Below are 139,894 nucleotides of genomic sequence, written 5' to 3'. Positions count from 1 at the left end.
CAGTGGGCCCCACCCATGGCCTGCCCCACCCCACAGTGGACCCCATCCATGGCCTTCCCCACCCCATAGCGGGCCCCATCCATGGCAGTAGTAACCAGGCTGGAAAGTCCTGCTCTTCTGCCTGCCTGCCAGAGCACAGATTTTTTGTTGTTGTTGTTTATTCCTTTTGTTGTTCCCGTTGTTGTTTAGACTGTTTCTCTATATAGATCAGACCGGCCTCGAACTCACAGAGATCCACCTGCCTCTATCTCCCAAGTTCTGGGATTAACAGCATGTGCTACCATATCCAGCCTGAACTCTATGTGTGTGGGTGTTTTGCCTGCATGGACATCTGACCTGGACCAGCAGGTCCTTCTTCCGTGACAGGTTTCTAAGGGAATGATGGCCAAAGGATGAGAAGATTCAAAGATAGGGAAGTTGGGGTCTGGAAGTATTGCACAAGCTAATGACTCATGTGATCAAGTTTATTAAAAAACACAACACTCAGGCTGGAAACATGGCTCAGTGGCTAAGAGCACTGGCTGTTCTTCCAGAGGATCCAGGTTCAATTCCCAGCACCTCATATGGTAGCTCACAACTGCCTGTGACTTCATTTCCAGGGAGTCTGGCACCCTCACGCAGACATATGCATACAGGCCAAATATGAATACATATAAAAATAAATGTCTTTTTAAAAAAAAAGAAAGGAATACATCATTGTTGGGTGTCGTGGCACATGGCTTTATTCCCAGCACTGGGGAGACAGAGGCAGGTGGATCTCTGAGTTTGAGGCTGGCCTGGTCCCTACATAGTAAGTTCCAGAACCACCAGACTATATAGTGAGGTCCTGTCTTGAAAAAAGTCAAATAGTCATATAATTATATAAATAAAAGAAGGAAAGAAATACAGCATCTTACATTTGTGGGGGAGTAACAGGACAGAGTCAGTGGAAAGCTTTTATACGACAGGGTGAAGTCGGCAGGAAGCTGAAGAAGCATTGCTGCATGAAGGGAATGTAGGGCATCATCTCAAGAGCTCCACAGAGGCTTTGGGACTGACACCCACAGCCCTATATGGTGGGAATATATAGTTCGTAGGACCTGACCTCCTGTCCCAAGGCCCTGGCCCCAGGTCATTACTGGCTCTACCAAGCATGTTCCTGATTTTAGAGAAGGAGCTGTGTCCCTTTGTTATCAGAGCCTCAGGGAAAGCCTTGGATCAGCCTATCCCTCAATGGATGTCTGTGAGTCATGCTCGGTGCCCTGCAGAGAGAGAGGGTCAGATGCCATGGAACTGGAGTCACTGATGGTTGTCAATAGTCACCTGGTGCTGTGGGTGCTGGGGATTGAACATGAGTCCTATGGAAGAGCAGCCAGTGCTTTTAGCCACTGAGCCATCTCTCCAGGCATGAACCCAGCTTGCTTTGTGTGTGTGTGTGTGTGTGTGTGTGTGTGTGAATTCAGCCTTAAGAGTAGGCTGTCAAGGACTCCATGAGAACACAGCCCACAAAATCAACTAACCAGGGCTCATAGGGATGCACAGAGACTGAAGTGACAGTCAGAAAGCCTATGTGAGTCTGACCTAGCTCCTCTGCATACATGTTATGGTTGTGTAGCTTGGTGTTCGTGTGGGTCTCCAAACAGTAGGAGTGGGAGCTATTTCTGACTCTTTCGCCTGCTTTTGGAACCCTTTACCTCTTACTAGGTTGCCTCATGCAGCCTAACGATGAGGTATGTACCCAGTCTTATTGAAACTTACGTCATGTTTGGTTGCTATCCTAGGAGGCCCGCTCTTTTCTGAAGGGACATGGAGGAGATATGGACCTGGGGGAGAGGAGAGGTGGTGGGGAGGAACTGGGAGGAGAGGATGGAGGGGAAACTTGGATTGGGATGTAATAGATGAGAGAGGAAAAAGAATCAATAAAAAAAAATCTATCTGCAGAGGGAATTGATATTTGTTGAGTGTTTGTTGTTCAACTCTTGCCTCTTTATAATTTCACAAGCAGCAGGGGGGATCTTTCTAAACTACCAATCTAAGCATGTCACTTCCTTGCTTAACACTCTTCAAGAATTTCTTTAACACTCGAATAACTGTTAACCCCCTGTGGTGGTCTGAATGAGAATGGGCCCCACAGGCTCATGTGTTTGAAGGCTTGTTCCCCAGTTGGCGGGAAGATTGACTAGTGAGGGCCCAGTGTTTCTCTCTCTGCCTGCCTGTGGATCAGGATGTAAAGCTCTCAGCTCTTTCTCCAGCTCCATCGCAGCCTGCACGCCACCACACTCCCTGTCATGGTGGCTATAAACTGCCTTCTGAACCTGTCAGCAAGCCCCCGACTGAATACTTTCCTCTGTAAGTTACCTTGGCTGTGGTGTCTCTGCAGCAATAAAATGGTGACTAAAACACAACTTGGCCTTGGCATCAAAGGCCCAACGTGGAGTCATCTTGCTTTCCATTCCAGTCTTCCCTGTTCTCAGCCTTCCAGTCCTATCTCTGTGTCACCACCAACTCCACTCTTACCAGTCATTATCACACCACAGTTCATGCTATCACTGTTTGTACTGACTTATGCCCTTGCTGATTTATGTGTGTCTTCTGGCTGGAGTCTAAATTCCAAGGGAGCAGAGGACACGAATGTTTATTGTCCCACCCTCAGTATCTGGCTTAGGAGACTGAGCTCATCTCAGTCAATAAGTAAATGTGTTGAATAACGCAATGGACTTTAGCATATGAAATCTTTCTGCCTTGTGCTCTCATAAACAAGCACCTTCTGAGGGTGCCTGCGTTTATGGAGTGAAGTGACTGCTGGGAAAGCAGATGCCAAGAGATGAATCATGAGTCAAATTCTGCTTCGTTTCATTTTCAGACTCACTGGGAGTCACAGTTCACACCCCACGAGTGGGTCGAAGTCTGTTCTTACAACCCAGAGGGCAGGGGCCTGGTGTATTAGCTAGTTTTCTGTTGCTGAGTTAAAACAGTATGACCAAGGCTACATATAGAAAAGAGTTTATTTGGGTTTATGGTTCCAGAGGGATAAGAGTCCATCACCATGACGGTAGGGAAGAGTGGCAGCGAGCAGGCTTCGTGACCAGAACTGATGTGACTGGATATGAGCTCACATCTCGAACCACAAACAGGAAACGGAGACAGTGAAAGTCTTTAAGCTCCCAACAATACCTGCCTCCAGGAACATATGTACTCTAGCAAGGCATACATCCTAAGCCTCCCCAAATGGATCACTGAGGACCAAGCATCCAAATGACACAGATTATGGGGGATATTTATCATTCAAACCACTATACCTGTCTTCCTTAAACATATTCTTCTAAAGATTTTGCTATAATACTAAATTTTGTATTTGTAATTTTGAGCATAATCACCCACATAGAGCCTCCAAAATTGTGTGTTTCAAACACCACTAAGCTGCTGTCTCTAGCAATGTCAGCTGCACTGTTCTGGACTCTTGGGTTGTTTCCAGTCTAAGACTCATAAGCAGGTGATACACATTCATACACGTCTCTTGATGTCCACAGAGACACACTTGCTGAGGGTGCAGACCCAGGTTACAGTGTTACAAGGCCAGAGTGCCGCCCTATGCCAATGCCAGCTACATTTCCACTAAGACTGTGACACTTTACTAATAGTATGAGCAGTTTAATTTGTTTTGGTTGTTATATTTGTTACTTGTTTCATTGGTGTGTGAAAGTATCTGACACAAGCCACTCAAGGAAGGGTTTATTTTGGCTCCCAGCTCCAGGGGATAGAGTCCACCTTGACAGGGAAGGTCCAGGGGTAGAGGCCGAGCATAGCTGGTGACATTGCACCCACAATGAGAAAGACATTGCAATGGGTGGCCATGCTCAGCTTGCTTTGTCCTTTTATTGGGTCCAGGCCCAATAGCTCATAGAAAAGTACCAACTCGGGAGGCAGAGGCAGGTGGATCTCTGAGTTCGAGGCCAGCCTGGTCTACAAGAGCTAGTTCCAGGACAGGCTCTAGAAACTACAGGGAAACCCTGTCTCGAAAAAAACCAAAAAAAAAAAAGAAGAAGAAGAAAAGTACCAACTACATTTAGGGGTGGGCCTTTCCACCTCAGTTAACTTAGTCTAGAGCAGCAGTTCTCAACCTGTGAGTCACGAACCCTTTGGGGTGCATATCAGATTCAAAAGAGTAGCAAAATTACAGTCTTGAAGAAGTAACGAAATAACTTTATGGGTGGGGGGGTCACCATAACAGAAGGAACTGTATTAAAGGATCACAGCTTTAGAAAGGTTGAAAGCCATTGCTCTAGATAATTCCTCATGAACACTCCCAGAAATTTGTCTGCATAGTGATTCAAAATCCAATTAAGTGTTGGTCAAGGCTGACAACCATAGCTATTATGGTGGATGTATACTGGCTTCTTTTTGTGTTTTTTTTTCACTTTTTGAGGGTTTTTTTTTTGTTTTGTTTTTTAATTTTGGTTTATAGAGACAGGGTTTCTCTGTGTAACCATCCTGACTGTCCTGGAACTCTCTATGTAGACCAGGCTGGCCTCGAACTCTCAAAGATCCACCTGCCTCTACCTCCCAAGTGCTGGTATTAAAGGCATGCGCCACCACTGCCCGGCTTTTTCATTGTTTAATTTGTATTTTATTTGTATTAGCATGTATCTATATTTTATTTTGCACAAAATTATATAAACTTGGCATTTTAAGGTCAGTCAGTTTCACAGTTGGTCTAGTATTTCTTTGATGACAAACAAGCATATTTTCACTTATGCTTGTGTTTGTTTTTTGAGACAAGGTTTCATATGGGCCAGGCTGGCCTCAGACTTCATATCTTCCTGACTCCACCTCTAGAGTACTGAGATTTACAGGCTAACACGCCCATCCTTAATTCTCTTAATTACATCTTCTTGTCCCCAGTATTGGGGGTTGGACCCAGGGCCTTACACATGCTAGCACCCCCAAACTACAGTCTCAGACCCTGTGCCTTTTTTTTGTTTTGTTTTGTTTTCCAAGACAGGGTTTCTCTGTGTAGCAATCCTAGCTGTCCTGGAACTAGCTCTTGTAGACCAGGCTGGCCTTGAACTCACAGAGATTCACCTGCCTCTGCCTTCCGAGTGCTGGTATTAAAGGTGTGTGCCACCACTGCCCGGCCCTGTGCTTTAATTTTAATAGGATCAAATTTGCCAATCTTATCTTCTGTACTTAGTGTTGTATCTTGTTTAACCAAAGTCATAAAGATATTTCCTCTAGTATTTTCTAGGTACTTTATTGTTCTTCCATTTATAGTTACATCAAAAACACACTTGTAATTAGTTTTGTCCATTATTTTCCAATTTTACTTTTCTATATAGACAGTGTTCATGTTTCAGCTTTGAAAAGACCAGCTGAATTGCCACTTAAGGTATAAATCAAGGACCAGCTGTTCATGCGTCTTTTCTGTTCTATTGGCCAGTTCGTTCTTAATTAGTAATAAATATACTGTCTTAATTACTTGTTGTAAAATAATCTTTTAAGACGTATCTTTGACAAGGTGCCTTCTGATTGATTTAATAAAACGCTAAATGGCCAAAGCTAGGCAGGAAGATGTTAGGTGGACTTCCAGGCACAGAGAGAACTCTGGGAAGAAGGGAGGCAAAGGAGCCAGTCAGATGCAGAATGAGTCAGATACACAGAATGGCATAAAGATAAAAAGCCATGTGATAGAACGCAAATGAATAAAAATATAGGTTAATTTAAGTTATAAGAGCTAGTTAGGAACAAGTCTAAGCTATAGGCTGAACTTCCATAATTAATAATAAGTCTCTGTGTCATTATTTGGGCTGGCAAGTCAGAGAAAGACTTGTTACAATTACTGAGGCTTTATAATGAGCTTCTATACTAGTAGGGCCATTATCTTCATTAAAACTACCTTGACTAGAGCCAATGCATAGAGGCACATATATATCATATATATATATTAGGTTCTTTTAGACAGGATCTCTCTATGTATATATGACTAGTAAGAAGGCTCAGTAGGTAAAGAACTTGTCACCATGCCTGACCATGTAAGTTCAGGCCCTAGGACCCAAAGAGAGGAGAGAAGTGAGTCCCTCAAGTTATCCTCTGACCTCCATATGTGTACTGTGGCATATACATGACTCCCAAATAAATAAATATAATTAAAGTGTCTTGACTATTTCCGTGTGTGCATGCATGTGTGTGTGTGTGTGTGTGTGTGTGTGTGTGTGTGCATGCTTCAGCTTGTAAACTTGCACAAAAGGAGAAAATTAAGAACAGGAAGGAACCTGCTGGCATTTTTTTTTAAAATTTATTTATTTATTTATTATGTATACAGTATTCTGTCTGTGTGTATGCCTGCACACCAGAAGAGGGCACCAGACCCCATTACAGATGGTTGTGAGCCACCATGTGGTTGCTGGGAATTGAACTCAGGACCTTTGGAAGAGCAGGCAATGCTCTTAACCTCTGAGCCATCTCTCCAGCCCCCCTGCTGGCATTTTTATAGGATCATACTGAGCCTATATATCAATTTGAAGGATAAACGATATATTTTTTACAATGAGTTTTGCATCTACAAGCAAAAAAATAAACCCTGCCAATTTATTTGAACCAAATTTTCTCTGTAGGGATCTAGGAAATCTTTTATATTTAATCACAGGTATTTCATTCATATACTTGGTAGAAGCAAGCCTCTTTAAAATTTCATTTTTTAACTAGTCATTGCTAGAAGATAGAAATGGAAATTGATTTTGGTACACTGATTTTTTTCAGCCAGTTTTTGTGATAAATGTTCTTATTAATTTGAATCTTTGGGACTTTCTATGTAACCAAGGGTATCAAAAAAAAAAAAAAAAGCTTTGTTCCTCCCTTTCCAATCCAAGTGTATTTTTCTGTTTCTTCCCCCTCTTCTGTAGAACGGAAGGTTAAGAGCAGACATTCCTGTCCATCTCTCATTGTCGAAGGCATCTGACTCAGGTGGACTTCCTCAGAGGCAGACCCTGAGACAGAGATTTGAAGGCAGAGCCCAGCGGCTCACACTGTTGAGCCCAGCACTGGAGCGGCAGACAACACAAAGGCAGGTACGAGGCTGGATTCTAATGTTCTTGAGGAGTGTGAGCCCCCAGCTCCGAGCTGTCTCACCCAAGACAGGAGGAAGCTAGAGGATTCACACACACAAGCCTTGTTACTCTAGGATGGAGCTGCCCTGCAGTAAGGAGCACAATTCCCTAGCACTTCCACCGATGTGAGTACAACGCTCTTTTCAGGGCTGGAGAGATGGCTCAGCGTTTAAGAGCACTTGTTGCTCTTGCAGAGGACCCAGCTTCATTTTCCATCACCCGTATGACGGCTCACAGACAAGCCTACCTCCAGTTACAGGGGACCTACACTCTCTTTCAACCTCTTTGGGCATCAGGCACTCACATGGTACATTTGCATACATGCAGGCAAAACACCCACAAACATTTAAAAAAGAAGAAAATTCTTGTCAAGCAGTAAAAAGAAGAGCTCAGGCAAAGAAATATAGACACTGACAGCGGCAGTAGGACCACATACACAGAGTGGTAGAGGACGGCTGCTGGCAGGATCTCAATAAGGACCTTTTGCGTTCTACTACTACAACTAACACAGGCAGCTGCCAGAGTCCGAACCTGTTTGTGCATCCTACAAAAGCCGTTTAGGCTGAAATAAGCAGAAAGAAAAACAAATACTCTATGTTGAAGCACAGTTAAGACACAGAAAGTACTACAGACTCTGATGGCAAGGGGCTGCCATCCAGGCTCCATGATGCTGAAGTCCCATTATCACCATCAACACTAGGAGCTGAGTCCACCAGCAGCATCCCCACCCTTAATCCTGGCCTGCAAAGGGCAGCCACTGCTCAGGGAGAATCCAGTAATGGACATGACCCACACCAGCGTTTATCACTGCCACACTTAGCACTGACAAACTAAAATGTTGGTACTTGAAGAAAAAAAATGTATTAAAGTTCTAGCTAAGAAAATAGAGGAATTAACAAATCTTAGACAAAGAAGGGAAAGAAGAAAAAGTAGAAAAAAAGAACCAGGAAGAAAAGGAAGGAGGGGGAAATAATGAGGGGGAAGGTAAGGAAGGCAAGGGGAAGGTAAGAAGGGGGAATAAGGGGAAGGTAAGGAGGGGTGATGAGGGGAAGGTAAGGAGGGGGAAAATAACAAGGGGGAATTTAACAGAAGCAAACTTTATAAAGATTTTATAAAGAATTATACAAACAAATATGAATGCCTACATGAGCAATTACATGAAATTTGTGAAACCGATTCCTTTAGAGGCAGAAGCTTAAGCACACGGGTTTCTTCACAATAAAGTTATGAAAGAATTTCCCAGAACAGCATTAAATCCATATGCTTTGTCAGAGAGATTCTACAGCCTTCCATAATACCAATGTTATTAAAATTTTTCAGAACATTAAAAAAGAAAGTCTCTAAAGTAATCATAACATTGATAACTGAACCTGATAGCACAAAAACTGTAAATTAATTTTATGAATGTAGATGCAAAAATCCTAAATACAATACCATCAAACAGAAGCAATGACTCAGAAAATAAGCTGGCCCTTGTAGTGCAGGTCAGGAGTCCCAGCTGCTAGAGGCTGAGGCAGAATTCCAAGTTCAAGGCTGGCCTATGTAACTTAGTCTTTGTTTCTAAACAAAGTGGTCTGGAGAGAGGTGCAGAGGGTGGGAGTGCTTGCTGTGCAAGTATGAGGACCTGAGTTCAAATCCCTAGAACCCGTGTGAAAAGCTGGTTGTGGTATGTGTGTGCTTCTAAGTCCAGCACTCAGGGGCAGCAAGACATCCTTGATCCTCGAGACAGGAGGATTGCAAGGTCTTGTCTTCAAGTTCAACGAGAGACCCTGTCTCAAGGAAAGAAGGCCAGTAATAGAACAGGGAACCAATCTAACATCTTTGAATGTACTCCACGAAAACCAAACCAAACAAAAAGTCAGATCATACATGGTGATGCAGTCAACCTTTGTTTAGTGTGTCTCACAGCTGTAATGTCAAAGCTCCGGAGCCTTTCGTCTGAGTAACTATTCACATAAAACCACTCAGAGAAGTCACTAAGAAAATACGGTTGTGTTTCATTATTTGCCTTTTGGTCTTTCATCTAAGTACTTCTTATACATTAAGTTAGACATTTATTTTGGTCACAAATGCAGCCCAAATGTGAGTAACAAATAGTATCCTTTATCTTCCCTCCATAGTTCCATAGGTAGAAAAAAATGTCTCTTTGTCATGCATTTGGTCATGGCTGTCTCACACACTGTAACCTGGTCTTCTGAAACCATTATTGAACTATAGCTTACCCAATTAGAGCAATCCTAGGTGTCCTTGATCCCATGGGTACCTAAAGGTGAGGGTGGTAACTGGCAGGCATAGAGACCACTGAAAGGCGTCTTCAGCAAACCGAGGACCATTGGGGAACTGTGTAGACAAATCTTGGTGACGTGACAGCAGGACAGCAGCTCCTTCAACTAAAGCTAGAACGTCACCCACAGTGGTTTGAATGAGCAATGGTTCCAAAGGCTAAGGTACCAAACCACTGGTCCCCAATTGGTGGTGCTATTTGGAAAGGTTATGAAGCCTTTAGGACAAAGTATGTCACTGTGTGTGTGGGCTTTAAGCCTCATCTGTTTGCCCTTTCTGCTTCTTATGTCTGTTGAGATGTGATCTCCCACCATGATGAACTATACTTCTGGAACCATAGCCCCCAAACGCTTCCTTTCATAAATTTCTTCACCATGATAGCATCATAGCATAGAAAGGAACTAATACGCTACCCATGACAGCATAGCTCTAACCATAAGACAGTGGTCTGTTTCTTGTTGCCTGGGTGGCTCTCTGGTAAGGAACCACTATTGATAAAGTCACAGGGATCTTTTTCCGAGTTGTCACACTGCAGACCACCATAGAAACCAGACCTCTCCAACTGTCAAGCTACCTTTCAACTGTGAAGTCCTTCAACAACTGTCAACTATAAAAAAAATCTATGGTTCACACCCATTTCAGAATTTCAAAAACCTTTGTTTGAAAAATCACCACCTATGGTACAACAGTCATCTAGTTTGCCAAGGATAGGGCTTTCATGTATTCTTCCATCTTAACCCCAGCCATGTGGGTCATGCAGCCACGAATTTAAAAATATTTAGTCTGACAAGCTTTTGAGCTATTTAGTCCACTTATTCTTTTTTTGGTTTTGCAATTGTGTGTACTGTATATGCACTCCTGTGCATGTGGTGTGTGTACCTGTGGAGGGGGGGGTCAGGGGACATCACTATCTCCCTACCTTATTTCTTCGAGACAGGGTCTCTCTCAGAGCCATAACTGGGTTGGGCCAGCATGCCCTAGTGGTTCTCCTGTTGACCTCCTACGGCACTGGGGTCACAGCATGTCTGACTTTTCACAGGGGAGCTGAGATTGGAACTCAGGGCCTCATGCTCTCAGCAAGTGCTACCCACTGAGCCACAGCTCTAGTCCTCGGTTCTGTAATTTCTTTTTACATAGCAGATTGTGAAATAGTCTGCTTATCCTGTTTTTGTTTTGTTTCTTGAGACAGGTCCTAGCCTCAAACTGGAATTTCTGGTCTGAACCTCCCAGTGAGTACTGGGGATGGAGGCATGCACCACCATGCTCTTGGCTTAAGCCTACATCTTAAATTCTTCATCCTACTGTGAATCTTCCCCCTCATCACTTCTGGTTTTGAATTTTTTAATTTACCATCACCTTTTTATTATAAAACGCCTTACATGCACACAAAATTTGAAACAGTGTAATCAATACCCACATTCTCTCCAAAGTCAATACTTTTCAAACCAATCAATAAATAAGTCTGTTTATATAACACACACATAGCACACACATCATCTTTTTAAAAAGATTTTTATGTGTATGAGTATTTTGTACATATGTATTTCTGACATGAGTGTACATGCAGTGTCCATGTAGGCCAGAAGAAGGGTACTGGATCCCCTGGAACTGGAGTTAGATGGCTGGGAACTAACTTGGGTCTTGTTATTTGTTTGTTTTTGAGAGAGGGTTTCTCTTAGTATCCCTGGATGTTCTGGAACTTGCTCTGTATACCAGGCTGGCCATCTGCCTCTGCCTCCCCAGTGCTGGGATTAAAGGTGGGTGACACCTGCTGATATGCAGTCAGTGTTCTTAACCACTGAGCTATCTCTCCAGTACCATATTCTAACCTCTTAAAATCTAGATCAAAATCACAATGAATGAAAATGCTTTGGGAAGTGGGAAGCTGGGGCTGGAGGGATGGCTCAGTGTTTACTTATGTGTTACTCTTGCAGAGGGCCTGGGTTCAGTTCTCAGCATTCACATGGCGATTCATAACTGGTTACAGAAGAACCAGGGCTTCTTCTGGTCTCGTGCGCGCGCGCACACACACACACACACACACACACACACACACACACACACACACACAAAACACTCATACACATAAAATAAATCTAAAACCATAAAAAAGGAGTGGTGTGAAGTCCCTATAAATATGAGCTTCTGATACAGGTGAGATGCAAGGAGGGACAACCGAACAGTACTTACCTGAATTTTAAGTACACGTACATTCAATTTCTTAATTTTATTTCTAGGAATTTATTCTTTACTGCACTCCAACCTTCACCTCTGCTCTGATTCCAGAGGCTCAGGTCAGGCTCAATTCCCCACCATGCAGCTTCTGAAGAAGCACAACAGAGCTGGGTGAAAATCCACTTTAATAATCTAGCTTCAGCTAAACTGAGACCTCCCCTTCGGTCCCAGGGCTGAGAGAAGACAGGCCTCGCCAAGAGGGCTCAGTCCACTAAGAGGTTGCGGCTGACAGAGGGGAACAGCTCAAAGAAACCCTGAAACGAGAAGCAATGGAACTAGGAGTTAGCGATGACCAGATGACAGTGCCCGACCACTCGCCTCCCGTCACCTTCAGTTCTAGGCTCTATTACTATAGCGTTGAGGGTCTACGCTTAATGTCTTCTCGCCCCTCAGCCCGTTCCTAGACAACCTTTCTGAGGTCATGAAAATGGGGACTGGTGTGGCTTGTGTAAGTGTCCTTGAAGGTCCATGTGTTAAAGGCTTGCTCACTAGCCTGTGGCATTATTGGGAGGTAGTGCAACCGTTAAGATGTGGGGCCTGAAGGGAAGAAGTTAGGTCACTCAGGATAAAGCAAACTCTTAAGGGGACACTGGATCCTCCCCCCGCACAACCCTCACTGACAATCTCAGGGGAGCAGATTCCTCTACCACATGTTCTTGCCATGACACTCTGCTTTATCACAGGGCTTAAGGATTAACAAGCCAACTGACCGTGAAATAAAGTCTCTAAAACTGTGAGCCAAAACCCTGACTTCTTATAGACTGTTCATATCACTTATTTTGTCGAGTGATGGGACGCTGATCCAAGGAGCATCATAGCCAACAGCCCCAGCAACAGGGCTAGCCATTTAATGATGGAGGGGAGGGTCAGGTGGGAGTTACCTTGAAAAGGGTGAGGCTCTGGAGAACTCCAGTGGTACAGGCTGTCTCCCGAATAGAGTGCATGGCCAGCTGGGGGCTACCTAAGTCCAGCACCCGAAGCCCCAGTCGAGAAGCCAAGATAGGTCCAATGGTGGTACCACAGGGGGAGTCGTTCCGGACCATGAGGTCCTGAAGAGAAGAGGAGAGGCCATAAGCTAAACACCAGGTATGCCCATTAAGATCAAGGAAGAAGCTACCCCAGGGACACAGGCGGGAAGATGATCTAGTTCTATGTCTTCAAGCATTTAAAAACATTGTTTTGTTACTGTCACACCCAGCCTGAACCCTCAATAAACAAAGAAAAACACTCAGCAGCTTTCAGGTTTTATAAAACACTGCTGGGCTGGGGTGTGGTTCATTTGGTTGAGTGCTTGCCTAGCACGAGTGAAGCCCTGGATTTGATCCCCTGCAGTGCACACTTAGGCATGGAGGTGCATACTTGTAATTCCAAGACTTGGGATGTGGAGAAGGGATCAGGAGTTTAAGGGTATATTCTACTACACAATGAGTTTGAAGCTGGCACGAGCTACATAAGACCCTACCTTAAAAAACAAGGAAATCATAATATGATGCTAGATTCTAAGATTCCTTTTTTAAAGTATAAAACAGAACTATAAAATATAAGCCATTTTTTGTCCAATGGAAATTACAATATTAACTCATGATTTAAAAAAAAAAAAAGGTTTTTTCTAGTTGCCAAATCTAAGAACAAAAGTGAAAATATGAGGTTGAAATTTCTTACTGTGCCCAAAAGCAAGGTAACTTTTCAGAGTCCTGTCGCAGGGCATAGGAAAGAACTCACTGGCCAAAGGCATGACAATGACAACTTGAGCATCTCATAATAATTCTGTGAACGGCACTCAATCAATGAACATTCATAATTTGATAGTAATAAGTGAAAAGCAAAGAAACTAATTTATAATGACATTTAGGATAAAACTCAACCTTGAAAAAGGTTATTGAAGAGAAAGTAAACAATTATCTTGTTGTCTTGTTAGGAATGATCTTTCAAAATTTTAAGTGTGTGGCATGCACATGCTGTGGCACACATGTCAGAGGACAACTTACAGGCATGAGCTCTCGTCTTCCACAATGTGGGTCTTACATAGCAAACTCAGGTTGCCAGGCTTTGTGGCAGGAGATTTTACCCACTAGGCTATTTTGCTGGCCCAAGAATCAACTTACGGTAACTAATCAGCCTGGATGATGGGGGGCAGGTTCTACCTCACAGAATGGGAAGGTTGAAAGAATGGGTGGGAGAAGGTGTATCAGTAAATTCTAATGCAATTGCTGACTAAGCAAGGATTATCAATTAGTGTTAAAAAGGGGGCTCACTGCTTGTACAGCATCTGTCTAGTCAGTGTATGAAAAGAGGTAACAAATATATCCAGTGATTTAATTTTACAAAATTTAAAATAAATGCACAGGAAGAATCGGGAAGAATATGTAAAACTCTGGTGATACTCTTTTTTGGAGACATGGTCTCAACTATGTATCCCTGGCTGGTCTGGAACTCACTTTGTAGATCAGGATCAGACTCACAGAGATCCACCTGCCTCTGCCTGAGGAGTGGAGTGCTGGGATTAAAGGTGTGCGTAAGCCCTTTTTTAAAGAGAGTCTCATGTAGCTCAGGCTGGCTTTGAACTTGCTATGTGGCTGAGGATGATCCTCCTGTCTCCATTTTCTATGTGCCAGGGTTACAAATGTGTGCTACCATACCTGGTTCAAATTTTATTTTTTCATTTCTATTTGTCTTTTCTAAAGTATATATGCCATGGTTCTGCTGTAAGCTATTAGGGAAAAGCCTACAATGTCCTCATACCTTAGAATATAAATGTTCTTCTAGGGCCTCAGAAGCAAACTGGCCTGGGTGAGCATCCTCTCTTATCCTGCCTGCTCTCAGCTCTGCCTTCTCTCTCACTACCAGGCTAACTCATTCTCATTCCCCCTGTGGATCTTCCTATCTGTTCCCTCTGGCTGAGATGTTCTTCCTCTGGACCTTCCCAGAGTCCTTCTTTCTCAGTGCTAGCTCTCACTTCCTCCCATAGTCCTCTCTGTGAGTAGAATGATCTGGCATTACATGGGGCAAGATGGAGACAACGAAGCAAAAACAGCCCTTGTCTAGTCCTGCCTCCACTAGAACTTGTGTGCTGTCTGTTACTGGAGCACTGTGGGCCAAATTCCTGATGTAGGAATATATGTCCACACAGTGTGACAGGACAGTGATGGGTGATTTCATAATCAGAGGAAAAGTGAGCAGTTGTGGTTCTAGGCTCTCCAGTCCTCAATATTCCTTCTGGGTTGGGGTATAAGATGCAGGGAAAGTAAATGTTAAGAGGAAAACAGAAAGGATTAACCTAGGTGGCAAGAGTAAGCCTTACAAAAATCAGTAGTGCAGGGTTCATTATCACTTATTATTATTATTATTATTATATTATTATTATTATCATTATTCACTTTACAGATGGGAACACTAACACTTAGACAGCTTAGCAAACTAGGCTAAAGTCAGCACAACAAAAGCAGCAATGTAGCTAGCTCTGCACCCAAAGCCCTGATCTCACTTACTGGGACTCCCTCCACTGAAGCCCACCTACTGTGCTCCCCACTCATGGAGCACAGCAGTTTATGTCTTCATCCTGCTCCCTCCACCAAGCCTTCCCAGAAAAGATATATACTCACCTGCAGGGGCACCCCAACTTGGCTGGCCACCTCTCGAATCAGAGCCTCTGACACTGCGTTAGAGGCATAGCGCTGCTTGCTGTTCACCTTGATCACAGGACCCTGGGAAACGTCAAGCAGGAGTAGAGATGACATGTGACCCAGGGGGAACCACATCGGCCAGGCTCAGCCAGGCCACCACATCCTTAAAAGCTTCTTTACCTTATGGAATAAGGGCCGGTGGTTTTCTTCATGCTTGTCCCTGTAGGAGGTAGGAAAGGTCAGCACAGCACACTGTAGTGGAGGCCTGTCAACATCCACTCCCCTCCAAGGCAGATAGCACTAATGGGTTATAGCTTTCTTTCCCACCCAACCCTGCAGGTCCTCATGGCATTCAAAACAAACATTTAGGCAGATTCTAGCCACAAAAGGAAACAAGGTATCTAACACACATACCAGGCTTAGGCAACACGTGACTTTCACTAAGTCTGGCCTAGAACAATCAAAAGGAAGACGCCCAAACCTCCCAGGAGATGAAGAAAGAGACAGGGCCAGGAATCAGCCTGTAAGTGGGCTATGCTTGGGTCTCTAGCAGTGAGTACTGTCTGGTAGGAAGACTCACGCATAGTTTGGGTGCACAGCATGGGCCATGTCTGCACTGATCATGAAGGACTTAGGTATGGCTTCCTCGAAGGCGGTCAGACGCTGAGGTGTGGCTGAGATGCGCCGCAGTACCAGCTCCGTCAGCAGAGACTGTGCTCCTTGGGCACTTTCTGACCCCACCTGGGGATGGCACAGGTTTTACTCTGGGAATCAGGACATGGGTCTGGACATAGAGGTCAGTAAGAGGAGCCCAGTGTTGAGAATGACCCAGGATCCTCCTGAATCACATGGTGGAATTGGTATCCTTAGAAACTTTCCTATGCCCACCCAGTCATTACTATCATCTGATGACAGCGGACTGGGTCCAGACCAATTCCCAGTCATTTACAGTCTAGAAATAGAACTTACTGATGGAATTTCCACACTGGTCCCCAACACTTACATCTAGGGCTCAGCAGGTACCACAGCACCCTGGGTAATTTCCCTTGATGTATGTGACCGAGACTGTTAACTATCCATGATATCTTCATAACAGAAGACCCAAGCCATAGCTACACAACTACCCAGCTAGAGCCATCATTCCAAGTCTTCTCTGCAGCTAAATGTGGTCACACTAAGTTCTGTGAATGTAAGTAATAATGAATTTCATTTCTGGACCACACTCTTGAAGACACAGGCATCTAGTCTCTTTGCCCGCTCCCTTATTGCTGACTAGATGTAGACAAGATAACCAGAGATGGAATAGCCAAACACCCAGAACAACAGACCAAAGACCTATCCCAACTGCTAACTGCTCCTAGGGAGTAATATGAGAGAGAACTATCTGTCAAGCTCCACGACAGCAGCTCGGGTTGCAGCCAAACACACAGCTGAGGACCCACTATGTGCCAAGCTACAGACCCGAAAGGATGGTCTGTGTAGTGCTCCTGTCCTTGGGGTAGGGATGTAGCAAGGAGCACAGAGAAAAAGGGGTATGGAGTTAGAGCCAGAAGGGAACAACATGTGCCACAGAAGCACCAGCAGCTCTCCTGTCCCCATGTGTAGGGCCTCTAGAATGGCCCTGACTCACTCTGAGTGTCTCTGAGGTAGTTACTGAAGACTCCAGAGAGGGACCTCTGCCCAGAGCCCTCCACGTACCTCTTCATTGTCGTAGAGTGTGATCATGCGCACATGTGGCTCCCTGGCCAGGGAGGAAGGGGATGCACAGGAATCAATCAAAGCCTGGATGGGAAGAAGACAAGGTCATCATCCCTGCCCTTTGTTTCTTACAACTTAGTCTGCTAGTACCTGGGAGTGGCATGCTGTCCTGCCAGTGAAGAGGGCTGGGTGCTATGTGACAATGGTCTTGTACTCTGTCATTTATATTGTATTGCTTTAATAAAATGCTGATTGGCCAGTAGCCAGGCAGAAGTATAGGCAGGGCAACCAGAACAGGAGATTTCTGGGAAGAGGAAAGAGTCTGTAGTCGACACAGAAGAAGCAAGATGAGAATGACTCGCTGATAAAAGGTACCAAACCACATGGCTGACACAGACAACAATTATGGGTTAATGCAGGATGTAAGAGTTAATAAGAAGCCTGAGGTAACAGGCCTACCAGCTTATGATTAATGTAGACCTCTGTGTGTTTCTTTGGGACTGAACGGCTGCACACCTCTGTCAACAGCTGGGCTTTCAGTAACCTTTCTCTTAGGCACTGCCTGGCAGTGGAGGACTTTTCTAATGGGATAGGTGATCCATTCACTGGGCACTTGGCTCCCATACCTTCCCTTGCAGAAGGCAGGACAATGCTGAAGACAGAAAAAAGATGCAAATCCTGGGAAGACGATTATGAAGACCATGCAAACTGATGGGCTTCATTAACAACAGCTCTAGAGATGGCCATGAACCTAGCAGACAGGGGCCCCAGGTCTACAGTAACTACCCAAAGCCCATCTTCAACCATAAGCTAGGCAGGGAAAGGCAAGGTAAAAGGCAGAGGAAGGGTAAAAGGTAGAAGGCTGAGGAATGGCCTGATTAGGGTAGAGAGGAAGTGGAGAATAAGAAGGTGAGCAGGAGGTACAGACTGTCCTGTGAGGTCCCAAGGAACACAAAGAAAGCTGAGAGGAGACTTAAGTCAGAGGCAGACTGAGGGACGCAGAAGGAAGTGAGAGATGCTGGTGTTCATGGTGGCAAGGACTTTCTTTTCAGGCGGAGGTTGTTAATCTAGGGAAAATAGCAGACTGGGATATGAGAAGACATCATGGCACACCTGTTAGCTTTCCTATACCTCAGCTCCTGGTCCCAGACCAGCACAGAAATAGTGATGCCAAGGCCGCAGCATTTGGGCCCTTCCCAGCACCAGCCGGGTGAAGGCCTGGTTAAGTAGCCATCTCTCCCCATCTCAACTCCAAACTCCCCACCCCTCATGGGCGGGTGCTGCCTGGAGTGCTCGGGCTCCTCACCTGCAGGGCGCAGAAGCAGCTGTGCAGATTGTCCAGTCGAGGAGCAAAGATGAACTCTTCATAGGCTCCACCCAGGACCTAGAAAGACAGGACCAACACCCTGACCCAAGCGCCCAGGCCCCGCACCCATTTCACCGTTCCCAAGGGCCAGAGCAACTACTCCTGACTGTGGGCTTAGGAAACTTCTTGCTGTTCAGCTGAGAATGAAGGCCAGGAAAGGGTGACCTACAGCATCTACCAGTGGGGGCACACACCTCTAACACCAGCACTCTGGAGGCAGAGGCAGGCAGATCTCTGAGTTCAAGGTCAGCCTGGTCTACGGAGCAAGTTCCTGGATAGCCTGGGCTACACAGAGAAACCCTGTCTCAAAAACCAAAACAAAACAATACGCTAAGTAAAAGAAAGAAACCAGCTAACACAAACTTAGGATTAAGATTTAGCAGTTCTCTACATTAACAGCTAAGAGGCATTAGGCCTCTTGCTCTCAGAGGCTCAGAGCTAGTGTAGGTCAAAGCAGACAGGACCCACTTCACATCTCACACCTTCTGAGGATCCAGCCCCCCTAACAATGAGAGCTCCAAGGCTCAGATTTCTGCTTCTGCCCCCTTCCCTAGAGAACGATCTGGATTCCTGGCTTTGTTCTCAAAGGTTCAGTCCTAGGGCACCAGCACTTCTACCTGTCCATTGAGTTGCAGGATCCGAAAGGTCCCCACACCCTAATCAAGTTCCCATAGGTAGGTCTTGGGGGGAAATGTCTGCTTATCTGGGAACTACTGAAAGCAAAATCTCCAAGGAAGAATAAGAAGGAGACTAACAGAGGGGCTAAGCACTTCAGGGGCTATGCTGTAGTTGGCTGGGACCCTGGAGGACCCCACCCACAGCACCCTAGAGCCACTCCTTACTGCAGGCTGAGTGTCTGCCAGGCACAGCTCCATCTCCACGATGTTCTCAGGACTCAGTCCCAGGTGGGTACAGAGCAAGGACATGAGGACTGAGTGGTGCCGTTCATCCTGTAAGGCAGAAGATGCTAGGCTAGAAGGAGGGCCTGCTCATCCCTTTGCCCTTCCTAGGGGACCTGTCTGTTTCCACTCTGCCCCCTCCCAGGAGCAAGGGAGCTTCTTACAGCAGCGCTGAGAGGTCCAGGCTCAGGAGTCCCTTTCTCCAGCTCTTCCTGAACTGCTGTGGCGAGAATAGGCACTCTGTGGGGAAATAGGTTGAGAGAAGGGAGTGAGGTAGCTGTGAACTTAGGCCTCTCCTTGTCCTTCAATTTCCAGTCCACTCCCCACGTGTACAGAAACTAGGTTCCAAAAGTGGAACTTGACCATAGCCATTAAGGGTGGTCTTCTGGGTCCCAATGGGACCTCTGTCACCTCATGCCATATCCCACCCCTCAGCCCTTGGTATAGACTCACAGGTGCGTCTCTGTGTTGGGCCCAAAGTTCTCATTGATATTTCTCTGCAAGTGGATGGCCAGATGCGGGATGCGCAGAATGGGTCGCTCCACATGTACAAGCCTCTGCTCCAGGCGACCTGAGGTAGGGCACTGTGGCGAACAGGCCAGGTCAGAACTGGGCACCTCCCGAATCCAACTGATAACCAAGTCCCCCCCTTCCCATGGGGCCACTTCACTGGTACCCTGAAGGAATGTGACATTCAATCTTCCAGCTGCTGAAGTGAGAACCTCCCCAGTTCCTAGGCCCTCTATACCACCTTGATAATGACTCGTCCAGCCAAGGTCAGGTCCCGGTCAAACCACGTGCTCCAGATCCCACCACCGTACGTCTCCACACCAACCTGGTGGAAGCCCACCTGGCTTCGTTTAGATTTGCGTTTCACCTGAGCATAGAGATGAGAAGAGAACGTCTGGATGACAATATCTGGGGGTGAGACTCAGACGACTGTCAAGTTATACAGAGCAAACATCGCTTGGCTGACTGTGAAAAGTGTCTGTGAGGAGAGCATGGGGCAGTCTTGCATCCTTCCTGCACCTGGGGATAGGGCGTTCCAAACCGCACCTTCTCAATTTCTTCATTCCACACTGTCCCCGCACCTCCCTTCAGGCCAGCAGAGCCCTAACTCCTTACCCGGAGGCAGGGACTGTCCGTGTGAGCCCCAATGAGGCTGAAGCCATTGCCAGGAACATACTGGCCCCCCACAGCAAAAGCAATGATGGAGGAGGAGTTTCTGGTTAAGAAGTACTGGAGAAGAGAGAGGAAAGACAGGGGTGTGAGTTGCTTAATCACGTGGAACACAGGAATTTGAAACAGCCTCTGCCTCCAAACGGTCCAGTACCTTGTTTTCTGGTAAGATATCCCAGCCCTCTGTTTCCTTGAGTTCACGGAAGCCAGCCTGAAGGAGACGGCTGCGGCACTCAGCCACGACTGTAGAGAAAGGGTTCTCTCATAGAGATGGAAGTTGGTCAGGTCACTCCCACTCCTAGCCTCCCTAACCCAGGACACCTACCGTGGAAAGGAGAGGGACTCCGGTTCACGAACTTGAGAAGCTCCCTGGCTGTGGCCTGGATGGCCTCTTTCCGGGCCCTGCCGTTCATGGCCACCTACGGGAGGAAGGGGCGCTCAAGCCTGGGATCACGCTTTTCACCCGAGTTCTGAGTGTGCAAAGCCCCCAGAAATGAGAGCTCCGAGGCTCGGATCTCTGCTTCCGCCGCCTCTTTCCTAGAGACAAACCCGGATTCCTGGCTCGACCGCTCGCTCGGCGCTCAAAGGTTCAGCCCCAGGGCATCAGGACTGTCACCCAGTTCCGCCCCTCGGGCTACAGGATCCAAAGGGCCCGCCCTCTAAACGCTACCCCATGCCCCGCCCCGCCCCGCCCCGCCCCGCCCCGCCCCGCCCCGCCCCGCCCCGCCGGGAAATCCCGATTCGAACTGAAACTCCAGCTCCGGAGCGGCCTTCAAATCTGAAAACGCCACTAGCCGGCGCGCCACCATCTCCCGAACCAAAGCACTGCTTCACCTGTCCTCCCACCAAGTCAGTCATCGGACACCCTTTCCGGCCCCGGGAAGGTCAGGTCACCGCGGAGGGGTTTCAATTTGACTTTGAAACCGGAGTACGCCCGGCTCAGCGCTGCGTTAAGCTAAGCTCCGCCAGGGCACGCGGCCCGTGGTCGAGCTGGCGGCGGCCACCCACCTGCATGGCCCCACCACCTTCTTCTCGAGGGGTCGGACTTCGGCCCGCCCCTGCCTCTCCGCTCCTCCCTCCCCGATCAGGCCTCGCCCTCGCCGAGCTGCGTGCTCCGCCTCTCGCCAGGCCGCACCGGGTCTCCGCCTCTACCAGGCCTCGCCCCGCCCCCGCGGCGCCGCGAGCTCCGCCCCTGTCAGGCCGCGGTCGGGGTCCGCCCAGTTCCCGTCAGGCCTCGTTCTAACCACGCGGACCGCTCCGCTCCAGTCAGGCCGCGCCCCGCCCGCGCTACTCCGCGAGCTCCGCCCCTGTCAGGACGCGTTCCGGTTCCGCTCCCGCCTCTCGTGCCGCCTTCCCCAATCAGGACGCCTTCTAACCACGTGGACTACTCATCCCCAGTCAGGCCGCGCCCCGCCCCCAATGCCCCACTAGCTCCGCCCCGTCAGGCCTACCCCCTCCAGGCCCCGCCCCCGCTGCGCCTCTAGCTCCGCCCCGTCAGCTCTGCCTTGGCAGGCCCCGCCCCTACCAGGCATCTAGTCCCGCCCCCCATAGGGCGGAGTCCTATTGGCGCTGGCCGCTCCGCCCTTCCTTTGTCAGCTGCATTGAAGCTCCTGGAGCATCCTAGACAGCGCCGCCCACTGCGGCAGCAGCGCCCTCTAGCGCCCCGGCGGTGTTAGCACAGCCGTTGACCTGTTGGTCCCAGAGGTATGATAAAGAGGGCTCCCTACAACCACCTCTATAACAAGAGCAACGTGGTTATTAATGTTCATAGGGCATCGTGAACTTATGTTATGATAAACGTGTTACGGCGTCAGATTCTCACAGTTTTCTTATCCGTATGATTTTACTGTCAGCATTTTATAGATGAACTAACAAAATGAGATTACCTGTCCCTAGTTACAAATAGCACAGCTGGGCTTTGGACTCCATGAATTCGTTTGCAGAAGCCTGAAACAACTGCTACCGGCTTCATAGGTTTTTCTATCGTTCTTGGTTAAATGTTATGCTGTTCTGTAGGTCTCTGAGGGACACAGAAGTCAGTGACCTAGTCACTATCACACGGCTGTTTAGGTGGCCCGGGGATTTGACTTTGATATCCATGCTTTTTTTCTTTCTTTTAGGCAGGGTCTCATTCTAGTTCAGGCTTTTCTGGAACTGACTATGTACTCCAGGCTGGCCTCAAATCCATGGCCATCCTGCCTCAACCTCCCAGTTGTTGGGGTTACAGGCATGAGCCACCACCATCAGCTGTTTCTACATCTTAAAATGATAGGAAAGAAAAAAAGCAGATTCCATATATTCATGGAGGCAATTCCAATATTTTATTTCCAAATCAACGGTGTTGTGTAGCATTCTTAAAACTCAAATATCTGCTTAGCTGCAGCGATTAAGCAGGACTTCTAGTGGCTCCTAGGTGAAAAGCACAGCCCAACTACTAAGGGTTTAAGAATCTTTCCAGGTACCAGTGTGGCGATTTCTCAGAAAATTAGGAAACAACCTTCTTTAAAACCCAGCAATACCACTTTTGGGTATATATCCAAAGGATGCTCAACCGTGCCACAAGGACATGTGCTCAACTATGTTCATAGCAGCTTTGTTTGTCATAGCCAGAACCTGGAAACAACCTAAATGCCCCTCGAATGAAGAATGGATAAGGAAAATGTGGTAATTTACACATGGAGTACTACACAGTAGAAAAAATAACGACATCTTGCAAGCAAATGGATGGAGCTAGAAAACATCATATTGAGTGAGGTAACCCAGACCCAGAAAGACAATTGTCATATGTGCTCACTCATAAGTGGTTTTTAAACATAAAGGAAAACCAGCCCACAAATCACAATCCCAGAGAACCTAGACAACAATGAGAACACAAAGAGAGACATACAAGAATCTAATTTACATGGGAAGTAGAAAAAGACAAGATCTCTTGAGTAAATTGGGAGCATGGGGACCATGGGCGAGGGTGAGAAGGGGAGAGGCAAGGAGGGGAGCAGAGAAAAATGTAGAACTCAATAAAATCAATTAAAAAAAGAATCTTTCCAGGGCCTCTGGGGACATCTGCCACTTATTCACTTGGGATGGGAAATCGGGGATTGGGAAAGATTCCAGAACCCTCCTTTCACCTTTGCTGCAGACTGGGTAGTGTCAAGATCCATTCAGTTGGTGACAGGCTACATCTGTGTAATTCCTTCACTATTCTTTGGATATCATTGGGCCCCTACTGATTTGTACAATTAGTATCTGTTGATAGTTATAGAAGTAGTATTATGTATGAAGACCATTGCTGAGTGAGAAAGAAGCTCTCGTCTCTTCTCTAAGAGTCTGGTCCCTTGGGGGAGGGAATACATTCTAAACTGCTGAGATCTGAAACAGCATATAGTCAGTTCTCCATGTGAATTCTGCATTCTTGAATCCCCAAATCCAAGTATTTGGGGATGAGTTCTGTATATTAGTCAAGCAGAAACTGTAAACATATTTTTAAAATATATATAAGAACAAGAAATACTATTAAGCTGCTAGGCATGAACACATGAAAGACCATATCTCACATCACCCAAGGAAATGCAAGCTTAAAATAATGTGCCATTTTCAATTGGTAAGATTAGCAAAAATGGAAATGGTTGGCAATGGTAAGAATTGAAAAAGGCTTGGGGCAATACTTGTCTTTATAGTCAATGTTCTGCAATGTAAATATTCCATATGGCTGCTTTCAAGCTATGAACATGATGTCACTGAACACAGACTTAGGAAGAAGTGTGCAGAAACAAGCCACTGTGTGTGTTCCTGCCAGACAGATGCATTGGACATAAATAACCTCTACAGCAGAAATTTTAAAAATGCAGTAAAAATAGTTGAAATCTGATGGTTTTAAATTTTTATTATATAATTATACATCTATATACAATAATGTTTTTAATGATTGCCGCATTTAACAACAGGATCACCAAATTCTTGGGAATTTGACAATCATTTCTCATGAACTGGTCTAGCTCACTGTTCCACCCACACTTAACATCTTTGCTATAAAAAGTACTATCATAAGCCACCAGATTGGGCCACAAGGGTTTGTTTATAGACTAGGAGCCCCTTATGGGTAGACCAAGCTAAAATTGCTGGGGCTTGAGAGATTCTCATACCAGGAACAAAATAAGGCAGGAGGGATTCGTTTCCAAGGAAAATCTTTGTCCCATCAAGTGCTCTCAGTGAGTCCCCAGAGTCTTCCTAGATGTCAACAAGAGCTTGACACTCGCATGCTCTTGAAATCTTGAAAACAAAACCCTGGAATCTTCCAGTTTCGCTGGCTCCGAGTTAACCTACAAGTCGCTAATTTGGGAGCTCACGCAGCTGAGCTGTACTGCCTTTCCCACGTCTTTGCTGTGACACCCCTGACTTAGGGTTGTGACAACAGTTGCTCAGGTTACTTTGCAAAACCTCAAACCTTTTGCTGGAAGCATGGACTCTTCACGTGAGCCTCAGAGCTCTGCTTCATGACTTAAATGGGACAGAAGTGTTGGCAGGTCTTTCATGTTGTGTCCGTCCTGTTGTGTTTGAAACCTTAGGTCAGATTTGATGACCTGAGTTCCATCCTGGAGCCTCTAAGGTGGAAGGAGAGAACGGATTCCTGGAAGTTGTCATCTGTCCTCATGTTTGCCATGACATGAGCAAGTCTACACTCACACACTTACACAAGTCCCTCCCTCTTCCTCTCCCTCCCTCTCTCTCCCTTCCTCCCTCCCTTCCCCCATCTCTCTCACACACACAGACACAAATACACAAACTTTAAAGTTGTCTAAGACTGAAATACAGGATTAGCTCAGCCTGCTGCCATTAGAGCATCCTGACCTTGTCCTCTCTGCACTGCTCAAGCACCTGTACTTCCTCAGTCTTATCAGAAGGTTCAGACCAAATCCTGGGGTCAGGACATTTATGTGACAATGAGTAAGTCAGTGGTTCCTGGGTTGTCACCACAGATTAGCCTGCAAGCCACAAGGCCAGAAAGTGTGTGCACAAGGAGGAAAAGATCTTTTGAAACCTTTCCCATGACCAATGGGCAATTACTAAACCTTAATCCATCCCAGAAAATCAATGAAAGTTTGCTGCTTGCTTCTGTTCAGCGAACAGCAGCCTGATGTCCCTTTCAATCACTGCTCAGCATGCTCCTTTGGCTCACACTGAAGTTGGCTGACTCAGTCTGAAATTATAATAAAGACACCTTGCTTGCCTGTCTTGTCCATAATGTGTAATTTGGTATCCCTCTAGCCCTCATTTTTGAGACAGGGTATCACCAACTAACCAAGGCTGCTCTTGGATTCATATGTAAACCATGATAGCTTCCAACTCACAGTGATCCTCCTGCCTCAGCCTCCCAGCCCTGGGATTATAAGACTTGGTCCTATTTCTACTGTTTCTGTACCATAGGATCTCCACCATCTGGTATCAGGTTAACCCACATGATTAGTATATGATCAGTATATGGGAAGTTTCTAGAAATGGAGAAAATCAGAGCTTACTACCAGACCCACGACGTTACTATTTTATTTTATTTCACTCTATTTTTAGAGCCGGGACTAAGCCTGGGTTGTCACGAATACTAGATGAGCACACTCCACCACTGAGCTCACTCCCCGCCGTATTTTACTGTTGCTGTTGAGACAGTGTCTGACTATGGGACTCACGCTGGCCTGGTAGCCACTGTGTAAACCAGGCTGGACTTGAACTCTCCGTTCTTCTGTCTCAGCTTCCTGGGTACTGGGGCTGTGAGTGTGCACATCCATGATGAGCTTAGACTGTCTGAATGAACATTCCAGTTTAAGGTGCAGGGTTTCAGAGTTCTGTGCCGCAGAAACCAAAACAACTCCTTAGGCCAATCCTTATGTATTATCACCTGGAAAGTGGCTTCAAATTACACTGCTGAATAAAAAGAAGAATTTCTACAGTGTTTACTAGGCAAATAAATACATTTAGGTACAATGATACACCATGAACTCAATTTCTAGGAAAGTGTATGTCTGTACACGCAAACAGGTCTGGAAGGAGAGCAGTCACCTATGGATAAGGGATTCTAAATATGGGTGTGAGGTTGGCATGAACACAAGACAGGATGACTGCAAGACCCAGAAGTTTCTGCCCTCCGTCTTCTGCGCAAACCCTCCTCGCCAGCACTAGCTGGTGTTTCTAACGTTACCATTATTCATTCTTGATTTTGATTTAACAACTATTAAAGTGCAGATACCTAGGGGTTGGCCTAGCAATCAGTTCTACAGCTCATTGGGAGTTGGTAGGATATGATGGTTCTTTCTAGCCCATCAACTCTTAGAGGAGCCGCCTTAGCCATAACAAGTCCCATGATGTCGAGGGTGATTTGCAACTTGGGACAGCGAGCGATACCGTAAGGAAGAGGGTGTTCGTGTCTGTCTGTGAATCCTGCCTATCTGCTAAAATGAGTATAGTGACGGGCTCAATGAGATGATTTGATTCATATTGATGCCAACACAGGGGAATCTCACTGGTGGCAAACACATTGTTCCAGTGAAGAAATCATTTGCTTCAGGATAATATGATAGGAACTTGCATAGCCAGGTACAAATTGTCTTCCCACAGGGTTGCTGGGTGGCGGACAGTTTAGTTTCATACACAGGACTTCTGCTCAAGGCTCTTCTTCCATTCAGTACTCAGTTGAGAACTACAGATCCTGGATATCCTGAGGAGAGTAATTAACTCAGGGATGATAATTTTGAATCAATTATGTTCTGGGGGGAGACATAAACATTACTTTTATTTTTAGTAATATAAATCCCCCCACCCCAGTTTTTATGTGTATGGGTATTTGGCCTGTGGTGCCAGAGGAGGTCAGAAGAGGGCATCGGATCCACTGGAACTGGATATGGGACCTGTCATGTGGCTACTGAGCACTGAACCCTGGTCCTCTGGAAGAGCGGTAAGTGCTCTCAACCATTGAACCATCTCTCCACACCCAGAATGTTTCTTTTGATATGAATATTTGAAGTGAAAAAAGAAAACCTGGCCAGATGCTGGTGGCGGCGCACACCTTTAATCTCAGCACTCAGGAAGCAGAGACAGGTGGATCTCTGAGCTCAAGGCCAGCCTGGTCTACAGAATGAGTTCCAGGACAGCCAGGGCTACCCAGATAAACCCTGTCTCAAAAAGGGGAGGGGGGAAAGAAGGAAGAAAGAAAAGAAAAAGAAAAGATGGAGATGAAGTAGGGAATCATTCAGAAAAATGGGACAAGACTCCAGTCATCTTTCATCTGCACTAGGACCAAGGAGCACACATCCTGCCTGGTCCGCTCTTCTGATGTCTTCCTGATCTTCCCTTGTGTGGGCATCCACACACACACACACACACACACACACACACACACACACACACGCAAGGACCTAGACCTCTGGGATCTGTTTACTTTCTAAACAAAGCTCTCTCTCTCTCTCTCTCTCTCTCTCTCTCTCTCTCACACACACACACACACACACACACACACACACACACACACAAAACTATGATGGCACCCGGAGGCCCACCTGCTCACTGGAGGTGTCTGTCTGCACCACAGCACCCACACAGCTGGAGAAACCCACAGCCATGCTGATGGCTCTCACTTAAAATCCATTAGCCTTCAAGGGGTTCTTTGTCCTGCTCAGAGTTCCTGCCTACCAGACTTCCCAGGAGTTCCTTCTCCCCTTTCCCTAGAGGATGGTTCCATCCAATGTCCCGCCCTTTGCTGCTGATTTTACTATGGAAACAGAAGACTTGTTCTTGTTTTGGGGCTGGGGCATCTGTGCTTCTCCGTAAGTCACCCACCTGCATACAAGGTTCCCCTTCCTTCCTTCCTTCCTTCCTTCCTTCCTTCCTTCCTTCCTTCCTTCCTTCCTCCCTCCCTCCCTTCCTTCCTTCCTTCCTATCTTTCCTACTTTTATATGTGCTTTTTTTTTTTTTACTTTTTTGTGTCTGTCTGTATGTATGTATGGTACGTGTGTGTGGGTGTACGTGTGTACAAATGAGTGCGGGTGACACATGTACAGATGCACGTACACACATATGCAGAGACGGGAGGGTGATATCGGTTATCTTCCTCCATCATTGAAGTGTGATCGCTCACTGAGCCTGGAGCTCACCAATTAGGCTAATCTAGCTGGCCAGCTTGCCCCAGGGATGCCCTGTCTCTGCTTCCAGAGCTCTGGGATTGCAGGAAATCTACTATGATAGCGGGACCGTTTTATATTTGTGCTGGGGATCTGAACTCCAGCCCTCAGACTTGCACGGCGAGTGCCTTAGCCTCTGAGCCACCCCTCCATCCTGCTTCCTACTTTCTTCAGAGTAAGGCCTTACTTCCTCTTCCTGTCAGTGGCCTGAGGTGACCTGTGAAACTGGTTCGCTATTCTCTTGACCCCGAAACCCTACAAAATCATGTAAATCAAGGTTCAAATCTTCATGTTCACTTGAAGAACCCCTTGAGACTGCCCAGGCCATCAAGGGTATGTGTATCCAAAAAGCCACCAAGTATCTGAAGATGTTACTTAAAGAGACAGTGTGTTGTTCTCTGAGCGGGTGTGGTGGCACACACCTTCAGCATTCAGAAGGCAAAGGCAAGCAGAGCTCTTTGAGCTGAAGATCTACATGGTCCACACAGTGAGTTCCAGAAAGGCCAGGATGACATAGAGAGTCTCTGCCTAAAAAAACCAAAATCAACAAACAAAAACAAACAAAAAAACAAAATCAACAAACAAAAGTTGTCCTCTGACCTCTGCAAGTGAGAGAGCAAGTGCACAATAAATAAATACATTTTATAAAAATTAAAACAAAATTAGGGGCTGGAGAGATGGCTCAGAGGTTAAGAGCATTACTTGCTCTTCCAAAGGTCCTGAGTTCAATTCCCAGCAACCACATGGTGGCTCACAACCATCTGTAGTGGGGTCTGGTGCCCTCTTCTGGCCTGCAGGCATACACACAGACAGAATATTGTATACATAATAAATAAATAAATAAATAAAATATTTTTAAAAAAATTAAAACAAAATTAATCATTTCGGCTGCTACATACCTGTAATTCCAGCTACTCAGGAGGCTGAAGCAGGAGGATCACAAGCCGAGTGCCAACCTGGACAATTTAGTCTGACCCTGTCTCTAAATAAATAAATAAGATGAGGACTATAGCTCTGTGTACCACAGGCAAATAAACTACAATAAGGGCTGAAGCGAAGACACAGTGGATGAAGACACTTGCTGCCCAGCTTCCATCCTGTTCTGTCTCTGGGGCTCAGAGAGGAGGGAGAGAGCCGATTCTGCAAGCTGTCCTCTGACCCCCACACTAGCGCCGTGGCAAGAGCACACTCACACACATAGACGTGCATGAGTAAAATAAAAATGGCGCTGGAGGGATGGCTCAGTGGTTCAGAGCACTGATTACTCTTGCAGAGGGCCCCAGTTCAACATGGTGGCTCACAACCATCTATAACTCCAGTTCCAGAAGATCTGAGGCCCTATTGTAGCCTCCTAGGGTACTGCATGCCCGTAGTACATAGACATGCCCACAGGCAAAACACCCATATATATAAAATAAAAATACATCTTTTTAATAAACACAAACAATTCACCACCCGCTTCTCGCTTTCCTTCAATGCTGGCTGTACTCTTTTGTTTTGTTTTTTTTTTTTTTTTTTTTTGGTTTTTCGAGACAGGGTTTCTCTGTGGCTTTGGAGCCTGTCCTGGAACTAGCTCTTGTAGACCAGGCTGGTCTCGAACTCACAGAGATCCGCCTGCCTCTGCCTCCCGAGTGCTGGGATTAAAGGCGTGCGCCACCACCGCCCGGCTGGCTGTACTCTTTTGTTCGCTTCTGAGTCAATCTATTTTGAAAAGAGTTATTGAGACTCCTGTTTCAACTATCCCTCATTCAGTTGCAAGCTCTCTGGAGTAACATCTCACCTTAATTAGTCCATCAATACGTCTCTTGTCAAGGTAAAAAGCAACCAGCACGAAGCAGAATCCAGTGGTCAATTTTCAGTCCTCACCCTACTTGACCCACAGGCCACATCTGCCAGTTACCTTCTGCCCCTCTTGGTCCTCACCCTACTTGACCCACAGGTCACATCTGCCAGTTACCTTCTGCCCCTCTTGGAAACTCTCAGCCCTTGGCTCCCAGGTGACTTACTTACCCTGCTGACTGACCATTCCTTCCCCCCCTCCCAACTCTTTCCAGTCTTCTCAACTTCAAGGGGAAGCCTGCGGTGGTGTGGATGAAAATGGGCCCCAGACTCATATATTTCTATCCTTGTTCCCCAGTTGATGAACTGTTTGGAAAGGATTAGGGGGCGTGGCTTTGTTGGAGGAGGTGTGTCAGGAGGTCACGAGGAGTGAGTTTTGTGGTTTCCAAAGCCCAGGGCCAGCCCCAATGTCTCATTCTCTCTGCCTGATGCCTATGGATCGGGATGTAAAGCTTTCAGCTATTTCTCCAACACCATAGATGCCGACTGCTGTGCTCTCTGCAATGATGACAGCCGACCAACCCTCTGCAGCTGTAAGCCATCCTTCCTTTTATAAGAATCGCTTCGGTCATGGTGTCTCTCCACAGCAATAGAACGTTGACTAAGACAAAACCTTAGGCCCAGCTCTTAAAACCCACACCCTCTCACCCCTTGCCTCATCTGTTCCAATCTCGTGACTTTAATTAGTGTCTACACCTTGACAGTCCCCAGACTTAACCCTCTCTATCCCAGATGCTTCATCTTCCAACCTGCATCTCTAGTGGGAATCTCCAGTCTCACATGTCTGAATCCAAGTTCTGAGTTCCCCTAAAATGACTCCGCCTGTTCTTTCTGCCTGTTCTTTCTTTCACTGTAGCATGGCTATTTCTCCTGGGCTTCACCAGCCCTGGAGCAGAACACCGTGGTAACCTACAGGAGGCTGAAGCCTGCAGTCATGCTGATGACAGACAGAACTGTACAACAGATAGCTGAGTGCATGCTGATGGGGCCGACCATTCTCTCCTAGGGGGAGGAGCAGGCTCTCCCTGAGATTCCAGCCGCCACTCTCTCTAACCCCTAGCTGCAGTTAACCTTAGATATGCTAGAGGGGCCTGGGGAGATGGGTCAGCGCTCAGTTCAGAGCCCTCTGTTGCTCTTGCAAATGACCCAGGTCCAGTTCCCAGAGTTTACACGGTGGCTCACAACCACTCATGATTCCAGTTCCAGGGGATGCAGTGCCCTATTGACCTCTGAGGGGACCAGGCAAGCTTGTGGTACACATACATTTGCAGGCAAAACACTCATGCCCATGAAATAAATAAAATTTTAAAAAATGATATAATGCATGATAGGTGGTGTGTTGGGATGCAGCTTAATTGATACAGTGCTTGCCTAGCGTGTAAAAAAACATGCAGAGCCTAGCATGGTGGCATGGGGCTGTCTGTAATCACAGCACTCGTCAGGTGGAGGCAAGAAAATAGGAGCTCAAGATCCTCCTTGGCTACATGAGACCTCGCTCTGAAAAAAAAAGGAAAACTGGCAGATAGGGGTGGGGCTTTTCTGTGGTGTGACTATCTGTGAATCACCCAAGCTCCTGAATGGAACAGCAATAAATTCATTACTTTGCCAACAAGGACTCCAGAATCTTTGCGGGAGGTATCTGTTGGTTTGCTCTCTGCCTAGGGCGAGTAGACCATGCCTCCCTAGAAGAATATACAACACTCACTAGAGGACGATTGTGCCCTGAGAGCTTCTGACCAAATCCCACACTGTCATCCTCAGCAACTCTTTTCTCACAATCCATGTCCAAACTATCCGCATGCCCTGCTTTCTCTGCCTCCTGCAGCATCTTCACCATGCAGCCAGCTGGTCCCAGGTCCTCTCTTCCTGGAACCCATGTCACCTCCTGTCTTAGGGTCTACAGAAACCTCCGTATCTGTCAACTGAGGATAGCCTGCAGGCCAGGGACAGCTAACAGGTCTCACTTTGCTGGTGTAATCTAGAGAGATGCATGAGTGGTTAGGAGCACTTAGAGCTCTTGCAGAGGATCAGGTTCAGTTCCCAGTGCCTACAGGGTGGCTGTCATTACAGCCATCTGTCATCCCACATCCAGGGTATCTGAACTTGCAGGCACCAAGCATGTATGTAGTACACACACATACACACAACCAAAACATTATACATCATAAATATAATATAATATTTATTATACATACATTTACACTCTGAATTGGCATCTTAAAAAATGATTGTTCTTATCTGGGCGTGATGGCTCATGCCTCCAATCTCAGCACTTGGGCAGCCAAGAGAGGAACGCTGTCATGTATTTGAGGCCAGCTGAGCTACAGAGTAAGAACCTGTCACAAAACTAAGAGTTCTTTGCAATAAAGGGCCTTCCTGGAACACTTCTGAGCAGCTAAAAGCAAAGAACCGTGTTAGATTCAACAACTCGAGTGGATCTCATGGGCATTAAGTTGAAATAAAAGCAAGTTAAAGGGAAAAAGAACAGACAAATGGTTGCCAGACACAGGGAGGACCGAGGAAGGATGGCACAAGGAACATCTTTCTCTTGTCGTTCGTTTGTTTATAGCCTGTCTGCTACTTGCTTTGTTGTTCTTGAATTCCAGGCAGCTCTCCTGCCTCAGCCTCCCATGTGCTGAGAATTACGGCTATGCAGTGGTACATCTGGCTTTGTAAGGAACACTTTTGTGATAAATAATTCTGTGTAGGTAGAATTTTCCATCGGGACCACCCACTCTCGAATAACCACACAGAGACGTAGTATGAATTGTAAATGATCCACTGATAACAGGTTTGTTACTAGCTAGCTCTTATATCTTAAATTAACCCATGCTTTTTAATCTATGCTTTACCACATGGGGGACCATTTTTCTTCACAGCATGTTACCTCTGCTTCTGCCTCTGCCTGGAGACTGCACATGGCTCTGCCCTTCTGCCCAGCATCCTCTCAGTTTAGCTCTCCGTCCTAACCTCTTCCTGCCTCGCTACTGGCCAGTCAGCCTTCTAGGTGCATGCCTTGTCAAAGATACATCTTCATAGTGTACAAGAAGATGCTGTATTATAATGACAGTGGTGGCTATGAGTCTGCCCATGATAAAATAGGGGTTGCCAATTGCCAAGGATTGGGTGTGCAGCTCAGTGGTAAAGCGTGTATGTAACGTGCACAAGATCCTGGGCTCAGTCCTAGCAACAAGGGGTCAAGAAGGAATCTGCCAGATAAAATATAGGATTTGCAGTTCAATTTGAGTTTAAATAAAACAAGAAATCATTTCAGAAAATATGTTCCAAACATTACATAGTGCCTACTTATGCTAAAAATGAATTTAAGTTAGTGTTTGTCATCGTTCCCTTATGTTGATGTGATAAAAATACTATGATCAGCTAGAGGTGGCGGCACACGCTTTTAATCCCAGCACTCAGGAGGCAGAGGTAGGCAGGCGGATTTCTGGGTTCAAGGCCAACCTGGTCTGCAGGGTTTGTTCCAGGACAGTCAGAAATACACAAAGAAACCCTCTCTTGAGAAACCAAACCAAACAAAGCAAAAACATATAAACAAACAAAAAAATCCACTATGACTAAAGCAACTTATGGAAGAAAAACACTTATTTGGCTCACGCTTCCAGTTCACGGTCCCCTGAGGCAAGTCAGGGCAGGAACCTGAAGGCAGGGACCATGGAGGAACACTGCTCACTAGCTCGCCTGTAGATTCCTACTCTGCTGGTTTTCTGACATAGCCCAAGACCAACTACCTAGGGATGATGCTGCCCACAGTGGGCTGGGCACTTCTGCATCCGCTAATAATCAAGACAACCCCTCACAGACATGCCCACAGCCCAGCCTGATCTAGGCAATCCCTCAGTCAAGGTTTTTATCTCAGATGTGTCTAGGCTGTGTCACGCTGACAGCTAAAGATGACTAGAACAGTGTCCGTATTTTAATTTAATGGTGACAATCCTAGGTAGAGAGAAAGCGGCCTAGTATGCACACACTCACAAGGCCAGTTTTCTGGCTGTGGTTGGTGCTTTGTAATCACTGGGGGAAACTGAAGGAAAGAAACACAGAGCTCTCTTTTGCAATGCCCTGTGAGTATATAATTATTTTAAATGAAAAGGGTTTTTTTTGTTTGTTTGTTTGTTTGTTTTTTTTCAGCCCTGAAAAGAAAGCCAGCCACTCCTGCTGGGTGATGCAGAGAGGTGAGCCCTGCCTAGGAAGCCTTGTGAGGTAACACTAAAAGTGATGCTTCACAAAGGCCCCAGGCAGTGTTGCCCTCACGCCCCAACAATGCTGTGCAGTTGTTGACCATAGAACAAAGTGGTTGTGAATGTGTGCTTGGCTCCTCATATCTCTCTGCTCTTCCACCTCTTAGCCGCAGGTCGCGTTTGCCCTGGTATGCTGGAGCCAGCAGACACTCAACCCATTGCTGCTCTCGGTTCAGTTCAGCGGCTAAAACACGCCTGGGAACACACGGCCCAGATGGGCAGATGCTACAAATTGGTACTGATTTTTTTTTCCCCTTTGCGTCTCTGAAGGAGGATGAGAGCAATTATCTCAAAATGCAATCAGGGTTAAATGAGATAACACACCTAGGTGCCTATGGCTAAATTTGTCAGTGAGCAAGAAATGATAATTGACAGCACCTCACCTACTCTACTATCGTGTTTTTAAACTTTGAGAAACTCGAGGTGAGGTTATGCCTTGATCTTTGTGTGTATATGGTGTGTGTGTGTGTGTGTGTGTGTGTGTGTGTGCGCGCGCGCATGCCTGATCTGATTCATCCTGGCATCTTTAGAACTGCAGTATCTGATTTACATATTAGATGCTAAGTAAATGCTTGTGGACTTGCTGAATAAATGGCAACTATTAGTAACTTATTGCCATACGCCTCTAGAAAATTCTCATATGGCCTTAGGCCTATAGAGACACACTTAATCTTTAATCTTGGGGATTTTCAGGCCCTGGAGCCCTCTGTCACGGCTTTCTGGAACACTCCCCAGACACACAAGACTCCTGCGTTCTCTTAGCCCTCTCCCTCCAAGGGCATACACCCCAGAGTCCTCCCTCCAGGTAGCAAGAAAAGGTCCTTGGCCTCACCCTCCTATGGGAGCTGGCGTGGGGCATCTTTGGCTCCTAGCCTGTCTGACTAGAGGTCATTTAATCCTCCCTGGATTTGCCGTGTTTATTTTAGTGAACAGGGCTGTTTACTTTTGGTTCTTAGTTCTGGGGGTGCTTGCTCATTTTGCTTCCCTCTTATTTACTCTTTGTAAGCACTTGGGTTTGAGTAAACATGTCTATAAAGTTCTAGGAACCGGGTTAGCCTGTGTCTGGTATTTTAATGGCCTTTAAACAGTGTCTGCTCAGGTAAGCATTTTATAGATAGATCGAAAAGATGGGAGGATTCTGTTCTGAGTGGCCTCTGACTCCTTCCAGGCTGACAGCGGGTCACCAATAGCCTATGAATCAAGGCTTTTCGTCAATAATAAAAATGCCAAAGCCAACACTCAACTGAAAAGAGAAACTGGCCCACACTGGCAGCCTGAGAAATGTGACTCTCTAAACCTTAGGAAGTGTAAGGATCCACACCCTGGGGCGCGTGCGGGGAGGGGGTGTTACTTTTTAAAATGCACGTTCCTGAACCCCATGCCTGAAAATTCTGATTTGGAAGATCTGGCCTGTGGCCTGGAGATTTGCATTTTTAGCAGGAACAGCGAGTGATTTTGCTATCTTTGGGCCACTCGGAGAAGCAGTGGTCCAGAATCTCAAAACCGCTTGTGCCGATGGGTGGGCTGTGCTCCAGTTTTTTTTTTTGCTGTGTTGCTGGATGCCACGGTGAGCTAGGGACAAACTTGTTCGCTGGGAGCGATGGCATTGTAGCTGGAGTAAGGCAGGGTGACGGGGAGCAACCTTCTGCTGAGCCATGTGCTCCAGGACTGAGGGCAGAGACCATGTGTCCCCAGAATTCCTAAACCCGTGCGCCTCAAGGAAAGTTGTCCCTGGGGAGTGGTGGCCTTGACGGCCTGGACCAGGACACTCTTACTGAAAGCAGGAGAGACAGGCCTGGTTACCCTGTGGTAGCCGGGAAGCCAGATGTGGCAAAGAGAATGGGCACCATGGTGGCCTGACCTCTCCTCCTGGGGCTGGGATCCAGATTTTTCCAAGGCAGAGTGGACACCGGCATACCTCTGGTATAACCTGAAGGGTGTCCGTGGAATCGCCTCAGCCTGCTGTGGTGTCATGAGGACAAGCTGAAACCCAGGTATTTCCCAGCGCCCCACGCTAACTTGTAGCAGCTTACATGAGACGGGGAATCCTGTGTTCTGGGAGGTTGTAGGCAAAGACTTCGTCTCCTTGAAGAACTCCTGGTTCCTCCCATCAGCCAATGTGCTGGCCTTCTATCTGCATGCATTTGCATGCCTGTGGCTTGTCTCTCCCATCCGAAGGCAGGCTCAAGGGCACCCCTGCCTTGTTCCCTGCAGGACCCAGAGCCCGACAGTCAGCTCTCCATACAGATTTCTGGCACACAAATACTTGAATGAAAGACATCCCCGCCACCCACAATCCCTTCATTTACTCATCCTACAGCACGCTCTGAACATCTGCTGTGGGCCAGGCTCTTGTCAGCCTGAATAACTTCTTTGCCACCCTGAGCAGCTTCCAGGCCCGGTGGTGGGAAGCTGGAGACACATCCTTTGTGTAATGCACCCTGACAAGGCCTAGATCTGAGGTCTGATGGAGCCGGGCCTGCACGGAGGAGCGAGCTGCAGCAATGACAGGTTCTTAAGTTAGAGAAATGGCGTCTTGTCTAGGAGGATTTCCCCCTCCTGATTCAGGGAGCCCCATCTGCCCTGAGGCCTCTCTGCCTCTGCTGACAACCACGGCTGCTTGTTTCTGCTAAGATTGCAGCAGGGTGCTTCTATAGCAGCAATCTATAAAACACCATTTACAGCCATAACCAAACCACAAAAATCAATCCCCAGCGCTTACTCCCATCAACAAACATGCTTAGGGCGCCTTCTGAGTGTGGAGCACAGTTTTTAGGTGTCATGGGAGATAAACGGATGAATAAAATAGGAGTCTGTCCCGAGGGGGCTTCTAATCTCCCTAAGGAGACAAGATACCTGAAGATGAGATGATGAACTACGTGAGTAAAACTGCGTGCCAAGCAGCAAAGGAAGGTTCTAGAACCTCACTGCCCAATGCAGCAGCCACATGTGGCTACTGAGCTCTTGAGAAGGAGCTACACACCCAAGCACTTCTTGCAATGGGAGTTGCTGCGGTCGAAAACAATGTACAAGTCAGCTCAGAAACAAAATGCATAAAATAGCCCCAGTCAACATGCTGATCACATGGCAAAGTCCTATTTTGGATAGATTAAGTACATTGCTATTAAGATTAATTCCAGCCGGGCTGTGGTGGCACACGCCTTTAATCCCAGCACTTGGAAGGCAGAGGGTGGTGGATCTTTGTGAGTTCGAGGCCAGTCTGGTCTACAGAGCAAGTTCCACGACAGGCTCCAAAGCTACACAAAGAAACTCTGTCTCAAAACAGCACAAAACAAAACAAAACAAAACAAAAGAGTAATTCCACCTGTTTATTGAATATTTCTTTAAAATGTGGCTTCGAGGGGGTTTAAACTTGTCTGCGTGGCAGCACATTTGAGATGTTCCCAAGGGGAGCCATGGACTGTGCTATCAAAGTTGCCAAGGGTTCTGAGGAAATGCGCCAGCTAGTTAGGGGCCAGCAAAGGAGTAGGGAGGGCATTGACGAAGTTTCCGGAAGGAAAGAGCAGTTTCAGGAGGCTGAATTCCCCGGTGACACACTCTTACCAGCGCTGCCTTCCTCCAGCTATCATCCAGAAGGACAGACCGGGAAGCACCTGCGGCTTCCCTCTCAAGGTAGAAGTCCCTAGCCAGGCCATCCAGGCCAGGGTAGGTTTTAAAAAGGTGGCGCCCCAAGCTGAGCTTGACAGTCCATCTGGAATCCTAGGGCAGCTGAAGCAGTTCATCAGGCCAGCTTGAGCCGTGCAGCACGATCCTTCCTCAAAAATGTAAACAAACAAAAAACCTTGCTCCTTTCTGGCTGCCAGCTCTGAGCTTGGGTAAGGGCCATGGCACAAAAGGTGCCCTTAGAAATGGGAGTCGATTTGAGGTGAGGGAGGGATCCTCAGGGAACAGGGTGGCCCTGGAGGAGGAGGACAGGCTCTGCCCTAGCCAGACTAGGGCCTGTTCTGTCCAGGATAACCTGGCGGGTGAATCCAATGTGATGCTCACTTTTCTGCTTCTGGCGCTGCTTCCTACCTCCCCCAAGTCAGCACAGACACTGTAAACACTTGAATACAAGGATTAGCTCACCATGTGGTGTCTGACTGGGACATTGTGAACAACTCTTGGTCACTGTGTTTGTATCCGTGTTAAATTGATCTTTCTAACCCCCAGCACTTAGAACATGAGGCTTGGTACATATCCAGCGTTCAATCCCTATCGATGCATGGATAAACGAAGGAAGGAAAGAGCCCCAGTGGACAGAGGATAGCTACATTAAACCACAGATGCCGAGTCGCCCTGTCCTGGGCTAGGTGTTATCATTTGGAGACGGCAGCATGAAGGATTGTTTATAGGTCAGATCCCACAGTGTCTGGGTCACTCACTGTCTGGTACTCTTCTCCTACCATTCCACCAACTGAAGAACCAGTCTGCCTTCATCTTAGGCTTAAAAGCCATTTTATAATAAAGGCAAACTAAGTTCCTTCCTATTTATGATTAAACCTCTGTTCTTCAAGAATTGGGCTATGCCTTCCCCGTATCCTTGACTACAAATGGTTCTGTACTGCCTGTTCCAGGAATGGCAATCATGTCTTTGCTTCAAAAATTAATAACCGTCTTGCAACCCTGCCTTTGTTTCAAGAGGGTTGCTATGGCTACCCTGTTATGACCACCTGTTGTTGGGACCACCTTGCAATCCCACCTTTGTTTCAGGAGGTCATTATAACTAACCTGATACGCTTATGTTCTGTTCTTGTAATTCCACCTATTCTGCCCACCAAATTCCCCATTGGGGATCTCCCCCCCAACCCCTGAACTATAAAAAAACCTTATCTTCCTCACATCCAATGCTCAAACCCCGCCTTAGGGAGAGGCAGCCCATGTACAGGAATTAAAAAGCTTGCTTTAATTAATTTCCTTCTATAATTAATTAGACTACGAGTAGGGTCAGTGGTCTTTCCCCTCCCATCTTTGGGATTAACACAGTGTATCTTTTCTTGGGACTCCTTGGGACTTTGAGACAATGTGCCTAGGTTAGCCTTACAGTGCTAAACCTTGCCTCGTAGTCTTTGATATTATTAAGTGCTCTTTTAGAAACCCCTAAGGTCTCCTTAAAAGGAAGGGTGATGTGAAGAATTCCAGGAGGATTGGATGAGCCAGGCGTGGGTGTGGGTGGTTTAATGGATTTCTGAACCAGTTAGGGAAAAGGGTGTCCCAAAGCCAACAGGAAAACTGCAGTTCCCCATTATGACCACTGGAGGGCATCTGGACCATGGACTACCAGAGTTCCACCTCCCACCTCTTTGGAAAACTGATTGAATTCAACAAACGTTTCAAAATCGTTACAATAATAATAGCTCCCGTGTGTTGAATATCCAATTCAGTGCTGTATAAATATATACATATACTTTGTTTAATATTCACTACAGTTGTGAATTGCTTAAGGAAAAACCGAGGCATAAGGAAATCAATGCTCTTACCTAAGGCCACTCAGCTAAAATTAAACAAAAAACAAAAAAACAACATTTGGGAGAAAGGACTTGAATCCCAGCCTGTAAGCACCAACAGTAAATAACAAATGAGTGCAGGGAAAATGGGAGAGGGGTTCTCTGGAAAAGCAGAGGTGCCACACAGACATTTCATTCCAGCACAATCCACACATTCTGAAACCAGAAGATGGGTGACTGATGGTTTGTACATTTCATACGGTAATAATGTTTTTGTTTCCTCCCGAAATGATGTTATTAAATAAATGAAGTGTCTCGCCATCTATGGTATCCTAACATGGAAGAAAGAAAGACTGGGTGATACAAGGCAGAAAATGGTCTTTTCATTGAACACTTGCTACAGTTGCTCAGATGCCAGACTATAGAAAACATGCTGTTGCTTGGCAGTGCTGGGAAGGATGCCCCAGGCCCTGTGGATGCTAGTCCAGCCCTCTCCCACTGAGCCTTATACCCAGCCTTATACCCAGCCGGTGCCTAGATAGCACGTGTCATGTACCCAGAGCCTTGCATGAAATTTCTCCACTATTCTTCATGGCTCTAAGCTAAGGGTCACAATGGATGATTCTATTTACTGACGATCCAGAGAGGGTAGCAACACACCCAAGGTCACACAGGAAGAGGAGCTGAGGTGAGAGTCTCCAGTGGTTCTAGGTTTGGGCTCCCAGAAGAGAAGAACTGAATGGTCAGGCTGTGGCTAGCCTTGAAGGGGGAGAGGAGAAGAGTTCCACGGTAGAAGAGAAACGGTGTCCCAGGGAGAGGGACAGCAAGAGCAAGGCTTTGGAGGCAGGCCATTCAAACAACCTACCCTTGGCTCCGTGAGGCCAGTGGTGGCTCGCAGAATCTTACATAGACAAAATTTATCAGGGCCTACTCAAAGTCAATTCCACATACACGGTCCTGCATCGGTAATAATTTAGTTCGGTGTATATTGGAAACGTTGCTAATTCGGGGTGCGGAGAAGAGGGGTTCAACTGAAGGGTCAGGATTGGAAGTAGGGTTGCTTCTGTCCAGCTAAGAGCTGAGGCCTCCGTGGCCGGGACCCTCTCCAGCGACAGGCCATTTGGGAAGTGCAGTGTGTGCTCAGGAAATGGCCGGATTGGATTTCAGGGAAGATTAAAGGAGCTAAATCTGGCCGGGGTTGGGGGAGGTGCCAGGAGAAAGAATTGCAAAGGGCCGGCAGCTGCGAGGCCCAGAGGAGTCGGCCTGGGACCTAGGGGTGGGGGTGGGGATCCCAAGCTTGGCCGGAAGCCCTTTTGACCCCAATAAGGTTGGAATGCTGGGTCGCCCTGTAGAGACATTCTACTTAGTTGGAGTTAGGGGTGGGATGGGGCAGACACCCAGTTGATAAGAGATGCTGAGCCAAGCTAAAAGAGAAATTAGGGTGCTGACCCTGTACTGAGTTTGTGTGCCTGGAGCCCCAAGGCCCTGACTCCGGAGATTGCCCTGTGATGGTGCGGAGCTCCGAAGAAGAAAAGAAGTCGGGGAGCAATTCGAATCCCCTCCCCCACTGGGTCCTTCTCTCCTTGCAGCCCTTCCCCTGTCCTGAGTGGCAGCAGCGGCTGTGGCCGCTCCTAGTCCCAGGAGTAGAAGCTCAGAGCTTCTATTCCGGTACCCAGGATGGGAGGGCAGAGGAGGGTTTGATTATCTGAGGCCTGATGAGGAGGGGCGTCCGAAGGACTCTGGGATCACTGTGGGTACAAGTTTCTGGCAGGAGAAACACTTCTACCAGCGAAGTTGGGATGTTCGTGGGAAAAGAGCCTATGGGGACCATCTCTTGTCTCTGGCCCCGGGGAGCTAGGAAGCTGGGGCTGTGGGAATCCCCGACAGCTGGCAATGGGCCTCTGAGGCTCTTTCCAACTCCCAGGCCTCAAGATCAAGCCTGGCCTCCAGTGCCTATTCTCCAGGCAGCCTAACTAGAAGAGCCGTGTGCTAAAGGCCGGTGGGGGGCAGTCTGTGGCCAGGATGCAGCCAAGGGGAGCGTGGCATCGGCATTTCTGTGTGGGAAGGGGATGGGGGTGTCCATCTTTTGCCCAACAGCTAGGAAACCTTCACCATCCCCACCTCACACACATCCATCCAGAGGCCTCAGCTCCCTCCAGGAGGGCAGTGGGGCTGGAGAGAGAAGCAGGACCGGATGTTAGGAGGCAAATGAATTTAGGACCTTTCGCCCATGGAAATCCCCTTAAAGAGTTGTGTTGAAGAGAAAGATTGAGGCTGAGGCTGCCAAGTTGGTCTGCTGTTTGGCCCACAGAGACAAAAGAGCAGCCCTTATAGGGCCACCAAGAAGGACCAAATCTGGGCAGTTTTGTTGTTGTTGTTGGTGGTGGTGGTGGTTCATGGTGTGGTGGTGGGGTGGTGGTGGTGGGGGGGGTGGTGGTGGTGGTGGTGTGGTGGTGGTTCATGGTGTGGTGGTGGTGGAGGTGGTGGTGGAGGTAGTGGTGGAGGTGGTGGTGGTGTGGTGGTGGTGGTGGGGTGGTGGTGGTGGTTTTGGTTTTGGTGGTGGTGGTGGTGGTGGTGGTGGTGGAGGTGGTGGTGGTGGTGGGGGTGGTGGGGGTGGTGGGGGGGGTGGTGGTGGTGGTGGTGGTGGTGGTGGTGGGGGTGGTGGTGGTGTGGTGGTGGTTAATGGTTTGTTGTGGGGGGGTGGTGGTGCGTGTGGTGAGGTCTGTGTGGTGGTGGTGTTGGTTTGGTGGTGGTGGTGGTTGGTGGTGGTGGTGGTGGTGAGGTGGGTGGTGTGGTGGTGGAGGGGTGGAGGTGGTCGGTGGTGGTGGAGTGGTGGTGGCAGAGGTGGTGAGTGGTGGTGGTCGATGGTGGGGGTGGAGGTGGTGGTGAGGTGGTGTGTGGGGTTTGGTGTGGGTGGTGGTGGGGTGGGTGGTGTTGGTGGTGGTGGTGGTGGTAGTGTGGGGTGATGGTGGTAGGTGGTGGCTGGTGGTGGTAGGTCCTAGGTGGGTGTGGTGGTGGTGGTGGTGGGGTGGTGGTGGTGGTGGTGGTGGTGGTGGTGGTGGTGTGGCTTTGGATTGGTTTAGCTGTGCAGCTTTAGGGAATGTACCGCTCACCTGCTCTGTAAGAGGAAGACAGAAACACAGAAACAACTGCTTTCCAAGGTTGTAAGGATTAGACATGGTGTCATTAGGCAGCTATCCGCAGTACCTACCCTGCGGGATACACAGTTGGTACTCAGGAGGTACAGTGAGGTCTTAGGAGAGGCTGTGTAGTCTGCGGGAGATCAGGAACCACGAGGCCACCTCTACCCCGTGCCTCTGACCAGCAGTAACTGTCGTGGAGAAGGGTATGATGTGGTAATGGCTGACCCTCAATGCAAGATGCGCTTATCTTTCACACATGGGGAAACTGAGGCCCAGCAGCGCTGGGGTTGAACCTGGGATCCTGTGTGTGCTCGTGCTCTACCAGCAAGCTACAGCCCTAGGGCTGTGTTTCAGGCTGGCTTCCAGTTCACTGTGTGTACCACGTTGGCCTGGGCCTCCTGTTCTCCAGCCTACACCTTTGAGTCTGGGATTACAAGTACACACCACATCTAGCTCTCATCAGTTCGTCCTTCCTTCCTTCCTTCCTTTCTTTCTTTCTTTCTTTCTTTCTTTCTTTCTTTCTTTCTTTCTTTCTTTGTTTTTTGTTTTTGTTTTTGTTTTTGAGACACGGTTTCTCCAAGTAGTCCTGGCTGTCCTGGAACTTACTCTGTAAACCAGGCTGGCCTCAAATTTAGAAATCCTCCTGCCTCTGCCTCCTGAGTGCTGGGACTAAAGGCTTAGGCCACCACAGCCTGGCTTATATTCTTTTTTAAAATTACATTTTTAGCCGGGTGGTGGTGCCGCACGCCTTTAATCCCAGCACTGGGGAGGCAGAGGCAGGCGGATCTCTGTGAGTTCGAGACCAACCTGGTCTACAAGAGCTAGCTCCAGGACAGGCTCTAAAGCTGCAGAGAAACCCTGTCTCGAAAAACCAAAAAAAAATAAATAAAAATAAAATTACATTTTTAAAACATTTATTTTGTTTGCATGTATGTGGATATGCGTATGTACCATGACTTAGGTGTGGAGGTCAGAGGACAACATGGGAGAATTTTCACCTTCCATGATGAGGATCCCAGGGATTGAACTCAGGCCACCAGTTATGGTAAGAGTCACCTTTACCCGCTGAGCCATCTGGCTGGCTCAACTGAGGCTCAGAGAGGTGAATAAACTCACTCAAGAGGGATCCGCTTAGGATTTTAATCCAGGCAGGACCTACCTGCTCTTCCCCAATTCTTTCTCTTGCTCAGAGCTCCATGGAGCCAAGTGGAACTTGAGCCATAGTGTTCATTACTCAGTGGGCTTAAGAAGATGGGAGGGTAAAGGCTAGGGAGCTATAAGAACATATAACAAGCCAGGTGTGGTGTGCCTGTAAGCCCAGCACTTGAGAGGCTACATAGCAAGACCCTGCCTGGGTGTTCTCTGGAATTTTAGACCCGGTTTCAGCATGAACCCAGATAGTTCAGAAAATAGACACTCACCCACTAACAAGCACAGCTTGGGGTATGTGATCTGCAGTGGCAGAGAAGACCCTAGGGTCTGAGCAGACGCCCACAATGATCGTGATTCGGTTGACTGTAGGAAGATCAGGGTGATCCTATACAGCTAAAAATAGCAGCTGTGCCGTGTGCATAGTGGCCCTGTGAGGTCATTGCCAGCCACTCAGGTCCTGTTTTCAAGCACCCAGAGTCTCCCAGGGCTGGAGGAAACCTGGAAAGGGCCCAGAACAGCAGGAATATGACCAAACTGGAGGGGCAGGGACCAAAAAGGCCTATGAGGAAAGATGAAAGGAATGGGATGAATCAGAGAGAGAGTGATGGATGACCCAGCATCCCGGCCTAAGGCCCGGAGCCGCTGGTCGGTCTGTACATGAAGGGAAAGACAAGCAGGGCCTACTTTGCTACTGACAGTCACAGGAATTGACTCTGGTGGTGACTGAAGGGCCCTGTGCTGTCTGAGCCCGTCGGCTCTCCTTTCTGCAGCCCTCAAAACCTGATGCTGTATCTGGTGTGGTGGCGCACGCCTTTAATCCCAGCACTCGGGACGCAGAGGCAGACGGATCTCCGAGTTCAAAGCCAGCCTGGTCTACATAAATAGAGCCAGCCAGGGCTACACGGTGAGACCCTGACTACAATAAAAACAACAACAACAAAAACCAAACAAACAAACCACAAACAAGCAAACAACAAAACAAAAGCCTATTCCAAGGCTGACCAAAGAGTAGGACCTCGTTTTCTCCTTGACAGCTCTGCCTCACCTGTCTCTTGGGCAAGCTCAGGGCTGGGCAAGACTAAGATGGTGAACAGAGAAGTTCAGGAGTATCCTCTGCGGTCTGCTGGGACTGGGGGCTAGAAGGAGTATAGTGGGGAAACTGAGGCCCAGAGAACACAGAAGGAGGAGGATCTGCATTTGCCAGTGACTTGAAGGCTGAGACAACAAGGAACCTGGAGCCAGGGTGGAGAGACCATAGTCCCAGAGGTTGGCAGAGTAGGCATGCCAACTTGTGGTGAGGTAAGGTCCCATCTAAGGGCTACACCTGTGATCTGGTTCCTCTTAATGGGGCATCTGGGGTACACAAAGACTCCAGGCCAGACTGATCAAAGTGGCTCTGAAAAGTCAGCTAGAGATTACCTTCTGAGTCAACTATATGGCTCAGTGGGTAAAGGCACTTGATGTTAAACCCAGTGACCTGAGTTCAAACCCCAGAGCCCACAATGGCAGAAAGAGAACAGCCTGGACAAGGTGTCCCCATTTCCATATATATGCTGGAGAGTACACTCTCCTAAACAAACAAACAAGTAAATGCTTTAAAAATTAAAATTAAGCCAGGCTTGGTGGTGAAGGTCTTTGACCTCACACTTGGCAGGCAGAGGCAGGTAGATCTCTGTGAGTTCGAGGCTAGCCTGGCTTACAGGGAGAGAGAGAGTTCCTGAATAGTCAAGGCACACAGAGAACCCCTGTCTTGGACAAAGAATTCTGGATCCTCCTGTCTCAGCCTCCCAGGCACTAGAATTACAAGTCCCCTACTCCAGTCCTTGCCACCGAAGCATCTCTCCTCGCTTTGACTTTGACTCATGCCATCTGCCTCCATGACCACCTGAATCCTGTGGCACTGATAGTCCTTAAAGGCATCACCCTGAGACCAGGCCTCAACCTCCTCCACCCCACCCCCACCTTCATTCTTTCCCTCCTCCTACCCTCGTGGATGCAGAAGTCCTATTTGGTAAAAGCTGGGGTGGGAGGAGGTGAGGTTAGGCCCAGACGTCTCCTACTTTGGCAGAAAACCCAGGGTACTTCATGTCTGTAAAAGGAGTGTGTGTTGGGGGGCTCTGGAGCATGGCTGGGGGGGGTGAGGATTGGGGATGAGGAATCAGTGGAAGAAGGGGTTTATTGCAGCGGAGGGGGGTGGGCAGGAGGCGGAGATGTTTGAGAACAAGAGAATGTATTTGAGAGGTCTTAAGCCAATCAGAGGAGAGAAGGGGTAGAGGGTGGGTTTTTCTGACAGAGTCACCCCCTCCTCAATGCAGCAACGGAGAGAGGAATTTCAGGGAGAATCCTGACACCATCCTGGCTGTGTCCCCCCCCCCCCCCCCCCCAGCTCCAGCCCTGCTCCCAGGGTTTCAGGAAGAAACAATCGCCTCTGGACATTCCTTGCCTTTTACAGTCACCCAGGAGCCTGCCCTGGTGCAAGCTTAGGAGCTGTCAGTCAGGGGTAGGTGAATGGGGGCAGCCTGGGAAGGGCCTCTCTGCAGGAGGTGTGCTCGGAGATCAACCCTCAGAAAGGAGCACTGTTCCCACCCAAACAAGACCTGGCTTGGTCCAGTTATCACAAAGGTCATGCCAAGGACAAAGAGGAACCGGGCTCATGTAGTGGCACAGATGACTACAGGTTGAACCCTCAGGATGAGCCACCCATCTTGACCTCCAGTGGAAACTCTCTTTACCTTGGACCCCGTGTTTGTGCCTCTAGCCATTCTCCCCAACAAGTGCTAAAGTGACAGACAAGAACACAAGCCCCTGGAGATCACCACGCTGCCCTGTTACCATGGACCTCTCAAAGGATGGCTGACTGGAAACAGACAGAGGGGCTTGGGCCCTGGAGAAAGGAACAAATGTGAGCTTGCAGACAATGGTACGGGTTGGGTAGGGTTTGCCCTGGAAGTTTGGGCTCCTGTATTGAGTTTAAGTGGCAGCTGACAACATAGGAGGGCTATCCATGGTCTTAGGTTGGGCAGTCTTTCAGGGGCATAAATTGGGCATGGGAGCTCATGTTTGTAATCCCAGCACTTGGCAAGCGGCAGCAGAAAGATCAGAGCTGAAGGATATCCTCTGCTACACAGCAAGTTTGAGGCCAGCCTAGGCTACATGAGACCCCGTCTTAACTAAAACTAGGTTGGCAAGATCAGTTAAGGTACCTGCCACCAAGAGGGATGACCTAAGCTTATTGAGTCCCCAGGCCCCACAAGGTGACAGAACTGACTCCTGCAAATTGTCCGCTTCGCTCTACATGTGCACCATCTTCACCTCCCATGATCCTGAATGGAGTCACACGCACACACACATGCGCACACTCATGCACACATGTGTGCGCACACACATGCACACAAACGCATGCACACATGCACACACACCTACATACATGCACATACACGCACACACACAGATAGATACACATGCACACACACAGACACATGCACATGAGAGACGTGAGGCATAGTTGGAGGTGGGTAGGTCAGGGGTGCGTGGCTGCTCTTGGAAAGTATTCATGTAGGGACTGGAGAGATGGCTCTGTGGTCAAGAGCACTTGCATGCTCTTGCAGAGGGCCTGGGTTAAATTCCCAGCATCCACATGGAGACTCACAACCATCTGTAACTCCAATCCCAGGGGATCTGTCACCTCCTTCTAGCCTCCATAGACATACATACAGATAAAACCGTGTGTGTGTGTGTGTGTGTGTGTGTGTGTGTGTGTGTGTGTGTGTAGTATTAAACTAGTTCTCCAGAACTTCCAATCAGCTCTCTGCCAGAGTAAGTTATAAAAAATGGCATGACTCCCGAATCACTCCCAGGCTTCCCGCCTTGCTTCGCAATCTGTTCGGCCTGTGTTCCCACACTGTGATGTCAGCTGCCTTCATCGAAGCTCTTCATGAAGCACCCAGACTCAGGCATTTTGTGATGGCAATAACAACTGAAATATGACCGTCAGGGTGCCAGTCAGTAGTGGGAGGACACACTATGGGAGGGATCAGCACTGGAAGGTCTCTGGGATCCTGGGGTGGGGGTGTCTTTTCCTTGTGCAAACAGCACAAAAGTCTGGATCTCTCTCTTCCTATCCTCCAGTTTCAGCTCCCCCAAGAGTCTTGTGCTGGCTAGACCGGGGTCTCTATTCCAGCTATTTACCCATGCCAGTCACCCATCACCCATCTGTGCCCTCCATGGAATCCTGAGGGATCTTGGGGTTATCCAGGACCCTTGCATTCCAGGGAGCCCTCTGTGAGGTCCCAGAGTTGCAGGGAATTGCATGTACTGCAAACCTGGAGGCCGGGGAGAGCTTGGCAGAGTCCCGATACAGAAGAGGCTTGAGTAAGGGGCATAGGAAGGAGCAAGGCAGCTGAAGTTGGCAGAGTAGGCAGGGCCACCCCTGGGGCAATGTTTGCTACCAGCAAAGGTGCTCTCTGCTCTGTAGCAGAGAGCAGTTAGGTGTAGATGGCTAGGTCGGCTTTGGGCAGACAATGAGTTCCTAAGCTGTGGAGGGGCTCAACCAACCAGATGTCTGCAGGAACCACAGTGGAGGTGATTAAAGCCTCAGAGGGATGAACGTGGGCTGCTCCATCTGAGGCCTTGTGAGGTCCAGCCTTAAATACCAGAGTACTTCAGGAGATTTCAGACGGCAAGACTGTCTTTCTGCCTTAATTTGGCCAACAAAATTTAATACTAGTGTCCACTGTGAAAGGCCCAAATCTTACATCCTACACTAGGCACATACACAGATTTTGTGTGTGTGTTTGTGTGTGTGTGTGTGTGTGTGTGTGTGTGTGGAGAGAGAGTTCATATGTGTGCAGATGTGCAGATGCATGTTGGTGTGCATGTACTTGTGTGTTTGTGCATATGAAGGTCGGATGACAAACTCTGTTGTCATTCTTCATTGCCATCATTTTAGTTTTTGGGATTTTTTGGTGTTGTTCATTTCTTTGTTTGGGACAGAGTCTCTCACTGGCCTGGAACTCCCTGAGTAGGCTAGAGTGAGTGGCTGGCAAGCCTCAGGGACTTTCGTTTCTGCCTCCTCAGTGCTGGAGTTACAAACACAGGCCATTTGCCTAACTGTCCCCACAACATGGTTTCTGGAGATTGAACTGTCACCACGCTTGCAAGGCAAGTATTAGCCCACTACAACCTCCACAAATTCATAAAGTATGTTTTTTTCCAACCAATAAGCCGGCCTTGATGGACCCTCACATTTCCAATATCAGTGAGCTCCAGGAAGAGTCATGACCATGGAATAACATGAGTTTACATTAAAAAAAAAAAAAGATGCTCACAAACAGGGGACCTGCTGAATACACTCTGCAGATCCGCAGTGTGAAGCCAAAACCTTAAGCCTTGCAGCAGAGGAAAATGCAGGACTGACAGCTTCACCGGTGAACCCCACTAAACATTTAAAGGAAACCTGTTGTCAGGTTTCCAAAGTTAGAGGGGGAGGAGGTAGCACTGCCTACATCATTCCGTGGGACCAGTATTACCCTGATGCCAGCGCAAAAGCAAAAATAAAAACAGGTCACAAGAAACTGCAGGCTGATAAAAATTCTCAACAAAATATGGAAAAGGAAATTTAACAGCCAATAAAAAAAGATCACCAACACACTTAATTTATTTCTGCAATGTGAGAAAGTTCCACACAAAGTAATATTCTACATTAGCAGAGCGAAGGGAAAGCCCACTGATTTACCAGTCCATAATAAATTATGACGTCATTGGATAGAATTAAACTATGACAATGTCATTGAATAGAGCACTTAAGCAAGCAAAATGAAGATATGCAAACCGCAAACTATTAAGTGGTGCTTAAATAAATACCTGAATAAATGCCACTACAGTAAGGAGCTTCTCTGACCACAGTTGAGGGTAGCACTAATTATAGGTTATTTAGATGGCAATTTGACATCATAACCATGTATCAAAACAACAACGACAGGGCCTATGGCCTCCCCAGCCATGGGTTCTTGACCATGAGGCCTGTGGAGCAGGTCTCAAATCCAAGTAGAAAGCAGCTGGTTACGCCCAGAGTGATCAAGGCACGATTGCACCATTGGTCAACATATAGCATGCAATAATAAGCATCCAGCATTATTCACAATAACTGAAGGTGGAAACAACCCAAATACCATCACCAGATGAAGGGACAAACAGAGTAACATTACAAATGAGGGAGTGTCATTCAACTTTTAAAAAGAAGAGAACTCTGACACCTACTATAACATGGAGGAACCTTGAAGACACTGTGCTAAGTCACAGGGAGATAAATCTTGTATGATTCCATGTGCACAGTTACCCACTGCAATCAAATTCACAGAGACAGAAATAAGATATCGTGTTCAAATGGGCTTGAAGAATCCTTGAGTAGATAAAGCCAGATAGGGCTCATGGGTAACCTAATACTTGTTTGCTCTGCAAATAGAAGTGAAACTTAATTGGAGCTATTTCTTGTACAAGACCGTGCTAAAAAGGAAACAGTCATGCATGGACTAAGGCAGAAGACTCGAAAATTCAAAGGCAAGCTGAGGTGCAGAATAAGCTCAGGGTAGGTCTGGGCTACACAGCAAACCCCCATCTCAGAACAAAACAAAGGGGAAAATAGGAAAGAGAGAAAGAAGGAAAGGGAAAAAGAAAAAAAAAACAGAGAACTTAGCTCAAATCATCAGAAATAACTAACAGGCACCAGCCAGGATTTCCAACTGGAGAGACAAAGGAAGGCAGATGCAGTAACCGAAGCATTGTCTTTGCTTTCCTTTTGTGTCTGACCAGCAAATGCTTCCCCTTTCATCCCATGAGAATCACACTTTCTGCTCCCTGTATGGACCCCTTGAGCTGCTTCCCTTTGCAGCTGCCTAAGCCGGAAACCATTGTTACCTCTAATAAACTCCAGCATTTGTGTTTGAAACCAAATCTGTAGCCCAGGCTACCTTTTTGCTATGTAGCCAAGAATGAACTTTTAATCCTTCTGCCTCTACCTCCCAAGTCCTAGGATTATAGGCAAGGGCTAAACATGCCCTGTTTATGCAGTGTTAGGGATCAAATCCAAGGCTGTGTGTGTGATGGGCACCTGAACTAGGTACCCAGCCCCTGCTCAAACAACCCTACAAGAAGATTCGTTGGGGCTGGAGAGATGGCTCAGCGGTCAAGAGCACTGGGTGCTCTTCCAGAGGACCTGGGTTAGAATCCCAACATCCACATTGCAGCTCACAACCATATGTAACTCCAGTCCAGGGGATCCTATGCCTTCTTCTGACCTTGGACACCCCATCCTCATGGTGCACAGACATACATACCGGCAAAACACCCAGCTACATTAAAAATAATTTTTTTCCAAGATTCGTGCCTCAGTTTACTTTTTGACAGTTTTGTTGTTATTGTTTGGTTGGTTTAGTTTTTTGAGACAAGGTTTCTTTATGTCATTTGGCTGTCCCGGAACTCACTGTGTAGACCAAGTTGACTTTGAACTCACAGAGATCCACCTGCCTCTGCCTCCCGAGTGTTGGGATTAAAGGCGTGGGCCACCATGATTGACTTTGACAGGTTTTATCGAGGGTAGGAAGGAGAGATAGGCGGGGCATTATTGTTAAATGGGTGTGGAGTTTCAGTTTGGGGAAATGAAAACAGTTTTAAGGTTGGTCACGGTGACGGCTACACAAAAGTGAGCACGGACTTGCCGCTGCTGACTCTCCTGGAAATGGTCACAATGGCCGGGCACAGTGGCACAGCCCTCTAATCCCAATACGGGGTGGCAGACTCTAAGACCCCTGTGTTTAAACTGGTGCTTACCACAGTTAACTCAGCTGAAAGCAGCTTGACTCAGAACAGCATGTGAAATATTTTAAAAGGGGAAAAAGCCAGGTGTGGTGCAGCAAATTCTAGTTGGTCTTAATAACAAAAACCCAGAGTCAGATATAGGGGTTAATGCTGAAGATAGAGAAGCAGAGAGGCCAGCCTCAGACCAAAGGGGCCATCTTGTCCTCAGACTGCATCTCCAGACTCCACCTGTCTCCCCAAAACCTCAGACTGCACTGAGCTCCTGTCTCCTCCCGCCTTATATTCCTCTCTCTGCCTCCTGTCTCCACCTCCCTAGTGCTGGAATTAAAGGCTTTGTGATCCCAAGTGCTGGGATCATCTTTGTGTTTGCTCCAGTTCTCTTTTAGACAGGGTCAATCTCTTGTAGCGCAGGGTGCTCTTGAACTAACAGAGATCCCTCTGCCTCTGTCTCTCACATCCTGGGATTAAAGGTGTGTGCCACCACTCCCTGGCCTCTAGTGGCTTAGCTCTGCACTCTGATCGTCGGGCAAGCTTTATTTGTTAAAACACAAACAAAATATCTACAGTGTGGTGGTACACACCTTTAACCCCAGTTCTCTGGAGGTTAAAGCAGAAAAATCTTGATTTGGAGACCAGTCTGGGCTGCAAAAAGAAAAAAAAAAGAATTAAAAGGTCAGTTCCATATATATATATATATGCTCAAAGCATCTCTAGGACAACAGCCACCATCTAAAATTTGGTTGTGTGGCTCATGGGTGGGGGCGGGCTGGCATGATTAACTGTTGAAAAATGAGAGGCAGTAACTTTCCACTAAGCTCTTTTATACCCTGAGTTTTGACCATGTACATTGCCCAGCCAGGAAGATAATGATTATTTTTAGTGTGTCCACTTCCCAGTGGCCCCCTCAAGAGGCCAAGGCCTTGCTCCAGTGGCGCTGCGTGATTCCGAGCAGTTCTCTTTCGCTGCCTTCCAGGCCCCGGGGCATTGTTTCACTGCCATCCACAGCAGCAGACCCTCAGGAGCAGACCTGCAATTTGGAAGAAGTCCCAACTGGTTTGAAGCCAAGTCTGGTAGTTGTTGATTTTGACGAGGGATGATGCAATGTATTTGCTAGTTTTCTGCCTCATTTCACTGAGAAGCGAAGGGCCTGGAGCTGGTTGGAGAGCCAGCTCCCTTATGTGTTCTAGGGATGGTTCACAAAGCCCCAGAAATGGCCTTTCAGTAGCGTCGCAGAAATGAGTGCATGGTGCCCTACATACCCGTTTCTTTGGGCTGTGGATGACTGAAGCCAACACCACGGGCCTTCAGTGGAAAAAGGAGTTCATTGATCCAAACTGAGGGCAAAGCATGAGCGTGCTCAGTACGGACGGCTGCACCTAGGTCAGCAGCTTCTCCTCCCCAACTTGCTAAGACTAGCCTGTAGACAGCTCCCCACCCTAGCACAGGGCGGGAAACAAGGCCACTACAGGAAGCCAGTTTAGGAAACCCCATTCCATTCATGAATCGCAAAGGAGGTCTTTGATTGGCCCTGTTCTAGCTCCATACCCCTCGAGCCAATTCTCCCTCTTAGGAGATGCAATGACAGGACTGGCTGGGATCAGAGTCACATTGCTGTGCGTTGGGCTGGAGAGAAGAGGTGCGGGGTCCTCGACGCGAAGGAAAGGACAGCAAAGCTTGCAGACTATGTTAAGTGACAATGGCAGCTGAAGGTACTGCCTGGGATGTGTTAAGGATCCACACAGCCTCCGAAATCCTCTCGAAGCACACAATCTAGCTCGGGAGCTGGGACCCCAAAATAACTAGAACATAACAGCTTGCACTGACTTGAAGGTTGGATAAGAATATCTGGAACTCCTCATCCACCTTGTAAGCTCGTCTCGGGGATAAAAATTAGATGCTCAGATGCCCCGTGTGAAAGGCTTTGAAAAGACAGCAGCAGCGAGTCCTTCACAGTTCACCTGCTGTAGTCACATCCAGTCTGGGACGAAAGCCTAGACAGACCCTCACTGTGCGGAGCTACAAAACTGGGGTTGACACCAGCTCCTGCTTCCTGAGCTTGTTGGAGACCTGGGGATTCCAGGCACGGTGTTCCCAGCAGGGACAAGTACATATAAGGCATTGTTTGTTGTTGTTGTTGTTGTTGTGAGCTTTATCGTCTCCTGGGCCTGTTCAAATGACCATCACGCAATCCTGCGAGGCTTCTTGTCCCCACCCTATGACTAAGGACACTGGGATTAGGGAGGTAAAGGACGTGCTGTCTAGCAACTCTTTCTTACCAGCCCTGGGCAGGACTATGGTTCCTAATCCAGTGCTCTGTTTCTAGACTCAAAGCTTTGGGCTACTAATCTAGGGCCCTATTTCTAGGGTTTGCATTCCGGAAGGCTCAGTCCTAAGAGAGACCTATAGAGGGCAGGGAAGGTGAAGAGCCACAGAAATGTGCCTGGAGAAATGTAAATGCCCTTAGGGGCCCGTGACTGCCCTGTGCTGAGTGGAGGGGGAAGCGTGAACCCACTTGAGGGCTTCATCTCTGTTGGGGTTCTGGAGTGTCTTCCTTGACACCTATATCTCCTCAGGTGCCTGGACCCCACCCCCAGAACCCCTCTCCTGGTACCTTGCTCCCCAGCCCATGCATTCGTCCCTCTCTGTCAATACCAGCTCTGGAATTTCTCCTTGGCAGCTGTTGCTGCCAGGGAGACGGCTGGGTTGACGTGCGGCTCCTGACAAAACACAAGTCCCTGGTGCGAGTGGGTGTGGGTGGGTAAGGGGATGAGTCAGAGAAGGGGGTGAGGGAGACAGGGGCTGCAGGAGTCAGGCGAAGGCAATGCAGGGGAGTGGCGTGACTACATACAATTGGACACAGCCATCAGACTCTTTCTGGAAATTATCTTGCTGGTTATAAACTTGAGGGAAACAGGAGACCTACACTCCTCCAGAGGGAAACTGAGATTCCTATCTAGAGCCCAGGCGTCAGTAGTATGAATAAGCAGGCAGAGACACTGGCCAGGGTAACTCTTTTGTGCCGCCCCCCACCCCCACCCCAGGACTGCCTAGAGACCCCTTGATGGGCTAGTTAGACTCCTGTCTGGCCTTTACTCCCAGTGGTTGGAAACCTCAGCGTCTTCTAGCAACTTTTGCGAATAAAATACTTCGGAATTCCTTTTTGTCTATTTCAACTACCTAAAAATCTCTACTTGGAGAAAATAGGAGGCTTCAAACAAATGAAAATCTCTAGCCTGCTTTCCCCCAATAAGGTAGGTCTCCAAATGTAAAAAGAGTCCAGCCTGGGATCTCCTGTCAGCTAGCTACCCTGTGAAACCCAGCAGGCCTGCCTGTCTTCGGTCCTCATGGGGCGGCTCAGGGGCGCAGGCCTCTTGCAGGGGAGCTTGCCTCCCCGCCCCCTCGCTTGAGGCCGCCCTTTCCTGGCAGGACAGAGGGATCCTGCAGCTGTCAGGGGAGGGGAAGCGGGAGGGGGGGGTGATGTCAGGAGGGCTACAAATAGTGCGGACGGCTAAGGGGCCCTGTCTCCCATCTTCATATTCACTCTCCAGCCGGCTGCCTGCCCGCTGCCTCCTCCGTGCGTCTGCCTAGCCTTGTCCACGCCGCCACCATGAGCCAGGCCTATTCGTCCAGCCAGCGAGTGTCCTCCTACCGCCGCACCTTCGGTGGAGCCCCGAGCTTCTCGCTCGGCTCCCCGCTGAGCTCTCCCGTTTTTCCTCGAGCAGGCTTCGGCACCAAGGGCTCCTCGAGCTCAGTGACATCCCGCGTGTACCAGGTGTCGCGCACGTCGGGCGGGGCCGGGGGCCTGGGGTCTCTGCGGGCCAGCCGGCTGGGGACCACCCGCGCGCCATCCTACGGCGCGGGCGAGCTGCTGGACTTCTCGCTGGCCGACGCGGTGAACCAGGAGTTCCTGGCCACACGCACCAACGAGAAGGTGGAGCTGCAAGAGCTCAATGACCGCTTCGCCAACTACATCGAGAAAGTGCGCTTCTTGGAGCAGCAGAATGCCGCGCTCGCCGCCGAGGTCAACCGGCTCAAGGGCCGCGAGCCGACTCGCGTCGCAGAGCTCTACGAGGAGGAGATGCGTGAGCTGCGGCGCCAGGTGGAGGTGCTCACCAACCAGCGCGCCCGAGTTGACGTGGAGCGTGACAACCTGATCGACGACCTGCAGAGGCTCAAGGCCAAGTGAGGGCCCAGCGTCTTCCAGATCTTTCCCTTTCGCCCCATCCCCCTTCAGGGAACTAGGCACCCCCTCCAGGAGCCTGGGACCCTTCTTATCCCGTGTTTGGAGAAGGTCATTCCCGGGTGTTCCCTAAAAAGAGCTGGGACCCCGGATCTTTCTATAGCTCCTTCTATGTTACACTGGGGAGGGAGACAGAAGAAACGGTGGACCTTGAGAGGCCTATTGCACGGTAGGCAGCTGTCTTCGAAAGGATGCTCAGTTGCTGGTGGTGCTGCGATGACCACTAACAGAGGCAAGGTAGAGGGCCAGCCAGCGCATGGGCAGAGGGAGAAGAGACTGGTGGGAGCCTGGAAAGCTGGGTGACCTGGGAAGGGCAGGTGGAGGGACCTCAGTCTGTAACTTTGAGCTCAGTTGTGATGAGGCCCTGGGAAGGGGTAAGGTGGGGAGCCTGGCCCCTGGGCCTAGCTGAGGCTGTGCTATCGCTCTAGGTAAAGGAAGAGGCTTGAGTAAAGGGGACAGTGGGTAAGGCCTGTTGCCCTTTTAAAACTCAAGAAGACCAGCCCATTTCCACCATGATCCAATAAGAAAAGGCTGAGCGGTTTTGATATGGGGGCACACCCCCGTAATTCCAGCGCTTGGGAGGATGGTTCTGGAGGATTGCTGTGGGTTCTAGGCAAACCTGGGAGACAGAGCAAGTACCAAGCCAACTGAGCTTATGTAGCAAGGCTTGTTTTAGACAATTTTTTAAAAAATCGAAAAGCAAAAAGGGCTTTGTATATTTATGGTCCTGCTTCTGTTTACCCAACTGAGCAAAGTCAACTTCTTGCCCTCAAAGTCACAAGCATTTATTTAGCAGCTACATGGGTCAGGCTAGGCCTGAGAACACAGAGTTGGATAAAATAAAACACAGTTCCTAACCCCAGGGAGGTCAATCTATTTGGGACATAGACTTCAAGGGTGTGGCTGCAGGGCTGAGACTGAGCTACTTCCTGCCCCCCCCCGTGGGCGGGGCCTCTACTTTTTTTTCTTCCTGGGCCTCTTGTTTCTACCCAGCAACCAGTGCTTGTCCCTGTGTCCTGAGCTGGCTCCCTGATAGGTCCCTAGTCAGTGGTTTCTATTGATGGCTCTGTCCCTCACTATTTGCCTGTGTGTGTGTCCTCCCTAGGCTACAGGAGGAAATCCAACTGAGAGAAGAAGCGGAGAACAATTTGGCTGCCTTCCGAGCGGTGAGCCTTCTCCGGCCCTCAGCAGCCATCTCTCTTTTCTCCGCCCTGGCCTGGCTCCACTTGAGCTGTTCCCGGCCCTAACATCGTTGTCTCCCTTACCCAGGATGTAGACGCAGCCACTCTAGCGCGCATCGACCTAGAGCGCAGAATTGAATCCCTCAATGAGGAAATCGCATTCCTTAAGAAAGTGCACGAAGAGGTGCGCACCACGGCCCTTGGGTGATGGCAAAAGCAGCTAGACAATGGGGCGGACTCGGACATGGGGGTGGGAGGGTCTGACGTCAAGCTGCGTCCTGCAGGAGATCCGTGAGCTTCAGGCCCAGCTTCAGGAGCAGCAGGTGCAGGTGGAGATGGACATGTCTAAGCCAGACCTCACAGCGGCCCTCAGGGACATCCGGGCTCAGTACGAGACCATTGCGGCTAAGAACATCTCTGAAGCTGAGGAGTGGTACAAGTCCAAGGTAGGTGATCTGGCCTGGGGACTCTGGCACATCCTCTCTCTCCGCGTGAGATGCTTCCTGCCCCTGCACCATGGAGTAGGCGAGCCTGGAATTTCCATACTCCCTGGCCCACACTGCGTCCCAGCTCCTCTCCGACTCACAGCCCCTTTGTCTGCCCTCAGGTTTCAGACTTGACCCAGGCAGCCAATAAGAACAATGACGCCCTGCGCCAGGCCAAGCAGGAGATGATGGAGTACCGACACCAGATCCAGTCCTACACCTGCGAGATCGACGCCCTCAAGGGCACCGTGAGTCCCTCTCCATTCCCACAGGCTCCGGCCTCTTTCTGCCCATAGCTTAGCTCCACACCCTCGCTGGGGACTCCATCTCCTCTAGTGTACAGAGAGGTAAAGGCAGATGGGTGGATTCCTATCACCCATCTTCTAAGGAATCAGAGGACTCCTCGGGGTGTCTCCCTGTGTAGGGTTGGAGGACTCCTATAGGTGCTCCTTATTAGATGGCCACATAAGACTTCATTAGAGCTCAGGGTTCCATGGCTAAGAAAGAAGCCATTGATGATTCTTCTACCTGGCCATGATCGTGTGGAGTTGCTTCCGACCTCCCACACTGGGTCTCTTTCCACCCCCATTCTCTAGCGCCCTTCTTCCTAGATGTGCTGGGGACCTATCCCTGACTTGGGCCTCCTCACCTCCTGCAGAACGACTCTCTGATGAGGCAGATGAGGGAGCTGGAGGATCGCTTTGCCAGCGAGGCCAGTGGCTATCAGGATAACATCACACGCCTGGAGGAGGAGATCCGGCACCTGAAGGATGAGATGGCCCGCCACCTGCGGGAGTACCAAGACCTGCTCAACGTGAAGATGGCCTTGGATGTGGAGATTGCCACCTACCGGAAGCTGCTGGAGGGCGAGGAGAGCCGGTGAGGACTTAGGTGTAGGGTAGGGTGCTGGGAGCCCAGTTCATCACAGGTGATCTCAGCAAGACCTAGAAACAGTTCTATACGAGAGGCCGCTATTCTGCCCACCACAGAAAATTAACTGGGGCCACCTGGGTAAAGCGAGATGTAATTAACAGCGTTTTATAAAAAGAGAAATGTAAGTATTCCCTTATCTACCTTCAGGATTAAGAACCCGCAGCATAAAATCATATTCAGCAATCAGTAATAAAATATTACTGCCAGTCTAGGGAGAGATGAAAGAGAGTGGGAAATGGTGAGGAAGGAAAGGGAGGGGTCTGTGAGAGACAAACAGAAACGAGGCAGGAAGCCTTGTCAGTGAAAGGCCTTCCCGGAAAGGACACAGATGCTGTGCTCGGAGCATCCCTCCTGAGCTCCAGACATGAGCAACAGGAAGGTGAGAGAGTCTTCTGGGAGACAGAAAGACTGTGGATTTGGATTTGACTGGCAGTTACGTGGAGATAGACACTTCTTAAAACTCTCTAGATATACCCCAAAAGTTTGCCCATTTCATTGTATGTAAGTTAACATCAATTTCAGACAGATCCATTATGCCAAGAAATGGTATCATCAATACTCCTAAAAGTGTGGCAGCCATGTTTATGTATGGACTTACTAGGAGAAATTCTTTTTTTGGTTTTTCGAGACAGGGTTTCTCTGTGGCTTTGGAGCCTGTCCTGGAACTAGCTCTTGTAGACCAGGCTGGCCCCAAACTCTAAGAGATCCGCCTGCCTCTGCCTCCCGAGTGCTGGGATTAAAGGCGTGTGCCACCACTGCCCGGCTAAGAATTTTTTTTTAACTAGGAGAATTTAAGGTTTTTTATTTGTTTCTTTTTTTTGAGAAGGACTTAAGGTAGCTCAGGCTGGCCTCAAACTTGCTATGTAGGATGACTTTGAACTACCTTCCTCTTGTCTCCTTTTCCGTAATGCGGGGACTTGAACAGGCTGTGCCAGCATGCCTGGTCTATATGGTGTGGGGACTGAACCACAGGTTAGTGCATGCTAAGCAAGCCCTTTAACAGCCCAGTTACATAAGCAGTCCCTGCCTGAGTTTTGTAGAATGACATCTACATCTAACACAACGTGCATGACCTTTTAAGGTAGCTGGGGCCAGATGCCCTTTTCTAGACTAGGCATAGATGGCCCACTCCTGGATCTGGGCTGCCTAGAGGGTGGACATAATGAGAGTGTCACAGCACCGTTCATGCCTCCTCTAGTGCCAGGAGCAAGGAGGACCCGGGGACCTGGAAGGTGCAGTGGAGTTAGGCACCTTGGTGTCTGGCCCAAGGTCAGGATTAGAATGCGTGATCTTTCTAGAAAGGGCAATTTGTGGGACAGCTAGAGTTAGTTCTCGATGTGTGCATTGTGGGTAGTGAGAGTATTGGGCTGGTGGTTTGGACAGCTAGAAATGGTGATTTCAGGGAGAGATTTGAGTGTCCTTAACCCTTTGGGGACATGCTCTCTCCCTTTTCAGGATCAACCTTCCTATCCAGACTTTCTCTGCTCTCAACTTCCGAGGTGAGTGTGTGCTGGTTGGTAGGGGTGGGACTGCAGGGGCCAGGGAGTCAGCTTGGGTAGCCCAAGCCTTTTAGAAGAGAAGAATGGAACCCTGGAAGAGACCAGGCATGGAAGAGAAAGAGGGCTGTGGATGAGGCACTGAGGTGGGGGTGGGGAAGTGGGGGTAGGGAGGTGGGGGTGGGAAGGTGGGGGTGTTGATTTGTGTGTCCTACTGTGCTGACTGCATTCCCTCTACCTTCTGGATTATTGGGTCTTAAGAATCAGGATGTGTTCTGAGTAGCAAACTCTGGAAGCTGCAGGGGTGTTCCCCTGGCAATAGGAGCATCTCCCTCGCTTTCTGGGCAGGAAGGTACCCCTTGCTCATGATCGGTATGGCATGCTGCCAGAGAGCACTTGGCACACCATTCTCTGGCTGTTTGTTGAGTGCCTTGTTTGCGGGGAGCAAGATGTTGGATGCACGGTTGAAAAGAGGAAGCCAAATTTTAGCCAAGCCAAACAATGAAGGGAACGAGCTTTGAGGGCATTCTGCCATTCTGACATTAGTAATATGCAGATCGAGTGGCTTCCCAACCCCGGAGAGCAGAAAAGCGCTCACTAATGATACATTAGGAAAGGGAGTCGGAGATCTTGGCAGCCTCTGCTTTCCTAGATCAAACCTTTTACATCTTCGATGTTCATTTCCATCAGGAAAAATACATGCTGTGCTCCATCGAGTCAAACGTTCATTACAGGCTACTTGCTTGCTAAGGGATTCATGAGCGCCAAACTCCTGACACCAGGGAACTAAATGTGACCCCCACTATGAAACTCAGACTTCTCTTTTCACTTAGTTGTTTATTCAGTTACCAAGTATGCATTTTGCATATAAAATCACTGTTGCTGCAAATCAGTAGCCCTGAGCTCCTAAGGGAGGCATCATGGCTGCTGTTTCCCAGAGAGGAAACTGAGGCACAGTAGGGCCAGTGGATCAACACAGTCAATCAGTGATCAGCTTTTGCATTAAGACATCAAACAGAGAAAAAGAACTGGAGCCTCTAAGTTCCTCCAACAGGTCCACAGGCCTCGGCTTTGGGCTCTCTGTCTTAGAGGAGAGTTCAAGGATATATACCTATGCAGGACTCTTCTGGAAATCCAGAGATAGAGAGGGAATGAAGAAGGCTGGGGAACATGAGTGCTGGGTCTGGACCTTGGGTCCCCTGCCATCCTGCACCAGCGTTCTCAATATCATCTGTTGGCTTTTGAAGTCATGTCTTCAGCAGCACCGGCCCCTGGCTCTACAGAACTATCTGTTGGGTGCTGGGTTCAAGGATCAGGTCTTAAAGAAGCCAGGTTGCCATGAGGAAGGTGGAAATTAGCTAGAACAATGCAGCCCGGGGTGAAGTCCCATCCATGGTGCAGCCTAGATATGAACTTAGCCAGGCTGAGCATGTGGTGGGTTTATTACAGAAACCAGCCCTGAGCAAAGGGGTTCTGAAGTCCACACTAAAAAGACAGTGATGATCAAGACCATTGAGACCCGAGATGGAGAGGTGAGTGATCCGTTGGACCCCTTGTCCTTGGTGGGAGTAATGGGGGTATCTGCCAGCCAGGTGTCTTTCACCAGCTGGGTGATTCCCTACCCTGAATGGGGTAAGAAGGTCCTGCTGCCTCAGTTTGCAGTAAATGGGGCTGAGGCTTCTCCTAGGCAGCAATGGATGGACTGGACTTCTCCACCCACTTAGGTCGTCAGCGAGGCCACACAGCAACAACACGAGGTGCTCTAAGCCGGACACTGTCCTGGCCCCATCTTCACTGCCTCCTGAAACCAGCCTCTTCCACTCCCGGATGTCACGTCACACCCAGCCACTTCCCTTCCCTCACAGCCTCTGACCCCCTCCTCACTGATCACACCCTTGTGGTCTTCATACTGCCCAGGAAACACCCCAGGCACCTCTGCAGACCTTACCAGGAGTCCTGGCTGTTGGCAGTTGTCAGTCCTGGCTCTTCAGATAGAACCCAACTCGAGTCATGGCCTTTTCCCTCCCACCCTTGTAACCTCAGGCTCTGGCCTTTGGCTTTGGAGAGGGTACCAGAGGGGGGTTGGGATCTGCAGGATCAGGACAGAGCTTTATGGACATCCCCACATTCGACCCCCAGCCTGGGTCAGAGACAGAGTGAAGCCTTCTCAGCTGAGATGGAGAGAGGGGGGCTGAAAAATGTCCAAATGGCCCCTCTCTTTCCCATCCCAGCCAAGGATGGGCCTGGAAGAGCTGGGGCTGAAAGAGGGAACCCGAAGGTGCTGGATGTGGGAGCAGGAGATACAGAAGGAGAGCAGGTGGGTGAGGAGCTAGAGGGGAAAGAAGAGAGAGGCAGAGAGTGGGCTCAGGCTGGTGGGAGGGTCCCACCTCCCGCACCAGCCACTCCCACTGCAGGGGCCCTGGACAGAAACAATAAAGAGCCAAGCACAAACCTACGCGACGACCCTGCTGTCTTGACTGATGAGTCTCTTGGGGGCCCTGGACCCTGCCATTCCCCCATTACCCTGAGATGGACTGTGTCACCCTCTCGCCCACCTAGACTGCCCTATGGGCCTTCTGGCGCTGCAGTCTATGGCCATATAGGGGATGTTGGATAAGGGGCTTCTGTTGAAAAGTCACAGTGCCTACTCTTGAAGCCTCCTGCCCTACCTTCAGATCAGCTGGACATCTGGGTGAAGGTAGGGATGGGGACAGTTCTCTTCCACAGACTGGTTGTGAAGGATGCTCCCAAGGCTCCCAAGTCCTTTCCCCCAAAGAAACTGCCAGCCCCTTACGCTTGCTTTTTTTTTTTTTTTTTTTTTGAGACAATTTCTCATACAGCCCAGACTGACCTCAAATTCCCTCCGTACCCAAGGTTTGACTTTAAACTCTTGATCCTTTTGCTTCAGTCTTCCAAGTACTATTTAACCCTTTCTAAGGCTCTTTAACGCACAGAGCCCAGTCCAGGCAAAATAACAATGTTCAAAAAAGAGCAGACAGAATTTTTACTTGGATAAGAAGGCTCAACGCTCTGAGAAAATGTCAGCCCATCCTTCATCCATATGCAATTCCAATGGAATGCAGTCTAAATTAAAATACCAAAGGGAGGGGGGAGGTGTGCTGCCAGTACCCCTGGAGGAGGTACTCAAGAGGCGGAGGCCTGAAGACCTCAGGTTCAGGGCCAACCTGGGCTACCTAGTGAGGCCCTTGTGTAAAAAAACAAAAACAAATCCAAACAACAACACCCAAGAACAAACAAGAGGAAGATTTGAGAGAGTTGGGGAAAGTGTGAGGGGTGTGTAGGAGTTATTAAGAAAGGAAGTAAGGAAAGAAAGAAAAGGAAAAAAGCAAAAGTAAAATAAAACACATATAAGTATTATGAGGCCATGATAACTCAGACTTCCAAGCGCCGAGACCTCTAATACAGCTCCTCGTATTGTGGTGACTCCTAGCCATAATATTGTTGCTACTTCGTAACTGCTGTGAATCGTAATGAAAACATGGGATATGCAGGATATCTGATATGTAACTCTCAAAGGGGTCATGACCCACAGGTTGAGAACCGCTGATTTAGAAAGTTTTATTAATGAAAAGGAACTGTGGGGGCTGGAGAGATGGCTCAGAGGTTCAGAGCACTGACTGCTCTTCCGGAGGTCCTGAGTTCAATTCCCAGCAACCACATGGTGGCTCACAACCATCTACAGTGAGATCTGATGCCCTCTTCTGGCCTGCCAGCATATATGAAGGCAGAATACTGTTTACATAATAATAAATACACCTTAAAAAAAGAACTATAGAAGATGTTAATGTTATAAAACAAGCTTCACATACGTATGTATGTGTACGTTTAGGGAGGCATTTCAATCTCTGGGGGAAGACAATAATTTAGAGACAGTTGAGTAGTCCAAAGGTCTGGGGGCGGGGAATGAAGGTGGCCTTTCTTCCACTTCTCCCTAAAACATATTTCAGGTCAGTGAGATATTTAAGGAACATGATAAGCCCTGGGACCTGACCCTCCGTGTTGCTCCTTCCATACCTAAGCGACTGCCCTTTAAAGGAGAGGAAGAGTACAGAAAGCAAAAGGATGAACTCATAGGTTGCAGGTGAACAAACCAGTGAGGCTTTAGCCTTCAAGTCCCTACCAGTCATTCTGAAGGAGCTTTCCAAAAACTCCCCAAATCCTTTCGGGTAGTGTTGTCTTTCCTCTCCTTTTGGATGTACCCCTGTTTTTACCGGTTCCCCACTTTCCTGAAGCAGGCTCATTTGGGGGATCTGCCCAAGTGCTCTAATGGAATCAGCCTCCCATAGAACATGGACTAGGATGACATTCAGTGTCTTTACGCGGGGCAAGAGCAGCGAGCATGAGCAAGGAAGGAGCTGTCTGTCTTTGAAGGCAAAGATGTGCTGACCTCCCTGGAGAATGTCTGGGCTGAGGGCCTGGCCTTGGTGGATGAGGCTGCAATGGCCCTCTGGAAGAAATTTCTAGAGCCTTATGGCTTCTCCTTCACCTGAGGGAATGCTCCACACAGGGCAAAAGGATGCTTAGGCCGGGGGGGGGGGGGTTACCCTCGATATCCTAAAATAACAGCTCTGGTCCTTAGGGGAGGCACTGGGGTCCCTGTCTTAATCAGACCTCAGTCTTCCCTCATGCAGTAATCCCCTTCTCGACCTCATCCTACCCCATCATTTATGGCAGTTGACTCTCTAGAGACCCCTCCATGGAGGATGCTCTGAGGGGAAGCCTTTCCTTCACACACCTGCCTCCTGTAACCACACTTGTTTGTCCTCAGACAGGAGGCCAATGCTGCCACCCACACCCAAAGGGTTCGTACATCCTGAGGAGAGCTTTTCTGAGCCTGTTCCCATGAGCTAGCAGTGACCGAGGAAACGAGGCAAACAAACCCTAGAAGGTCCACATCGCTCATGGTCATGTACCTGGAGCCGGCTCTTCAGTGCACCTTGTCCCAGTTGCTTCCATGGCAAAACCTCCCCTGTTCCTGGAGACGCTGTGGAGCGTCTACAAGGTTGTGCACCAAGAAGGGAACAGACAGACTTTCAGAGGCTTCCTGTAGCCTGAAGGCCAGGCTCAGGCTAGCTCCAATTCTCTCCGAAGAGGAGAGCAGGAAGGACTGTAGAGACAGCTAGATCCCAGTGGGCCTTCTCCTATCCCATCTGTCCACTCTGGCTGGACTCCAGCCCTGCCCTCTGAGGTCACTCCTTTCCCCCCTCCGCCCCTCTACACAGCTCACCAGGGCAATATGCAAATGAATCAGTGACCTTTGATACAACACCTAAAAATGTCAGCAGCCCAGGGACAGCATTTGTCTGTTTTATTCACTACTATGTCCCTTGCACCCCAAAGAGTACTTGGTACACAGTAGATACTCATTAAATATTTAAATGCCTCTTGAATGAATACCCACTGGGCACGTTTGTTTACTTTTCTCTATATTAAATATTCACTAGGAAGGGCTGGTGACACTCACTTTTTCACTGATTCAATAGACATTTACTGAGATTTCTCCTCACCCCATGAGCACATAGTAAGTCATTAAGACTTGGAGGATGGGGCTGGAGACATGTCTCGGCAGTTGAGAACACTGGTTGCTCTTCTAGAGGACGAGGGTTCGATTCCCAGCACACATAGGGCAGCTTACAAACTGTAGTCTCAGGGGATCTGATTCGTTCTTCCAGCCTCTGTAGGTACTGCGTACACATGGTACACAGACATTCACACTCATACACATAAACAAAAATTATTATATATAAAATAATATAAAAACCCCTCAAATCAACAAAACAAAACAACATTTTAAAAAGCACTCAGAGCCAGGCACAATGAATGGTTCCTAGCACAGGAGAGGTTGAGGAACACCATTTTAAGACCTGACTGTTCTACATAACAAGTTCCAGGTTGACCTCTCCAAACAAACAAACAACAAGCAGAAACAACTTAGATGAAAGATTCCTTGGCACAGAGAGGTGGCATTATCCGCCAAGGTCACACAGCCATCTGTAGCGGAGGGAGACAGGGCCTCTGGAGCCCAGATATCTTTCCATGACACCACAGACTTGTGATGAGAAGGCAAGGCAATCTGGCAGCGTGCACACCCAGCCTGGCGCCAGGATCCAGGGTGCTATGGGGCTCATGCGGAGGAACAGACAAACACCTTACAGCCAGCTGTCTTGAGCAACTGGCCTGACCGCAGCCTGACCTTTTCCAATTGTCTCCAGCCTGGTCCAGGAGAGGGCGCCAGCGACCAGCAGGGGCCTGAGCCTTCTCTACCCAGGCCCATAGACCCTTGGGAGCAAGTCAAGGTATACCTCCGAGTGGACATAGAAGTCGGACTACGAGCCATGTTGCAGGCTTGGTGCCAGGGCCTTTTAAATAGTTAATATTCATTTTAATATTTAATATAATTTAATACCATCACAACATAGGTCAGATCGTGTAATTCTTCCCCTCAAAACCCAGAGATGCCTTCCCGTTTTTGCTGGGAATAAAAGCACCATGACCCACAAGATGCTAGACCATCTGGCCTTTTCAAGCTAAGTGATCCATTTTACCCTGACTCTGTATTCATTTCCTCCAGTCTTGCTGGTCTTCTGGCTCTGTCCAGAATCCACCAGGTACATCTACATGGGCTGAAATGACCCTGCATGGCACCCTTCCTTTCCTCATTCTTTCAAGGCTGGCTCCAGTGTTGCTGTGGACGTGACTCCAATTATCCTATATTATTTTTATTTTATTTCATTTATTTTTGAGACAGGCCTTCACTGTATAGCCATGACTGATCTGGAATTCCCACCTTCCTGCCTAAACCTTCAAAATGCTCGAACTGCAGGCATGTACCAATGCAGGTACTCCAGCCACCTCATTTTAAGGCACACCTCCACCACATTTGTATCCCCTACTCTGTGCTGAGTCATCTACACAGTATTTCTCTCCTTAGTCTTTACAGTGTCTCTGTTGCTCTGTCGTCAAATGTCTGTCTTCTCTGATACACGCAACCCCAGGGACTGGCATCTTTATCTGTTTTGTCCACGGCTACGTTCCGGGCCAATGGAATGGTGCCAGCCTCATAGGAAGAACTCAAGAAATGTTTGCTGAAGGAACAAATACACCCCAAGTTTGGCCACCCCCACACATAGGTGAGGAAACTGAGGTTTAAAGATGTAAGTGACTTGTTCACGATTACATGGTTCATTTCTTTAACCAACCGACTAGCCAATCAGTCAACATTTAGGGACCATCTGCTGCATTCCCTGTATGGCGAGGCATGGTGTTAGCTAAACGGCTTTGGGCGGTGGGTTTTGTGTATGTGTGTGGAAGGCGTGGCATGCAGGTCTACCACCCATGCATGCATGTGTCGAGGCCAGAGCTGGTGTTGCGTGACTTTTCTTATTGCTTTTCATCTTACACTTTAAGCTAGGATCTCTGTCTGAATCTGGAACGTCCTAATTCAGGTAGGTTGGATGGCTGGCTAGGGAGCCCCAAAGACCAACCTGTCTCTCCCCCTTAACACTAAGGTAGAGATACATGTCGCTGTACCTGGACTCTCTACATGGCTGCTGGAGACCTGAACACCCACCCTCCTGCTCACACAGTAAGCACTTTACCCCTGAGCCATCCTCTGCTGACTGCAAACTTAAAAAAAAAAAAGAAATATTGTCTATTCCTTTGTTCTTGGGGTTCTGTGTATTATGCCTTCTCCCACATCTTTAAAACCCTTTTTAGAATTCAACTTACACTGTAGAATTCAATTCATCATTGGAGGTTGCCGGGGACTGGTAGACAGGGTGTGGCTGACAACAAAGAGGATGCACACGTGAATTTTTAGGGAGATAGACTGCTTTGTATGTTCCTGGGGTAGCAAATATACAATTTCATGCATTTGTCAAAACCCAGGGAACTGCACATCACAAAGAGCCGGCTTTAATGTATGCGAGCTACATGAAAAGTCATTCCCTAAGGCTCTTAATCTTTATGGACATAATTCAGCGTTTAAATTGTTTCTTCTGTACCGCGCGCCTGGGAATGCATGCTCACGCTCACAGGCACCATTGCACACATGCATGCCCACCCCCTCTGCGTGCGTGTGCGCGCGCGCACACACACACACACACACACACACACACCTGCACAATGCACACTTTCACTTCAGTTTCAGTTAGAAGGTGGTTTATTTACCCAACCAACAAGTCAAGAATGCTTCCCCCCATTTCTGAATGACCCTGGCTTTCAACTCTTCCCAGGGTTCATCCCTTTAGAGCTCAAGGTCAGGTGTGGATCTCTAAAGGGATATGTGTGTGTGTGTGTGTGTGTGTGTGTGTGTGTGTGTGATTGCAGATGGAACTGAGGGTCTCAGGAATCCTATGCAAGCCCTCTAATACTGAGGTTCTCCCCAGATCCTATATCCTATATATTCTTTTGTTGCTGTTTTGAAATGTAAATTAATATGCTGCTGTCAGAAATAACACGGAAAGCTCCTGTGGACACTTCGCTTGGGTATTTCCAGTGGTGACATCCTGTATGAACACCAAGAGAGTGGCAGTGGCATGGTATATAATCCATTTTATCAGATCTGCCGGTTTTATATGCACGCTTGTTTACATGTGTGTCTCCCCAGGGGGGTTCTCTCTCCTGGACTAGAAGAGCTTCTATACTATTGTCCATGAGGTCTGTGTGGGTCTCAGGCTAGACCCACTAACTGCTAACCCTTGACCTCTGACCTCCATGTGGGAAGCCTCTCTGCCTTGACACTTGCCCTGCCCATCCCTGTTGATGTGCCCTTCAGATCTGCACAGCTGAGAAAACTGGGCACCTGGGAAGATGACGAGGAACTGCAATCTGTGTCTAGTGGCCTGCGCACCTGTCTACTCGTGTGTGTGTGTGTGTGTGTGTGTGTTGGGTGTGCATATGCAGGTATCAAACCTTCACAAGTTTGGACAAAGGAATCATCTACTATAGCTTGCAGTTAGTCACAGCGCTTCCCGCCTTCCGAATGGAGTCCTTAATGATCAAAACTTTTGCTCTCATCCACACAGCATCCCTCCAAACCCCTCTTCTACCCCGTTCTCCTCATGCTGTCCCTCGGTCTCCACTGCCCTCGCAACCTTGCTGCTGGTTACAATCCTAGCCCACTACCGCTTCTACAGGTGAGAGCAGATTGTGAGAGGATTAGCGGTGACCTGGCCGGTGAAGGTGGGGTGGTGGTGGTAGTGAGTGTGGGACCAACTAGGAGCCAAAAATCCACCCGAACTCCAGGGTCTGGGTCTTGGTGCTTACCAGCAGTAATGGAGGTATTAGGAGAGCCCATTGGTCCCTCTGCTCACTCCACTGGGGCCTGTCCCTCCACGAACCTCTCAGACATCTCCTCTGGACCTTTTCCTCTTCTTCTCCAGCAGCCTAGTGAGGCTGGGGCGCTGGGGCTGAAGAAAGGAAGTGGGCCTGAGCCCAGGGGTAACTCAACTCCCCAGCTCACGCAGGCTGGGGGGAGGGGGACAGACATACTGTGGGGGAGGAGATTCTTTTAGGCCAGCGCTGGCGATGGGGGCACTGGGAGAGAGAGAAGGAGCCACAGGGAGTCCAAGTCCCCTCCTCTGCTGCCCCCTCCCTCCACTGCTCATTCGCAACCCGAGCCGGGGGGCCTAAAAATAGTCCCCGAGGCGCAACCGCGGGCGGCCCTGGTGACCTTCTGGGTAGCACAGGCCGAAGGCGGGCAGGCAGCAGGAAGGCCGGCCGCCGGCCCCCCAGGACCCATCTCCTAAGGCACCATACTCCCCAGGGCGTCCTCCTGGCCAGCCAGTTCTAGCGTCCCCAGACCCCCTAGTCCAGCTCACAGAGGACATGCAGAAAGGCCGGGGCACGCGAGGCGAGGACGCCGGCACGAGGGCACCTCCCAGCCCCGGGGTGCCCCCGAAGAGAGCCAAGGTGGGGGCCGGCAGAAGGGTCCTCTCCACCGGGGCAGGGGCCGGGGCGCCGGTCTTCCTGCGGCCCCTGAAGAACGCGGCGGTGTGTGCGGGCAATGATGTACGGCTGCGGGTGGTAGTGAGCGGGACGCCCGAGCCTAGCCTCAGCTGGTTCCGGGATGGGCAGCTCTTGCCCACACCGGCCCCAGAGCCCAGCTGCCTGTGGCTGCGGAGCTGCGGGCCACAGGACGCCGGCGTGTACAGCTGCAGCGCCCAGAATGAGCGGGGCCAGGCCTCCTGCGAGGCTGTGCTCACAGTGCTGGAGGTCAGAGGTAATGCAGAGGTGGGGCCTGCCGGGCAGGGCTGGGGGCACAGGGGTGAGATGGCTGCCCAGGCCATGCGATGCAGGTTGCAGTCCCTCGCCACCTTTCCAGGTGCCCGGTTTTCTCAGCTGTGCTCACTCTGAAGGGCAGATCAACAGGGAAAATGTGAGAAGGTGGAAATGCTTCCCACACGAAGGTCAGAGGTCAAGGGTCAGCAGTTCGTTGGCCTAGCCTGAAACCCACACAGACCTCTTGGATGATAGTACAAAAACTCTTCTAATCTAGTAGAGAGAAACGTCCTGGGGAGAATTGCTCTCTTCTCCTCCAGTGACAGGCTTGAGACCAGGTGACCGGCCCCTCATGGATATGTATGTTCCTCTGAAGGGGCCAGTTCCCCTGCTCAGGGCCGCATGGGAGGAGGATGGCCAGACCTTCTCTCCTGAAGATCAACGCTGGGACAAGGATAGGGTGGTCAGGACCAGGCAAGGTGGAAGGGATCAAATGTGTATGAACAGGGTCCTGGGTTTCAGCAGAAGCTAGACATGAGAAGTGGTTGCTTGAGAATCCACGTGTGTGTATGTGTGTCTCAGACATTTGTGAGTTGTGGGAGGCTCCAGACTCTGGTGGTGTTAATACAGATGCGCAAGAAGAGGGTGGATGGAGATGGCATTGAAAGGCTGTGGAACATGTCTGCCGAGGTGCCCAGGTGAGCGTCCAGAGGACACGCGCGGGGCTGGTGCCCTTGCTCTTCTGAAGGCAGAGTTCTAGGCTGATGTATTGAAGTGGAAGGGGAGGGGCAGGGGCCTCAGTCTTGAAGCGTGGTCCTGTTGTAGCTGGTGGAGGTGTCAGGCTAGGCTGATAGTCCTTGGGTCAATTTTGGGGTTTCCCCTTTTTAGTTTCTGAGCCACATGGGCTAGCAAATTTTGAAAAATGGAATTTTTCAGAAATAGAGGAGTAGGTTTCATTTGGGAGAGATGCAAGGGGCTGGGGGAAGGGGGTCACTGTTCAGGTCATTTGCTAAGGGGCATCTGATTCTATATGATGGTGAGGGTCAATCTTTGGGATTTAGGGAAGAACTCCAGAAATGAAAAACCTCAGCAAGTGGAGAGGAACAAAGCCCAAAGTGAGATGTCCTTTCTCTCTCTCTCTCTCTCTCTCTCTCTCTCTCTCTCTCTCTCTTTCTCTCTCTCTCTGCGTGTGTGTCTTCTCTCCCTAGTGTCACCCTGCCCATTTCCTAGAGTCTTCTTATGGTCTGGCCTGTAGGTGGCCAAGGGTGGCTTCCACAATTGGCCTAGAAGCTGCCAGTACTGATTTCCTTAACGTGGGTGGGACTGGGGACTGAAATACGTTCTGGAAGAATTCTGAGCTGAAAGAGTAGATTCTTATAGTTTTTATTTACCTCTAATCTGGAGTAAAAGAAGTTGTAAACAGATTATAATTCAAATATTAAGGTAGATAAATTAATAAGAATGCAACTGGAAAGGAGAGGGAAAGAGAGAGGAAGAGAATGGCAGTCATAATGCTTGCTAGCTGGTCCAAATGCTTCACAGTACTGGGGAGAGCAGTGTGGACCAGAGAGAAGGGAGGTCTGCCTGAGACCAGGTCTGGTGATGACATGTCAGGACTGAGCATCCTGTTCAGTCTTCATGATCTCGGAGCCTTTCCACTACTCAAGAAGTTCTGGGGGAGGGAAGAATAGAGGGAGGAAAGGAGAGAGAAAGAGCGAGATTGTTCAGTGTCTTAGAATTAGCTACCAATCGGTTGGCCTGGTCTGTCTCCTGTGAAGAGGAAGGCTACCTCCAACCCCCAGCAGGGCTATTGCCTGGCTGCTTTTGAATCAAGGTGGTGCACTAGGCAGAGATAAATCCAGACTGAACATACCTAGATACAGGGGTCCAGACTCCTGGCTGAGGCCATCTTGGTGAGCAGCAGGGGTGAAGGGCTTGGCATGAAGAAAGGCCTTGACTGATGTGGGCTGGCTTTAAGGCCTCTGACGTTCACAGTAGATGGGAAGAGGGGACTGAGCTGAAGCCTGTCCCCTTTGAGAGCATGCCCCAATAAATACACAGACCCAAGGTGGCCGTTCTGCCGGGGGAGGGTGGCTTTGGTGATGCTGGAGGGTAAACTAGACGAGTCTGGCTTCTTCTCCTTCAGTTTCCCATCCCTCGCGAGCTGAGCCGGCAGCTTGGCCTCACTCAGACATCATAGAAAACGCTCTTATTTGGAATTGACAGCACAAACATTCAAGGAACTTGAGGAAGCCAAGCAAGGACCTGGCTAGAGAAGGAAGGAGCCGTTTCCTGGCCACGATGACTTTCTGGCTGGGTGAGACAGGGTGATCTGAAGGCTCCTGGCACTCCAGAAGCCTGGGGTGTTAGTTCAGGATGGAAGGGTCTTGGCAAGTCTGCCACAGGGTGGGAGTTTCGTAAGATGGTCACGGCTAAGGGTTTAGGGTGTTGCAGCAGGAGATAAAGGAGAGAAAGTGGTAGAAATTCGGGATGCTGGTAAAATCCTTAGCATGTATTAAGGTGTGCTATCTCATTTAATTATTTAATCTTCCAAATACCCCAATTGTTATTTGTACTTTATTAACATTTAAGACAGCTGGATTCCAGTTTTCCCAAGGTTGAATGGTGGTGAGTGAGGTAGCAGGGTTTGGCCTGGAGCGCTGGGTCTCTGAGTCTGGTCCTCATTGCCCGTCCACAGAAAGGAAGGTGAAGACCAAGTGAAGAGCTTCTATCCACACCTACCTCTCTCCTGTCAATTTCCCACTCCTTCTCCAGCCTGCCTCTAACACAGGTGGGCATTCTCTTTGGAAGCCTCTGACCCCCATCCTTACACTGCTCCTCAGCAAGTGGCCAGGACAAGTTAAGTGGTGTCCTCAGATCATGGGGCGTATGTGGCTTAAGAGGAGGCCTTCATGCACTGCAGGGCAGGGGGTACAGAGCAGCTGAGAGAAGGGGCAGCCAGGGGGAGCTGGTATGTGTTAGTTGAATCTTTATAGTGAGGATCTGCAGATTGGCGTTAATCAGCAAGGCCAGTGGGCAGCAGATGACAAGGAGCCATCCTGAGTACTTGAAGGCTTGGAAGGGAGAGGTTTGGGTTGGATGGGAACAGTGACAGGTTAGGCCAGGAAAGGAGAGGAATGCAGTAGAACCAAGCCTCCAGGAAGGACTGTCCTGTAGTTACCATCTTTCCCACCTGGACCTGGATTGTCTGTATTAAAGAGCAATGAGAAACTACTGTGGAATCGGAAATGGGAAAAGAATGTCACCATCCATGTGTGCACAGCACAGCAAGTGCCAATCAGAGAAAGGAGGAGGAGCCACAGTGGAACAAGAGGAACCCTGGGAGGGAAAAAAGAGGAGCCAAGAAGCCTCCTTCACTTTGCGGATCAGAGCAAGTCCTCCCTGAAGATCTGGGCAGAATGGGGGCTAGATAGTCACTTCTCCAACAGTTTCTTGGGAATGAGCTGGGGTGGGACAGAGAGGAAGGAAAGGCTGGATGAAAGCGGCTGTTTTATATTCACCACCTGTTCCCTACTCCTCCTTACCTTTGCTCACCTGCGACTCACTTCCGTCTACTGTGTACCAGTTGTCTACCATTTTGAGGTGGCGGGGGGGGGGGGGGGGGGGGGGGGGGGGGGGGAGAACAAAAAGCTATGACCGAAAGACAGACAATATGAGGCACCATCCCCTGTACAGCAGGAGAGTTAGAGAGCAGGTGGGATTAGAGGAAGGGAAAGAGAGGAGCTGAACACAGGCAGGAGAGGAAGATTGGTGTGTGTGGCTGGGAGGAAGGTCTGCCAAGAGATCAGGGCCAGCAGGGTCTCTTAGAGATTTTGCAGCTAAGGGGAACGCTGGCAGGGCTGAAATCAGAAAGTGGCAGAGGAGCACAGATGCTCTGTCATGAAGACAAAACTGGACCCGGGGGTGCTCTTGCTGTGAGCCATGCCTCCCAGGCCAGTCCTTCAGGTTGCTGTAGGCTCAGGGCAGGGACACAAAATCCTGCCAGTCGCTCTTCAAGCCCAGCTGTCCCATCACTCACGCCCGCTGCCCATTGGTTATTTTTGCTATGGAATGTGCCAGCCCCTCGGATTTTCCTGGGGAACAAGGATTCATGTTACCCCCTCTGTCCACTCAGCTCCTCCAGCTGTGAGATGGTGCATTTGGGGGTGACCAGGGTCCTCTGGCTGGAAGTAGTGTGGACAGTGCCTTCTCAGTGCACATTGCTACACACGTGTCTCTATGTGGACCATTAGCCACCTGGTTGAGAAACTAGGACACCTGTGTGGTTGAGAAATTAGCCAGAAGGTAGAAGGCGGGATTTTAAGCCCCCCCAGGTAGGATGGTGCATACCTTTACAGCATATGAGAGACTGAATTTGAGGCCAGCCTGGTCTGCATAATAAACTCCAGGCCTGCCAGGGCTATAAAGTGAGACCCTGTCTCAAAACAAAACAAAATGATAATAATAATAATAATAATAATAGGATCTCAAATGTAAACAACTACAGGAGTCAGATAGAAACAAAAAAAATGAGGGAGGTACTGTAGTGAGTATTTGAATGTGAGTGTGTTGTCTCACCCTAAACCAAACCAAATTCATTGTGTCTGTCTCTGTATTTATTTCAGTGCCAAGGTTTTAAAGCAATAGGGTCAGGAGACACACGAACGAACCAGCATGTGGTTCTTTATGACATAATGGTCAATAACCTAGTCAGAGAATCCAGGCTCCGCGAATTTATTAGCCGCGCATCCTGGGACAAGTGATTGCTTTGTACCTCAGCCTTCCTCCTTATGGGGATTAAATAAATTACTCACACAAAGTCCTCAGCATCATGCCTGGTGCTGACCAAGAAGGCAGTAAATGTTAATAATTAGTACTGTACTCATAGCTGGGACTGGCACCACACCGGTGCATTCTGGGATGAGGAGCCTGGAGTGATACCAGTTCTCTTAGTCTCAGCCCCGTGTCAGTTCAATGGAGATGGGAATACTCCTAAGAGTTCTAGGCTCCTGGGGTTGTTTTGAATGAACTGAAGTTTGTAAAGTGCTGGGTACTTGGCAAATGCTAATGAAGCCTAGCTACATTATTATTAGGAAAGGAAGGCAGACCATTGTTTAGACGCATTTGTGTTCATGGTGCTGAATGGGGGGGGGGGACAGTGGCGGGAACACACCAAAAATCTTGTGAGTAACTCAATTGTGGGAATATGAGTTGACTTTGATTATTAGCACCTTAGCTCGTGCCGTGTGTGTGTGTGTGTGTGTGTGTTTGTGTGTGTGTGTTTGTGTGTGTGTTTGTGTGTGTGTGTGTTGTGGAGATGGGTGGATGGGAGGGGACAGTACAAGGAGCTTTCAGAAATTCAAGTCAAAGAAGGAACTCCCTTTTTTTTTTTACTGTCCTGAGGAGCCTGGGTCCAAGTCAGCACGTATCCCCAACCCAAGGACCTTTGTGCTGAGCATGACCAAGGCGCCCCCACCCGGCGCTGTGCTCTGAGGTGAGATGTTGGTGCTGTCTGACAGTGTGCCTGTGCGCATGTTTGCGGAGTACGCTAGCGAAGATGCTGCTGACCTTCCATAGCCTGCCTGCTGGAGGAAAGGGGATGCGGCGAGGAGGCCGCCTCTCGCTGTCAGCGAAAGTGGCCTGAACAAGAGGCTACTGCACTCCTTTCTGTGCCTCAGTTTCCCCATGTGCCCAGGGCCCGAAAGGCAGATGTGGGGTGGGGGTACTGGCTGTCAGAGTTGGGAGGTGTTCCGTGGGAGAGCTGGAAAGCAGGCAAGTGCTGCCCCAGGGTAGGTAGAAGAGCTGGAAAGGGAAGGGTCGCCAGGTAGGGCTCAGACTGGCGGAGGAGGGGCGGGCTCTGGGCGCAGCCGCCTTCCTCTTACCCCCACCCCAGCTCCCGAGGCCCGGCGGCTCCTTCCGCCACCCGCGCCGGCTCCGGCCCGCTCCCCAGCTCGCCCCCGGCCCCGCCTCCGACTCCGCCCCGCCCCCGCCTGTCCCCTCCTCGCCCTGCCGCCGGCCCGGCCCCCTCCCCCGCCATGAAGAAGCTGTGGGTGAAGAAGCGTTTCCAGGTGAGGGCTCCGGGGGCGGGCGGCGCCGGGAGGGGGTAGGAAGGGCTGGGCGCCCCGAGGGAGGGCGGGTCACCGCGGCTGGGCCCAGGGGAGGGGGCGCTGGAGTAGCGCTGGCCCCACCCCAGCCCTGCGGAGGGCGACGGGCCGGGCACATGGGGGGGGGGGATGCTGGCCAGCGACTGGAGAGCTCAGGCCCCTCCCCGTGCTGAAGGGCAGAAGCCCCCATCACCCAAGCCCCTCGACCCCTGGAGGCCCCGGTTACAGTCTCAGCACGCAGCACCCACTGGCTTCTTTGCTATCTCACCCACATCCAGCCCTGGCCTCAGTCCCCGCCCGGCTTTTCCTGGGCCCCCTACTCCGCAGCCTTTGGTATTCCGGAGATCCTGAAAGCAAAGCTAATGGATCCGCGCTGAGCTCAATAAATTTCCCCAAGCTCTGTCCTGTCCTCTGTGTTCTGGGGCCTCCTTTCTGCATTAGCGAGGTGCTGGCCTTTGAGAGACCTTATCCTTTGCCAGCCCCCTACTCTGCCTGCTTGACACCTATCCCAGGTATCTGCCCTTCCCCGCAGCTGGAATCTGTGTCCTCGGCCCTTCCATCTCTGTTCGTTCTAGCGCCCCCCTCCCTCTTCCCTCAGTAGGGCGGATTTCCTCTTCTCCCCGGTATCACTGGCCTTGCTGCTTTGACCCTAGGCTCACACAGGCTCTAGCACTTAGGAAGTACTTGGGTTTGCTCCCCAACCCTGCTGTTCCCTAGCCTTTCTTCCCTGGCTCCTCCCCAAAGCCGAGCTGGATAGCCTAGAGGAAGGAGAACTGAGCCATTATGACTAGAGCAACCTAAAGGCTCTGGTCTCTTTGCCCTGGCCCCTAATAGTAGATTGGGACGAGAGGTATATGGACTCAAGAGGTATATGGACTCAGGGACAAGCCTTCCCCTCAACTGCTCGTTCTGACTTTTCTCTTTCAGAAAACCGGCCATTCCCGCCGGGCCTTTGGCCGACTTACCCATGGTGCGTGGACTTCGGGTTGCTGTAGCCCATGCCCACTTCTCCTCTTGGTCCATGCCCCTTCATGAGGCACCACAGCCCTGAAGATAGCCCATGAGATGTGGAACCCCCTCCCCATCTATCCATCCCCAAGAAAGACCACTATTCTCTGCAGCTGAGAAAGGCCATCGTATTTGGGAAGGGTCTCCCTAGCACACTCACCATGGGCCTTGGCTCTCTGTTGTCCATCTGTGGGACCAAGTGAGAGACATTACATTGCCATGTCCTGGCAACGACTACATGGCCTCTGTTTGTTATGGTACCCAAAGGGAAACTGAGGCACGGAATATAATAGGCTCTGGGATCTTAGCTCCTAACTTAGCTATAGCATTTTTTGAGGACCATTCAGTAGTAGAGAAGTTCCTGAGGAGGATAATTGCCTCAACACAGTGAAGACAGATGGGAATGCATTCGTAGGGAAGGGCCAAAGTACAGTGTAAACACTGTAATAGAAGATGGTCTTGACTTCTAGCATTAGGGAGACAGACCTGAGACTGTGGCTGTGCACAAATATGTGTGTGTTTGTGTATGAGTGTGTGTGTGTGTGTGTGTGTGTGTGTGTGTGTGTGTGTGTGTGTGAGAGAGAGAGAGAGAGAGAGAGAGAGAGAGAGAGAGAGAGAGAAAACCAGTAAGTGCTGAGGGTGCCAGAATCACTGGGCATTTGAGATGACCATCTAAGCATATGGCTCCCCAGTGTTGGCACATTCTGGGAGTCTCCCTCCCCTCCCCATCCTGCAGAACATCTCTGGTACCCCTGGGTACCAGGGGCCCTTATACTCCCTATGTTCTGCCTGCCTTCCATGCCCCATCCCACAAACACTCTGATAACTGTCTGTCCACATCTCTCTCCTGCTGCTCCTATGGAAGCGAAGTTTTCCGCTCCTGCAGAAAGCAAAGTTACGGTAGGAAGCTGACTCCTGCCCTAGCCCCTCACTCCCTTTCCCTACCCAGTCTGGGCTTCTCACCCTGCCTCAGTTACACCCTGATGCCTTCTGTCTGGTTTGGGGTTCAGGACAGCCTGGTCCTGCTGTTGGTTGCGTGCCTTGACAGTACAACTCTGAGGTGACTCCTCTTTGTTCCTGGGGTACCGGAACCTAGACTTTTGAACCCTGGAACTTAGGGCCTTGCTATGTGGGATGCCGCTATTCAAGACCTTAAGGTGTTATGGACATGGAGAGGGTGGCAGAGGCCCTGGTAAGCCTTTAAGTGGGTGGGGGTGGCTTATGTGGAGGGGTCCGTGGAGGTAAGGGTGACCATCCAAGGGTGAGTGGTCCAGATGAAGCCAGGACACCAGCATGGGAGGGGCTACCTTAAGCATCCTAGGCTGGACCAGGGGGAGTCAGGAGCAAAAGAGAGTCGATCGGGTCCTGGAAGCTCTCCCTACGATTAAGATGGAACTTGCTGTGGGGGAGGCAGGAGGCGATTAGGGAAGAGTTGGAGGCATAGGGAGGAGGTCCTTGCCCACACAGACCCCTTCTTCTCCAGACTCCGAGACTGCTGAGGATGACATCAGCGATGTGCAGGGGACCCAGCGCCTGGAGCTTCGGGATGACAGGGCCTTCAGCACCCCCACGGGTGAGCTTTCTGGGTGCTACAAGCACAAGCAGACTGGTTTCCCACAAAGGGTGCCTCTGTCTCACTGTGCTCCTTTCTTTAGGGGGCTCTGACACCCTGGTGGGCACCTCCCTGGACACACCCCCGACCTCCGTGACAGGCACCTCAGAGGAGCAAGTGAGCTGGTGGGGCAGCGGGCAGACGGTCCTGGAGCAGGAAGCGGGCAGCGGGGGTGGCACCCGCCCCCTCCCAAGCAGCCCAAGGCAAGCACAGACAACCGGGGCCGGGCCACGGCACCTGGGGGTGGAGCCGCTGGTGCGGGCATCGCGAGCTAATCTGGTGGGCGCAAGCTGGGGGTCAGAGGATAGCCTTTCGGTGGCCAGTGACCTGTATGGCAGCGCGTTCAGTCTGTACAGAGGACGGGCGCTCTCGATCCACGTGTAAGTAATGGCCTCACCCAGGCCCACACTATCTCGTCTCACCTTGCTGCCCCTGTGCGCTGCCCCGTCACTGCTCCATTAGCCTCCATCCAGCCTCCTCCGCCTCACCCATCTCCGTGCACCCCATTCCCCACGGCTTCCACTCCTGGCACTGGCTACACTCTCTTTCCACACCACGCCCTCCTTTGCCATCGCCACCCACGGCCTCCTGCTCCCACCTGTGCAGGCTCACAGTGCCATCTTCATGGTCTTGAGGACCCCTCTGTCCCTTCCTCTTCTCCTCTAAGAGCCTCAGTTTGTCAGGGCCCCTCTCCCGCCTCGCCCATGTAGGCTCCAGTTGTCCCAGGATTCCCCCCCCCCCATAAGGGCCCCCTCCGTGCCTGCTGTCTCAGCAGCTGCCGCCTTTTCATCTCTCTGCACATTCCTGTTCCCATGTGGGCCTTTTTCTGGGAGGAACAGAACCTTTCTGCACGGCAGCTCCCGGGAGAACAGGAGAGAGCAGGGGAGCGAGACAGCACCCAGGAGAGAGAAGCCAGAGAGGTGGTCAGGGGCAGCTTGGGCAAGGGGCCTGTGGACCCCGGGAGGATGTGGGTTGTGGGGAGGCAGTGGGCTGAGAGAGGAGGAGGGGGTGGGGATAGGGAGCTGTGGTGGAGGTGGAGGGTTGGAGGAACAGTGGCAGGGGGCATGGGATGATCTCATGGACAGCACCTGAGGATGGGTCCGTGGCTGACCTGGTAGGGGGTGATGACAAGTGGAGGTGCTGGGGTGAGCTCCTGAAGCCATTTTTGGAGATTTAGGGGATGGCAGGAACAGGAGGGGGTGTATAGCGGAAGAGGGGAGTGGCAGCTGAGAGATGTGATGGAGGGTATCTGGGTAACCGAAGAGGGGCTTGGTTTGTGATGGGTGTGGGTGCTGGGTAGACATGCAGGGTAGGGGAACAAGGGCTCTGGTGTGATTTTTAAGGGGGTGGCTAGACTGGCTAGTGATGGGCAGGGGAGAGGCCTAGGTCCATGACAGGGGCCTAGGGCGCTCCTTTGGCTTATCTTATTGGTGTTATCAGGCACTCCTTCCCTGCCTTTCTTTCCCAGGCCCCAGCCCGAGCCTGGAGTTGCTATGGCAACTTCAGAGGAACCCATTTCCTTAGTGATATCTATGGTACAGAGTCTGGCCTGGAGCTGCGAGCTGCCCGAGCTGCCAGCAAGAGGTCTTCTCTGCTGTCCCTAATTTCTCTTCTGGCTTTGCCCAGTTCCCAGAAGCCGGTCCTTAAGGACTCTGCTGACCCTCCCTCACAGTAGCCGGCCTCCTGGCAAGCATCTGAGGCTTTTCTCCTTTAGCCCTTCCCCCTCTTCCAGGCAGGGGCGGGGCTACAGCGTGGGCGGTGACTCAGGTAGTCTAAAATATCCTTACATCGAAGCGTGCATAGAACTTATGCTCCTGGATGTACTGTTTCTTCTCCTGCCGTGTTCCCAGAAACCCAGACAGTTGGAAGGGAGCGGAGGCTTAGGGATCAGGCTATCTGTATTTCATCCCTGATACCGTTTCCTAGCTGCCACCTTGGGAGGGCACTGGCCGTCCTTAAATCAACCTCAGTTTCTTTATCTGTAAATAGGGACAATATCAGTTCGTCCATCTAGTGACTTTTGTAAGGATTTAAATAACTTAGTGCAGGTGGAGCCTTAATTCATGCCTGACCCCACATTAAGTATTCCATGAGCTTGCTCGCGACTTTTCAGCTCTGATCCGTCAGGTATGGTAAGAGCTCTCAGATTAGATACCTTTTCTTGCCTGTCTTCGTGTGTAATATGCCCTTTCCCCATGCAGATGGGGGAAACTGAGATCTAGCTCCTGGGCCCCAAAACTCTATTTGACGAGGAGGCACTTTGAGTGCACAGGCTTCTTCACTCCTCATGCCCCCACGCTCTTTGTTCTGCCCCGGTTGGTAGTTATTTCTGCACGGGACTAATTCTCGGGGTGCGCCCTTGAAGTAGGACTCCTGTCCTTCTCAGACAGGTTTCCAAGAACTCAGAGTTTTTTTACCAGGCGGGGTAGACAGGGGCCTGCACTAGGGGGAGATTGATCAAGAGGCATGGCTCTGGGATAGGACCCTCCTCACTAAAGGCAGTTGCTTTTCTGGGAGCCACTGTGAAGGACAAGTATCCTGTCCAGACTGGGCAGGGCTGCTGTGCGGACCAGCCTGGGGCAGGAATGAGTAGGAGGCACATTCCTGAGAGGAGCCCCTCCCCATCTACCCCTCGTGTTTTCTCTCACCATCTCATCTTTGAGTCCTCAGCTTCTTTCTTTTCCTCTCCCTCACGCTCAGTTCTTGCTGTGTCCCAGCTTTCAGGGCTGAGGGGAGGGGGCTGGCCAGAACCCCTGAGGCTGAGTCTGTATCTGGACCCAGCTACTAGCTGGGTCTGGTGCATGAAGCGGCTGGCCTCTCCCCAGCACCTGCTCTGGCTGTGCCCTCGTAGGGGTGGGGGTAGGGCAGGAAAAATCTGGCCCATGTCACCCCAAGCCTGCCCAGCATGCCCCACTGCCCAACCCCTCTTACAAGCCAGGGGTCTTGGAGGAAAGCCCCCCTGAGTCCTCCACCCCTCTCGGCCTTGATTCTGCAGCAGTATTCCTCAGAGTGGATTGCGCAGAGAGGAGCCTGACCTTCAGCCTCAGCCAGCCAGTGATGCCCTTCGTCCACGCCCTGCCCTTCCACCTCCCTCCAAGTCCGCGCTGCTTCCCCCACCATCACCTCGGGTGGGTAAAAGGGCTCTGCCAGGATCTAGTGCCCAGCCCCCAGCTACTCCCACTTCGCCCCATCGGCGTTCTCAGGAGCCCTCGCTGCCTGAGGACACCATCGCCGAAGAGAAGCGAGGGAAAAAGCCTAAGTCATCAGGGCCGTCGCTGGCTGGCACTGTGGAATCCAGACCCCAGACGCCACTGAGCGAGGCCTCGGGTCGCCTGTCAGCGTTGGGCCGCTCACCCCGGCTGGTGCGCGCTAGCTCCCGCATCCTGGATAAGTTGCAGTTCTTCGAGGAGCGGCGACGCAGCCTGGAGCGCAGCGATTCGCCACCAGCACCCCTGCGGCCCTGGGTGCCCCTACGCAAGGCCCGCTCGTTAGAGCAGCCCAAGTCCGAGGGCGGCGCTGCGTGGGGCACACCAGGGACCTCGCAGGAGGAGCTGCGGTCACCCCGCGGCAGTGTGGCAGAGCGGCGTCGCCTGTTCCAGCAGAAGGCGGCCTCGCTAGATGAGCGCACGCGACAGCGCAACGCAGCCTCGGACCTCGAGCTCCGCTTCGCCCAGGAGCTTGGTCGCATCCGCAGATCTACGTCGCGGGAGGAACTGGTGCGTTCGCACGAGTCCCTGCGTGCCACGTTGCAGCGCGCCCCATCTCCTCGAGAGCCCGGTGAACCCCCACTCTTCTCCCAGCCCTCTACACCCAAGACTTCACGGGCCGTGAGCCCGGCCGCCACCCAGCCACCTCCTCCCAGCAGCGCGGGCAAATCTGGGGACGAGCCTGGGAGGCCCCGCAGCCGAGGACCAGTGGGCAGGACTGAACTAGGGGAAGGCCCGCAGCAGGAGATTAAGCGTCGGGACCAGTTTCCCCTAACCAGGAGCAGAGCCATCCAGGAGAGCAGGAGCCCTGTGCCTCCGGGCACTGCTGATCCCCCAGAAAGCAGGACAAAAGCGCCCTCTGGTCGAAAACGGGAACCCCCTGCCCAAGCGGTGCGCTTTCTGCCCTGGGCCACTCCGGATGTGGAGGGCGCTGTTCTGCCCCAAACCTTGGAGAAGAACAGAGCCGGGCCTGAGGCTGAGAAGAGGCTTCGCAAAGGACTTGAGGAGGATGGTCCCTGGGGGCCCTGGGACCGCAGAGGAACCCGCAGCCAAGGCAAAGGTCGCCGTGCTCGGCCCACGTCCCCTGAGCTCGGTAAGAGCACAGAGAGGGCAGAGAACAGCAAGGGTGAGCAGGCTAAGGGAACAGCAAGACTGCTTGGCAGAAGCAGGTTTTGTTTGCTACCTTTATTATTGACACAGGGGCTGGGGTAAAGGTGCCATGTTAGAATCTGCTACTGCTAAGAAGGAAATGAGTGTGCTCAGTAGAGCAGAGATGTGAGCGAAGCCCTGGTGTCTGCTGTATGTCCTTTAAGGTCCAGTGAACTGCAAGGCAGTGGGACCAAGGACCAGCAACTGGAGGAAGCACTGGCTGGAACCTAAGGAGTTTTCATGACCCCCCACCTTTGTGGGAAGAGATAGCCTAAAATTACTGAAAAACCGAAGCGCCCCCAACCCTTTACTCTCTCGAACCGCACCCCCCACCGCCCATTCCAGCACCAGTCCCTATCCTGTTGGGGCCACAAAGGTCAGATCCACACTCACCTTCTAGCTTCCTTTGGCTCATCCTTGTACCCTGCCCCACTGGTTCCTATGGATCATGAGCAACATCACCAACAGAATGCTACTGTCCCTAACCCTGAATATTTCTAACAGCAACCCAGGGCCTGTACCTGGAGAAGCAGAGGAAAACACCCTTCACCTTCTCCCACGTCCTGATGCTTTCTCCCTGTGTACCCCAGGGTCTGCCAATACCCGTATTATTATTTCTTTCACTTACCGCCTTGTAATTTTCTCTATCAAAATTATTTTTCATTTCCAGATCGGCCCCTCAAAATCTTTAGACACACGTAGGCTTCCATTCCTCCTCCTTACCACCTTTACTGCTTCCACCACAGTGTCCCAGATGTGTCAAGCAGGCCCATAACGACGTTACTTCATTTCAGTCTCTATGCCAGTTGCACGAGGCACTGTATGTCACGCTGTTATCTTCCCTATACCATAGCTGAGGCTCAGAGAGATGCTCTCATTTGCTGAAGGTGATATAGCTAAAAAGGCAGCCAACCTGGGATCCTCACTGCCCTTTCTGCTACCCATGTTGTCTCTTATCTAACTGATAAAATGGTAGAGGTAGAAAGCCCCAGGGGAGGGGTTTGAGGAAAAGCGCTTGCCCAGTGTGCCAGAGGCCCTGCGTTCAACCTCCAGCATACATTCGGAAGATACCTAGGGAGAATCACAACAGCGATTTTCATCTGTGTGTATAGTATCCAAAAGCATGCACCATATCTTATTTCCTGTTGTATTCCTGGTACTCGGTGCTTAGCGGGCAGTTAAGTATAGTGTTGCTGTTTGCTGAAGGGACCTCATCAAAACTGATCTTCGTAGACCCTCTGACTACCACTGCCTCTTCGGAATCTGTGGCCTTATACACATTTGACTATCTCCCTCACCCCATCCCTCATTTCCCTGTGAACCTAGTATTGCTGCTTAGGTCATAGGGGACTGGTAGCTTAGTCTCTGTCCGTTGCTGCTTAGACGGTCTGTGGTCCTCAGAGTGCTAGGACTGGTACAATGACCAGTTCATGTGAAGACACCCATGGTGCATCCTGCTGCCCCCCCGAAGCCAGCACCAACTGTGAATGAAGTAGACTCTCTGCTGCCCTGTACTGATGAAGAACCTTTGCTCCAGCTTCCCCCTTCCTTTGTCTCAGGGCACTCAAGACAAAGGCCTTTGCTTTCTTCGGATGCTGCCTTCCAGAAACTCCTCATGCTGAGTTTTGGTTTTCTAGGATTCTGTACTACCAACATCCCCTCTCCCCACAAATGTCCCCTGATGCTCCCACAAGGCTGACATCCCCTTCCTCTCTCTACCCCTGCTCCTGTGTCCGGCAGAGTCCTCAGATGACTCCTATGTATCTGCTGGAGAAGAACCCCTGGAGGCACCAGTGTTTGAGATACCCCTGCAGAACATGGTGGTGGCGCCGGGAGCTGATGTGTTACTTAAGTGTATCATCACCGCCAACCCCCCACCCCAAGGTGAGCCGCAGGGAGGGCTGGAGGCTGGCAGGTGTGGTGGGGAACCTGTGGTATGGGAGCAGGGTAGGTCTTCCGGAATCCTCTTATATCAGGGAGGGGAAGAGGGAAACTGTCAGTTCATGGGGCTGCCTGGACTCTGCTGTATTCGGCAAGGTTGCCCCCTACCTCCCCAGCTCAGGGGTAGGCAGCCTGAGCCTTTGGAGTGAGGGCAGATTTCTCAGAATTCTCCAGAGGGAGGAAAGCTGGAGGTACCCTAGTTGGTAGAGTGCTTGCCTAGCACACGCAAGATTCTAAGTTTGACCTACAGCCCTGCAAAACGTGGTGGAGTATCTATAATCCCAGCTACATAGCGAACCTGGGCTACATGGCATCCTATCTCATTTTAAAAGTTAAAAAGTATATATTGGCATTGGAAAACATGTTGGGTGGTAGGGTGGTGGGTAGGAATGGAATTCCCCAGCGAACCCTTTGTGGCCATGATGAGCTGGTTCTTCCTCTTTCCCCACAGTATCCTGGAGAAAGGATGGATCAACACTGCACAGTGAGGGTCGCCTTCTCATCCGATCTGAAGGCGAGCGTCACACCCTGCTGCTTAGGGAGGCCCGGGCTGCTGATGCTGGGAGCTACACAGCCACTGCCACCAACGAACTGGGCCAGGCTAGCTGTGCTTCCACACTGGCCGTAAGACCTGGTAGGGAGCCTTCCAGATTGGGTCCTGGTTGGGGTGAGCTGTGGCACCTCCTGAGGAACGTGAGGATGTGGGTTCAGAGTCTCTGCACTTGTGCCTAAGCACTTGGCTTCCCAGTGTGTGCAATCCTTCCTTATGATGGATCTGACTATCTGGAGGAGGCAGCTTAAGTGGTCCTAGTCTCATGACAAGGACACTCTCATCCAGAAAAATCCATGAAGTTGGTGAAATTCATCCATGAACGTCCTTTAAATGTTATCTTTCCAAAGTGATTCTCTGAATGGGGTCTGTGGAAAGGCCAATAGTCTTTGAGTCTCTAAGAAAAAGAATATCTTAGTTCAAAGGATTTAAAAGGCACCAAGTGCTTCTGAGGTCATTTCTTTCCAAGACGAGAAGAAAACAGAAAATAAGAAACAAGGGCACAAGGGCTGGGTCCATTCCTGTTGGATCTCAGGCCCTACGGAGGCCGCAGCTGAAAGTACCGTTCAGAGATGGCCATCCTGAGCCTGCCTTGTCTATTTTTACAAAGGCCCTCACTTGGTGTCAGGCTACTTCCTTTGGGTTTCAGCCCAGTAGCTTTCTGGTTCAGGCAAGACTAGACCAGTGTCTACGTGCATGGAAGTACTACTCATTTAGGTGATTGGGTCTAACAGTGTGCTGATGCTGGGCAGTAGGGAGGGGATGAAGAGGGTGTTAACCAGGAAAGGGTACTGGTGAAACCCACAGAGGTTGGTGTTACCAATGGGTATCCAAACTAGCTTAGGAGGCCAGAGCTCAGAGACCAGTGTTCTGGAATGCTTGCACTGAGACTTCAGGGTCCTGGAGGAGGATGGGAGCTGACACACCGTGTCTTGTGCCTTTCTTCCATTCAGTGTTGCAGGTGCCAGCTCAGAAACCACGTATGCATTGTTTTAGCTTCAACCCCCAATGCATTCCCAATTCAGGAGTTCTTGGTGGGCTCCGGTATCGGCATTTGGGCCGTGTTAGTTCCTTTAGTGGGATGTCCGTCTTGTGGTCTCCTTCCTCCATTCCACATCCCTCCCTGGAGCCGTTCCAGGCTTTCTCCTTTCTCCTCACCTCCCACTGTGCTGAATCATGCCCACCCCTCCACTTCATGCCTCCACCCTTCCATCACCTCTGGGATCTGGCTTCTGACTCAGCTCCCGGCTCTCCTAGGAGCCCAGGCCTAGCTCCAGAACTCAGTCAATACCTGGCTTGCACTGAGAGCTGGCAAAGGGTGGGGTGTGAGGTGCCCCAGTATTGGCTGGTGGCCATCTGGGAGCCTTTTAAGGTTGGGAAAGCAGCTCGGGGCACGGCAGCTGTCAGCACTTGACTGGGAGTTCTGTGTTTGCCACGTTGAATCTCCCGAGCTTCAGTTCCCTCATTTGTAAACCAGAGATAATTATACCATCCTCACGGATGGAAGCCAGTGTGCGAATGAGCTTTATGAACTGTAAAGCTGTAGACAAATGTTAGTTGTTAGCATTTGAGGGTGATGTTGTGCACATCGGCCCAGCTTTCCGTGAGGATCTGGAAAGTGCCTTGTCCTTCCCTGCCCCTTTCTTCTCGCTGTCTGTGCCTTGGGGACTCCACTCCTGCTTTTCCAAAGTCACTGTCATCTAGACCCTCCCTGTTTGCCAGCCTCTGGTGAGGGGGGGTCCTCAGCTTGTCATCTCTGTGCCTGCTTCATCCCGAGGACCCAGAAAACTTGCATTATGTCATCAGGTTACACCAAGCATTGCAGCAGCACCCCTAAGTCAGGCTGGCTCCAGGGCCCAAGAGGCTGGCATGCAGGTCCAGCCTCAGCACTGATTATGGACCAAGCTGACTTTCTTACCCTACAAGGCACTGTTTGGTCTAGAGTGGCTGGATGGAGGCCAAGGGGCCTGGAGCAGGCAGAACCAGTGGTGGCAAAGACATTTGGGAATAGAAGGGGTCTCATACCAGGCATCTGTAGGTACTGAAGAAGGGGCTGGGAGAATGTCTGGCTGTGGGGTACAGGGAATATGTGGAGGGAAGTGTCACTGTCTTATGGAAAGAGACCTGTGTTGAGCGGCTGCCCTTTCTTACTACCTCCACACCCTTACACACAGTGCCATGGAAACCAGGCTGGATGCCCAGTGCACTCCAGGGGTGCCCACCCCATTAGGGCCTGCTTTTAAGATCCACAGATGTCAGTTCTTGGTTGGGAACCATAGTAACTAGGATCTAGGTGACTCGAGAATACAACCGTTGGCCCAGGGAACAGGGGCTACTGTGAGGGCTGTCTTATCTGAGCCCTGAGTCCCTCTCACCCAGTGAATAACTCCCGAGCTGAGTGTAAATGAGGAGGTCTCTGGAGTGTGAGAATGCCTAACTGAAGTGAAGCTTCTGATAGCCGTCACATCTGTCACACAAGCCTCTTTTGAGGACCCCCTGGTGCCAGGTGCCCTGCCTCTGAATAGTTGCTTCTGTCTGCAGAGTGTCGTGTACTTTTTGCAAATCTTTTCATGTGTCTTTCCTCAGGCTACATTGCATCCTGTACGTGCATGTGTGTGTGTGTGTGTGTGTGTTTGTATAGATGGAGGTGTGTGTATATATAGATGGAAATGTGCATGTGTGTGTGTTATTCCCATCTTCAGATAAAAAAAAAATATGATTATATAGAGGTTGAACCAGGCCAGCAGTCTGGGAATCTGCCTAGGAATTTTATTAATAGTATGTGATATAGTAATGGAAATTACATATCTGAGTAACAAATTCGTGTGTGTCTTGGGTAAAAACAACCTCTCTCTGGTATTTGCTGAGTGCTTCCTAGGTACTGGGCTCACTGAAGATTACGTAGTCACATTTAACCCAGCTCTGTGAAGTAGGTTTGGTTGTTGTGCCCACATCACTGATGAGGTAGCTGAGGCTAGGGGTTAGCAAGGTGCTCCAGCAAAGTGCTGACCCCGAACCTTGCAAGGCAAGGGAAGTGAACTGGGTCTGAACTGTGCAGTATGCTATAATATACCAATCGCACATGGCATCCAGCTCTTGAAATGTGGCTAGTGCAGTTAGGAACTGTTTTTTTTTTTTTTGTTGGTTTTTTTTTTGTTTTGTTTTTTGTTTTTGGTTTTTCGAGACAGGGTTTCTCTGTAGTTTCTAGAGCCTGTCCTGGAACTAGCTCTTGTAGACCAGGCTGGCCTCGAACTCAGAGATCTGCCTGCCTCTGCCTCCCGAGTGCTGGGATTAAAGGCGTGCACCACCGCCGCCCGGCTAGGAACCGTTTTTGTATAATGTCATCTTACTTGTTATGCATGTTAATGGTCTCAGCCACTGCTCCCCCCACCTGAGTTAAGATGCTAAGCCAGGGCAGCTGGTGGCTAAATATCCCTAACCACTGCGCTGTACAGTCTTCTTTTCTGCTACTCTGAAGAGATTGGAGCCAAGGTGTTCCCTGAGCTTGTAGGGAGGTCATTGCCCAGGTCTCGATGGTAGTCAGATTTGGGGAGGGGGTATCTCTCTTGACTCTCATCTCCATCCTTTGTGGCTCTGGTCCTGTTGATTCCTGGTGCTCTTGGGTCCTTTCTACTATGAACGCTGACAGGAGGCCCTCTAGGGCTGGCCAGGAGGAAGGAGGCTCAGAGTGCTCCCTCCTCCATTCCACTGCCTGCACTTCCCGTGCATTTGAACCCAAGGTCTAAGATCTAGCATTTCCCAGCCAAGACCTTGGCCTCTTCACTCTTTGCCTTAGCTGGCCTCATTCCTGGTTTTTTGTTTGTTTGTTTTTGTTTTTGTTTTTTTGTCTGTTATGTAAGGATCATCTTAATGAATGAGCTATGTACTCAGTAAGACTGGTGAGGTTCTGCAGAGACAGAAAATTGGCCTCCAATATTTGGACCAGGAGACAGCCATCACTGTGGCTTATATTTACGATCACCACTAACATGTTAAAAAGAAAAGGCTATAGTAAATATGAATATAGTAAATATAGTAAATATGAATGCATCATGAATACAAAAGGAACAGGAGAAAACTGTGGCACTAACCTCTACCCTCTTTCCCTGGTCTGGGCCCTAGGTGACCCTCTGCACAGTTTCAGGCTCTTCCCTAGCAATGACAGTGGCCACTGATGGATGGGCTCTCTGAATGCCACAGCCCTGCTATCCATTTTATTGGGATCTGGACAGCACTGGAGAAAGCAGAGTGCCACCGTCTGTTCAGCCAGACTCAGGCCTCTCTCCCAGCCCCTGCCTGTCAGCATCAGTGGGTACCTGTGGACTGACTCCCCAAGGCTGTTATTCAGAATGGGGTTTATCTATCACCCACCACCTGTCCCAAAAACGGAGACTAATTTAGTACAGTTGCAAACAGCTTAGCTGACCCATCCAGCGCAGTCATGTGTGAGAAACTCAACACTCGCCTGGCTGAGTCAGGCTAACCCTGTGAAATTCTCACCCGTGTTTCATACATTTTAAACTAAACCTGAAACACTCTCAGCAGTGTTTCTTCTCACCCCAGGGAATTCTGGGGAAATGGTCCCGCCTGCAAGCCCAGCTCATTTCCCCTCACTTGTTCACTGACCATCACCGTGGCAGCCATCTCAATAAGTGTCTGGATAGAACCCCCCAGGGCAGTATATACAGAGGGCAGAGGCGAAGGCCTGGCCACATGGAAGTGCTGGTTAATTCCCAACCTATCCTTCCTTCCCCAAAACTCTATGGAGTTCCTTTTGGCCTTCAGGGCAAAGGCCAGTCCTTCAGCAGGCCCCCACTTCCTGACAAATAGGTTGCAGGTCCCTTAGGGTGCTGGGGGGTAGCAAGAGATTCCTGCTCTCACACTGTTGCCCCTTTCTTTCACTCCTTTTCTTTTTTCTCTCACTTTATCTTTTTCTATTTTTTTAATTTATTTTTTAAAAAATATTTATTTATTTATTCTGTATACAATATTCTGTCTGTGTGTATGTCTGCAGGCCAGAAGAGGGCACCAGACCTCATTACAGATGGTTGTGAGCCACCATGTGGGTGCTGGGAATTGAACTCAGGACCTTTGGAAGAGCAGGCAATGCTCTTAACTGCTGAGCCATCTCTCCAGCCCCCTCTTTTTCTATTTTTTTATCTCTCATTTTATTCACCAATTTTGGCTCATTCTCCAAGCCAGAGAAAAATGCAGCTGGAAAAATTGTTCCACCAGTCTCTGTGTAACAACTCTGGCTGTCCTGAAATTCACTCTGTAGACAAGACTGGCCTCAAATGCCCAGAGAGCCACCTGCCTCTGCCTCCCCAATGCTGGGATTGAAGGCGTGCGCCACCACACTCAGCCCAGTGGCCCCTTTCTTCTTATTTATTTGTTTATTTATTTTTATTTTTATGTGAATTGGTGTTTTGTCGTGGGTGCCCGATCCCCCGGAACTGGATTTAGACAGTTGTGAGTTGCCATGTGGGTGCTAGGAATTGAACCCAGGTTCTCTGGAAGAGCAGCCAGTGCTCTTAACCAATGAGCCGTCTCTCCCTCCACGCCCTCTTTCTTATTTTGCCACCTACCTCTGTTCCCAGACAATTGACAGGCCTCGTGTAGGTTTTAGCTATTTTTTTTAAGTTTCTCTAAAGCAAACTCTAATTTAAATATCACTTCTTCCCTCACTCCCAAAGCTATGGCCTTTATTGGGTCCTCCCTGGCCACTTTGTTTCCATTCCTGCTCACTATTCTACTCAAATGTATCTGTCTAGTCTTCCTTACCAAACCAAAGTCCACTGGCTACTGTATCTTTTCACATCTTGGACTTTGCAGCCACACCTGAAGGCCCTGCTAGACAGATTAGGGGCCATGTGGATCTAAAGTCTCGGGGGATGAGGTGGAAGAAATAAGAGAAGCATTGTCCAGGAAGTTCAAGTCCTGGATAAAGCACCTATGGAGACTGGGGAGGACACACAAGTAATAAAACTCTGTCTGAGATGGGAGGTTGGGATGGCAGCAGAGAACACAGTGGCGTGGTCCTCTGAGTCCTTGGAAACAACAGCATCTCTTGGGAATGTGCTAGATATGCAGAATTGTCCTACCTATCAACCCAAGCCTGTAATCCTAGCTACTGGGGAGGCTGAGATCATACCCTGCTAGGGATACAGAGTGAGTTCAAGGCCGCCCTGGGTGACATAATGAGACCTTGTATCAAATAAGGAGTAAAAAGGGGCTCAGTGGAATTCTGGCATAGCACACACAAGGCCCTAAATTCATTCCCCAACACTACAAAACAGATGACCCAGACAGACAGCTGGCTCCAGGCCAGACCACACGGGAGGGTCCCAGGGGGCTGTAGTTCCTAGAACTCTCCAGGTGGTTCCAAAGCCCAGCGAACTTTGAAAACCAACCAGCCAAGCTGGACGGCAGTGGTGGTGCACGCCTTTAGTCCTAGCCCTCAGGAGGCAGAGGCAGGTGGATCTCTGAGTTTGAGTTCAGCATAGTCTACAGAGTGAGGAGTTCCAGGACAGTCCGGACTGTTACACAGAGAAGCCCTGTCTTGAAAACCAAAACTAAAAACCAAAACAAAGCAAAAAAAAAAAAAAAAAAAAAAAAGGAAGGAAGAAAAAGAAACTGAAAAAATAAAATGTTTAAAATCGCTGGTGTGGATTAAGGACCAGGCTCATAATGGGAGCTAGGCAGTGCAATTGGAAACACAAGGGCTGTCGAACCAGACTTCTGGGTTTACAGCTATGCTCTGAAGTGGAATGGCCAAGTGTTCTAAGACTCAGCAAAACCACCCCTCTGGGACCGCATTTCCCACCCCTTCCCACCACGAGGATTTGCCCAGGTCTTTCATGTGCCTAAGAATCCCTAGAGTGCTTTTGAAAAAGAAAGGCGGCTTTTGACTTCTCTCTTCGGAAAATCAATTCTGTAGGCTGGATAAGGTTTAAGAATCTGTATTTCAAAATCAGCCCCAAGTGGTGCTGATGTGGGTGGTTTAAGCACCACTCTGAGAGTCCTGATGTAAAGGGCCTTGGGTGATGCCATTTGTGTGCTAGATACTGGGTGGAGCCGAAGCTATGTGTGCAATGTTGGGACCAGCTACATGCACTGGCCCCAGGAGCTCCTGATTTGGGGGATTTGGGGCTGACCTGAAAGCACTATTGAAAGGGTAGCAATGTTATAGAATAGTCAGCACATGAAGATTCGGGTCAAAGGCGAAGGCGTGGTCCTTTCATGGGAAGGGTTGAGAGAACCAGCTCCCTATTTCCTTGCTGGTGTAAGTGTATCCCCAGCGATAAAATCTGGGTTTTGTAAATAGATTGGGCCTGAAATGGTAGGGACTGGCTTCAAAGGTGATTTTGCCCAGGAGGCAAATGGAGCTTAGGATCCTTCATCAACCTCCTTGGTGACACAGTTTGGGCTTATGGTGTGGCAGAGACCATTTCCTTTCCGCAGAAAACACTCTTTCTACCTCTCTGGAACCTGATCCTCTCTCCATCCAGCCTGGCTAGCAACCTGACCAAGAGACTTGACCTAGACTTGCTGCTGATTGGCAGGATAACACCTAGGTGCTATTCCCCTGGTGGCCACCAGGGGTCTCTGAGGCACTCACAGACCTTTGTCAATCAGACTTAACTCTTTGCCCCGCCCTCCTTTCCTCAACCTTGGAGCTGCCTCAGCACTGCCCAGCCTGGAGGTGACCCTGGTGCCAGGAATCTAAGCTCCGTGGAGGGAGAGGAGCCCCTTCTTCCCAGGGTTGTGGCTATGATCTCAGTGTCAGCTGGGAGCCACGCCTCCAGCGGCAAATGCCGTTCTGATTTCTCTCTCCTCCCCAACCTTGAGATGGCCAACCTGAAAGTGGGCCCTCCTCTTGGTCCCCACCCCTCGTCCTCACTGGTAGTGCTGGGAACACAGGTCATAGCTTGGGAATGTGGCTCTGGTTGGAGGGAGGGGATGGGGGAGAAGGACTTGGTGGCCACAGCTCTTTCCAAGCCCCTTCCCCACTCGCTGGGTGCAAATGGGTGCTGCGAGGACTGACTGTTGACGGGGAGCAGGCCTCTGGGTGCTGGCGAGGACTGACCGTTGATGGGGAGTAGGCCTCACTTTTCTTGTTATGGACCCTAGTGGGCTGATGGGTGAAAGGCACGGGTCCAGTAGAGCCCACGGTTGAGCGGATGCAGGGCTGTATCCTGAAGCACCTGCTCTCCCAGATTTGCCTAGTGCAGGACCCGGGAGGCAGCAGCCATGTGATCCGTTTCCTTAGGTTGACAGGGGACAAATCTGGGAAGGAGGGCCAATTCCCTGCCAGTTCTTTGGTTCTCTGTGTCTGAGAAAGCTGGCTGTGGTTTGTTCTGGGGTTTAAGACTATCTAGTCATGCAGTCCCATGTCAAATCTTGTTGGTTTGGGCCAAGCAAGGGGTAGCATAATGTCATTTACTTTTGGCACTTCTTATGGCGGGTCAGTCAACATTTACGGCCCAGGCAAGGCTACTAAATGCCGCAGTGCAGGGTCATCCTACCTCTACCCCCACCGAGGGCCGGGGTCCCCACACCCAAGCCCTACGGAGGCACTGGGCTCTTGTCAGTGTCCCAAGCTGTAATGAGAAGAAAGGCAGACGCTGGCTGCTTGGAATGAGCAGTGGCTAAATTCAGCTGGGCTGGACTCCGCCCCTCCCCCTGTTCCTGTGCCGCAGCTCCTGGGGCTGCTCCCTGTGGTCTCGGCAGGCACCACCTTCCCAACTAGCGCCTGCCTGCTGCCCAGCCTCTCGCTGGCCACCCCCACCTCCTCCTTCCCCCTCCTAGGCTCACTTCCCCTCCCCCAGGGCCGGCTCAGTGCGGGGCCTCCACTGGGTCAGCGAGTGAGTGGGGCTGGGCAGGCTGAACGCCTGCTCCCTGGGGAGCTAAGGCCAGTGGGCCGTGGGCAGGAGGGCCTGGTGCCAGGGCAGAAGCTTAAGGAAGGTACAGGCCGGGGTCCGTGTGCAAAGTCTCAGGGTGAGTTTGGGGTGCAGTACTGCTGGGGGCTTGGGGTTGGGGAAACAGGAGGAGGGGCCAGGGGGCTGTGGCAGATTCGTGTCTGTATTTGGCAGTCGGATAAGCGCCAGCTCAGCGAGGCTGGGCCCCTGGCCAGTTGGAGGGGAGCGCTTCAGGGCCCTGGGGACACCCCTCCCCCAAGGCAGATTCAGGTGTCCCCCTCCTCTTTTCCTAGGCTGAATCACCCTTTCCAATGGATGATTCTAACTCTGCTTTCCTCTCCCCTGAGAATCTAGGGTTCATACTGTAGCGATGGGGCCAACAGGTGCCCCTGGGGAAGCTGAGAAGGGAGAGGGGGAAGGGCTGCCTGGACACTGCTACCTCATTGGCCCTGGACAGAGGTCAGGATGGGGCTTGTCTGAGGTGTGTGTTCTTTCTGCGCCAGGCCCAGCTCACCTAAAAAACTAGTGTCTTGGTCCTGCCATTGTGGGGTCCTAGGGATATCTACTACCCCTTTGGAGTTTGTGGATGGTAGTTTGAAGGCCCACTTCATGCTAGTAACATAAATTAACTGCTTCAGTACAACCCAGGGTCTCCCCCAAGACCGTGTAGTGGCCCTTCTACCAGCCAAATCCTTTGCTCCAGGCTGCTCTCTGTAGAATATCATCAGAGTTGACAGGGCAGACAGAGGAGGAATCAGACTCAGGGAGAGGATGTATCTGGGCATGGTCATTACAGCAAGTGAGCTTCAACAGGAGGTAAGGTTAGGGCTGGGCCTGCGGGAGCTGCTTCATTTTTCTATAATGCACCCAGCCACCTCTCTCCATCCTTTCTCCCTGATATCTCTCCTCCAGGTGGGTCCACATCCCCTTTCAGCAGCCCCATCACCTCTGATGAGGAGTACCTGAGCCCCCCAGAGGAGTTCCCAGAGCCTGGGGAGACCTGGCCCCGAACCCCTACCATGAAGCTCAGTCCTAACCAGGATCGCGATTCCTCTGACTCCAAGGCACCCCCAACCTTCAAGGTCAGACCCCTGAGGCTGGTATCCAGCCTTCTATGGACACCCTTCCTTTGTGCACCCCTTATTCTTGAGGCCACACTTAATGGAACCTTGCCCCATTAACCCTTGATACCCAGAGACAGTCACAGACTGGTGTGGAAGAGACCTCTGTCCCAGGTCCCCCAGCTCTCAGTAGCCAATGCTGTGCTCTGTCACCCCTGATGCTTTGGGATTCTCCTTCAGGTCTCACTCATGGACCAATCAGTGAGAGAGGGGCAAGATGTCATTATGAGCATCCGAGTGCAAGGGGAGCCCAAGCCTGTGGTCTCCTGGTAAGTAGCAAACCACTTATGCCACCCACCAGTACCGCCCTCCAGGCTAAACCTTAGAGCTGGCTTTGGTAGAAGGAAACAGAGCACTAGGGAGCTTCTTTTGGACCCCATCTCAGATATAGCAGGACCCACTCCACACGCCTGCCCAAGGCTTCCTCTATGGGGCAGGCATTGGAGCAATGAGTGGCATCATGTCTACCCACTTTGAATGAATGGCCAAGACTCCCCTTGCCATGTAGGAGGCTGTTTGTCTCTATGGTATCAGCTGAGGCAGGGTGATTTTTGAAGCCAAGCATCCTGCACCCAGTCTGTGGTAGACCCAGTCCTCAAAATTTGTTTCTGAGCTGCCCAAGTCTGAGTTAAATGTGTTTCTCAGCTGCTCTGCCTTGTGCATCCAGGTGCTCAGAACATTACTCAGCATGTCCTAAGTCACCGCCCCAACATTGGTTTGGGTGTGGTTTTCATTTTTAAGTTTCCGATGTAATTATTTTTTTTTAAGATTGTAAGTTCTTTAGTATCCCTTTTGAGGAGTGGTAATCTATGTTTCTGTTACAAATAAGTGGAAGTAAGATATGGGGACATTTAAGAACTATTTAGAGGTGATGCAGGTTTTAAGATGGGAGAGACCCAAGTGGGTCTAAAAGTACTTGGAGAAGGTAGGAAGGCGGAGTTGGGGTAAACCTAGCTTTGGACCCCGAGGTTGCGTTGATCAGTCAGTAAGGAGGAGAGGGCTTCAGCCAGAGGGGAGGCCCTAGAACCTCTCTCCTCCTGTTACTGTGAATGCAGGTAAGGGTTTCAGGTTCTAAGGCTGTGCTTTTCTCTCTTTGACAGGCTGAGGAATCGCCAGCCTGTGCGTCCAGACCAGCGGCGCTTCGCAGAGGAGGCCGAGGGTGGTCTCTGCCGCTTGCGGATCCTGGCTGCTGAGCGGGGTGACGCTGGCTTCTACACTTGCAAGGCAGTCAATGAGTATGGAGCTCGGCAGTGTGAGGCCCGCCTGGAGGTCCGAGGTGAGAGGCCCATCTACTCCCGAAATCCCTGCCTATCCCGGCCCTTACCCTCCTGACAGCTCACTTCCAGCCTCAGTTACAGGACGTCACACTGAAGGGGCCCCTAGTCCAGCTGCTTATAATGTAGTTGACTAAACTGAAGCCAGAGAAAGGAAGTGACTTTGCCCAAGATCACCCAGGAAATGATTCCATACCCAACTGGCTACCCAATATGCCTTCCCCATGCTCCGTCATGACAACTCCTCATGGTAGCTAGCAGCCCTGCATCCTCTCTCCACACTTCTAAGCTCTTGCTGCCTGCTCTGGGCAGGCCCATTCTTCACTGACCCCCTCGCCCTTCCCTTGTCCCCTGGTTGCCCTCCATATACATACATGTGATTGCTGTGCAGAAACTGTTGTGGTTGGGGTAGCAGTGGGGAGTGGCTGGTGTCTGGACCCGTTCGAAGGGATCGTCATGATGGAGGGACATCAGGGGTGCCAGGGTTACAGAGCCCCAAAGTATGGAGAAGGTTAGACCCTCAGAGTTGGAGACATAAGGCAGGGTTCTTAGGCAGCTGGCATAATAGGATTTATCCATGCTGCCCTTCAGAGGCTGCTGGACATCCCCTCCATGTGACGTCACAGGGTTAGGAACATCTCAGACCCTTATTCCACTATGGTCCTTTCCTGCCCTCGCTGGGCACAGCCCCTTCAAGCCTGGCAAAGGTCAGCTCTATGGGCTTCCCAAGACACCCTAAGGCCCTGCTGGAGTCCAGACCTACAGTTCTAGCTCCTCTGCCAGGCCTCGCCTGCCTCACTCTCCCTGGTTCCTCTTGTTGCTGTGGTTGCCACCTCTCTAGCAATTCTTCAGTTCCATTCCCTGCCCTCTTCCTTCTCTGGGGTTGGGCTCTACTTCGCTTCTCTGTGTTAACCTGTGTCTCGGTGCTTCTTTCTCTTTGGGCTTCTTTCCAGCATTCCACAGGCTTTAGGGGTGCTCCTAATGGCTATGAGCATCTCTCCCCTTGTTGCTCAGGGTCTCTGTCTGTTGAGGAACCCTAGGGACCAGGCTAGCCACTGGCCCTCCCACCATAGTGCTGATCTACAGCAAGCTGAAAGTGTCAGTTTTAGAGGCAGCTCCATATCCAGAGGGGCCCTAGCTAGGTCTGCGCGCCTGTGTGCATGTGTGCCTGTGCGTGTGTGCACGTGTGTGTGTGCTGCACTAACCTGCCGCTTGCTGACTGAGGTTTTTGTCTGTACACAGGCGAGTGAGCTCAGGGGGCCACCTGCGCTGCCCCCGCTACCCTCCGAGCTGCGCCCCTGTCTCAGGCACCTCTCGGACCTCGCTGTGTCTCACTGCCTCCTGCCCACAGACCCTGCCGGCTCTCCCTCCGGCCCGGACTTGTTATCCCTGCCTCCCCTTCCCTCCCTAGCCCACGAAGCACCCTGGGGTAGTCCATGGACCCCCGTGGATCCTCCCTCCCTACCTAAGTAGATATGTGGCTGTGCAGGCCAGGAGGCCCCCAGAAGGACTGAGTGCTGGGAAGGGACAACCTTGAGGGGTGCCAAGCTCCCCCAGTCTCCCTGAAGGGAGTGTCAAGCGAGTGCATGTGCTGTGCTGCTATAGGCCACTGTCTGCCTATCTGTCTGTCTGTCTGTGTGTCTGTGACAGTCAGGGAAGAATGCCTCTGAGCTGAGGTGGAATAAGACGGAATTAGATGACAGTACATGGCATCCACGGGGTAGAGGGGCCCAGAGGAGCAGGTACAGTGGCTAGGACGATTACTGGGAAGGGGCAGGGCACTGATGATTTCAGAAATAGACTTTTAATGGCACAACACTTTCTATTCTATAAGAGACCAAAAGCCAGAGGCCTGGGGTTAGCCCTGGCTGCTGGCAAGCTTAGGATCCAGAGGGCCACCCCCATTCACAGTCGTGTCCGACATGCTCTAGCTGGGAATGAGAGAGAAAGCCAGGCTGAGCACAGGAGCAGGGGCATAGTGGGGTGGAGACTTGGAAATACTGTTTCGTAGCTCAAATAAAGTCCAGTTTGTACCCATCCAGTGTGCCGTGTTTTCTTTACCTCCGCCGCCGTTGCTGCTGCTACCATGCTTTCGGATACCCTCCCTCAGCCCCTTTCACCTCTCGTCACTTCTTCCTCCTTGGGGCCAACATAGGTTCCCATCTCAGAGCCAGGTCTAGGGGCTCCTTGCTGTCTTGCCTGGGGCGGATGGGCTTTCCCAGTCTCCAGAGGAACCAAATGCATCTCTCTCTCTGTATCTGTCTGTCTCTCTGTGTGTGCGTGTGTGTGTGTCTTCCTTGCCCTGTGTGTCTCTGCTCTGTTTGTGCCCCCTGTGGCTGCCCTCCCCTCAGCACACCCTGAAAGCCGGTCCCTGGCCGTGCTGGCCCCCCTGCAGGACGTGGACGTGGGGGCCGGGGAGATGGCGCTGTTTGAGTGCCTGGTGGCAGGTCCAACTGACGTGGAGGTGGACTGGCTGTGCCGTGGCCGCCTGCTGCAGCCTGCGCTGCTCAAATGCAAGATGCATTTTGATGGCCGCAAGTGCAAGCTGCTGCTCACCTCTGTGCATGAAGACGACAGTGGTGTCTACACGTGCAAGCTGAGCACAGCCAAAGGTACCCACTCACTCAGGTGCTAGGGCTGTCATGGTGCCCAGAGCTGGGGAGGAAACTGGAAGACAGGGTGCGGAACAGATGCCCAGGAAGTGGATTCCTAAGCATTGGGGGCAGAGATGGTATGGGCGCCTGGCTCCCCAAACAGTGAACACTTGGATCAGTGGTTCTCAGTTTTCCTGATACTGCGACCTTTTAATACAGTTCCTCACGTTGCGGTGACCACTCCCCATAGAATTTTTGATGCTATTTCATAACTGTAATTTTGCTACGGTTATGAATCCTAATGTAAATGCCTGACATGCAGGGTATCTGATGTGCAACCCCTGTGAAAAGGTAATTGGATGTTGGGGGGTCGCGACCCACAGGTTGAGAACCACTGACTTAGCGCAGTATTCGGGACAGAAAGTGATACTATTCCCAGGCCGAGCAAGTCCATTGAGATGTAGCATACAGACCTCCTGACTTGAGCATCTCTATTCTTGCTCTGCATGTTGCCAAGCACATGTCTTTAGACAAGTCACTTCCTCTGTGTGAGCTGCATTCTATCCGTCCATGAAAGGAGAATGGTACTACCTACCAGGCAGGGGGATTGGTAGGATTGGGGAGATGATGACCCCTGCAGAGAACAAAACCCAGTGCCTGTCATGGATGCCAGCTGTTGTTACTATGGATGGCATCCCTGTCCTGGTCCTGTTCTCTCTGAAGAACAGAGATGAGGGTACCTGCCTCTGGGGCAGGGGGTATAGAGCGGGACCAGAGGCATCTGCTCTGGGTGTATGACAGGTGGGGCAGTGTGTGGGCATGAACCAGACACAGGAGAGTCTGGGGGAGGGGCTTCAAGAACCTTCTCACTCAGAATCAAACTATGTTTCATCTTGACTGGGCAGAGTAAGGTAAGAGTTTAATCAGGTCCCATGCCCCTGTCATGTCCCCAGCCCCCCTTGGGAAGCGTCTACCCGTCCTTGTTGACCTCCCACCTCCTAAGAAGGCCTAGTCTATGACTCTTTGCCCATTGCCTCAACTCTCATGCTCAGCTCAGGCTCTTAAGGCTGGAGTGAACATGTAAGACGAGGTGTCTGGGCCTCCACAGCCTTCTTTGACCCAGTGCCGCCGCCCACTTCCTCACAGATGAGCTGACCTGCAGTGCCCGGCTGACGGTCCGGCCATCGCTGGCGCCTCTGTTCACCCGGTTGTTGGAAGATGTAGAGGTGCTAGAAGGCCGTGCAGCCCGCTTGGATTGCAAGATCAGCGGCACCCCACCTCCCTCCGTTACCTGGACACATTTTGGTATGGTTCCCCACTCTGAATTAGTTGAGAAGGCATCAAGGACTAAGACAGACAGGTCTTGCTGCTATAGGAGATCTGTGTCTGTGTCCCCCCGCTCCCAGGCCACCCTGTGAATGAGAGTGAGAACCTGCGGCTGCAACAGGATGGGGGACTGCATTCACTGCACATTGCCCGGGTGGGAAGTGAAGACGAGGGGCTTTATGAAGTCAGTGCCACCAACACGCATGGCCAGGCCCACTGCTCTGCCCAGCTGTATGTGGAGGAGCCTCGGACAGCTGCCTCTGGCCCCAGGTACCCCTTAGGCCTCTAGGTGCTGCCTACAGTGGCTCTGAGGGACCCTCACCCTGAGCAGGGAGGGGGGCATAGCTGTGCACATCTGGACAGCTGTGTGGTTCTTACAGCTCAAAGTTGGAGAAGATGCCGTCCATCCCTGAGGAGCCAGAGCATGGGGATCTGGAGAGGCTGTCTATTCCAGACTTCCTGCGGCCACTGCAGGATCTGGAAGTGGGACTAGCTAAAGAGGCCATGCTGGAGTGCCAAGTGACCGGCCTGCCCTATCCTACCATCAGCTGGTTCCACAATGGTCACCGAATTCAAAGCAGTGATGACCGACGCATGACACAGTGTATGTGATGGGGAAGGGACCCAGCAACCTCTTGGCTTTTTGGATACTTCCCTAGGGACCCCTCATGTTTTCCCTTCATAATTTGTTTAGAGATGGGAGGGTCTGGGGAAGAGAACCTTTAGGGGCTCTGAGGTCCATCTGAGCCCACAGTGTCACCCCGAGTGGCTCTGTTAGCACTTACCGGGAAGGCAGTACAGCCTGCTGCCGCCCAGCAAGCAGGTTACAGAACCCACAGTGCCTTTCCTCCCTCATTAGCAACTGAGCTGTGAAGAGAATGAAATTAGTGATATATATCACCAAAAGCAGGGCCTGGCAGATAGCAAGCGGTCAGCAAATGATAAATCGTGTGACAGTTTTTGTTGCCACCGCTCTCACTGTTGATAAAGCCAAGCTGCCCATACGCAGGAGAAATCTCCGTGGAAGGGCTGGGACGCACGGGGTCTGGCTGAAGGGAAGCTGCCACAGGTACAAAGAACAGGATATTTTGGGTTAGAGTCCTCTTGCCTGGTTGCTTTCCCAAGGGAACACTTGTGTTCTATTGTTGAAGAAACACGAATCTCACATGAGTTCCTCCTGCCTCCACCCGTGACGGTTTTCTTCTGTAGCTGCAGTTGATAGCCCCCACAAGGCCTGAAGACAGGACAGGGACAGTCTCACTTTGCTGTAGGCCTGTGAGGCAGGTACTCTTATACCTGTTTACAGATGGGGAAACTGAGGCTTAGAGAGGTACAGACACTTCCTCAAAGGTAAGCAAGGACCTCCTGACCCAAGCCCATCTCTTGAAAAGCCTGCTCTTGACTGGGGACGTAGCTCAGTAGGTAAAGTGCTTGCCAGCATCCTCGAGCCCTGGTTGTGACCTCTACTACTACATAAACTGGGCATGGTGGCACGCCCCTGCAATGCCAGGATTCGGGAGGCAGTGTTGGGAGAATCAGAAGTTCAAGGTCATTCTCAGCTGCATAGTGATTTCTAGGTTAATTGGATTACATGAAACCCTGTCAAAGGGAAGGGAGTATGGGAGAGAGAGGAAAGAAGAAAGGAAAGAGAAATAGACTGTTTTTAGTCACTCGCAGTCGGTCCCTTCTCCAACTCCACCCTCATCTCATCTCTAGTACCACGCCAGCAGCCCTGACAGCCTGACCCTTGCTCCCTCTAGTACCTGTCATTGCTCAGTCACAGGCTCCCCTGTGTCCCCATTTCCTTTGAGGCTCTGGTCGGTGTCTGTCTCAGGATCTGAGCTGACGTCTCTGCTGTGCCCGTATCTGGGGACACTGGCAGCCTTTAGAAACAGTGCAGGCAGAGATAAATGAGTGGATGGCCGTTGGAAGTGAGATAACTGCTAAAGGAAGACAGGAGTGTTTGGGAACATCCCTGGTGGGAAAGAGAACAGTACAGGCTGCCCCTTCTTCATGTCCTGCCAGAGACAGCCTCCTTATCATTGATGGAGCAGAGTGCAAGAAACAAGCTTTGGAATGAAATGGAACTTAAGTCCAAACCATGGCTTCTTCATCTATTAGCTGTGTGACCTTGGACAAGCCAGTTAATGTCTCTGACCTCGCTGGTAAATGGGAATAATTTTGTGAAACTGTTGAAAGGATTAGGGTTGAGAAAACCATGTTAAGGGGCTGGAGAGATGGCTCAGCGGTTAAGAGCATGGCCTGCTCTTCCAAAGGTCCTGAGTTCAATTCCTGGCAACCACATGGTGGCTCACAACCATCTGTAATGAGATCTGGTGCCCTCTTCTGGCATGCAGGCATACACACAGACAGAATATTGTATACATAATAAATAAATAAATAAAAGAAAACCAAGTCAAGTATCTGGCGTAGGATGGACACAGAGCAGACAACTCTTATAATTTATACTATGACACATATTTAGCACTTACTGCATGCAAAGCGTTGAGTTCTGGGTGGAACAAGCAGAGCTGGACAAGCGTTGTCACAGCAGTAAAAAGGAAAAAGCGTCAAAATCATTGGTACCCAGCAATGAGCTTCAAGAGGTCTAGAGACCCAGGGAGGGCATCCGGGTACTGGAAGGAGAGGGTGGGGTCATAGCAGGCTGAGATTCATGGCATGCTTTGGATAAGAGTTGAGAACATTCTGAACAGAAAGAATTTGATAAGCTTAGATTCAGCAGTGGAACTCATGTGGCCTGTTCAGGGACCCAATCGTCTATGAGAGTTGGGAAGGGATAGCCAAGTGGTGAGAAGGGCACTGGGGTCGCTAGGTTTGGCTGATCTCCGGTAGATTTTCCTCAGACTCTGTTGGAGATGAGGCACAGGCAGTGGTCACTGGAGCTAGAAGAGTCTGAGGAAGGGACCCACTAACGAAACTTTGTCACAGCCTTGACTTGGAAGTTACAGCCCCTTGGAGGTACAGGAATGAGGGGGCTATCACAGGGACAAAGACAAGCCTTGGGTGAGAAGAAGATGCCAAGCCACTAGGCCTGAAATGCTCAAGAGGAACAAGGACCAGCCTTGGCTACAGGAAATACTAGTCTCTCTCTCTCTCTCTCTCTCTCTTTCTCTCTCTCTCTCTCTCTCTCTTTCTCTCTTTTAATTTCTTTATTTATTTTGTATACAGTGTTCTGCCTGCATGTATGCCTGCAGGACAGAAGAAGGGACCAGATCTCATTATGGATGGTTATAAACCACCATGTGGTTGCTAGGAATTGAACTCAGGACCTCTGGGAGAGCAGCCAGTGCTCTTAACCTCTGAACCATCTCTCCATCCAAATACTAGTCTCTTGATGGCTGGCCTATCCAGTCCCCCTTGCCCTCTCCCTGCAGTAGGAAGCGTATGTGTGGTCAAGCTTGATCTCTCATGAGCCAAGTATTCTGATCACACATGTGTCACTGTCCCTCCCCGACAGACAGGGATATACATCGCCTGGTGTTCCCAGCTGTGGGGCCTCAGCACGCTGGTGTCTACAAGAGTGTCATCGCCAACAAGTTGGGCAAAGCTGCCTGCTACGCTCACCTCTATGTCACGGGTGAGGCAAGAATCCTCCCTAGTAGTTTTGTCCACTATGGCCTCTGGAACCATCCGAGAGCTGGGCCGGAGGTGGCCGGGGCTGGGGTAGGGGGCTCTACACTAGCTCCCCCTCCACTCCTGAGGGAGCGGCTGCCATTGCCCCTATGCCTATGGTTGAGCCTCAGCCCCAGCTTCCTGACTAAGGCTGGTGCTCCTGTAGAGATGTTAGTCTCTGAAGCACCCCCACACTTCCACCTGTGGCTTCCAGATGTGGTTCCAGGCCCTCCAGACGGCGCTCCGCAGGTAGTGGCTGTGACAGGAAAGATGGTGACGCTCACGTGGAACCCACCCAGGGGTCTGGACATGGCTATTGGTGGGTCAGGGCCACACAGGGTAGAGGGTAGGGATGAGGCCTGAACAGAGAAGGTTCCGGGCTTTTGAGCCTATGATGGGGCGGTGGGGATTGGGGTGGGGTAGGGGGTGGATAGTGCGCTAGAAGTGGGACCAGGAACATCCTGCTGTTTCTTCTCTAGACCCAGATTCCCTGACATACACTGTGCAGCATCAGGTGTTGGGCTCGGACCAGTGGACAGCACTGGTCACGGGCCTGCGGGAGCCTGAGTGGGCAGCCACAGGGCTGAAGAAGGGGTTCCAGCACATCTTCCGGGTCCTCAGCACCAGTGGCAAGAGCAGCAGCAAGCCCTCAGCACCGTCGGAGCCCGTGCAGCTGTTAGAGCATGGTGAGCCCATGCTGTGTGGCCAGGGGAGGGGTCAGTGACCGACCAGGCAGCCATAGTGTGAATGGTGTCGCTTGGCAGGATCCCATCCCATCAGTGGCAGCAGTGGTCTGGGTACAAGGCAAAAGTTTTAGTGTTAATCGTTAATCCTTCCTGAGCTGCTTCCTGGCTCTTTTCCGCTTCTCTGAGCCTCAGCTTCTCCATCTTTACCTCTGGAACTTTAGTGGGGGTGGGGGTGAAAGTGTAGCAGGTACCATGGCCCCACTGTCAGCCTGTGTTCTCCTCCCCTAAGGCCCACCCCTGGAAGAGGCCCCGGCCGTGCTGGACAAACCAGACATTGTGTATGTAGTAGAGGGCCAGCCTGCTTGCGTCACCATCACCTTTAACCATGTGGAGGCCCAGGTTGTCTGGCGGAGGTAGGAGTCCTTACTCAACCTGTCCCCGACCTGTGAAAGTCCAGTTCCAACCCCACCCGGCAAGATCACCCGTCATTCTTCCTTAGCTGCAGAGGAGCCCTCCTAGAGGCACGCTCAGGCGTGTACGAACTGAGGCAGCCAGACGACGACCAGTACTGTCTTCGGATCTGCCGGGTGAGCCGCCGAGACCTAGGGCCCCTCACCTGCACTGCCCGAAACCGCCATGGCACAAAGGCATGCTCAGTCACCCTGGAACTGGCAGGTGGGTGACAACTTCTTACTATTCCTCCCTCTCAGGCAGCTGCCATTGCTGGAGACTCAAGTCCACGTCCTCCCACTCATTCCTGTCCTTCTGGTGGCAATGCCAGTATTAGTAATAATAAGAGGAATAAACTAATATTTATTGAGCATGCATGGTGACATATTCTATAATAACTGCACTCAGGAAGCCAAGGTAGGAAGATTATAAGCTTGAGGTCACCTGGACCACAAGTGAAGGAGGTCTAGTCTTAAAATAAAAAAAAAGTCTTGACTGTAGCTCATTGTAGAGTACTTGCCTAGCACAAGACTTTAGGTTTGGTCCATTGGCACTGACACACACTCACACATATATACACACCTATACATACAATGTTATGTGTAATGTTACATATAGGACTTAGCATCTCATATGAGCCAGGATCAGTATGAAGAACTGCATCTACCTCATTTAGTGTGCCAACCTTGTGAGGTGGGGTTAGTTGTCATTCCCATTTCACAGATGAGGAAGCAAGGTCAGAGTGTGAAGTAACCTGGCCCAAGGTCCCAGAGTCTGATAAGCACAGGAGCTGGGTTCAAGTTCCCATGTCAGACGGCAAAGCTGTGAGTACCATTAGCTTGTGTGCTAAAGACAGCGAGGGAACAGTGTCTCAGCTGAAGCAGGGTGGGAGGAGGAGCTGATAAAGAAGCAAATGTCCTCAAGCAATCCGTCACCTGCCACCTGGCTCTGAGGCTCCTGGCTGCACTTCAGCAATGCCAGTTTGACGGTGTCCCTGTCACCTTTAACCATGTGCAGGCCTAGAACCCAAGTCCCTTTCTGTAGTCTCTCCTTTCAAGTCAGGTCTTCTGGAGCTGTAATGTGCATTAAGTGGCCATTGTTTTCTGTGTTTTGCTTGTTAGTTAACTCCAGGATCTGAAACACTGCCACTGAAAGCTTCAGATCCGCCTAACCTGGATGTTCTTACCTCCTGAGTGGATACAGTCTTGGCCAAAAGCAACGAAAGTGACAATTTAGTTAGCACGATCTATGAGCAAATGGACACTTTCCGTTGCAGGAAAAAAAGCCAAGTGGTGATATCACACCTTTAATCCCAGCACTCAGAGGCAGCCTGATCTCTGTGAGTTTGAGGCCAGTCTGATCTACAGAGCATGCAAAGGGAATTCCAAGACAGCTGTTACATAGAGAAACTCTCTCTCGGAAAACAAACAAATGAACAAATCGATGAAGTTCACTACAGAGTTTCTCCCCTCAGCAGACAGGGACCAAGGGAAGGCAGCTGTGAAGTGGGCACAAGCAGTCACAGGGCATGCAGAGGAGGTGGGCCCTCCTGACCCTGTGCGCACGGGGTTTCCATTCCTGGAGTTTTGCTCCTGCCCAGCTCCCACCCTGCCCTTCCTACTCAATCATCACTTAGTCCCCAGATCGCAGTATCTGCTGAACTAGTCAGCCTTCCCAGGTGTAGCCAAATTTAGGGCTCAGAGAGGCCTAGGAGCCTGCATCCTAGCTTTCATGGACGGTGACTGGGGGAGACTATCTTAATCAACCAGACCCAAAGGGAGCTAGGGCCTATACCAGATTCTCCATTCTGCTTGGCCCTATTCCACCATCAGCCCTGCAGGCTAGGTAGAAAGTAGCCCCCTTCCCTTCATGTCTGCCATGGAACAGCCTCTCCCCCAGACCCAGCATGGCCTCTCCTGTTCTCTGTATAAAGCCAGGCAGGTCCCTGTGGTGGTGGCAATCTATACTCAACTTGCTTTATTTTTTTCTCCCTTGGGGCTTGATTACTCTCAGTCCTCTTAAAGCTGGGGTCCTGAAGACATGCTCAGAATACAGGGCAAGGAATTTATGGACTTGACAAGGCACACTGCAAAGTGTGTTTAGTTCTACCATGAGAATTAGAGGCTGCCTGGCAGGGAACCACACGGCCAAGAGTTCGCTCCTAGACTGTCCGGTTAATATTTGGGCAGGGCGTTTTTGTTCACTTGCTCTCTCCTAGACGTAGAAGGCTTCCTAGACATTTAAATAAGACTCAGAGAGAGACGCTTCAAGATAGAGGCAGTGTCCTTGAAGGGCTTCGTTCTAGGTCACAGTCCCAGCTCTTCCTGCAGGGGCCAAGTAGAGTCAGTGAGAGGCCACCAGGTGGGGTGTTGAGAGGAGCAGTCACCCACAGGGGGCAGCACTGAGCCACACTGCACCAGCCTCATGGTTACTGCAGGGGGAGAAGGGTTGGATAGCCAGATGGGAAACATGAAATCCAGATTTCTTTTGTGTGTGAAAATGTCCCAATTTCAAAGCCATCAAATGAATCTTAAGGGTCCCACAAAGCAACTTGTGACGGCCAGTGACAGAAAATGCCTCTGAGCCTTGGAAAGCACCTTCGTTAGGATTTACAGGGAGGGCCTCGTCAGGAACTCTGGTATCCTCAGGCATGGTGGAGAGAATGGGGGGCGGAGCGGGGGGCGGAGTCTGGGAGGCCAGGGCCTAGTATTCTCACCACACAGTTGCTGATAGGGACAGGGGCTGAGGAGGCAGGCACCTGTGGTGATGACATCTGTCCTCCTCTGTCCCTGTGTCTTGCAGAGGCCCCTCGGTTTGAGTCCATTATGGAAGATGTGGAGGTGGGACCTGGAGAAACTGCCCGCTTTGCTGTGGTGGTTGAGGGGAAACCACTGCCAGACATCATGTGGTACAAGGTCAGAGGGTAATGCAGGCTGCAGCAGCTGGCAGGGAGCCTGGGGTTTGTACAGTCCTGGGAGGCCTGAGAAGAGAAGTATCTGGGCAGAGGTGTGGTGAGGAAGAGGAGGAGGTGGGACTCTGGGGACTAACTGAGGGGTTAGGGACTTTTTTTTTTTCTGAGACAGGGTTTCTCTGTGTAGTCCTGGCTGTCCTGGAATTTGCTCTGCAGACCAGGCAGGCCTGGAGCAAACAGAGATCTGCCTGCCTCTGCTTCCTGGATGCTAGGATTAAAGGTGTGCACCACCACCGCCTGGCATGGGTTAGGGATTCTTAGCAAGAGATAAGGGAGAAGCTGGTTCTGGCCCCAGAGTCAGAGGAACTGAGTGAAGACAGCCTGTCAAGCCCTTGGCCTTCAGGTCCAAATGAAAGAGTCTGTGTGGTGTGGAGGAAAAGCTAGCCCCCAGGTAGCAGTAAGGTCAGACCCAGGTGACATGTACCCCTGGCAGGATGAGGTGCTGCTGACCGAGAGCAACCACGTGAGCTTCGTGTATGAGGAGAACGAGTGCTCCCTGGTGGTGCTCAGCGCAGGAACCGAGGATGGAGGCGTCTATACCTGCACAGCTCGGAACCTGGCGGGCGAAGTCTCCTGCAAGGCAGAGTTGTCTGTGCATTCAGGTGCGTTAGTGTTTGGGGGAGAAGGGGCAAGGAAGTACCTGCCCTTCGTTTCTTACACCACATCCTCGTCCCAGCCCCTGACTGAGTACAATACTCTGTCCTTTGTCTTTTGAATCTGTCCCATGTCTCCTGTCTCTGCCCTTGTTTCTACCTGCCCCACTCCCAACATGGGAACATCTTTCTATCTCCTCCCCAGCTCAGACAGCTATGGAGGTCGAGGGGGTCGGAGAGGATGAGGAGCACCGAGGAAGAAGGCTTAGTGACTACTACGACATCCACCAAGAGATTGGCAGGTGCAGGGCCAGGAAGACTGGCATCAAGGACCAAACAGGGCTTCTGGGTCTGAGGGCTAGAAAAGATGAAAAGTCAGCTCTGTGGTGATGGCGGTGTCCTGTCACCCTCCCTGTGTCCCCCAGGGGTGCCTTCTCCTACCTGCGGCGTGTGGTGGAACGGAGCTCTGGCCTGGAGTTCGCAGCCAAGTTCATCCCTAGCCAGGCTAAGCCCAAGGCATCAGCAAGACGTGAAGCCCGGTTACTGGCCCGACTCCAGCATGACTGTGTACTCTACTTCCACGAAGCCTTTGAGAGGCGCCGGGGACTTGTCATTGTCACTGAGCTGTATCCTGGGACAAGACGGGGAAAGAGTGTCCTTTGTAATTGGGAGCATGTTTTGCCCTTTGCAAAGTGGTCCTTTGAGCTTGGGCTATCACTGGGGTGGGATCTGAGCATGCTCAGAGCCCTGGGTTCAGTGGACAGCACTGCATAGAAGTGAGTGTGACAGCACATACCTGTGACCCCAGTACTGGGAGGTAGATCAGAAGCTTATGGTCGTGTTTGTCTAGATAGCCCAGTTCAGGCTACATCAGCCCCTTAAAAACGGTGAGCCCGTGGGCAGTCGGGATGATGATGCATCTGGAGACGCCTGTGAAAACCTTTTCTAGATCTAGTTCATGCCAGGCATAGTGGTATATGCCTTCAATTCCAGCTGCCAGGAGATAGAGACAAGGAGATCTCTTTGCATTAAAGGCCAGCCTAGTTTACAAAGAATTCCAGGATAGGTAGAGCTACATAATGAGATCTTGTCTCAGGAAGAAAAAGAAAAAGAAGAAAGAAAAGAAAGCCTTAAGTTTATATAACATTAGTATGTGCCGGCCACGCTGCATGGATTGTACACTTAGTATACACTCAGACCTCATGTATGTCTACCCAGTAGAATATCATCCCTATTTTCTAGCTGATGAAAGGGGAATAGCCGGGCAGTGGTGGCACATGCCCTTAATCCCAACACTTGGGAGGCAGAGGCAAGTGGCCCTCTGTAAGTTCCAGGCCAGCCTTGTCTACAGAGTGAGTTCCAGGAAAGCCAGGACTATTTCACAGGGAAACCATGTCTCAAAACAAACAAACAAAAAAGAGGCATACAGAGGTTATATGGTGATTTCTAAGGCCTTGCAGCTAGCAAACACGATATGTTTTCATCACAGGATGCAATGCAGTGTACATTTGACAGGACCCTGCTCAGGTGAGAGCCCATACCTTGTTTGGCTAAGGAGGACTCTTCACAAAGCCACACCTTTCTCTCGCTGTGCTAAACAAAGGCACATTGTGCTAGCAATGTTGGCAATTGACTTGACCCTCCTGGAGCAGGGACACTGTAACCTGAACAGCAGCTTCTTAGGCTTTTATTGTTTAAGTCCAGACCTCAGCAAAATGGCAAATGATTTCATTACATGGACTCCTGAATATAGTTGAGGAGTTCCATCTATAGTCGACAAGATTCCACTGTATCGCATCCTATAGAATGCTCCACAGGCCAGGGGAGGAGCTGTCACCTTCATTCCACTCCGTGAGGAAACCTATGCTCAGAAAGGGTAAGGGTAAGGATAAGCCTGAGAGTTCAAGTTCAAGCAGGTCCCCCCCATGTGTATAACCTGAGACCAGGAATGTCTGGACCTTTCTGTCTCAGACATGCTTTGTGGGGAAGGAGGACCCTGGGCTCAGTGCTGGGCTGCGTCGGGTAGTTAGCGCTTGGTGCCTCTCCTTGACCTATGACACAGCTGCACAGAAGAGCTTCTAGAGCGCATGGCAAGGAAGCCCACCGTGTGTGAGTCTGAGGTGAGGGCAGTGGGTGGCAGGGGCCGGGTTGCTCACCAGCCTTCACCTGCGTGAACTCTAAGAATGATGGGTGGGTCCTGTGTGTGCCGTTCCTGCCACAAGGAAGCCGGGGTGGTGGTGGTGGTGGAGAACACAGCTACACAGACAGCGGAATTCCCTACCCCACGAGACAGGACTTGTTAAGTCTTCTGTAAACAACAGCAGATATATTCCAGACCCCAACTCCATGGCCTCCCCGTTTTCTCACATACACAATCTACAAAAGCTTCCTAGACTTTTATCTCACTGTGTGGATGGGCAGGCTTCTATTGCACAGTTCCATTGAGTATAATATAGATCACTGTCTTCTTTAAATGGACTGTGTACAACTTGTGCAGTAGAATATGGTGACCCTGAGGCTCAGCATCCCTCGTCCTGTGTGGTGGGCCACAGATGAGCTTTCGTGACCCATCTGAAGGCCACTGCCCAGGCATGCATGGCCTGACCCCTTGCTACCTCCCTGGGTGTTGATCAAACAGAATGCTCCCCCAGCTCCACAGACTCTGGTCCCCCTGTTTCCACAGACCCGGGCCTATATGCGTCAAGTGCTGGAAGGGATAGGCTACCTGCACCAGAGCCATGTGCTGCACCTGGATGTCAAGGTGAGGAGGAGCGTGGGGAATGGTCAGGCGGTGGGGCCTTCCTGTGGGGCGTTCTTCCCTAATCAGCTCCTATGCTCTGGTTATAGCCGGAGAACCTGCTGGTCTGGGATGGTGCGGGGGGTGAAGAGCAGGTGCGCATCTGTGACTTTGGGAATGCCCAGGAACTCACTCCAGGGGAGCCCCAGTATTGTCAGTATGGCACTCCAGAGTTTGTAGCACCCGAGATTGTCAACCAGAGCCCTGTGTCTGGAGTCACCGACATCTGGTAATGTTGGCACGCTGGCCCTTGCTGGGGACTTGCTCCCTGGCTGGGAAGCACTTCAGGAAACTGGGATGGTGACCGCGGGTAGCACTGCCCTTAAGCTTTCCCCTTCTGCCCACGTGAGCCCCATCTCTTCTCATTCAGGGCTGACCTAGTCCCTCTGGACCGCAGCTCTGTAGTCCCCAGCTTCCATCTTCCCTGGGGCTGGGCCTCCCCAAGGGAGACTGTGTAAGCTTCTATTGGTCCTCAGACTTCTGGGATTCCTCGGGCAACCCTGCCATGGTCCCTGACTTTGTGCTGAAGTTGGTACTCCTGTGTAGTGCTCCCCGGGAGAACCCATCCTTTTCAGAATGGTGGTGGACAGATCTACTCATTTCTGGCTGGAGTGTGCTGGCTTCTCACCCATATTTCTGGTTTCCCACAGGCCTGTGGGTGTCATTGCCTTCCTCTGGTAAGGATCCCTCTGCAGTCTCCAACTGGTCTCCTGACTGGCCCACTCCTCACATTTACAGGGCCCACAGCCCACTCCCTTCTCTTCCACACACACGGCTTCTACCTCACCTGAGGGTTTCACGTGCATGAGGCTGGTTACCCTGGTTGGCATGTCTGAGTTTCCTAAGAGGTGGGCAGACTGGATCCACAGAAGCCAGTATAGGCTTAGCATCATTTTGGCAGGGAACTTCCTGGTCTTAGGAGGCCCAGAGCATGGACTAGAAGTCCGCACTGGAGGAGGGACAGAAATTGTTCTTCAAAGCATAGGCAACCAGCTCCCAAAGCACACTGCCTCTCTAGCTATCGGAGGACCTCAAGTGAGAGCAGGACAAGAATATGAAAACTCTGGCTTCCTGTCCAGATTTGCCCAGCCTCTGATGTCCCCACATCCCTAGGCCTCCACTTGTCCCTGGTCCCTTGCCACAGGCATTGTGCTTCACCTTAACCTCAGCCTCAAGGCCCTGCCAACTCTTACCCTCACCCACTCTGCCCCTGCAGTTTGACGGGCATCTCCCCATTTGTGGGAGAGAACGATCGGACAACTCTGATGAATATCCGCAACTACAACGTGGCCTTTGAGGAGACCACATTCCTGAGTCTGAGCAGGGAGGCGCGGGGCTTTCTCATCAAAGTGCTGGTTCAGGATCGGCTGTGAGTAGAAGACCGCTTAACCACAGAGACCGGCCCTCAAACCGGTTATTTGCTTCCTCCTACCAAGCCTCTGCCCTCAGATATGTGACTCCTACTAGCTCTTTTGATTTTTTTCATTTAGTATTTCTAAGATTTGCTTTTAATTTTCTTTATTTATTTTTGATTTTTCAAGACAGGGTTTCTTTGTGTAGCCCAGGCTGTCCTGGAACTCACTCTGTAGATCAGGCTAATCTCAAACTCACAGAGATTCACCTGCATCTGCCTCTGGGGTACTGGAATTAAAGGCAGGCACCACTACTGCCCAGCTAGTTTCTCTTTTTTATTATTTATTTATTTATTTATTTATTTATGGTTTATTAATTCATTATGTATACAGTGTTCTGTCTACATGTGTGCCTGCAGATCAGAAGAAGGCACCAGATCTTACTACAGATGGTTGTGAGCCACCAGGTGGTTGCTGGGAATTAAACTCAGGACCTCTGGAACAGCAGGCACTGCTCTTAACCTCTGAGCCATCTCTCCAGCCCTTTTTTTTTTTTTAATAATTTAACTTTATTTTATGTGCATTGATGTGAAGGTATCAGATCCCCTGAAACTATAGTTATAGACAGTTGTGAGCTGCCATGTGGGTGCTGGGAATTGAACCTGGGTCCTCTGGAAGAGCAGACATTGCTCTCAACCTCTGAGCCATCTTTCCAGACCCCTCCCCCAATTTTTTAAAGAATAAGGTGGATTGGGGTTTTGTGTATGTGTGTTTCAGAGTTTTCTGAGTAGGATTTAAGAATGTGCATTTTTCAGTTGCCGAATCAACTCAAGTTTGTATTATTTTTAATTACCTGTGTGTGTGTGTGTGTGCACATGGGTGTGTTATGTGGATATGAGCGATGGTATCTGTGGAGGCCATCAGACCCCCTGGAGATGGATTTATAGACAGCTGTAATCTGCCTGATCAGGTCCCTTGGAAGAGCAGCTTGTGCTCCTAACCACTGAGTCCCAAATCTCTAGTTCTTAAGAGGTCCCATTTTCTCAGCCATTCATGAGTGAATGAACGATAAATCAGTACTTCTCATCCCTTTACAGGAGACCTACTGCAGAAGAGACACTGGAACATCCTTGGTTCAAAGTGAGTCTAGTCCTCCCACGTATGCTACAGAGATGGAGGGAAAGAAAATGTTACTAATGGCTCCATTTACTTACCATTACATGTGATAACTATGATATGCATTTTATATACATGTGACCTATTAGCCTTACAATTGATCTGTAAAAGATTGTATTATTGCTCCTATTTTTTAATAAAGAAACTGAGGCCCAAGTCAATGATCAAGTTGGAGTAGCTAGACTCTAAGCACAGACCTGAACTCCTCTTCCTATCTGGGGGATCCACTTCAGGCTTCTTACTGGTGCTCAAGGCCAGTCCTGGTCTAATTCCCTCCCTCTGTGCATCTCTGTCCTGAGTGGGTTCCACACACTAGTGTTTGGGTGGCCTGACTCACTTATGAATGTCACCTGGTCAGGATTCTCATCATTGATAAGCCCCAGCATCCTGGGACTAGGCACTGGTGGGCAGGCAGTCAGCAAGTGAGTCCAGAAAAGGCATCTAAGTAAACTTGCCATTGGATGAGTCCATATAGCTCAGTGGCAGGCTGCCCGCCTAGCATGTTCAATGCCCCGAGCTTGGTGCCCATCATCCTACAAAACTAAATACTTATCACTGAGCACAGTGCTGGGTCAGCTGAAGACAAGCCATTCTGCCAGCAACCCTTGAAGTGAGAGTTTCTGTCCTCCGACCAGAAATAAGTGACATTGGAGTGAGCAGGGTGGGGTCCTGCAGGGAGCTTTCGAGTCTGGACCACCAGGACTTCAGATGTCTGGGATGTTTGATAGAGACAGAAAGGGGGCTGGGGACCACCAGGATACCCAGTATTCCAGGGAAAGCCACCCTCTCTCAGGTACTCCTTATTTCCTGCCCCTCCTCTTACGAAGAATTTGTCTTAGGTGTGTCTCTGGCCTGACAGAGTCACAGAGATAAGACCCCAGGAACCCATACATCTTGTTTCGACCCCTACAATGGACTTTGTCTCTCAGAAAGGTCCGGGTTGTTCTCAGGTCCTCTTTTCTGGGTTTGCAGACACAAGCAAAGGGTGCAGAGGTGAGCACGGACCACCTGAAGCTTTTTCTGTCACGGAGGAGGTGGCAGGTGAGTGTGTCTGCCCTTTCCACACTAATTTCCTTCCACATACCCCCCATGGTGATCCCCACCTCCCACTCCTACCTGATCTGCCTTCCTGTCCCTATACTTCTTTCCCCAGAGCTGAAAAAGGGCCTAGGAGCCATTGCATCCTCTTGGCCTTTCTGGTCTAACTGTAGTACCTTCTTTGCAGCGCTCCCAGATCAGCTACAAGTGCCACCTGGTGCTACGCCCCATTCCGGAGCTGCTGCGGGCTCCCCCGGAGCGGGTGTGGGTGGCCATGCCTAGAAGACCACCCGCGAGTGGGGGACTCTCATCTTCATCAGACTCGGAAGAGGAAGAGTTGGAAGAACTTCCCTCCGTGCCCCGACCCCTGCAGCCCGAGTTCTCAGGTTCTCGGGTGTCCCTCACTGACATCCCCACTGAAGATGAGGCTCTGGGGACCCCGGACGCTGGGGCTGTCACCCCTATGGACTGGCAAGAACAGGGAAGGGCTTCCTCTAAGGACCAGGAGGCCCCCAGCCCTGAGGCACTCCCCTCTCCAGGCCAGGAGCCCCCAGATGGGCCTAGCTCCAGGCGGCCCGAGCTCCGTAGGGGCAGCTCTGCTGAGAGCGCCCTGCCCCGGGTAGGGTCGCGGGAGCCGGGCCGGAGCCTGCACAAGGCAGCTTCTGTGGACCTGCCCCAGCGTAGGAGCCCCAGCCCGGGTGCCACCCGCCTGACTCGGGGAGGCCTGGGCGAGGGCGAGTACGCCCAGAGGCTGCAGGCCCTGCGTCAGAGGTTGTTACGGGGAGGTCCCGAGGATGGCAAGGTCAGCGGCCTCAGGGGCCCCCTGCTGGAGAGCCTGGGGGGCAGAGCACGGGATCCTAGGATGGCGCGGGCTGCCTCCAGCGAGGCTGCACCACACCACCAGCACCCTCCCGAGTCTCGGGGCCTGCAAAAGAGCAGCAGCTTCTCTCAGGGTGAGGCAGAGCCCCGAGGTCGGCACCGACGCGCAGGGGCACCCCTTGAAATCCCTGTAGCCAGGCTTGGGGCTCGCAGGCTGCAGGAGTCTCCCTCTTTGTCTGCCCTTAGCGAGGCCCAGCCACCCAGCCCTGTGAGGCCCAGCTTCGCCAAGCCCAGTATCACCAAGTCCCCGGAACCTCCCGCTGCTGCACCCAGAGACTCTCCCCAGCCTCCCGCATCTCAGCCTGCCCCAGAGAAGGTTCCAGAGCCCAAACCAGAGCCAGCCCGAGCTGCCAAACCAGCACAGCCCACTTTGGCTCTGCAAATGCCAGCGCAGCCTCTCACCCCCTATGCTCAGATCATGCAGTCGCTCCAGCTGTCCAGTCCCACCCAGTCCATAGAGGGCCCCGCTGTGCCCCCATCAGAGCCCAAGCCCCACGCAGCTGTCTTTGCCAGGGTGGCCTCCCCACCTCCCGGAGCCTCCAATAAGCGCGTGCCTTCGGCCAGAACTCCCCCAGTGCTGGCCGAGAAAGCTCGAGTCCCCACGGTGCCCCCCAGGCCAGGCAGCAGCCTTAGTAGCAGCATCGAGAACCTGGAATCAGAGGCTGTGTTCGAGGCTAAGTTCAAGCGCAGCCGGGAATCGCCACTGTCACGGGGCCTGCGCCTACTTAGCCGCTCGCGCTCAGAAGAGCGTGGTCCCTTCCGTGGGGCAGAGGACGATGGCATCTACCGTCCCAGCCCAGCGGGAACTCCGCTAGAGCTGGTGCAACGGCCAGAGCGCTCGCGCTCTGTGCAGGACCTCAGGGTAGCGGGGGAGCCAGGCCTCGTGCGCCGCCTTTCACTGTCCCTGTCGCAGAAGCTGAGGAGGACCCCGCCCGGACAACGACACCCAGTCTGGGAGTCCCGCAGTGGAGACGGGGAGAGCTCTGAGGGTGGAAGCTCAGCACGGGGCTCCCCGGTGCTGGCGGTGCGCAGGAGACTCAGCTCCACGCTGGAGCGGCTATCCAGTCGTTTGCAGCGCAGCGGCAGCAGCGAGGACTCTGGGGGCACCTCGGGTCGCAGCACACCGCTGTTTGGACGGCTGCGCAGGGCTACTTCGGAAGGAGAGAGCCTGCGACGCCTCGGTGTTCCACACAATCAGCTGGCCTCTCAGGCTGGTGCCACCACACCTTCCGCTGAGTCTCTGGGCTCAGAGGCCAGCGGCACATCGGGTTCCTCAGGTAAGGAGGGACTAGGTGAGAGGTGGGGTACGGTGTGCTAGAGGTGGCTCTGAAAGAAGGGCCAGAAGGGTGGCATTGGCAGGACTAGAGAGATGAGGAAGGTGGAGAGGCAGAGGCTAAGAAGGAATCAGGAAGAGGAGGACAAGGTAGTTGGGTTTTTTTTTTTTGGGGGGGGGCTACCTTGAGAGCTACAGCGACGTGGGTGCTGGCTGTAGTGGCTACGCAAGAGCTCATGAGTCTGGGTCTGTTCAGCTCCAGGGGAGAGCCGAAGCCGGCACCGATGGGGCCTTTCCAGGCTGCGCAAGAACAAGGGCTTATCGCAGCCAAATCTCTCCGCCAGTGTCCAAGAGGACTTAGGTCACCAGTATGTGCCCAGCGAATCAGGTAAGAAAGCCTCAGGTTGCTCTCCTGGCTGAGTAAAAGTGGCTCACCAGGAGGAGCTTGGGCAGCCATGGAAGAGGCCTCGAGTTAGGAGAACAACAATGATAATTACAGCAGCAGCTGCCATTAATTAGCAGAGGCAAGTGTCCTATTAAGCATGTCACAAACGCTGTCTTGTTTAACACCATGGCATTCTTTAGAAGGATGATCTTCAGCCTCCTAGTTTGCGGGCGAGGAAGCAGGCTTAGTGAAGTGATGCTGAGTAGCTGGTCCAAGTCTCAGGTCTAACAAAGGGAGCAGTCACAGCCCAGAGCATCTCCAGGTCACTCTATTAAAGTCTTTGTTTGGCTGGCCTTCTGTCACTTGGAAGACCTTGGAAGGTTTCTGCATCTGGGTATCTGCGTGCAGGGTGTTTTTTTTTTTTTTTAAGTGAAGAGTTTTATTGAGACAAAGGGGATGATGGGAGGGAGAGAGAAGAGAAAAAGAGGAAGGGAGAGAGAGGCAGAGAGACAGAGACCTGCTTGACTCTTCAGAAGAGCAGCAGGAAGAGAGCCCTGGGAAGCAGCTCAAAATCCTACTTTGATGCACCCGGAGCCCCAGAGTGTGAGCCCCAGAGTGTGCGCACTCAAAGACACACTTTGTCTCCCAGCTTGGACTGCGCCCTCAGTTCTCTACAACTCTAAACGCTCCTCACACCCACGAAGCACATCTTTAGAGAAAAGTAGCCCTCGGGCTCTTTTTGCTGGAGCAGAGGCCTGCCACATCCCCTGGTTTATTTCTTGCTCAGGTGTCCTTGGGGCTGCAGGGAGGGAGGTATCCTCCACCTGGTGTCATTCCACCTGGAAAAGAGGCATTACTCAAGGAGGCCAGGCTTCCAGGCCATCGGGGTGGTCAGGAGGAAGTCACCAAGCAAGGCTGTGCATGTGATCTTTAGAAGCTGTCCACTCTCTCCTGGCCCAGTTTTGGGTTAAACTGCTCAGAATGGATCTAACCTCTGTTTTGCCTCAGTTGGCCTTGCTTGAGAGGACTGTGCCAAAGCTCTAGTTGGGACTCTGGGGCTGGTATGGTGGGGAGGGAAGACCAGCTGGCTGGAAGAGAGGGGAAAGGAGGGGGTGGAGGAGAGCATCAACAGAGAAATGTGGGGTGGCTAATCCCTTCCCACCTGGGGCTCCATTTTGCTAGTGCAGCTGGTTCCCTGCTCAGCAGTGCCCCCTGACCTCATCTCCCTGCTGGAAGAAGCTTCTTCTCCCACTCTATCAATTGGGGCTGGTCCGGAAGGAATGGGGAATGGCAGTAGGACTGGCCAAGCTAGGACAAGGTCATCTTTCAACACTCACCCCGGCCTGTTTTGTTCGGTCCCTAGAACTCCAACTAGGATTGGGGGTGGCAACGGATGAGGTTATTCCAGTACACCGGAGGATGAGATTAGGACCCCTCCTCAGGGAACAATAGGGTACAGTGAGAAGAGACACACACACTGTTCGCTTGCTCCTGCTGGATTCCAGATCCCTCCTGTTCTTCAGATCCTGATTTCCCAGGGGCCTTTAGCTCTCCCCACCCCCTCCAGTGAAGGACATGCGCTCCACCCCCTGTGACCCAAACCCGATTAGATCTTAAGGAACAATCCAGGGATCACAATTTCAAATCATCCTGTCTCTGAGGAGCTCCAGTCTAGCAGGACTGACACAGAGTCCCAAGCCTCTTGCCTTGGGTAAGGTCACCAACCAGTGTCTTTTCTGCTTTGCTCCAATAATCCCTCTTTCCAGGTTCAGCTCCTGGCTTCTCTGATGGGTGTATCAAAGAGATAATAGTAACAACCTCAAGAAGATCTAATGTCTGGGAGCACTTCCTTCATGCCAGACACGTGCCAGCACTCCATGAACCTCCTTTGAGTCTCACAGCAAACCCTCCTTACCTAAGCTAGGTTGGGCACAGTCTTTCAAATTCACAGACATTCTCTAGAAATGGAGCTTCTGAAGGGGCGTGACTCGCTTAGGGTCCTGCAGTCCCTGTTCTGTTCTCTCAGAAGCTTTTTTTTTTTTTTTTTTTTTTTTTTTTTTTTTTTTTTTTTTTTTTTTTAGACAGGGTTTCTCTGTAGCTTTGAATCCTGCCCTGGAACTAGCTCTTGTAGACCAGGCTGGTCTTGAACTCACAGAGATCCACCTGCCTCTGCCTCCCGAGTGCTGGGATTAAAGGCGTGCGCCACCACCGCCCAGTCTTCAGAAGTTGTTTTTAGGGGCCTGAATTGAATACACCAAAGTTGAAATGTCAGGAGGCTCCCCTACACCTCAGGGAGGCTGAGAGACACCCTTCCAGGGGCTGCCTATAGGGGGTACTAGCTTCAGGTCTCTCCAAACCGCACAGGTTTTGTTTGTTTTTTTGAGACTGAGTCTCTCTGTGGAGCTCTGGCTGTAGTAGAACCATGTAAACCAAGCTGGATTCGAACTCATAGAGATCCTCCTGCCACTGCCTCCCAAGTGCTGGAATTAAAGGGACATGTGCTACCATGGGCCAATCTTTTCTTTTTAAACATTACATTTATGTATTGTGTATGTGTGTTTTTATACATACACATATACATGTGCCTGCCATGGCATGTGTGTGGAGGACAGAGAACAACTCTCGGGAGTGTGTTTTTTCCTTCTATCATGTGGCTCTCACGCACTGAACTCAGATCATGAGGCTTGGTGGCAAGAGTCTTGCTGGCTCCAAGGCCACACATTCTGATCACAGATTCTGCATGCAGTCCATGTTAGCTCATGACATTGCTTCTTCTCCTTCCCCTTCCCACTTGCCCTGCAGTAGCCCAGAGGGAGTTTAAATTACAGAATCTTAACTGTTATCATTTTTCAAAATGTGTTTGTTTTTATTTTACCAAATGCTTGTAGAACACTTAGTGCTGGTCTCAGCTCTAAGTGATTTACAAAGGTGAGGTATGGCCCGAGCGTCCTCAGTCATCAGTCAAGGAGAAGGTGGTTCCACATGTGCGGAGGGCCTGGAGAAGGTGATGCTTACCACAGGAAAATTCTCGAAGGCCCAGCATGAGCTTCTACTCCCCACATTTGGCTGGGAGGAGAGAACCATTCGCTCTGTTCCCTACTAGCCCTGTCACACCAGGGCTCACATGCATCTGTCCCTCCCTGGGCAGCAAGCAGCCAGGGTCCTGAGCTGTCTCTTTTCCTTCAGATTTCCCCCCAGTCTTCCACATTAAACTCAAGGACCAGGTGCTGCTGGAGGGGGAAGCAGCCACCCTGCTCTGCCTACCGGCAGCCTGCCCGGCACCCCGTATCTCCTGGATGAAAGGTAAGTAGATTGCATCTTCCACAGAGAAGGGGAGGCGGGCGTGGCGGGGGGGGTGACAAGTGGCTCCTAGTGAAGGGCATAGGAGAGGGGGAAGCAGGGCCACAGGGAGGCAGAAGTGAAGGGCAAGTGAGAGAAACCTGGATTTCCTCAGCTGCCCCCATGCCTTCTCGTCCCCAGATAAGCAGTCCCTGAGGTCAGAGCCCTCAGTGGTCATTGTGTCCTGCAAAGATGGACGGCAGCTGCTGAGCATACCCCGGGCTGGCAAGCGGCATGCTGGGCTCTATGAGTGCTCAGCTACCAACGTCTTGGGCAGCATTACCAGCTCCTGTACTGTGTCTGTGGCCCGTGAGTTAGGGGGGTAGGGCTCATGCAATAGGGATGAGGAGGTGGGGTAGAGCTTGCTGAGCCCTCCACTGAGGCCTCTCCTTCTCCTTCCAGGCATCCCAGGAAAACTAGCTCCTCCAGAGGTGCCCCAGACCTACCATGATACAGCACTGGTGCTGTGGAAGCCAGGAGACAGCCGGGCACCTTGCACATACACTCTGGAGCGGCGGGTAGATGGTGAGGGCACGGCAGGATGGGGGAAGGAAGGAGGCAGCCAGTGGCAGGCGGGGTGACAGGCAGGGGTGCTGCCTGGGAAGGCCAGTTTCTTCTCAGATAGAAGCCTCTTCTCTGGAGAGCTAGAGTCCCTTCTGTGGCCTTAGCCCTCCCTGTGCTGTCCGCAGGGGAGTCTGTCTGGCACTCCGTAAGCTCAGGCATCCTCGACTGTTATTACAATGTGACACACCTGCCTGTCGGTGTGGCTGTGAGGTTCCGTGTGGCCTGTTCCAACCGTGCTGGGCAGGGGCCCTTCAGCAACCCTTCTGAGAAGGTCCTCATTAGAGGCCCTCAAGGTCGGTGGAAGGTGGAGGGTGGTAGCCATCTCTTCCCCGTTTCCTTGGAGCATCACAGCTTTCTTCCCAGAACACTCAGGGATGATTTTCTTTGTCTCCTCTTAGATTCTTCGGCTCAGCCAGCTGCTGCTCCCCAAGATGCCCCTGTTACCTCAGGGCCAGCCAGGGCCCCACCTCCTGACTCTCCTACCTCACTAGCCCTCACCCCAGCTCTTGCTCCCCCAGGTCCCCAGGCAGTCACTCTCAGCTCCTCAATGTCCCCCATGTCCACTAGCCAGGCCTTGTCCTCACTCAAGGTCATGGGTCCACCACCCCCGACCCCTCCACGAAAGCACAGGGGTCTGCTGGCTGCCCAACAAGCAGAGCCCACCCCACCCAGTATCCAGGTCACCCCAAGTGAACCCAAGTCTTTTGTCCCTAACACTGGAACCCTGACCCCAACCTCTACTCCACAAGGGGTTAAACCAGCGCCTTCCTCAACTTCCTTGTATATGGTGACTTCCTTCGTGTCTGCACCTCCAGCCCCTGAGCCCCCAGCCCCTGAGCCCCCTCCTGAGCCCACCAAGGTGACTGTGCGGAGCCTCAGCCCATCCAAGGAGATGGTCAGCTCCCCCAAACCTGAGAGCACCACTCTTCGACAGGGCCCCCCTCAGAAACCCTACACCTTCCTAGAGGAGAAGGCCAGGCAAGCAGGATGGGGAAGGGAAGGTGGGAAAGAGGATGGGACACAAGGGACATGAAGTATAGGCAGAGCAGACTGTCATGACTGGGTTTGGAAAAAGAGGCTGAGGTGGGGGTCTTTAGAACTGTTGGGTTCAGCTGGGTACCACCCTGAGCTTGAGCCTCGTGCTGTCATTTAATCTTCACAACTGTGAGGGGAAGGCACTGCCTTGCCATCAGCACCCCTTTCACAGATGAGAAAACTGGCGAGGTTATGGACTCGTTTATAGGTAGAGAGCCAGCGAGTGCGGAAATCTTTGTTCCTAGCAACAAACTCGGAAGCCCACTGCATTCTTGTTCCCAGGGTCCCTGCTTCCTATTTTAGTTCTCACAATGATAGCGTCCACCTGAGTCTGTGGCATTCCCCCCCCTCCTACACACACAGGGGCCGCTTCGGTGTTGTGCGATCATGCCGGGAGAATGCCACGGGCCGAACGTTCATTGCCAAGATCGTGCCGTATGCAGCAGAGGGCAAGCATCGCGTGCTGCAGGAATATGAGGTGCTGCGGACGCTGCACCATGAACGCCTCATGTCCCTGCATGAGGCCTACATCACCCCTCGCTACCTTGTGCTTATTGCTGAGAGCTGTGGCAACCGGGAACTCCTCTGTGGGCTCAGTGACAGGTAGCTGGGTGTTCCCAGGGAACGGAATGGGTAGCGAGAGTTGGGGAAGCTGGCCGCCTCCGCCACGCCCTACCCACCCCTTACCCCCACCCCAGATTCCGGTATTCAGAAGATGATGTGGCCACCTACGTGGTGCAGCTGCTGCAAGGGCTGGACTACCTCCATGGCCACCATGTGCTACACCTGGACATCAAGCCAGACAATCTGCTGCTGGCCGCTGACAATGCCCTTAAGATTGTAGACTTTGGCAGTGCCCAGCCCTACAACCCTCAGGCCCTGAAGCCCCTTGGCCACCGCACAGGCACTCTGGAGTTCATGGGTGAGAAGACCAGCAGCTGGTCGTGGTAGAGGGTGGGGGGACTGCCAAAGGGGTGTGCCAGGCTCACCCTGTCACCCACATATTCGTACCATTCGCTGTGCAGCAACTGTTATGTAAATAATGAACAGAGCTTTTTCCATTGATCTTTACAATAGCCTTAGAGTTTGGCATAATAGTGCTTCGTTTTTACAGATGAGGAAAGAGAGGAACCCTGACGTTAAGTATTCGTCCAATTAGACAGTTACAAATAACTGCAATGGGATTTGCAAAAGCTGGAAAGACGAGAGAATCAATTATGACTGTACAGAGCAGGGGAAACCAGCGGTTATGTAGCTACCTGCTAACTGATGCTTATTGTCTCTATTCCTTAGAGCGACTCTACAAGCCACACTTTATAGACGAGACAATGAAGAGCTAGGCTGCTTTAGTAAATCGCCCAAGGTCCCATAGTTAAAGAGGGGCAGGTTTGGGATTAGAGCCAGCCAGGCTGCTTTCAAATGCTCTTAAACTTGGTGTTGGCCACAAGGAACGGATCCAAGGCAGCTTGTGAAGTTGCATCTTAGGTCCTTGGGAACCTCTAGTGCCCCAGGTGGCCCACATCTCCTGGTGGCCACCCCCACTTTTGTCCTATCTGCTGACCTATAAGGCCTGCTGCTCTGATTTTACTCATGATGTGGTAACCTGGCCATGGTCCTGCTCCTTAAGGCCCCAGATCCCCCCACACCCTGCTCCGCCCGCCCGCCTCCTGTTCCTTTGCCACAGGGAACCTATATCAGCTTGACCTCTGTCTCCCGTCAGCTCCTGAGATGGTGAAGGGAGACCCCATTGGCTCTGCTACAGACATCTGGGGAGCGGGTGTGCTCACCTACATCATGTGAGTGGCCTGGCCCTGCTCCGGCTCCCCGCTCTCCTCTGTCCATGATCCTCTCCATCTGCCTGATCTAGCTGTCAGCCCCCACTTCTGCCCACACCTCCTCCATCTTGCCCTGTCTCCCCACCACCCATCCACTGCCAAGGTGGGACTGCTCCTGAGTATTGTGCCCCTCCCAGATGCCCTATGCTAATGTCTCTTAGGCTTGCTTGACCATCATTCTCAGGGAGGGGCAATAAGAGGGGCATCTGAGACTGTGCCAACTCACCTGTCTTCCTCAACAGGCTTAGTGGATACTCCCCATTCTATGAGCCAGACCCCCAAGAAACAGAGGCTCGGATTGTGGGGGGTCGCTTTGATGCCTTCCAGTTGTACCCGAACACATCCCAGAGTGCCACCCTCTTCTTGCGAAAGGTCCTCTCGGTACATCCCTGGTGAGTAGGCTCCCTACCTGCTAATCTTCCAGTGCTACGACTCTGGCTTCATGGCCAGACTCCAACTCTTCCATGCAGTGCAGCAGCAATCATACTGTCTGCCATTTAAAGCCCATAACCATCCTGGGAAAGACAGGATTGCTGTCCCTATTCCAGAGACTGAGAAACTAAGCCCAGTATCACACACATGTTGGTGAATCAGGATGGGTAAAGGGCCTGAGGGAGGGCACAGGCTGCCCTCTCCCAGAGCTTCTTTCCCGGTTCACGATCCCTCACTGGCCTGGCAGGAGCCGGCCCTCACTACAGGACTGCTTGGCCCACCCATGGTTGCAAGATGCCTACCTGATGAAGCTGCGCCGCCAGACACTCACCTTTACCACCAACCGGCTCAAGGAGTTCCTGGGTGATCAGCGGCGACGCCGGGCTGAGGCTGCTACCCGTCACAAGGTGCTGCTCCGCTCCTACCCTGGCAGCCCCTAGGTGGCATGGACCACAGCCCAGCCACGGGCTTCAACTCGGGTTCCCACTCAACGCTGCCAAGGGACATTCCAGAGCCCATGCTCAGCTGGACAGGCCGGGAGCTTCAGATACCAGCAGCAGCAACATCTGGCTGGGCTATTACCTCATGGACCTAAGGGGACAAGGCCCCTGGGGCTTCAGCCGGATGTCACCCCGGCTATAAGCAGAGCAGGAGACACACTAGTCGGACTGGGCAAGGGTGAGAAGAGAAAGAGGCAAGGAGGGAGTGGGGAAGTGAGGAGCAGAGGCTGGGGAGGAAGGAACTTGAGGAAGGTTCTGGGATGCGGAGGAAGAGGTGGACCTCAGGGAGTGGCTGAAGAGGAAGGAGGGTCCAGTGATGTGGAAACAGTGAGCTGGGCTGAGGACAGGAGAGAAGGACAGAACAGAGCGGCAGTGCCAGGGCCAGAGCAGAGATAAGTGGAAGGGAGGGCGGAGGGCGGGCTCAGGGGTGGCAGGGCAGGCCAGCAACTGAATCTTCAGAAAGGAAGAAGAAAGGCAACGAGATGTGGACCTAAGGCCACTCAAGCTGGTCTCCTGACCCAGCGGATGTAGCGCTGGGCCCTCTACACTGGCCCAGGGATGTCCCCGTTGCTTCTCCATGGCCTTTGCCCTTCTTCCTATTTGTATTTATTTATTTATTGCCTTTTATGGAGTTTCCTTTCCATCCAATCCCTATTGCCTATGTTGTCCTGACCATCCCCTCAGCCGTCCAGCTGTCTGTGCAGCTCTCTGTCTGTCTGTCACAAGGAAAATAAAAACAGCAAGCGGCAGGACTTAATGTATGATCTCTGGGTGGGGTGGGAAGGAGAAGACTGGTGGCTCGGAGTGAGTCCTGAGTGCAGTTTAGCCTTCTGTAGACATTGACAGTGATTCAGGGGTATAGAGGGTATGTCAGTGTGGACCTTGGGCCCTTAGAATCCCTCCCTTGACTCTCGCTCCTTTTTATCTCTAGAAGGGAGACTGTGGTCACCTACTGAGTTCCCATAGCCACCCTCTATCTAGATCCCAGGAACCCTCCGTTCCTATGCTTCCTCTTTGTAACTTGAAGAATGCTGGGCTCTGGAAGGGACCAGTCACATCCCTGGCCTGTCTTGGTCTCCTTTATTCTTGTCTTTCCCCAGGACGAGGGTGAGACGGATTTCATCTCAGTAATTGGGTAAAGGAGGCAGTGTGAAGAGCTGTAGAAAGAGCTAGAAGGGGCTCCGACCCCCGATTCTTGGGAATTAGAACACAGATCCAAGTGCATGGAACAGTTGTGAGTGCCTAGGAAACCATGTCCAGCATTTCCTAGGGTTGAGGGACACATCAGGCTGGACCGTCTTTCTCTATGGCAAGTTAGGAGTCTCTTGGACCATGACTGGATACACCCATGCAGCACCCATCAATGGTCCCAGGGTCCCAGAAATGAGCTTTCTAGACCTGAGGTAGAGGAAAGAGGGATCCAGGTTTTCTGTGCTCAACCTTGAAGCTTTACTCTCGGCAAAACGAAAGGAACAAACTTCTGACTATAAACAGAGAATGTAGGCACTGGTTTGAGGACCCCTTGACTCCAGCTCCAACAGCCATTCTGGCTTCCCAGGACCTCAGGAAAGAGGCGAGGTTCATCGTCACAGAAGAACAAGATGTTAGAACCAGTGGGAAGGGATGAGAGAGACACCTTGCCCACCTGTCATTCCAGTTATGAAGATACACACTTTGCTTGCGAGGATCTCCCTCCGCATGCAGCAAGTGCTTTCGTATAAAAAATGAGGTGCTTGAACTCATATCTTGATAAATGGTAAAAATTCCTCTCCCGTCCCCCTTTGATCTGCAGTTCCCTCCCCATCTCCATTGGAAATGGCATGTGAACTGCCTGTTCCAAACCCGGAGGAGCAAAGGTAATTTATGTCAGCAGAGTGGTGTCAAAACCGTTCTGATCAAAAGGTGGCAATGCCCCACACCGCGTACTTACAGTGAGTGGAAACAGTGCTTCTGCTGGATGCCCTGCACAGGCTGAACTCCACTCTCGCCCCCGAGAGAGGATCTTTACCGTGGGCAGTCTGATGCCCCTCGGCACCAGTTTAGGCCCCTAGCGGACTTCAGCAGACTTAGGGGTTGGAGAGTCCCATCATGGTGCTAACCTTCAAGGATAGTACTGACCAGCCAGATCCTATCCTGTCACCAAGAGGGAAGCGAGTAGGGAATGAAGGTGACATTGGGGGGTCAGGGTGTTGGCTGCTGTTCTCAAATATCTTTCCTGCACCCCGCTGGTTTACTTCATCTAGCCACCAGGGGGCATGATGTCAAAAGGACTCTTGGGGTAAGGGTGGCTGTTAGGTCTGATCATTCCCACTGGTTTTGACAGCCACGTGGTCCTTTCACTACTGGCTATGTGGAGCAAGAAATTCAAGGCTACCTTGGCTGTATTTAAGGATATTTCCACAAATGCCTGTACCCCTTTAACTTACACTGTCAGGAAAAGGGCACATTATATGTCTGCCTGGGGTTTGAGATAAGTATAAAGCCATGCCTCCTATCTATCTATCTATCTACCTACCTATCTATCTATCTATCTATCTATCTATCTATCTATCTATCTATCTATTTATTATGTACACAATATTCCTGTCTGTGTGTATGCCTGCAGGGCACCAGACATCATTACAGATGGTTGTGAGCCACCATGTGGCTGGGAATTGAACTCAGGACCTTGGAAGAGCAGGCCATGCTCTTAACCACTGAGCCATCTCTCCAGCCCCCCATGCCTCCTATTTGCCACATCTGATTCCCCCTGCCCTGAAAAGGGATGGGCCATATCCAGCTGTCCAGCTAGTCAGGTGATGGTGTATCCCAGAGTAGCTCATCCCAGGCATCCTAGGGCTAAATACAGAGCCCATTTGGGCCAGTGGGTGGGGGCTGGGGTTCCTGGGATGGGTTGGGGACAACCATGCCAAACAAGGCAAAGAAAGGAACAGTGTATAAAATCAGAGCCTGGTGCTGACTACCTACCCTGCTCCCCCCGCTGCTGTGACATCCAGGGAGGTGGCCTACAAACTACCTAGCTAGGCAACTTGGTCCTGAAGTCAACCCCTGTAGGAGGAGTCCATTCCTGGCAGAGGCTTCAGACAGTCTCACCCCCAGGTGGGTGTTTTCCTTAAGTAGGGAGTGGGGTGAAAACACAAAACCTCTGGCTCAGCTGGCCCCCCCCCCATATTTGTTGTCTGTTCTTCAGATGTCCAAGCAGTTCCTGTGGGGAGAAAACAAAACAAACAAACAAAACCAACAACAACAACAAAACCAAGCAGACAAACCAGCTGCCACACGTCCAGGATTTACTCTGGATATCAATGACCCCCAGGTCCAGAATATCTCCTACAGGGGTCATGGAGGAAGGAGTGCAGAGGAAGGCTGCGAGACCTGCACTGTAGCTATGGTGTGAACCAACTAGTTCACTGGGCTGGGGGAGAGATCGTTGTAGTGCAGAAAGGCTGAGGGCAAGAGAGGGACATCTTTAAAAGGAACAGTGGTCCGCCCCTTCCTATCAATCCCAATTTCCAGGTTAGGTATCTAGTGGGCCAAGGAGAAGGGGCCCTTGGAGGCCCCCACCACACAAGGAGGTGGCGTGGCTGGCAGACTGGGCCGGGAGCAGGCTTCATTACTATTATGGGAGCTCTGAGTACTGGCCCGGCCTGGGGTGGTGGTAGGGTGTAGGCTTCAGAAAGAACTGAGGGATAGAGTCATGCCTGGGTTCTGGAGCCACTGGAAGACATAGTTCTGGTGAAGGCAGCACAGCCAAGCTGAATTTCAGCTCTCCCGGGTCTGTTCATCTGCTGGAGCAAAGATGCAAGGAGCTGAGCGATGTAGTGGCCCAGGCTGATTGCAGGTAAGTTGGCCTACCTGGGTCAGTTTAGCCAACGCCTTCTGCCACTGCTCAGACTCTGCATGCATCCTGTGGAAGGAACAGGTGCCATAGTCCAAAACAGCACCACCCTGCAGGCTCTGCAGTAGTATGGGTCCACACTGGCACGCCTTTGTAGCTGGGCCTAGTCCACACAGAGTGATGAGGAGCCCAGCCTCCGCACTGCTGGGAGGGCAAGACCGTCCTAGCAATTTCCTCTCCTACTTCAGGGACCTGATTCCACCAGACTGAGAAGTCAGCTATGGGCTCCCGTTGTACCACGCTAGGGCCCAAGGTCATAGAGTAAATCAAGATTTAAAATCCAGTTTCTGGCTCCCAACACAGGGCATGTTCCCCTACTCAAAGCTGTCTCCGAAATACTGTGAGAGATCTTTTGATCTCTACTGACTCAGAGAAGGAGGGACAGGGCCAAGTCCTGTTTAATAACTACAGAGATAAAACCTTAGAAGCTAGTCATTGTCCGATATCATAGTGTGAATTTCATTTTTTTTTTTTTGTTTTTTGTTTTTCGAGACAGGGTTTCTCTGTAGCTTTTTTAGAGCCTGTCCTGGAACTAGCTCTTGTAGACCAGGCTGGCCTCGAACTCACAGAGATCCACCTGCCCTCTGCCTCCCGAGTGCTGGGATTAAAGGCGTGCGCCACCCACCGCCCGGCCCCATAGTGTGAATTTCAATGCACATTTGGGCCAGATATTACTTGGAGAGGTGATGCTCTTATCCCACCTTGCTTTTAGGTGGGGTTTCCCCGCCCTTCCTCTAGTTTAGGCTAAGATTCAAAAGGGACACAATAATACCCTACACGCAAAGACACCAGAGTAACACTGCCTGCCCAGATACCGGCTAGCCTCCTCCGAATGTTTGCTGAATAAAAGACAGAAGAAACACCAAATACGACGACAGGGGAAGGGCTGGATCTCCAGTAAAAGCTGGGCCTTTTCTGGGACTGATTCTGTTCCCAAAAACCTTGCTGAAGGATGAGGGTCGTTGGACTGCAAAGAAAAGAGGTATTCTAATTAACTAGGCTCACTACGCGGGTAAATTGACCCACAATTCACTCTCCATCTCTCCACACCTCCCCAGCGTGTTGAAATTGGCACCAACAAACCACGTGGGACCATTTGCTCCGCACCACACCCCAACACACAACCCCCCGGGCGGCTGCAAGCCGGCGCAAGGAACCTATCACTTTTGCGCTCAGGTGGACGTGGCTTAAAAGGGACAAACCTTCCTCTGTCTTGCTTAATAAATAAAAAACCCGCCGAGTCTTTTTTCTGTGTTTGTGGCCGTTGCGCTTTTTAATCACCCACACCCTTAATCACCCAGCACCCCCACGTACTTATTCCAAGCCAAGGTCACAGAATGGGCATGTCACTAGGACGTCGGGAGAGCGTGCCTAGTCCGGTCCTTCGTTTCACAGAAAGTAAATCCGGAACAGGACTTCTCTCGGTGTCAAACGTCCCAGAGGGACAAACACGGGAGCTAAGACTCCGCCTTCTCTTCTTTGGCTCAGGCTAAGCGCGTTGTCCCCCGGCTGTTGGCGCCCCAGCCCCTACCCCTTCCAAGGCTGGCCACACCCATTTCTCCTCTAGTCTGGATCCTCCCTAGCTTCTCCGCTTGTCACCTGAGCCCCGTACCGTGAAGTCCTTAAGATATCAAATTAGTTCCCATTGCCTAACTTCTTTGCCTTCACACATTCACCTCCCTCTCCATCTCCCTCCCACTCCTTCCCCCCTCCACTCCCCCCTCCCCCCCGCACTCCCCCCCCCCCCCCCCCCCCCTCTCTTTCTTATTTACGGCCGCTCCTCGATTCTCTTCGACCAAATGTCTAATGAAGTTGGGAGAGGACTTTTAAAACTACAAACTCCCGGCATCCCCTGTAAGGCGCTCTCGCGAGTTGTAAGGAGACACGTACGCGGAAAGGAGCAAGCAGCAGCAGGCGGCAGAGCCGGCGTAAAGGGAGCTAGTGGTAAAGGGACCTACTTGGTGGAGGGGGTGGCGGCCAGGTAAGGGTAGGGGACAGACCCTAGTCGTAGGGAGGGGCTCCGAAGGTTCCGTCCGTCCTGCTCTCTCTCATGTCCTGGATTGTTTTGGTTCCATAACCCTTGGCTACGAGAAACTAACGTCTATTGGACAGACTCAGTTGGTGGGGTCCAGAGGGTCAGCAACCAATCCTCGGAATCCAGAGATTTGGCACCAGTCTCAGTACGGGCACTGCTGGAGCTTGTAGTGTTTGGCAGGTCAGAGACCCCTGTCCTTTGACTGAGTTTTAGCACATGCGTTGTGGATTCCATTCAAGCACCCAGAGCTGTTAGTATTGGTGCTCATCTAATGCAGATTAGTGCTAGTACGCTGCTTGGGGTTCATTCTTAGGATTGAAATGAAATACCCAGGGCTCACGCGAGGTTTTTTGCGGTTCCATGTTCACCGCTGGAATTCGGAGCCGAACCTCTAGAAAGAAGATGCAGGCGCTTGCGAGTTATTGGGATGGAGGCTTCTGGTTGTTGGTGTTTGTGATCAGAGAAGGGAGTCCGTTGAATTCCCAGAGTTTACAGAATTTCTTCACTGCCAAGGTGGGGTGCAGGGTTTTTGAAAGGTGCTCAGGTTCTGGATTGGCATGAAATTGATGGTGGTAGGAAGGACTGTACTGAACTTTGAGTTTGCATCCTAGGAAAGGGCGAACGTGCTGCGATTTGAAGTGTGAGATCTGAGTGTAATTCTTCTGTTGGCGGTTGGTTTAGGTAGCAATATCCATCATGCTCAAAGCTGTGATCCTCATCGGAGGCCCTCAAAGGGTGAGGAGCTGTTAAATAGGGGAGGGGGAGTAGGCTGAGCGGGTCGGGTGGGCTAAACTATTCTCTCCTCTCCTCTCCTCTCCTCTCCTCTCCCAGGGACTCGCTCAGGCCTTTGTCTTTTGAGGTGCCCAAACCACTGTTTCCTGTGGCAGGTGTCCCTATGGATCCAGCACCATATCGAAGCTTGTGCCCAGGTAAACCCTACAGGTTCTCCTCTCACACTACACTTCCTGCTCATCTCCTTCTGCTGCCCATCTCCCCTTTCCCACCAAGGAAACTTCAAGGGCTGTCATTCACAGGTGCCTGTGTGAGTGGCACTTTTTCGGGTGGTGCAGAGCTGCAGCTAGCCCTGTTGATTCCCTGCCTCTTGCTGCTTGGATTTCACACCTAGTTTTACAGTGTGGAATTGAATCAGGCAGGGAAGCTAGAAGAGCATTTAGAGCCGTAGGCATGGGGGGCCTTATTGATGATAAAGCGCAGAGCCCTGCTGTACTCCTTTTCTTTATTGCTTTGTAATTGGGATAGGTGAGGTTTGGGCTTGAGTCCAGTCTCCCTGCTGTGACCCAGAGCAAGTGGAATTCTTACCCTGCTTTGAGCTCTAGTTTTCTTATCTGTAAAGTAGAGATTAGACCTCCTTTGTAGAGAAGTAAGAGCTGTAAAATGCCTAATTCAATGCCACACCCTCGATATACCCTCGTCTCATGCTGGTATCGAACTCAAGGATAATATAATAATGGGAGATGGTTCGTTGATACGGTGCTGACTTGCAGAAATATGAGGACCCACGTCTGCTCCCCATCACCTTATATAAAGAGCCAGTCATGATGATGGACACTTGTAATCTCAGCACTGAGAAGGCAGAGACAGGCAGGAGTCTGGGGCTTACTTAGCCAGCCAATCTATCCTTATTATTAGGTCTCAGACCATGACACACACACACACAGGGTGGACCACTCCTGAAGAGAGACCTGACCTTTGGCCTCCAGGTGGACGAATTCACATGGGCATGTGTACCCACCCATGCATGCACACACATGCATGAACTACAGATACAGCTCAGAGATAGAGCACTTGTCTAGTATGTCTGAGGCCTCCCAGTACTGAGAGAGAAAGAGGGGGCCCTGGATAAGGAAAGGGAGAAAAGGTGACTGGATTATACATTAATGTAACTTGGTAGCTGACGTCATTCTTAGGGTGGGTTCCAGTTCAGGTGCATGGGAGAATATAACGAAATGGAAAGTCTAGACTGAAAGTTCTGTCTTCCGCATTACCCGAAGGAAAAGCAGGCTAGAATGGTTGATCACCCGGGGTACACGGCTGAAGCTGCACTTGTGTCCTCTAGACTTCTGGACCAGATTCTCCTGATTCCATCAGAATTTTTCTCTTCCAACCTCTTCTCTTGTCCTAGGTTCCTGGGATGCAGGAGATTCTGCTCATTGGCTTCTACCAGCCTGATGAGGCCCTCACCCAGTTCCTAGAAGCTGCCCAGCAGGAGTTTAACCTTCCAATCAGGTGTTTGAATGCATGAGCGCATGCACACACTGCACACACACACACACACACACACACACACACACACACACGTATCTGAGTCTCAAAGTTCCTGGAGTGGTTTGAGTCAGTATTTGTTAGAGTTCATTCCATACCCAAGGGATTCTTATTTTGGCCATCAGAATTGCTTAATATAAGGTTTCTCTGCAGGCCCTTGGCCAGTATTTCTGACAAGGTCAGAGGTATTGGGGGGAGGGTGAGTCCGGTACCCTGGCTCATGATGTCTCACTGAGTTGGCTGGGGTTTTTTGGGGACAGATACCTGCAGGAGTTTGCTCCCCTTGGCACAGGAGGTGGTCTCTACCATTTCCGGGACCAGATCCTGGCTGGGGCACCTGAGGCCTTCTTCGTGCTCAATGCTGACGTCTGCTCTGACTTCCCTCTGTGTGCTATGTTGGATGCTCACCGACGCCAGCGCCACCCTTTCTTACTCCTCGGCACCACAGTGAGAGAGAGGGCAGGGCGGGCTGAAGGCTATAGAGAGGCTGGGACCATTCTAGGTCTTAGAGTAGGAATGGCTGCTGGGAGGGAGCTGTGCTGGCCCGATGACGGGAATGGAGGTGTCGTTGGTAACCCTGAGCCCTTTGGTTGCTGGGAAGTAGGGAGAGGGGAGGGCAGCTGTCAGCTCCCGACTGCTGAAGGCCTGTCAGTGTCAGAGCTGCGTGCCAGGTGTTAGAGGGGAAGGAAAGGAAAGGAAGGGAGAGAAAACAGCCTCGGCTGCCCTGGAGAAGGCAGGGTCACTGTCTCGGATATGTCTGTCTCTTAGGCTAACAGGACACAATCCCTCAACTATGGCTTGCATTGTTGAGAATCCACAGACGCAATGAGGTGAGAACAGAACGGGGGCTGGGCACCCCTCTGCAAGATCAGCCCCATACCTCTAGAGAATTGCTGAGAACACTTTAAGGTGGATCCCATCATGTCAAGTGGATAGGACAGTGTGGGTACCATACCCCCCTACCCTTCCCATGTAACCCTTTAAGAGAGAATGATGGGGAAGGGCTGCCAGTTCATTTCTGTAGGTGTGATGTCTTAATAAATGTATGCACAGGGCACTATGGAACACAGAAGAGAGGCCCGGCGATGGCTGGGGGGGGGGGGGGAACAGGGCTTCCTTCAGGAGCAGGGTGAGCTGAGTTAGATTTGAGAAGATGAAGGAGACTGAAGGTTTTGCAGTTTGTGCAAAGATAGGCAGGAGGTGCATGGTGCATCATAATTATTGAGGTAGGAGCATACTCCCTAAGGCAAGAGGGGCATTGTCTCTGTCTGTGAGAGTCCCTGTCCCTGAATCTCACTGATTTTGACACAAGAACCATTTGATTTATTTATAATTTTATATATATATATATATATATATATAAAACATAATGTATATACATGTATGTGCATATGTACACACGCAGTTTTGAGGCAGGCACCAGCTAGACATGAGAGAAACAGAACCACATTTCCTACCCCCCTGAACCTCAGTCTACAGGAGAAAGAGTCAGAGGCCAATCCTTAGAAATGGCACAATGGCCTGAGTGAGGAACGTCCAGAGGTCGGGGGTAGCTAAGTGGAAACTGGGTTTTCTAAAGGTGGGTTTTCCAGAGGAAGAGGGAAGGACATCCAGTGGCCTGGAGTTGCGCTCCTGCAATGCTAGGTCTTAGGGAGGGTAGAGCAGTAGCCCTCTGGGGATGTAAAGCCAGGTAGGGGCAAGAGGTGAGCTACCCTTTGGGCCTGGAAATGAGAGCGTGAGATTGTGGTGGTGGTGGTGGTCCACCCTCCACTGTCCTTTCTGCTTTCACGTCCTTAGGTCCTACACTATGTGGAGAAACCCAGCACCTTTATCAGTGACATCATCAACTGTGGCATCTACCTTTTCTCCCCAGAAGCCCTGAAGCCTCTTCGGGATGTTTTCCAGCGTAATCAACAGGATAGGCAACTGTGAGGCAGCCTCCATGACCCTGGGACCCAACCCCAAACATCCTAGACCCAGACTCCTGCCCCCTGCCAGGCTCTGAAGGTTCCATGCCACCCTGCTCACCCTCTCTCCCCTTGTCCTTTCCCAGTGGTCATCTCTAGCTAGCCTCCCTGAGTCCCTCCCCTTCTAACCCCATTCTGTCCCTCTTCCTTATACACCCCAGCTCCTCTGTCACTGCCTGCCTATTCCCCTTCTGGTCCATTTCTCTCCAGCCCTGGGTGTCCCAGAGACATCTTTCAGAGCAGACGGCAGCACACACTTGGGTGCCCATGTGCTCAAGTGCAGACACACACACACACACATATACACACACACAGGCTACCCAGAGACCTGCTTGCTCATGTGAGGTTTGTCCTTCCAAAGCCTGAAAGCTGCCTACTAGGCTTCTCCCACCCAGATCCCATCTCACGCCTCATTCATTTGCTGACAACCATTTCTCACTCCACCATGTCTCTGCTTCTCCCCATCTCTCCTGGCTTCTCTGTCTCTGTTTCCGCTGAGCTGGCATCTCTACCATCTCTTTTCCCCCCTCTCTCTGTGACTGTCTCTGCCCTCACCAGCTGCCTTGCTCTGGGGTGAGTTTGGTTTTTTTTTTTTTTTTTTTTTTTTTTTTGTGCCATCCAGTAAGGGAGGGTGACTAGATGGGTGAATGGGGGGAAGGATGGGAGGAGTGGGATCCAGCTAGGCGTGGGGCTCCCCAGTGAAAGCAGGTCTACTGAGGGTAATATAAGTCCCTAGAATTTGGATAGACCTTGATAGAGGAGCCAAGCTAGAGGCCTTGAAGAGGTGGCGAAAGCCCCTTCAATTCTGATGTCTTCTCCTTTCCTGGCCAGAGAGGAATCTCCAGGCTCATGGCCTGGGGCAGGGACCATCCGACTGGAGCAGGATGTATTCTCGGCTCTGGCCGGGCAGGGCCAAATCTACGTGCACCTCACTGATGGTATCTGGAGCCAGATCAAGTCTGCAGGGTATGTGGGGGTTGGGAAGAGACTGCCTCTGATCTTGAGGCTCCGAGAGTGGCATTGGGGTGGTAGGCACAGGTCCTGCTGGACCGTGGAGTGTCTCACTCCCTTTTCTGACCCCTAGCTCGGCCCTCTATGCCTCCCGTCTCTATCTGAGCCGATACCAGATCACTCACCCAGAAAGGCTAGCCAAACACACTCCCGGGGGCCCACGAATCAGAGGTACCACCCCATCCCATCATTGCCATTTACTGTTCCCACACCCTGGGAGCCTACACTCCTTCACCTCAGGTGCGGAAGTGAAGGCTCAGTGTCTCCCCCACCACCGCCTGCTCCTCCACCCCCAAACTCCCCCCCCCCCACACCCACCCCCCCCCATCCCCCCCCCCCCCGTCTAAATGTGTTTTGGATATCTGCCCTCAGGCTCTTTTCTTCTGCTTCTAGGAAACGTTTACATCCATCCAACTGCTAAAGTGGCCCCATCCGCTGTGGTAAGCTGTGGCCCCAACCTCAGGGAGAGGCTGTTGGGATTGGTGGGGGAAACCCAGGGACTAAGATTATATGCTGGTGCGTCTCTTCCTCCACTTTGGCTCACCCGTTATGGGGCACTCGAGCATCCTCCATCCCTCCATTCTCATGGTATGATGGTCCTCTTCTCCACAGCTGGGCCCCAATGTCTCCATTGGAAAGGGGGGTTGACTTTGGGCGAGGGTTGCGTCTGCGAGAGAGCAGTGTCCTTCATGGAGCCACTTTGCAGGTAGGACACCAGGCACACAGTGTGTGTGGGGACCCAAAAAGGCTGAGGGGAGGCCCAGGGATGCCTCCAGGGCAAGAAGGGTGAGCCCTAGGCTCTGCATCTTCCCTTCTACACATTCTTATACCTACCTCCCACTCCACTCACCTTGACAACCATCCTATTTGACAGGAGCAACACCTGTGTCCTTCACAGTATCGTTGGGCTGGGGAGCACCGTGGGGCGCTGGGCCCGTGTAGAGGGGACTCCCAATGACCCGAATCCCAATGACCCACCACGAGCTCGCATGGACGTGAGAGTCTCTTCAAGGATGGAAAGCTACTTCTACTTACTTCCTGCCATTACTATTCTGGGTATGGTTTATGGGGGTTAGGGGTAAGGGTTGGGAAGCTCCACAGGTGATGTCTTGTATGTATCACTGCACTGTGTGCAGACAGATGTGTGTGTGTTTGTGTGTGTGTGTGTGTGTGGTATTCTTTCAACAAACATTTACCAAGATCCTATCATGTACTCAGGCCTGAATTAGTCACTGGGGCTGAGACCAGGAGCACAGATGGGCAGGGAGGGCCCCCTCTTGATGGCCTAGCCATTGCCCAGGCTTTCTGGCCCCATCACCGTCTCATACCTGCTTGCTCTGTGCCCTTGACGCATGCTTCAGGCTGGCCGCGTCCGGATCCCTGCCGAGGGTGCTCATCTTGAACTCCGATTGTTCTGCCACACAGGAGCTGAGTCGAAGCTTCACTAACCAGATCATCCTGTGAGGGTGCTGTGTAAAGGGCCCCCAGGACTCCTGCCCACTCCCCTTTGGCTACTGCCTGCCTGGTCAGCTCTGTCCAGAAAGGGATCTGAGGAAACCGGGCAGAATCCTCCCTTGCAAGGAGCCACTGTGTGGCCTGGGACGTCTGGCCTCCCTCCCCACGCCCAAATAAACCCCTATGAACCTGGAGCCAGCTTGGACTCCGCTTGTGCCTGGGCTGGGGGTGGAGGTACAAGAGGGGCAGCTGAGTCAGGCCCCCCCCACATTAGCATTTAAATTGGAAGTCCTTGCTGCTGGCTCATGAATAATGAATCCGGAGTCTTGGTAAATCTCCCCCTCCCACTGCCTCAGCCTTCTGCACTAGCTGCTTTAGAGGGAGACCCTCCAGACTCCCTGGCCCTCTGACCTTCGCCCTGCTTGCCTGCCTCCCTGGGCCTGGCTTTATAGAACGCTGAGAGAAAGCTGAGGGATTTCAGTGGGTACACACACACACTTGCTGGGAGGCTTGGGCCCAGACTGAACACCCAGCAGCCCGTTCTCCTCAGCTCCTGCCAAGACCCAGCCCTGGCCTGTTTAACGCTTTGCCAGCTCCATCTGCTCCCAGACTGCCTTTGGGGAGTTGGGGGTTTTGCCCCTACTCCAGGGGTCTCCCAGGATCTGTCTCCCACTCCTCTGGCAGAGGTCTCTCGTCAGGAAACGCATTGTCACCTTTTGGCAGCCTCAGACCTTCTGGCAGGTCA

The 139,894-nt window shown here is 50.9% G+C and overlaps 4 protein-coding genes across 7 annotated transcripts; 3 read left to right on the top strand and 1 right to left on the bottom strand.

The window, feature by feature from the left end:
- Positions 1-11,708: 11,708 nt before the first annotated feature.
- Positions 11,709-21,502, bottom strand: LOC119820612 (aspartyl aminopeptidase). Of its 3 annotated transcripts, none has more exons than XM_038339115.1 (15): positions 21,374-21,502; positions 20,691-20,784; positions 20,520-20,608; positions 20,312-20,425; positions 19,938-20,063; positions 19,640-19,770; positions 19,351-19,426; positions 19,130-19,237; positions 18,228-18,305; positions 16,922-17,005; positions 15,804-15,964; positions 15,404-15,443; positions 15,203-15,304; positions 12,482-12,649; positions 11,709-11,854 (listed from the first exon to the last, which is right to left on the bottom strand). In XM_038339115.1, exons 1-15 carry the CDS (start codon positions 21,377-21,379, stop codon positions 11,804-11,806), a joined length of 1,428 nt encoding a protein of 475 aa, XP_038195043.1. In that variant the 5' UTR covers positions 21,380-21,502; the 3' UTR covers positions 11,709-11,803. The 3 variants fall into 3 exon arrangements, with proteins under 3 accessions (XP_038195043.1, XP_038195042.1, XP_038195044.1); XM_038339114.1 differs by lacking the exon at positions 21,374-21,502 and adding an exon at positions 21,200-21,367; XM_038339116.1 differs by lacking the exon at positions 21,374-21,502 and adding an exon at positions 20,915-20,933.
- A 34,195-nt stretch (positions 21,503-55,697) lies between these two features.
- Positions 55,698-62,972, top strand: Des (desmin). Its single transcript, XM_038339103.1, has 9 exons — positions 55,698-56,364; positions 57,528-57,588; positions 57,692-57,787; positions 57,888-58,049; positions 58,211-58,336; positions 58,747-58,967; positions 60,477-60,520; positions 61,967-62,049; positions 62,242-62,972. The coding sequence occupies exons 1-9, from the start codon at positions 55,790-55,792 to the stop codon at positions 62,281-62,283; spliced, it is 1,410 nt and encodes a 469-aa protein (XP_038195031.1). The 5' UTR covers positions 55,698-55,789; the 3' UTR covers positions 62,284-62,972.
- A 7,394-nt stretch (positions 62,973-70,366) lies between these two features.
- On the top strand, positions 70,367-126,958 carry Speg (striated muscle enriched protein kinase). Of its 2 annotated transcripts, XM_038339068.1 has the most exons (41): positions 70,367-70,760; positions 79,355-79,444; positions 79,527-79,863; positions 82,479-83,782; positions 85,579-85,722; positions 86,231-86,413; positions 96,160-96,329; positions 96,549-96,637; positions 97,469-97,644; positions 99,994-100,254; positions 101,383-101,541; positions 101,643-101,832; positions 101,943-102,166; positions 105,041-105,160; positions 105,410-105,514; positions 105,675-105,881; positions 106,171-106,294; positions 106,381-106,556; positions 109,134-109,246; positions 109,736-109,904; positions 110,101-110,197; positions 110,321-110,521; positions 111,958-112,015; positions 112,579-112,656; positions 112,743-112,921; positions 113,343-113,369; positions 113,909-114,061; positions 115,142-115,184; positions 116,193-116,261; positions 116,446-118,414; positions 118,667-118,798; positions 121,982-122,098; positions 122,276-122,443; positions 122,537-122,659; positions 122,824-122,991; positions 123,097-123,676; positions 124,097-124,336; positions 124,432-124,655; positions 125,454-125,529; positions 125,811-125,960; positions 126,248-126,958. In XM_038339068.1, the coding sequence occupies exons 1-41, from the start codon at positions 70,367-70,369 to the stop codon at positions 126,438-126,440; spliced, it is 9,780 nt and encodes a 3,259-aa protein (XP_038194996.1). In that variant the 3' UTR covers positions 126,441-126,958. The 2 variants fall into 2 exon arrangements, with proteins under 2 accessions (XP_038194996.1, XP_038194997.1); XM_038339069.1 differs by lacking the exons at positions 70,367-70,760; positions 99,994-100,254; positions 101,383-101,541; ... (28 more) ...; positions 125,811-125,960; positions 126,248-126,958 and adding exons at positions 78,515-78,771; positions 98,885-99,545.
- Positions 126,959-128,315: 1,357 nt separating this feature from the next.
- On the top strand, positions 128,316-139,343 carry Gmppa (GDP-mannose pyrophosphorylase A). The gene is given in 17 exon segments (XM_042055627.1): positions 128,316-128,356; positions 130,267-130,341; positions 133,265-133,331; positions 133,333-133,362; positions 134,577-134,680; positions 134,977-135,163; positions 135,485-135,514; positions 135,516-135,541; positions 136,510-136,644; positions 137,515-137,649; positions 137,768-137,865; positions 138,088-138,134; positions 138,307-138,333; positions 138,335-138,423; positions 138,569-138,755; positions 139,056-139,082; positions 139,084-139,343. Coding segments are annotated over 17 exon segments (1,380 nt in total). The 3' UTR covers positions 139,159-139,343.
- Positions 139,344-139,894: the final 551 nt, after the last annotated feature.

Source organism: Arvicola amphibius, chromosome 8 (assembly GCF_903992535.2).
Source record: "Arvicola amphibius chromosome 8, mArvAmp1.2, whole genome shotgun sequence".
Taxonomy (NCBI): domain Eukaryota; kingdom Metazoa; phylum Chordata; class Mammalia; order Rodentia; family Cricetidae; genus Arvicola; species Arvicola amphibius.
This window is presented reverse-complemented; position numbering and strand designations above follow the sequence as displayed.

Excerpts from the sequence above, each read along its gene's own strand:
- LOC119820612 (XM_038339114.1), bottom strand. The coding sequence starts at position 21,223 with ATGACTGACTTGGTGGGAGGACAG. Across the intron at positions 20,426-20,519 it reads ATATCTTACCAGAAAACAAG|TACTTCTTAACCAGAAACTC; the intron begins GTACTGGACCGT and ends TCTCTTCTCCAG. Across the intron at positions 20,064-20,311 it reads CGGACAGTCCCTGCCTCCGG|GTGAAACGCAAATCTAAACG; the intron begins GTAAGGAGTTAG and ends CTCTATGCTCAG.
- Des (XM_038339103.1), top strand. The coding sequence starts at position 55,790 with ATGAGCCAGGCCTATTCGTCCAGCCAGCGAGTGTCCTCCTACCGCCGC. Across the intron at positions 58,968-60,476 it reads CTGGAGGGCGAGGAGAGCCG|GATCAACCTTCCTATCCAGA; the intron begins GTGAGGACTTAG and ends CTCCCTTTTCAG. Across the intron at positions 60,521-61,966 it reads CTCTGCTCTCAACTTCCGAG|AAACCAGCCCTGAGCAAAGG; the intron begins GTGAGTGTGTGC and ends GGTTTATTACAG.
- Speg (XM_038339068.1), top strand. The coding sequence starts at position 70,367 with ATGCAGAAAGGCCGGGGCACGCGAGGCGAGGACGCCGGCACGAGGGCA. Across the intron at positions 110,522-111,957 it reads CTTGTCATTGTCACTGAGCT|CTGCACAGAAGAGCTTCTAG; the intron begins GTATCCTGGGAC and ends CCTATGACACAG. Across the intron at positions 125,961-126,247 it reads GTCCTCTCGGTACATCCCTG|GAGCCGGCCCTCACTACAGG; the intron begins GTGAGTAGGCTC and ends CTGGCCTGGCAG.